A 123,676-nucleotide genomic window follows, 5' to 3' on the forward strand; every position below is an offset into this window, starting at 1 on the left:
GGAAGATTTTCCTATCATATGGAATCCAATGTTGTAGCTTCTACATTAAAGACTGAACTTTTATTAAGAGAAACACAAAAAAAAGTGAAGGGGAGAGCATATCTAAGTGAAGAAAGTACTATGAGTATAGAGATGAAAGCATTCAAAGGAAGGTAATAACACAATTATCATTATCTCACTCTCTGTCTGCTGATTCACATGGTGAAAGTTATTATGTGATCAGATGAATTGGCCCCCTGTGGGTGCTGTGATTGTCCAATGTTTTGCCTTCAAATTTTGAGCAAATCAGTACTTGTTGATACTCCAACCAAACTGCCTCTACCCCACAAATTATCCAAATATCTATCTTTTAAAGTTGTTAGGAAGCAATAGGATTTTCAAACCTTAAGCACTACACAACACTCTTTTGGTTCCAACTCTTTCAAAAATTCTCACTTTTGCCCCTCATTTTAGTCTCCATACTTTCAAAGAATTCTCTTTCATCTTGGTGCATTATTTTAACCCATATTTGTAGAGCTTCAATAGGTTTTTTTCTTCATTATGGAAACCTTTTATATAGATTTAAGGCCACATTATAAGAACTTAGGCGACATTTAGGGCTTAGAGTTAGTAATTATAGTAAATGATTATTATAGTTTGTAAGTTATAATAGTCTATATGTTATAATAATATGTGTTTGGCGTGCAGATTGTTTTAGTTCGAGTAGAAAATAGATTGTAACAACTTTACTATGTTGTAGTTATTTGTAGGCTATAATAGTTGTAAGCATAATCTATTATTGTTGGAGCATTAGATATAGATTGTGTTACAATAGTCCTCTATCCACTTGGAATTTAGGATGCTAAAATGTGTATCAAAATAGATAAAAATGAGAATGTAGGAATGAAAATGTTCACTTTTAAAAGTACATGGAACAAAATGAATGTTTGCAAGATTAGGAAATAGAATTAACAAAAATCGAATGTATAAGAACCAAAATAGAAGTTTTAAAAGTATAGAAATCAAAACGAACTAAAAGAAATAATACGCAAAGCATCCATTAAAATGGGTCACAATGTGTATATGGTCTCATGTCAGTCATCCAATGAATTCATAGTCCTTTTTATCAAATTTGTACAATGAAATTGGCTGGAGGTGTCCTGACCTACCTTTTCCATTTATTTCTAAGCTAGCCTACAAAACAATCAAGATCTTGTAAGACTCTCAATCACAGTTCATTCTAACCGATTCGGATCGGAGGCTAGATCGACTGTCCTGCATTGAATAAGAATAAGCTCTTCATTCCTTCTTCTTGTTCACACACCACATCAGGTCTTTTGGTCTCAAACTAATATGCAATATCTTCATACAAAAAGCTTTAAAAGGCACAACCTTCTTACCTCAAAAATCAATCTTTCTCTCAAAATATATGGTTTGATTCGATATGTTGATACATAACAAACACTAGACTTTGATTAGAACAGAAGGGTATGCAACAAGTCATCATCGTTCGAATACAAAAGATCATAATCAAGCATGTGAAGGGGCTTAAAGTGGAGACAAGACAAGGTTAGCCAGCAATAGACACCACACAGATTTGAAGATCTAGAATTAGAACCAATTGGGGGGAAGAAGTGGGGGACCTGAATTATTGAATAGTAAAGAGTTAGTTGGAAATGGGAATCTCTGATTCTTTTTTTAATTTAATTTTATATATTTTTCAATTGTGTTTCCTCTTCTTCTTGAAGTTCTTCAAGGTTGACATTGACCTTACTTAGAAAGCAGAAGAAGTAAGAGGAAAAAGCATATGAAAAGATGCCACTTTTTTGTTCTTCTTAGTAGTGAAGAGGCAATACAGCAAAATGTGAGGTTGACAATAAAAGCCATTGTCCAATCACAAAATAAATATGATTAGATTTAGAATTTTCATTTCTTGACATACTCAATGAATTGTAATTAGATCATAGACAACTTTTAGATCAAGAATTTGAGGTGTTTTCTTAGCTTCTACTTTGTGTTTCTATAATTTTAGTATATTTATTTTGGTTATAGCAATTTCAGAAGTGACAAGTTTGCAAAATTGTACCCATGACACTTTCAATTAACTATTTTTTTTTTTATTTCAAACAATTTTCAAATTAAGGATCAAAAGTACAATAACTAAAATCAACTCAGGAAAAGTATAGGAAGAAAAATAATATTTAAACATTTTTTTCATTTAAAATCATAAGTGTCTTGTTTGGAATTTGGATGGAAAGTAACATGTTGAGTGGGATGGAGAAGCCATTTTAACTGAAAGTTAGGGTTGAAAAACCAACATAAATTCATGAACAAGAAGTAACACCAATATGGTCTCTTTAATCTTATTAAGAGCATTGATAGATGGGTGTACATGGGCCAAGTTGGAGTAACATTATGGATGAATCCAAAGTATCTGAGCCGGTTTGAATTGGTGGGCTGTTTTATTTTTTTTTTTTATCATCTCTCCATAGTTTAGACAAATTTTCATATTATTTTTCGATATGCAAAATGAACAGATTGTCATTCAAAGTGAAAGTCATACATTCAAATTTATGCAAAGTGAATAAATTATCATTTAATGTGCAAAGTGAAAGTCAAACATTCAAATTTCAAATCTATAATATCTATTTAAAAAGAGATTTACTTTTAGATTTTACCCAACTCAACTCTTACGGCTTGGGTCTGAACTCTTACAATTTGGGTTAGGTAATCCAAGTTGATTGAGTTACCAATTTTTTTGAACATCCTTACTGAATAACTACACTCTATAGACCAATGTGTTTGATTTTATAGTTGAATTTCTTCGTTTATGAGATTTGCTTTAGAAATTATATTGGACACAAAGTTTAAGTTGGCTAGCGTGGACTCGTTGTGCCAGAGAAAAAGACACAGAAGAAGAGAAAAATAAAGGGAGAAAGACGTATGCTGGAGAGGAGTGAAAAGAAAATAGCAATACCGTAACTTCATCCGATCATGACATCAACAAAGTGCATTTTACATTTTTTTAGAAAATGAGGTCATTTGCCATTTTGGGCCTTTAAAATAAGTCATCTATACAATTATGTTCCAAAGGCCATAGTAGTTTTGAGTTTACAATGAGAGGACAATAACAAAGACCTAGAAAAACAAAGTGTTCGGTTAATTCACTTTGCATAAGAATATAACAATCTGGCAATTCAAACAATTGATTTAAAGTTCTCTAAACCTAAACTATCCCTCCCCACATAAAAAAAATATATGCGTTCCATCAATATAAACAAAGTTCATTTTTAGAGTTCAAGAAGTTCACAAACTTCCCATCAACCAGGAAAAAGAGGAGAAGCTTAGTATAAAAAAGATATGTCCAAAACAACATTAGGTTAATAATTTCATTCTCATATGATATTAACAGTCATAGATCATAGAAATAAAGAAAGAAGATGAAGTTGAGCAGAGTAATGCTCCTCTACAGGAATCTTACAGTCATTTTTCTTTTCATAGATCTTCCAGAGTCAATGGTTTACTCATCAGCCATGGCCAACTCTAGAGCATAGTCATCTCTCTCCTGGACAATTTAGTAAATTGTTTAAAATAACTTACTACAAAGAAAATTTTTATTTACTTTTTTTCTTTTCTTTCAATATTTGTTAATCTCTTGGTAAATTTTGATAGATTTAAGTAAAGTACTTACAATTGGTCCTCGAGCAAAATATCTTCCAAACTGAAGCCAATATACCTGCATGTGTAGCGTATTGTTTAAAGGGAAAATCTCAGAAACAGCAAAATTTTATCAAACATGCTTCAGTTCTTAACTTTAAATTTGAAACAATACCTCATCCTCATCTTGGGTTTCTACTTCTACATCTGAGGACGGGAAACCTACGCAAAGAAGTGCATACCCCTGCAGAGTCGATAACAGAACGGAATATTAGTCAGCAGTGGAATTACAATCTACAAAGTTGTCATCATAACAAGTACAGAAGTGCTGCTTCTTTAGTTATAACAGGTAACCATATTGATAAATGAGATAATTAGATACGTGAATTGTGGTGTTCCTTTTCGGTTATCCTTTTATTACAATTATGCCAAAAGAAAAAAGAAAAACTACATATCCTGCTTTTTTTTTTTTATGATAATCACAACTTTCATTGAGAAAAATTGAAAGAATACAAGGGCATAAAAAAAAAAAAAAAAAAAAAAAAAGACCAGCCCACGGAAAACAACCCAACTAAAAGAAGGGGGGCCAACTTAGAAGAATGTCACCTATAGAATAATTACAAAAAGGAAGTTTTCGAAATCAAAGCCCAACGGGACACATGAAATGTAATCAAAGACCAAACCTCACAACGATCCCTTTCCCTACCACGAAGCACCCGATCGTTCTTCTCCCCTCAAATGTCCCACAAGATAGCACACACCCCAGCAATCTATAAAAAAACCCTCTTTGAAAGGCAGATGGAGGAGGAACTACTCGATCGTCGCACGAACACCTCTCTGACCAGCATAGTTAACACCAAAATCCTGCAGCAACATGCTCCACAAGGCAGGCGTATAATGGCAATCCCAAAAGGGGTGATCATGGTCTTCCTCCGCCCTCTGACAAAGCAAGGAGCAAAAAGGCCCAACAAGAGAAGACCTCCTCACAAGCCTATCCACAGTGCTAACCCGACCAAACAGAACTTTCCAAATGAAGAACCTGACTTTCACAGAAACCTTGGTCCTCCAAACCACATGAAAAACGAACTCCCTAGAGGAGGAAGGATCTAACAACACATTAAAGAGAGATTTACACGAGAACCCTTGACTCGGATTAGGACTTCAAACACAAACATCCCTCCTACCCTCCCTAAGACCGAAATCCTCAATCAAAGAAAGAAGAGAGGCCACCTCCGTCTTTCCTTTATTAGTAAAATTGCAACATTACCCGAAAGAGACGGATGAAAGAATTATCGAATTGGACCAAAAGATCTGATATCAAACAATTTTTAGAATTGGATAAATTATAAAGATGCGGAAATAAGGAGTACAGGGAGAACTCCCTCACCCACTTATCCTCTAAAAAATATGTATCCCTACCCTCTGTCCCTCCCCCACAACACAGCGAGTGAAACAAGAAAAAGTCGGGAACTCAAGAGAGAGATACCCCTTCGTCGACCACTCAAAGGGTTGGGTACCTTACTCTCAACTTAAGTTACTGATCTCCACTCCCCCCCCCCCCCCAACTCACAGGGCACATTATGCGTGCCAATTGACTAAATGGGGGATTAACCTTCCTCCACCCTTTCCCAGAAAATTTCTCATGTCTTGGACCAGCTCTTGATTATTCTTCCTTTTCCTAACTTGTAAACAGTAGAATATAAACTCAACTATGTACGTTATTCTCACCCTCAATGAGCGGGAGTTGCTTCAACCATACGAGCTAGACAAACTTGCACTAAATAACTTCACCAGGCGCACTTGGTAAAAACTAAGATTGCAAACTCAAACTCCATATCCAGAACGAGGGGTGTCAGTGATAGTTATACTCAAGCATCTGAATGCATACCTCAGATTTTGCTTCAAGGTTTCTCCCCAGAAAATGAATCGATTTACATATTGAAGAGAATTTGATATAGAAATTATGTGGTTTCTGAGTGGAAAACATTAAAATGAAACAGCAGCCTCTTCATATGAAGGCAATTAAAACAAATAACCTTTGATTTCAACTCAGCAGATATTCCAAGGGCTTCTGGCTGTCTAATTTCGCCTGATTTAATTCGAACAGCACAACTAGTACAACAACCTGCAACGTAACATATTTTCAGAACATGGCATGTGGAGATCAAAAGGAATCAGAAAATGGCTCTATTGCAGGAAGTATCAGTCAAATGAAGAGCAGGGGAAAAAGTTTGGTTTTTACTTTTTCCATGTAAATGATTTATATCTAATCACAAACCATTCTGATATTTGAGTTTTTAACAAAGCGTGACCATGAATATGCAGTTATACTCTTTGACATGGCACCTAATGTAAACAAATCATTGAAATGTATTGAAACTCGAAAGTATAGATAGATTTTCTATAGAGGTGTGTGTACTTTTTTCAAATCATGCTGCTTAAAGAGAAAGACACCAATTAGAATCCAATTTCCATGGTCCATAGGATACAAAATAAAAATAAGTCTATGAGTCAATAAATCTACGATCTTAAGAAGTATCTACAAATTTTTATGACAAATTTCAGCTTTCCAATGACAAATGTCACTAACATGAATGTTGTTAATAAAACTACTGATTCGACGCCTATACATTCAATTATCAAAGTTGTTACCCATAGAAATAATTTCTAATTATGAATTGGAATATGAATGTGGAAAGTTCATCAATAATTGGTGAATTAGGGAACAATACCGTGCCTGCAAGCAAATGGAAGTGTTATACTCTGGGCTTCAGCAGTGTGCAATATGTACTGGTCCTGCAATTTTTTGTATCGGTTACCCGGGCCTCAATCATTAAAAACCATAAAAAAATGAAAAAGAGTTGAAGAACTTCGAGTTCTCAACGAAAACTCTAAACAATTTATAAGCAGGCAGATCATACAATCTATAACCAAGACGAAACACGTTACATCGATTCTACAAAATTGGAAAACTCGGTCAAGAGGCGAAACAAAAGGAAAACTGAAAATGATGCCGTACCTCAGGAACAACGAATTCATGAACAACGCCTCTCTCTCTATCATGAACGGTGACCTTATGAGATGGAATCGAAGGAGAACCGTTGTCAGCCCGGGCGGCGACGTCGACGGCTGCCTGGAGTTCAGTTGATGTCGTTTTTCGGCGACATTTCAGGGTGTCGGAAGAGCGACGGTTCCGATTTGTTGAGAAGAATGTACGGAAGGATTCCGACTTCAGATTAACGGTGCGAAAGGAGGTGGAGGGAAGAAGAACGTCCATTGGTAAGGTTGAATTTTGAAGCTCCGGCGAGTGAGTTCAGTTGTGTGAAAGTGCAGTGATGAGATAACGTAATCGGGAAAGATAGGAAGTAGTTATATGCTGTTCTATGGTCTATTTGAAGAAATTGTGTAGACCATATCTACCGTAGATTTGGTAGACTTTTTTAGTTCAAAGTCTCCAACTAAAACTAAAACTAAATATAAAGTAACTTTTATATGTATATAAAGTAATTTTTTAAAATAAGTTGAAAAATAAGGAAATACAAGATAAAAGTTTATAATTAATACTTCTAAAATGAAATTTAAGAAAATGGTCTAAATTGATTCATAGAAGTCTTGGTAGCAACAATGAAAAAGTATACTTTAATTAAGTTAGATCATAAATGTCGAAGTATACTTTAATTAAGTAAATCATCATATTTCAAATTTTGTTTTAGAAATACCATTAAATAATTTTTCATTGAAATAAAATGAAAATTGAAAATCAATGAAAAAGTTACACAGTAAGATTACTGAAAATTTGATAGATTGAGTCGAGAGTTGTGAAACATAACTAGTTTTATACTACCAACTGGATTCAAAACGCTCAATCCAAACATAAATTTTTAATTACATAACATTACAAACTCTTTCTAATACCTTGATCTGTAAATTTGATCAACATTACTTCCGTTTACCTCCTCAAGTGTGGTAGGTTTGATTACACATTTAACTCCCTATCCCTTTTAATTTTCATTCAAATTTAGAATTTTTAAAAGATAGATTATTAGAATATTTAGTACATAAGAATCAAAAAATTCATTTTCAAATTACACTTCTTACACAAGGGAAAATAAAAGTTTAACTAAAAGATTGAAATTTATTAGAAAGTGTAAATAACTACTTACAATTTAACTACAAGTATCAAAAGACTTGGTACAAAGTATGAGCATACGTATAACTTAACTTGCATAAACTTCAAAATAATAAGATAAAATCAAAAGTGGAATCAAATAATTAACTTCGAATTGTTCGAACACACAACGTAAATATTCTGGTGCATCTTAAGTTTATTTTCACATCCATAGATACACACTTCACCACCTTAAGCTCTGGCTATACTAAAAAAATATCAATCACTCAAACTTATACAACTAACTAATACATAAAGGACTCTCCATAAAATGCAACCTTATGACAATTAAAGAACTAAAAACAGAGAAAGAGAGAGATTAAACAACACCTTGAAGTTGCAGATTCAAATAAGTTAGTGTGTTAGTGCCCATTTCTGTATTCTTCTTTATCTCCACCTGTAGGGCTTTTCACAACATATGTTCAGAATGATCAGAGTAGTACAAATTAAACCCCTTAATAAAGTTTATGCAAACTGTACTTTAAGCCATGTTTTTCTTCTTTTTTGTCATCAAAATGAGACAGATTATCCTCATAAATTGACCATCATGGGCAAATAAACTAAAAAGAATGAACCTGGACACCAATGGCTGAAGGAATCATTTCTCGGGGTTTTTTTTTCATTTGTCTTCTTCATACCAATAACAATCTACCTTGATGTTCAATACATTGTTGAAGTTTGCCTTCCTTCAATATAACCTGGTTCTCTACTTTAGCTGGTCTATTTCTATTATTTATCTGAAATCGTGGAAATGGTTTCGGATGGTCTGTAGTACTGGTTTGCACCTCGGGTATTACCTCCTCCAGGAACTGTTCGGCTACATCTCCATCTTCATCAATTCGAAGACCCTTTGCATACCATGTCAAACCCTGAATGAAGGAAATATTCCCAAAAGTTAACAAACATGCCATCATTTCAATCTTGTAAATGACAAAAACCATCACAACATTTTCACTAGTAACAAATGCTAGTGTCATTAAATGTGTACAATGGAAGGAAAATTTGCAAATATTAGAAACCATGTAGTGACTTGAGATCACCCACACATCAGGAAGATAGTGCAATTCATACTAGCCAAACGAAGAAGAGTCAAGGTTTCGTTAAAATGAGAGCCCTCAGTAACTTACATTACGTCCTATACTGGCAAATTCTCAGGGGAGAAACTCATCCATATGAATCAGATTATGATTTCAATTGAGAGATCACTCTGATGGGTATAGAAGAAATAGCCTACACCTTAAATCTATGTGAGGATACTGATAGGGGATACCAAGGGGATGCTAGTAAGTAGTTACAAAGGGTATAGAGGTAGTGAAGAGTTGTGGAGAGTAAATTAAGGCTTGGAAGACATTTCAAGATAAGAGGGTGCGGTGCAAGTAGCTTGAATTACTTGATTCTTATTTCGTATGATAGTGTCGGTTCGAAGGAATTTATTGCAAAAAACACCAAATCCTATTCCGACTTTCTACAAGGGCCTTTGTGACTAAGAAACTAATTCTATGCTGCCATGAATTACTTGTGAGTTAGGGCTTGGGAATAGTAACAAGTAATTCATGGCAGCATAGAATTAGTTTCTTAGTCAGAAAGGCCCTTGTAGAAAGTCGGAATAGGATTTGGTGTTTTTTGCAATAAATTCCTTCGAACCGACACTATCATACGAAATAAGAATCAACAAAATGGAAACTGAATTAGTCTCTTGCTGCTTTTGCATCTTATTTGCATTATTATATACATAGAAACAAAGCATCAATTAACGATACCTAATCACTCAAATATAATTGATATCCATAACCTTCATTAACCATTAGCAAGACAATAATACAAAAAAGAAAAAACAAAAAGAAGCTCTTAACAGATAAAATCAGAAACTTAAATAGCCTTAATTGTTTAACATCCTGCCTTCAGACTAATATTTTTACTAGACGACCATTACTTTCTTCGAATCCATTTTGGATAGGGATAAGTTGAATCTCTAAAAGAGAAGAAAAGTGACAGATTAATTAAATACAGTTGATAAACATTTACTGTATACCAAGATTGTCTCAGCAACAATTCATAAATGCTAAAAGAAACCACTTTCGAACAAATGTATGGTCTACAGATAAGATATCCCGAGCTCACTTAAAAAAAGCACAAATCCATTTCCAGTGAAAATATAATTTGAATTCCCAACCAAAAAACGGGAAATCCACTCCGAACAATGAAGACTATGGAATTCCAACGAAACTGAGACAAGTTTGAACTATGTTAATAAATTTCACTAACTTCCACCATTACACTAGCCTTAGAGAAGAAATTGCCAAATTTTCAGAGATGAAACAGAAGAAAGAAAAGTCCAGCAGTCAAACGAAGATTAAAAGTGAACAGACCTGAACTCCACCATCGCCGGAACTAGAGGGAAGAAGAATAGGGCCGGGGTTGGAGCGATTGACGGCGACTTGAACTGGGACGCTGAAGCCCCTACGAGGAAGACCAGTGGCCTGCATATGGACGGGATCAGGAGCATGAGTATCGGAATCAACATCGTCATCTTCGTTCTTGACATCGTGAGAATCGTCTTTGGAAAACCCTAGAATTCCTGCAATCTTCCTGAAGAACCGCATCTCCACACTGCAACGATCGAATTGATCGAATCACAGAGAGAGATGGAGATCTTGAGAAAGAATTGAGCGCGGAATTGACCGATCGTCTGGTTTCTGAATTATGGAATCGTTGGAGTTTTTTCTTCTTTTTCTTCTTCTTCTTCTATCCGATGAATACTTCTAAACCCGCTTTTAACTAAATTTTATGCTTAGGCCAAAATCAATGTTCTTTTGTTTTGTTTTCTTTTTTAGTTTTTTTTTGTTATACGAAAAAATTACTAGTCCATATTTTAGTTATGCTTTTTAACGATTTTATTTATTTTGTTTACAATAATAATTGTCGTATAAACTATGATCTCAAATCAATTATTGTCAAACATAACGAAAAAAGCTTCAAAATATGATTAGTTATCTCACTTAATTGGATGTTGCTCACATTATTAAGTACGAGTGTCATTACCTACGAGAAGTGGTTACTCCTAAAACTTTAGGTAAGAAGGAAGTATCGATAAGACTTTCTATGTTTTAGATATATACTTGATGATCTTGAATACACTTTGTATTAATGTTTTGTTGGGATGCCGTTGTATAATGTTTTGTTGGGATGGCTATAAGCAAAAATTCAAGAAGAAAAACTATGAATCATGAACTAAGGAATGATGCAAAAAAGTACATTTGAGAAAATTATTAGGTTTGTGGTAAAAGTGATCATACCGTTGCATTGTGCAAACATTAAAAATGGACAAAGTTCCCACAATCATGTTCTAGTACAGGTTAAAACAACCTTAGCTGATTATGGTCCTATGTGATTGTAGACCGAAAGGTCGAACAACTATATAACTCTAATGTTGATATTGAAATTTAGTACCAATATACCTCCGAATAACTGTGGTTCAACATTTATTCATCTTTAACCATAAAGATTCAGTACATAATTGAATACATCTATTGATACAACGCAACGTAAACTAGATTGTTTCAGCCCCTAAAATAACTTATTGCCCTTCTTAATTGTTCAAGAACTTCAATAACATAAAATATATCAAATCAAGATCGACCCTTTTCTAAAAAGGAAGATTTCACAACGTTGATCACAAGCACACATCAAAGGAATTCATCAAAGAACGGAAAATTTCACTACAAAGCCTTGATTACAACAGAAAGCAACAGGCAGCCAGAAGAAACAACTTCGTTTTTGTTATGCCCAAAAAATAAGCAAAAAAGAGGGAGGAAAGAATATAGAAGTTTGGTTTACATATGCTAACAGTATAAACATTAGAAGCTATGCTCAAAGGTGAAGAACAATAAAACAAAAGCAAACTATAATGCTCAAATGATCCATCCAAAAACACCAGTCTCTTCATGAAGCTTCTCTTATATACCCTCAACGGTGTTGACAAGAAAGCTGTGCACGATCTCTTTCTGTCCAATCAATTTTTTTTTTACCCCTTTCTCTACATGTTTGTGCTAGATGTTTGTAGTTCTAACACCGAATCTCGTATGATCCAGCTTTAGTTATGTAACGAACCCATTCAACTGTGTTGTAACCACTCTTCTCCCACACCTGAAGAACAAATTGACAAAGAGGCTTCATTTTTCTTGAGAATTTTCAAATAACAAAAATACAACTTTGAGTCACGAGAACTACAACGCAACAACTGCATATGCTCAGAACTCCATGTATATTAATATTTCTTGAGAATTTTCAAATAACAAAACTTTGAGCCAGACATCACATATCTTATACATACTTAGAGGCGAGTCTTCTTTGGAATGATTTTAGCGCTCAAAAAACTTAAGCACTTAGAAAGTTCGTTACAAACAAATCCTTAAACTCACTCAAATAACTAATTTTCTGATACTGCTGAAAAAAGACGCTAGTTATTTCAAATTTAAAAGAGACGTATGGTAAGAAATTACATCTAGCATGCCATCTAGAGATATTCATATCAGACAATGAAAGCTAGTCTAATGTTTGAATCCTCCAACCTTAACTCTTAGTTTAATGAAATAATAAAATGAAGTCCTTGCAACAGTAAATTCTATCAGATCAGAAATTTATCATCTAGCATCGCTCAAAAGAGACATTGTTTCCCCTTTTCTGCCAACTTTGATCATGCCATAAACTGAATGGTTTCATCACAGAATATTTATATATATGGCATAAATAACATGCATGGATGGACTTCTCTCCTACAGTGCTACCAAGGAATAGTAGTAAAAAAAAAGAACAAATACCTTGAGGAAACGAACCCGTAAACCAGATGCTGTGAACATGGGAACCTGTAAACCCAAAAATATACATAGTTTACTAACAGTTATAAGTCAGACGAAATTAATGGCCTAATTCATCTGAACATCTACAGAGCAGGTAGAAAGCCCGCACTTAAGCTACTGTTAAAAGAAAATTCATCTACGCATCATCTCCAAAATAATATGCTATGAATAAATCTTTGAACCTGAAACTCCATCTGAATTGGTGGGCGTGTCCAAGGCTTCCTTTCGGTCATTGTAGAAATCAGCTCAACTTCTGCACTCATGGTTGGTTCAGTTTGTCCAGGAAATTTTCTGATCCTAAAATTGAAATGAATAAAAGTCTAAGCCACAACTGCACATTCATAAACATGAGAACAAATATAATACATTCATTCAACAGAAAATTAAGTTCCTGTGAAAACATGAAAATATCCCTGTTAAGAAAGTCAAACTGTAGACTGCCAAGTCTTTCAATTTATTTTGAGGTGGAATTCAAAAAGGCATCAAGTAAGATCTAATATTGTAGAGAATATGAAATGAAATCACATAAATCCAACCTCATTGCACAAATATAAGAGAATCCAAGCATGTAGAAAGAACATGTATAATGAAAAAAGGAGGAAGAAAGCAACCACAAGAGCATGTGATTGATAAGTAAAACCAAAAGAACGATTCTAGAAATCTATGTGAGAATGGAGATTCCACCATAAGACAAAAACATGAAGACATTTGTAATAAATGGAAAAAATTATAGATGATATGATATCACAAAGATGTAAATGCACAAATATCTGTGATATGAAAAGTTCATTACCATGTATTTGTCCAACGAGAAAAACCAGAAACTCTATGATCATATCTAAAACTACAGAAAACTCACTTCCACACAATGCAATCGATTGATGCGTTGTACTTGGCTCGACCCGATGTCACTTGAAAACTAGTTTTAGCTGTCTGTTTGGGAACAGGAATTTTAATGACCACACCAAGAGCAAACATTTTTGCACCAAAGACACTCTTCACCTGAAGGCCAGTAGATAATAGCTTAAAAAGAATTGTAGAGCTTGGTACATCAAGATCATCAAAATTTAGAAAACCACAAACCTTGACATTAACTTCCATATGTGTCCTACCAAGCTCCTTAATTGTCGGGAGTACTCGAAATGGAAGATTAACACCCTCAGTAATACGATATCTGCATCAAAAGAAGAACAAGAGATTATATCAGATATAGGAGAAGAAATACCTTGCACATATGAGTAAGCACAAAAATGGCATAAACTCTCAGTGTACCTCCAGCAGAAAATTATCCACTCTCCCTCTCTACCTTCTAGACAAAGGATGGGGTTCTTTGTCCCAAGGGATATAGGATCGCAAGGATAATTTTTGCACGAGTTGCACACTAAAAGTTCCGCTTGGATACAACTAATGACTCTCATACTCAATTACGGAAAACAAATTGAATCAACCATAATTAAGTGCAAAAGCACTCAAGTTTTCTTCATAACGTATAAAAATTGTGTCCATTACATGCTGATAGGGACTACAATAAACATTACTGGGGTCCACTGCAAGACCCCCAATCCTCCATGTTTATGGAAGAAGAGGAAAATTGGGGAATGCACAAACGGCAGACGGGTAAAGGGACAAAAATTGTGCAGGGACCAGCCTTGGGGTTGAGTAGGGATTTTGTGTGGAAGTTTTTGAAGAAAGCCAAGGCCTTGGAGCGGATTACCAGCTCCCTTGTATGTGCCAGATTATTCATCGTTTTCTTATTTCTATTTCTTATTGTTCTTGTTCTTTGGAACTCTCATCATTGTTCTGGAACTTTCTGTTTATTATTTTGCAATAGAAATATCATAGCGAGGTTTCTATTCCCCTGTTTTCTGGAACTTGTTGGTTTTCTGTTTGCAGGAGAAGAAGATACCTAACAGAAACCTCCACATTTCATCAAAAAATGTGGTATTTTCTACAATGGTAATGACTAACATAAATGGAATTGCAACTTTAAAAAACACACGTGTGTGATTAAAGACTCAAGCTTACTTCATCAATTCAAATTCCCCATCGGGTGGCACAAAGCTGACTGTCTTCTCTGAGTTGAACCTCGTCAAATTTACACATTGGTGAAAAGTAACATCATCAAGCTCAATTGTTTTACCACTGCAAAATAAATCATAAAACAAAAAATGCATAACTTATTAAATGAAACTAAAATGGCAGAATCATTAACTCGGTACTAAAGTAACTGTACCAGACCAATGAAATATAAGAAAATGAAGAAAATATGAAACATAAATCTCTTCTTGAATCCTAATGATATTCCACACTGCTTCTGAGCTAAAGTAAACGTGTAAGAAATGCCTAAACCAAGGTACTCTTCACCGCAAAATTCAGAAGAGAAAAATGGGACTACTCAACTGCTTATTATTATTATTATTATTATTATTATTATTATTATTATTATTATTATTATTATTATTATTATTATTATTATTATTATTTTCTTTTTTTGCTCCTCATATAGTTCGGGAAAATAGCACAAGACAACTTGTTTAACATTGAAAGTTTTCTACCATGGACTTTAATTGCAGAATAAGCAAGAGTAGAGAAAAACTTCATGCTAAACATAAAAAGCACAAAAACTCACAAACAAACGTGACAAGGCTTACCATTAAATCTAGAAAAAAAAAAGAGAAAATAAGAAATACAACATAAAGAAAGAGAAAAACCGTTTATTTATCATTAAAGTATAGTATGGCAGTAGAGTATCATTGAAGTCACCCATGAGAAACTACCTCTTTGCTGGACGGGACTTCAACTGGGACTCTTTCTCAAGGCCAATCTTATCATTTAAACCCAACTTCAAATCAGGCATTCCAGAAAGAAAGCACTTCATAAGAATCTTCCCAGTTACATCGCAACGCAGAACACTACCTATGATCACCAATAGTTATAAGCTTCCATAACAGGTATGTGATACAGATGGAACTTTGAGGTCATTCACTACCTTTTGAAGACATGAGAAGGTTTACACTTTCAACAATATCCAAAAAGACCTGCATAACAAAAATGCTTAGAATTTTGTTAGGTGAAAAAAAAACAGAGAGAGAGAGAACCGTCATTCACCTCATTCTTTTTATATACAAGGCCTTCCCTTCGCCAACCAACAGCACCTGTAACTTGTAAAGTTGCATTTGGGACAGGTTTATCTGAAGGCTTTTTAAGCATAGGGTGCAAAAAAAAAAAAAAAAAAGACGTCAGTTCATATCACCTAAATAAACAGTTAGTCATCTTTAAAACTATAATTTTACTTTTACCACAAGATAAAATTTTATTCAATTAGAGAAACTTTACGAAGCAAAAGAGGATGAGAAATCCTTTTAAGAAATACAAATGTCCAGAAATAAAGGGTGAGCAATGTAGAAATAAATTGCACGGTACAGCAATGTAGTTAAGCCTCCTTAACATGCTCAAAATCTGACATATCCCACCAAGTCGTTGGAAAGTATACATATTATCTAACCTTGGATGAGAATGGCGAGCGAACTCCTTCCTGAGTGATATATAGTTTTAGAATCTCAGGAGACAGGTTTTGTGGGTAACCAAAATCCATAATTTCTGCATTACAAGGCAGATATCAGCCTTCCACACATTTCCCGACATAAATGCCTCTAGTTTTCAAAAACAATAATAATAAAGCAATGGATATGCCATCATGCATGTCCAATATAAACTTCTAGTAACAAATATACACACATATGTAAGATAAAACAGATCATAGATCTAATTAATTTATCACAACATAAGCTCTAACTGAAAACTAAGAATCTTTCTTTTTCCTTTTTAAAGAAAACCAAGCTTTCATTAAGAAACATGACTTAAGGTTTACAAGATAATTTCCTTACAAACGAAAACCCAAAAAGAGCCATGATATCTCATAAACGACCACACCTCACCCGAAGATCTCCAGCCCCCTAAACCCCCTCTAAAAATTATATTGTTTTACTCCCTAAAGACCCCAAACAATAGCACAAAGAGAATTCCACAGGAGGTGGCCCATTTCTACTTGTGCTAATAAAATTTCCCCCCACCCACCTTTTCTTTTCCATGTAATTTTTAACAATAAAACTGAAGTCCTACATACAGTTTTTACAAAGTAAACTTTAATCAGCAATATAAGCGCTATAAATTTTTTCTGCTTGAAGTTCAAACTATTAAGTATAAACTTTCTTCAAAAAAGAAAAAAATAAGTATTAACTATGTTCATCCCTCCAATAGATACTCACTCTCATAACAAAAAGACCATACATAGAAAGTAAGAAAACAATAATGGGAACTGCCAACAAGACATTACATACCATCCAAGAGCTCGTAAATAAGAACAAAATTGTTTCGAATTGCATCTTCATCAAAAGCCCCACCAAAATAAGATTTGAACAGTGCAACAGCCTGTAAGCAAAACTCAACCATAAGTCCCGTAAAAATAAAATATGTTTCTTTTATTATTTGGCTAAACTTAATTTCACAGAAATTTGGCCATAAAAAACGGTGTTTAATATCCTAAATAAGCCAGCTATATATAAACTAAAAAATAGTCGATTAATCAAGCATCAAAACTTAACTCATGAAGGAAAAGAATATTCCACGAAAGTATACAACCATTAAGAAGATGCTAACTACCTCAACCACGAACTTGAATGCACAAGCTACATTTGCATTGCTGCTTACAACAATCACAATGTATACATTGCTAATTCGCATGTAAAAGAAAGAACAACCACCAATCTGCCGCACAGGACATGTACCAAGTTCTTTTGTCTGCATTATATGCGTTCGGAAGGCATCCACCATGTTTCCCCTGAAAGAATTAATTATATGTAGAAAGTTAAACAGCATAATTCAACGAGAAATGTAGAGATGCACAAAAGATCCATCCATAAGCTGAAATAAGCAATATTCCATTTATGCAATAATATTCCGCCTGTAGATAGCAGAGACAATAGAATAAACAAACACCTTCAAAACTATTACTACATAAGACACCACACATTTAGAAGCTTAAAAAAATCCTTTCAGCATACCACCATTTTTATCACATAATAGTTCGTCTAAAAGGGGCTACTCAACAGTAACCTTACCCAAAAAAAAAAAAAAGACATAATCCACAAAGGGTAGAAAGGTTTCCTACATTACCTCAAAACTCACAAGGCAATTTACCATCTTCTTTTTATTGTTCTTCTCTCTCTTTCCTTCTTTCTCAACTAACAACTTCTTACTTTTTTTACTTGTCTACTTCTTCTCTTCCACTCTTATCATATTCTTACACTTCATCTTCTTAATGAGTGAGGCGAGTGGTGGTGTCGCCATTGCAACTAAGACAGCAAAAGACGAGCACCTCACGCAGCCCCTCATCTTAGGTGCATAATTGCAACTTAAAATCACTGATCGATCATCAAACATATTAAAGCAAGAAATTACCATAAAAATCCCATCATATAAAACTAAATTCCGATAATCATCTCAGACTCAATTAAAAAGAACCTCAACAATTCCCATTCCTTGAAACAACTCTTCCAAACGGCTCGTATCCGTTTAAAAAAAAAAAAGTAAACTCAACCCAATAAATAAAATCATATCCAGACTTTCCCCAGCCTAATAATACATCCTCTAAAGTGATCTTTGAACAACCCCATTAACATGAATACTAATTGAAACTTCAAAAGAGAGAGAGAGAGAGAGAGAGAGAGAGAGAGAGAGAGAGAGGGAGGTAAAATTACCCGACATCGTCACGGTAGAGACGATTGATGAGAACATCCCCACGGAGATTGAGGAAGTAAATGGCCGATGCAGCCACCGGCATGTCTGATCAAAGCGGATCGTGTACCAAAGTGAGAAAAAAGTATGAGATTAACAAGAAGGAGAAAAGGAAGTGGGTTAGGGTTGAGATCTGGAGAAGTGGAATCTGGAAAATGCTTTGGTAAAGAAAAATGGAGAATTGAAATAGTTAGAAAGAGAATTTTGTTATATGATTCTTGTTTGCAACTATGAACTCAGAATTGTTGACCCAACCAAAGGTCGAACGAAGATGTAAAATGTAATAACAAAAAGCATAAATTTGTCCAAAACAAAAGAGAATCGAAAAGAATAAACAAAACTTTTATCAGAGCCAGGTTTCGATCCTGGGACCTGTGGGTTATGGGCCCACCACGCTTCCGCTGCGCCACTCTGATAGGATGTTAGGTAAACGCTAATACTCATTAGTGTCTGATGTGGCCATTCATCTTCGTATATCTCACCAGATTGTTCAACCATAGTTTGTCAAGTGTTTACAGTTCACAAGCTAAAACCACACCGAACCGCTTATATATGACTATATAATCGAAATCCTTTATGAACATTGTATATATACAAATGTCTTACAAAGTTATAAACATAAATTAGATTAATTCGTACAGTAATTAAGTATAAAGACATTAAAGTTTGAAAGTCTATCGAAATAATTCTTACAAAGTTACAAACATAAAAGTTTTAAAGTTCATCTAACATAAATAAAAATTTTACATCCTAACAAACATAAATAACAATTTTTTTAAATAAAAGTTTTAATATATATATATATATATATATATATATATATATAATTGGTTCAGTTCAGTTTTAGAATCAATTTAATATCTTAAACTGAATCCAGCCACATAAGAAGCAGTTTCAATTTAACACAAACTGAATCGAACCACATGCATTTAGTTTTAGTTCGGTTTAGTTTTCAACTATTTCCCTTTGTCATATGATAAACTTTTCTTACATTTTTTTAAGTGAGTAGAATGAAATACTCAAAAATATATACATCTTGAAATATACTCAAGTATATATATGGTTGGAGAAAAAAGATATCTACAAAGCTTTCAACTAGCTAATTTAATTCAACAACTTTAGATATTGCTCATACTCATCGATTTCTTTAACATCAATTAAGCAATTAATTTACCTCGAGTTAGATTGTTTATGTTTGCATATTGTCTTAACTTTTCCTTTTACCTTCATCCAATATTCCAAACTATTTGGTAAAATATTCAACTTCAAAAAGTTTAAAAGAAACATAGAATGCCTTTACTGAATACACAAATCACAAGTACATACATCAAGAAAAAGCACTAAAAAGTACAAACCATATAATATAATATAATATAATATAATATATATATATATATATATATATATATATATATATATATATATATATATATTCTGCAGATTGTTTTATTTATTAGTATCACTCTGCAGTTTGAGTGAAAACATAATCATAAACTGAGTTCGTCACTCTCTCGAATCATAACCATTTAATTTAGAACACAACATTGACCATACAATAACGACTTGTCTCAATATTATTGCATATCAAACTTCTTCTAGTTGAGAGATGATGCTTGCAAAAACCTTGTAGCCATTGGCCATATCACTGTAATTACAATACTCATTATCTGCATGGTATGTTTCTGTTAAACCTGAAAAACAAACATTAATTCGACTGTAAATCAGATCTCTCCATATATAATTGTAAACAGCAGCTAATTAATTAAATTAAGATCAGCATTTAGATCAAGAGAATAAGAATCATATACCATAGCCAATGTTCTGAACATCATAGCCCTCCTTCTACAAAACTCACATTAACAAAAACGATAGAGATTAAAACAATATATATATATATATATATATATATAATTATAACTGTTTAACCATATAATTAATAAGAATTGGATAATAATAAGAATAGTGTTATGTACCTGAAGGTCATAAACCAGTGGCAAACTGCCAGTAAGGGAGTAGGGTTTGACCTCTCCTATAACTTGCTTTGTTGCATTATATAAAACTTTAAATCCCAAGGATTTAAGATCACATGCAATTCCTGGTAACGGATCACCAAAAATTATAGCCAATCTGTACAAACAGAAAATGGGTTACAAAAACACTTAGAAAAGTGAATTATTTGGATGAAATTAGGATGATGGTTAGCCAGAAGTAATGGTAAAAGAAAGAGAACATACTCTCCTCTTGTGCCATCGGGTAAGACATACTTCGAAACAGGACCTCTTGATGCAAGATCTTCAACGTGTGCATTGGTGTAATCAATATACTCTCCAAGTTTATTCTTAAGATAATCCATACTTAACAAAAAATGCAAAGAAAATAAAAAGATTATTAATGACTAAATCCACAATTATATTTGTTTAATATTTCAATTATTAAGAACTATATATTAGGGTTAAAACTTTTTTTTTTTTGTCTAAATTTTAGTCAACAAATCTTATACTTTAAAGTTTTTTTTCTCTAATTTTCAGAACTTTCATATAAATAATGATGTCACTTTTTATATATTTGTCATATACCTGGTCAAAGTATTCTTTTTCTAGATATAATAATAATTTTTATGCAAAAAAAAAAAAAGATAATAATAATGCGAATGTTTTTCCAAATTTTATAATAAAAAGACTCTAGATAATAATAATAATAATAAGTTTTCAAAAAAATTGGACTTAATTTAACATTTAATGAAAGCATAAGAGATTACAATCACACATGTTTAAAAAGTACACAAGACTAAAATTTTATATAAGAGACACCTGTACCGAGGACAATAAGTCTCGAATTCAAATTCCTACTCTAAATTGTGGTTGCGAAAGAAAAGATAATGGTACTTACTCGTAGAAAGGAGTTAACCTGCCAAATGAATAAAAAGAAACATGAGTAAAAACAAATTAAATTTAATTGAAAGTTAGAATTTAGTCAATTTGTCTGATCTGTGGTTTAGTAAAACCTTAGAAATAATCATAGCGACCAAAATATGGGGTTTATCAAATTACATGAACTAAATTATTCAAATTTGAGTTGTGTGCATATATAACTTACATCTCCAGCAATGGTACATTTTTCTGGAATTTGATTAATAGCACCTTCTGGGTCTAAAACAATTAAGAAAGTAATTAGGATGAGAGATGTAATGTACGTATATTGTCTCCTAGAGTGATGAATTTCAAACTTACAACTCCATTGGGTTGGTTTCATGGTGGATGGTATTGAAAATCCATAATCTGCTTCCTGAGGAACGACAGCAGGAAAATCTTCATAGAACTTTAACTGGATTGATTTCAGAGCATCCATGGTCCATAAATTTCAAACTTACACTAGAAAATAAAACGTGCCACAATGTCGTGTCATATAAATCATTGTCCATAAATTGACTACTTTGCCTTTACTCAAAACTTTATGTTATCATATATATATAAAAAAATAAATACTTAGATATGTCTCGAAGTGCATTGATCTTTGTATATCTCACTAAATTGTCTGACAAACTATTATGTTTTTTTTGTAGTGTGAGTAATGAGTGAGGAAAGTATAGAGATAGATGCATCTCGAGATACATCCAAGTATTGTCATTGTATATATATTGAAATATAATAACATAAGAAAAAGTAATGTTTTATTTTTCCTTTTCAAGAGGTCATAATAAAACGTGAGACAAATAATGGTCCCCTTTTAAATTCATTTATTTGTTTGATTCGATAACTTGTGAGAGTTACAATACTTTTTAAATTATATATGTCTCTTTCAAGAACAAGGGGAGAATAAGTTTTCGAAATAATCTTTGATTCCTACTTAAAACATTCTTCTTCTTTTTTCTATTTACTTTAATAGGAGCAGCAGGAGAGTTCAAATTATAGACCTCTAAATTTATTTGCTAATATATTGGTAAGTGAGTTGAATTTTGTTCGCTTTGGCTCGAGTTATAATAAACTTTTATTGAACAAAAAAAATAATAATAACGATCCATCAAATGGGGATTATATATATATATATGTGGAAGGTTATATGGGTAAAGAAAAGTTCAAAAATATTAGAGAGAGTTTGACATTCATTTTGTTTTTAGAAAAGATTAATTTTTAAATATAGCAAAATGACTATGATAAAATAGATAAGTAGATATATATAGGCTTGTTTGCTTAATGATTTTTAGCAAAGATACAACTTTTACGTTGAAAAACATAACAATAATCCGTTTCTTTTGTCCTAAGTCTAAAATGTCAAAACATGATAGTTTCTTTAAGCAGAAGAGGAACCAATAATACAACTCAAACATCGTAGAACATCTCCAAAACTATCTCCTCTGAATCCTCAACTTGAAACAAATAATGGGTGTCAAAGAAACCAATATGATACTTAAACATTTTTAGAGAGTTTAATTACTATATCAGTTAGCAAATTACAAACTAATTCTCTTTCTGTCAACGACGAATAGTTCATTTTCCTACAATAGAATAAAAAATATCATTGAAGATTCGATTTCTTTCGACGCAATAAACATGGAATTAAGAGTTAAATAAAAGCGAGATAATGCACGAGTGTTATAGGGTTAAAAGCTTTAGAATCGATAATCTACAGAGATGCAGGAAACAAGAAAGAGATCGAGAATATAAATTACTTTTGGCCCAACAAAAAACACTAGGATTACCGAACTAGTTTAAAATCTAAAAATAAAAAAACGCATTTCTAGATTTTTTAAATTTTCAAAATTTAGCTTGATTTTTAAAAACGCTTTTGATAAGTAATAATCTAATTATCAAACGGGTTGTATTGTTGGATTGTTACAATTTTCATCTCAAAGTTTGTGGATTATATGTCTAGGAGGAACATATCTTGACATACCCACGAGATAAAGTCTACTTGAGAACTTACTAAATACCATCAAATAGAATGATATAAAATATACTTCTCGACATGTTGGGTCTTCTTGCGAATCTCATTTCCATAGAATCATAGATAACTACAAAAAACAAAAAATTGATTAAATTTAAAATGTTTTTCCTTAAGCTTAGAATTTGGTTAGTTTTGTTCTTAATTTGTGTTCGTTTATGCTTTATTTTTTCTTTTCTTTTTTATAGGAACTAAGACTTGGGATCGAAACGGGCAAACTAGAGCAATTTCACCAGCATCGTAATACTCCAATAGGAGACTTCACTTCACTTGTATTTATTTGGCGTTCGTTATTTTGTCGAGGGGGTTCAATTGATGTATGGTTAGGCTTTTCCATAGAGGTTGAGAGGTTGTTCAAAAAATTTTCCCAAAGATAAATTGAGAGGAAGACAATGATGAATGACAATGGCGAATCAAGATGGATGGATTATTCATACCTTTCTCTATTTCCTTCATTTAGTATTTTGTACAATAAGCTTAAAATGGATGTTGAGAGTAATGCTTCATCTAAATTAATTGATTGCATGACAATAAGAGCGTTTAGGTGTTAGAAAGGGCGAGCTTGAACAAGGTAACCTAGACTTTAGACTTCTAGACCTTAATTATTAAATTGACCTCGTGAAAATACTTGAATATGCATATTCCCAGGAAGTTCTTAATTGAATGTTTACTCCAATTCAGTTCTTTCTTTTAAGTCGAAATCAATATCACCATCATAGTGCACATCCTAATAAACTTGAGACAACTTTCTAATAGCTAGAGGGACTAAATTCCTAATCTCAGGACCGTTTTACTATAATATATCTCAAACACTTGCACGTGTCAATAACTATTTAAGAGGCGGTTAGGACAAAGACTAAAATTGTTCGGTATGGAGAGTTGTTTAGTGATAGGAGTATATAAGTAATAAAGTTGAATTTCTTGCTAACCAAAGAAATTTATCGATCAATGAGACATGACATGGGCATTCAATTTCAATCGAAGTGTATAAAATAAATGAGAATTTTCAACTACTTCAATTCAACTATCTATTATGTTTAAACTGCTTGTTCATGTTCGATTCAAGTTTGAATTGATTCTTCAACCGAACCCAATGTTCTTTTTAACTTAGGTTTCTGTATTTTGTTATGTAAATTAACAAACATTCGCTCTACTATTGCCTCTACTGAAAAAAAAAATTAGTATTACAGATCCAACAAAGAAAGTATAGAGTAGAACAAAGAAGGCAATCTTAATTTTTCCTATACAGTGAGTGTGGCAGGTTACCTCTTGAAGTAGTACCATTTAGAACAATAATGGTCTAGCCTAGTATCATCAATCTTCTTCTAATTGAGAGATGATGCTGGCAAAAATCTTGTACCCATTGCCCATATCACTAAGAAGGCAATACTCATTCTGGGCATGGTATGTATCTAATAAACCTGCACAAAACCATTATGACGTTAATCAGGTCTTCATAATCAACAATCCGTGAGGAAAAGTTAATCCTTTTATGCTTTCCCCACATATTTCCTCAAAAGGGTTGAAATAAAATCTCACTAAATTTATGGTTCCAACGAATCTGTCAATTCTCATATGGTAAACTGTAAGAACCCTAATTATGGTTATATTAGAATTATTAGTATGTTTAAGAGCAAGGACATATTAGTAATTAGTTAAGAGGCTTGATAAATTTTTTTAGTTATAAATAGAGGGAATGGGTTGGGATAAGTGTAAAGATTTTAGCAGGAATTTCAATTGTGGGAATATGGGAGTGTGACTCTCTCAAAAGGCTATATTAAATTGTAAGTTCTTTGGATATTGTAGTTTAATTCAATCTTTTAGTGTTCTTTGTCGTTCTTGTTAGGAAGTCCTTTAGATATTGCATTATAATTCTATTTTTCAGTGTTCTTTGTGTAATTTGGTGTTCTTAAATCTTGAGTGTTCTTGTTGAGAGATAACCAAAAAAGTACTATCAAGCGCATCCGTACTAGGAACAGCGAAAAAGAATGGTTAAAAGAAGGTAGAAGAGAGGTTGGATGGATCGAAAAAGTCAGTTGAGATCAAAGAATGAAAATTACATATTAGGATTATTTAGATTCATAACTTTCCAACTAAGATGTACTAGTGAAAATTTTCCAACACCAACATCAGCAGGATGCATTTTAGGAGCATTCAGAAGTAAAATCTAAGAGAAATTTAACTGTGGTTTATTATACCACGTCTTGGTGTAAGAAATGAATACATGGGGAAAAAAAAATCATAAATCATACCGTAGCCAGCAGTTTGAACATCAAATCCATCCTCCTGCAAGTAAAAATAACAAAAAAATGAAAAACCGAAACGAGTACAATAGACACCAGAAAAGAAAATAATAACAAAACAGTGTTTTACCTGGAGCTCCCGAATAACCGGCAAACTCCCTGTAAGTGAGTAAGGTTTGACGTGCCCTATAACTTCCTTCGTTGCATTGTGTAAAACTTTATAGCCACGAGAATTAAGATCACATGCAACTCCCGACATCGGCTCACCGAAAGTTATATCAATTCTACAGGAAAAAAAACAGTAAAAATTAAAATCCAAAGCCAGTAATTGTTGATATAAGCATCTTCTACGTGATTTTCTACATCCTGCTCCATAACTATTATATCTTTTGGCAAATTGTTTTCAGAATTTGATCAAACAAAACATCATTCCTCCAGAGGAAGATTAGTGAAGCGAATTGTCATGTTCATATGCCATGGAAGTTATCATAACCAGAGAAAGAGTACACACCTTCCCCTGATGCCTTCATTTGGTAAGACATACTTTGAAACAGGACCCCTCGTATCAAGTTTCTCAATGTTTGCATTAATGTAATCAACATAGCCTTGGAGTTTTTTCATAACATCCTTCACACTGGAAGAAAATTTGACTAAGATTAAATCCATGAAGTGACTAAGCAGCAAATGAAGAAAAAGGGAATAAATAACTTATTTAAAACTATGGTAACAAGCATGCACTTTGATAGCAAAGTAATGTTGCTCAACTAGGAAAGGAAGTAACTACTTACGCGTAGAAGGGGGTTAACCTGGCAAATGAATCCAACACAAAACATATAAGTAAAAATTAGAAAGAAAGTAACAGAAAATCTTATTATATATCAATCCAAAGCTAAAATCATAAAAGAGCTCAGACTTGAAGTAACCTGACATCTCCTGAAATAGTGCATTCTCCTGGAATTTGATTGAGACCACCTCCTGGATCTAAGATGAAGAAATGGTCATGATGAAATAATATTTTTCTATACCTAAAATCCATCCCTGAAGATTTAGAACTTACAAATCCATTGGGTTGGTTTCATGGTTGATGGTGATGCAAATCCATATGCCTGTTCCATAGTATGGGGAGGAAAATCTTCATAAAAGCGTAATTGAATCACTTTAAGAGCTTCCATAGCAAGCTCCATAGCATTAATAGCCTGCATACAAGAAAGATAAGCACTAGTGGATCTTGAGCTACAATTAATCAATTGGCGTAAAGTTTTAATTATGCACATGGATATTCAAGTTCTATTAATAAGAGATTAGTATTCACATCAACAAAAATTTTTAGCTCAAGTCTGCAGTATTTTTAGTGGACATGGAATCCAGATAGTCTCAAATGCAAGACAAATTTTGGCAAAGCTTTTCTTTTCATTAATCCTCTTACAGTTTCTATTCAAATAAAAATTTACTGGTCTAGTTTTTCATTAGGGACTAGAATGAAAAAAGGAAAAAGTGCAGGGACTTGAAAATAAAAGAAAGGGAAGTACGAGTTTGATGGGAAGAGAGAGGAAAAGTAGGGATAGAGAGATACTTGAGAAGTCTCCCATTCAGTCAATGAATTGAGTATAAACCAGTACACAGTAGACAGTAAATAGATTTACCTGGTGTGCCAAACCACTGTGGAAAAGTTTTCCAGTTGCCACAAGTTTCCAAGGTATTGAACCGCCAGTACCAATACAAGGCTGTGAATCTGCTGTATCAATCCAAAATCTACAAAGAAAAACCAATATATACAGCTTGCTTAACAATGCCTAGGGGAGGTTGCTAAAACTTAGGATTAGGAAAATAGCTCATGTTAAGATCTAACATCTAATGGTCATTGAGGGATATCAAAAAGATGAAAGAAACTATGGAGGAATGGGCTCAAACCTATGGTAGCCAACAAACTAGAACTAGAACATTAAAATCACAGGTAGATGACTGATAAGGTAGTCGAAGTGTGGTGTTGTGGTCCCGACTTGCGGCAGTCGCACATGTTGAGATCTTATTTGGAAGGAAAAGCAATCACTTACAGTGGCCCTCCTTTTAAATTAGCAAAGTATCCCTCTTTAGCAAGTTGTTCAGCTCCAATTCCTGGGATAGAATTGTCCTCTTCAGATGCAATAAATACAATGACAACGGAGGACTTCAACTTTAGTTTAGTTTGTGCAAGCTTCTTGAGAAGTTCAGTTAGAAGGGCAACATGTCCTAAGCAATCAGTTGTCCCACGACCCCGAAGTTGATCCCCATCAACACTCAATGAGAATGGAGAAAATTTCTGCATATATAACAATAACTTTTCTCAGACTAATAGTATAGCAACTAGTAGATAAAAGGGACAGTTGCAAAATAACAATCAACTCCTAAGCATTTGCAAATATATTACAATATGAAAGAATTTACAGATAAAGCAAATTTTAGATTTTTCCTCGAAGTCTATATTAGATCAACCATATTGCTACTAGGGGTCTCTGAGGGAAAGACCATAGCAATAGAGCCATCAAAGACAGACTTTGTCATATTGCAATACTTTAAAAATGCTGCTATCTACTTAATTATTATTTCCAAAAAATGCTACCCAATGCAATCATATTAGATAAAAATGTAACCCTTATTTCAGTTTTGATCTAACATGAATCCGAGCTACAACAATACCAGAAAAACAATATGGCAAAACAAAGAATCTAACAGGACAACTTCTCACAAAACGGATCCCTAAATCAGCTTAAACACAAACTTCATTCCACTATAGAGGAGTATTACAAAATGGGATTCAAGATGGAAAAAAAATAATACCCAAGTATCGGGATTGGCAGGGACAACATCCATATGGCTACCAACAAAGGAGACTACTTTTCCAGATACAGTCCCAGGATACTCCACAATCAAATTTCCACGGCCAGGAGCGTAGCTAACATGGTTGATTAGCAAGGGTCCGCCATTGGCAGTACTGTAAGGGTTAAGAACATCAAGGACGTGATTAACGATCTTATCTTCTTGAGGAATCAGGTTTTCTTTTGGGTTGTTTTGGACGAACTGGGCCTCGCCGATGAGCTTGGAGAGTAAAGAGACGAAGGATTCTTTGTTCAGTTCACCAATAATTTCTTTCACGGAACCCATTGATGTGGTACAACAAGGAAACTGTTTTACGTATAAGAAACTCAATCAAGAAGGAGATTGTGAACTCTAAATCTGAAGAGGGAAGAACAATGGCGAAACAGGAAAGGTTCGAACTTTTTCTTTCTTTTCAATACCATTTATGTCCCTCTACTTATTTAAGTAATTACAAAATTTCACAAAACTTTTTTTGTTTTCATTTTTATTTCCTTATTTAATTTAGTTATTGATAATTATTTACTAATAGTTATTATTCAATTTCTTAAATTTGTTTTTTTTTTTTCCTTTCAATTTTCCCTTTTCTATTTAATCAATAACATGAATTGATGCATGGTATGAATTTAATTCGTTAATTATTTTGTTTTTCTTTATAAGGAAGTTTCTCGATTTTATAAAATTAATTTTATCATACGAGATTTGAATTAACATAAGATAAGATTTACTTAGATTTGCATAAATTTGAAAAGTCGATTAGATTTTTTTACCATTAACAAAACTAGCACTCTCAACTTTTAAATAAATTAATATAATTACAAAACAATAATAATTTTCAAATTGAATGAGTCGAGTTTTGTTCATTTACACATCCACAGTAAGGATATGACAAAAGTAATAGTTTTGCAACTATACAAGAAGTTATCTTCATTGTTCTGTCAGTGTTCTTACTTATCTCAATTTCTCCAAAACTTCATCTTTTTTTATTTGACGTGTTAGAAAACAATAGATAAGTACCCTTTTTTCTATTAAAAAAACCGTCTTGGTTTACTTTTCTTCCTCTCTCAACTCCTTTTCTTAACAAATTCCTTTTGTCTAATTGACAGACAAATGTGACAATAGATTATTAATCATTCATCATCCGACCAAAAGTCTCTAATAGTGTAGTGCATGCTCTTACCATTCATTCTCGTAAATCTTTGTAGAGTAAAAATTAGCTTACACGTTATCCTTGTGTCTCTAAGGTCATCAATATAAATGTTTTCTTTGTTGGGTAATTTATTTTCTGTCACTTATGCTAACAAAATATAAATTTGAGTTACAAAAAAAAAATGGTTTTATTTAAAAGTAAATTTGTTGAATTTGGTTTCTTTGAGAAATTTTATTTTCAATTACTTGAGTTTTACTAAATTCATTTAAAATTTTGAAAAAACCAAAAAATATTGAACGGAAGCCACTCATTATCAGAGCCAGGTTTCGATCCTGGGACCTGTGGGTTATGGGCCCACCACGCTTCCGCTGCGCCACTCTGATTCGTTGATACAAAAACTATTTTTTATTTTATTTGTTTTGTTTATATATATTTATTTCTGTTTTTTTTTTCTTTTTTAAATTAACTATTTGAAAATGAGATATACCATAAAATGTCATCTAATTAATAATTAATATATGTATTTAAATAGGGTAATTATAATAGGTAGCAATTTTTAGAATAATTATTAAGTATATAACAATATTTTAAAAAGATTGCAAATATAGCAAAATCTATCAGTGATAGGCTTATATCGTTGATAGACTCTTATGGTTTATATAGACCAATATTTACTACATAGTCTATCAGTGATAGACTCATATCATTGATAGATTTTGACAGATTTTGCTATATTTTGCTATATTTGCAATTTTTTTAAAATGTTGCTATATACTTAATTATTTTGAATATAATTGCTACATTTGCAACTATCCCTTTCAAATATTAGAGTTGTTTTTTAACACTTAAAATTACCTAACTCGTTTTCTTAGCTTGTTCAACGATACTATTTATTTACTCATGAATTAATTGGACGAATAGATACATATAAATGTAGGATTAGACATGTTTCATTTAGTTCAACATATGTCAATACTATCAAGCTAAAATTATAATATGTATTATGAATAAAATAAATAAATGCTAGTTGGGAAAATTGTGGAGTCTATATATTTTGAAGTTTGTTCAATATTTGTGTCTAATTTTAGTTTTTTTCTTATTTTGAAATCAAAATCTTTAATTTGGTCTCTTCATTCAATTTTGTTGATTTGAAAGAAAAAAAAAAGCTTATGTATTTTACTTAGCATTTTCATTATATATATTTTGAAAACATATTTGCATGTTATCATTTCTAGCATGAAAATTATTCATTTCATAATTATTATTACAATATATAATTTTAAAGTTCGTTAAGATTTATTAAAAATACAATTAAAATTGAATATTTAAAAGGTGTATATAGACTAAAATTTAACAAAAAAAAAAACACAAGTAAATGGACCACGCTAGATCATTAATTAATATATCATTCAAGAACGTATCACATTTTAAATTAGAGTAGTAGACATCATATTAAATTTTCCTTCATGTCCTTATTATTTCAACATATTCACTATCCAATTTTGTTGCTAAAAAAATATATAAAAAACATATAAAATAACAAATAACCAACAAAATAATATTAATAATTAAAAAGAACCTTTTAACTTACTAAAGAAGCATAAATTGTATATTTATTAATTGAAATACAATTTAAATTAAGTAACATGGCAAGGGTGGTAGGTACTATATATATATATATATATATATATATATATATATATAAGTGAGTAAGTAGTAGTGAGTTAATTTTTGGATGGAGCCCATGAAAACTCCTCAAAAAGCAAAGAAGAGTCACCTAATGCATTGCCCAAATACTTATTATGACCCTTTTTCAATTTTCTATACTATTTCATAACTCTTTTTTTTTTTTTTTTTATTTCTTTTCCATTTTGGTCCCCCTTTTCCACTTCTCCTAACTTTTAACCACATATATATGTCTTCTCTCTCTTCTCTTACCCTAGTTGTAATTGAATCACATCTATCATCATCATCATCCCCACAATCTTTCACTTTCAACCTCTCCTTCTTACCTGTTTTTTCTATTTTTTTTTTCAAAAAAAAAAAAAATGAAGTTTTGAGTTTATGAAATTCATATACAAATTTCGAAACAAGAGATTGACCCATCTAGGGTTAGGTCATCTTCACTACATTAGGTTTGTGTTGTGGCGGAAAAAATGCAATTTTACTATTACGTTGACAACAATGATATATTTGTAATTTGACATAGAGATGACATGCAAAACAAGGAAAAATAGTCATTTCGTCAAAGTTAGAGATGGAGAACTATAGGATGGAAAAGAAATAAGAAGTTTAAGTTACTTCATTTGAAGCTAATTTAGCTAATGATGTATTTATAGAAGAATTGATTTTATTGTTCATCTTAATTCTTCTAAGATTATAGTATAGTTTTTTTTAATCTCAAACAAGTTAAGACTATATCTAATTAGATAAACGATTAGTTGGAACCTAAACTTATTTGAAATCAAGATCCTCGTAACATTAAGCTCCACCCAAAAAAAAAAAAAAATCTTCTACAGTCATATATTACCTATGAGCTCCAAATATGATAGCCCATAACACACTAATCTCTTCATTTCAAGAATTAAGTTACAAATGAATGAGCTAATTAACTCTTTGAAAGACACAGTTGAATTTCTTTTGAACTCTCCAAATCATTCTTTTGCTAACTTGACGGAGCTATAGATAGTCAAAACATGCAAAGGACATCTCCAATAATGGGGCATTTTCCTAAGCTCCCCAAGGTCGAGAGCATGCAGCTTGATTTGAATATCAAATACTATACCATTTGACATCAAATTAAATAATACTCCAACTAAATCAATTTTCAAGTATGAAGTCATTTTTGAGTACAGTGTATTAGCATTAATTAAAAATCAATTTTCAAATGGTAACAAAGGTTATCAACATTTCTTCGTAGTAGTTATCAATTAGACTAACTAAAGCATGAAACTATACTATAAAAGATTCAAATTAAATTCACGAATAATACAAACGCATGCACGATGATAATACAGTAAAACACATGGGAAGCAGGATGTTGTGTGTTTTGATCATTTAAATGACTACTGAATAATGGATTCAAATTAAAGACATATTTTTAAACATTACAGAAGCAGGATGGTTGAATGATTGGAACATAAAAATAGTATCGACAAAGATTTGGATAGTTAAATTGGAGAAAGAGAGAGACGGGTGGAGGTGGGTGAGAAGAAATAATGTTAAAAGTGAAAGCGTGTGGGAGATCAAGTGGGTTTAGAGGTATAGTCGTCGTCAGTGCATGGGAAGCTCGAAACCCAAAGTTACCCAAAATCAGATACATAATAATCATTCTTTTGTCCCTCCAATCTCTCTCCTTTATCTTTTCTCCCTTTCCAAATATCTTTACTTTATATTTCTCTATGGTTTTATACGTTCTATCAAATTGTTTAATCGTAAATTATTGTAAAATATAACTTAGTGTAAACGATGAAATCAAAAGTATGTATAAAGATGATGATGATAAACTCTCGTCTCTCTACTTTTTCTACGTAATAGTGACATCTCTCAAAACACCCTCTGCGTAAAGCTTTCTCTATTTTTTTTCTTTATCTTTCTTTCTTCGTTTTACCCACAAATATGTCTTTCTTACAAACTCTTCCACTCGTGTGTCCCATTTCCATCTTTTTATTGTTAGTCTTTCTTTGCTTTCTTCCATACACTTTTGCCCTTTTTCCTTTTCTTTTTCTTACTTTTAAATAGGTTCATGTACTATTTGGTTTATTTTTCATCTTTGCTTTTAAATTTTCATTTTGGTTGAATTTAATTCATCTTGATCATCGCATTCTTTTGAAAAAAAATTATAATTCTTAACCTATTAATTGATTCAAAAGCTTAATTAAATGAATGAAAATAAATTTAATTTATATCATGGACCACACTACTTTGATATCATCATAAATTAGTAATTAACGATCTAAAAGAATTACCCAAAAATTTAAGTTGATAATTTCGATCGTATTGAATTTTATATACAATCAAAATCCATTAAGTAATCTTTGTGGTTATATTAATTCTTTTATTCAAAAAGAAAAAAATTAGCTTTTGAAAATTACGGTTTTATTTTTCTTTACCACTTTTTTTCTTTTTTTTTTCTTTTTACTAATTTCACATGTTTTTTCTTTGATCAAAACCATTTTGAAGTTTAGCCCCAAATTGAGAGACCATAATATTTATACTTTTTTTTCTTTCCTTCAATAATTCTTGGTAATTAAGTACTTTGTAGATTTTGATTCCCTTTTTTTGGTTTTTGGGTGAAGAGATGCATTTATTGTCTGTCTGCTTAGTTAAGTACTTTGTCTTTCTCTCGTTTTTGCTCAGAAGGGTATGAAAGATGTATTATAAACGATAAGTTCATCATTTCATCAAATTGTCAAATAATAAAAGTATAAATATATGAAAAACTATTTTAAATAAAGAAAAAATACTTACAAACATTATAGAATATCATAACCCATTTTTATAGATCACATCACTTAATATTTGTATTTGTCCGTGTTTTGATCGACATAGATAATACACTGTTACGGTGATGTTTTGTTATATTTATATATTTCTTTTCATCTTGTAATATTTTGAAGAACAGCCCTATGTATATAAAACATGAATTTCTAGACAGAGAGAATTTATGCAACACTTGTAGGTAAAATGTAACACTTGGCAAAAAAGAAATTATTATTGAATGAGCTAGCTAGGGTTGCAACCATACCATGTGTGGCCACAATTAATTCCTAATAACCATTAGATAATTAAGTCCTTCCCTCTCTTAATTTTGAGTCGAAACAATTTTGTTCTATATTAAGTTATAATGAATTGAATGTTATGTCTAATATAATTATAGACTTTCGATTTTGTTATCAAATAATAGGTCTATGAATTTTAGTGACACATCGAGTAGGTCAAAGAAGACATAAAATTGAAACTTTCGATGATTTATTAGACACAAAATTAAAAATTAGTTTTCAAAATTCAAAGATAGATAGACTAAACTTGCAATTTAACAAAAAAAAAAAAAAACAAGCGACCATATATTATAATGATAATACTTAGGAGGTAAAATGTTTATAACAACGAATAATAAAGTCTTGGGGAAGAAGCACTTTGAATGTACCATATCTATATGCTTAAGACTTTGAAAAAGAAAGAGAGAAGAGGGCAATGGGAATGATATGGGGCAAATATATATCTTTAGTTAAATTAATTACAAGTTTAGCTTTCAAAATTTGAAGTTAATTAATAAATAATCTCTTAAAAGTTTCTGATTAATGTATAGAATGTTTTTATAGGAACCTAAGCTAGCCTCAATTTTTGTGTACCAAATCAAATTTTAAAACTGAATATGCCATGGATCTATGATACACTTTTGAAGTTCTTTAAAACTGAATAAATTTAGTTCTCTATACACTTTTGAAGTTGAATGACTAAATAACAAACTTAAGTACTCTTTTTTTTTTTTTTTTCTTTGACCAATCACTAAAAACCCAATTGGTCTAACTATTCATCCTGACTAGAGTGTTAGGGCAAACAGAGATTATATTTAAATGTGTGTAATGATAATTTTGTAGTTATTCAAAAAAGCACTTTCAGACTGTACTGATCCTAAATATACACCATTTTTATGCTTGAATGAGCTTCTTAATTGGTTGTGATGTAATTTTTTTTTAATAATTAATCTTTCCCCAAAAGAAAAAAATGATTAATTTATGAAAGTAATAATAATCCCCACGGAAATGTAGGCTCAGATACTTACTTTCACCTTGAAATTTGTAACCTAAGAAAAAGACATTCCACTGCACACTTTCTTGTTCAGTCCCTTAAGCTCAAAACCCTAATTTTATATTTTTTTTCTTCCCAATAAGATTCTTCCAGAAATAAAAATCTCTTCTTTTTATTTAATTTATGAAAACCCAACTATGAATTAATTAGACAATTAATTCTCTCCAAGAAAAGAAAAGAAGAAAAAAATGAAATTGAAGAAGAAAAAGAAAGAGCTTGATGAAATGTATATATCTTACAAGTTGTTGATGATCAATCTGATGATCTCTTCTTCAAACATGCAGCTTCTGAATTAGAGACCTTCTTCTCTCCCTTTTCCATGAGATTTTGAGTTGAAGAAGGTGGACCATGTCCAAGTCTAAGCTCTAGATCAAGTACTTCGTCTTGGCTGCTACCGTTATTATTTTCCATGGAGGCCGAGTAAGTACTTGTTTCGAGACGACGGTGGTTGTTGTCGTTCATCGGAAAAGCCGCGGACAACGAGGTTGAGGACGGGTAGGTGTTGAAGGAATGATGTGGCATGGAGAAAAGAGAAGAGGGTGAGTGAATGTAAGCATTTAATGTGGAAGGAGAGGTATTGATTCCACCATTAATACTATTAGGGTTTGGGAATTGGTAAAGAAGGCACAGGCTACCTCCACCATTAAAATCAGGAGTTGGGATGATGAAAGAATTGGAATTAGAGGAAGAAGTGGAAGAGGGTTTCATGGGATTCGATGACGAAGACGGAGCTTGGTGGTGGAGGCGAGCACGGTCACGACGGTGAACGTTCATGTGACCGCCTAGGGCTTGAGCTGACCTAAACTCTCTTCTACAATAAGTGCAAGTGTAAGACCTAGGAGGCCAAGTAGTTCCCATAACATTAGCCGTGTCCTCGGCGAAAGCTCGGACTTCCCATGAGTCATCGTCATCAACAACAACATCAGGCGTTTGCATAGGGTTTACACCGTTTGGATTCTGCCCGTCTCGAGTTGTTTCGGAAAGATGAGGCAAAGAAGAAGAGTATTGGAATCCAAGCACAAGCTCAGCAGCCATGGAATAGGAAGAAAAGGGCAATTATAGTGGAAATGACATTTGAATAGATAAATAGGTATGATTGAGATGAAATAAAAAGGAGAGGGGTTTATCAATAGTCGGAAGAAGGAGACAAAATGAAGCACTCAAATTGGTGATAACACCAAATTTTTCTTAATCAAAACCATTTTGGAGTTTTAGGCTCAAATTGACATTATTCCTAATTAATAAAAAGTTGTGAAAGTTTAAACCTTAACTAAGTCTCTTTCCTAATAAAATCCTATTAACCCATAACATTCACATTCACACAAAAAGAAATCAGATTTGCTCGATAAGCATTAGCTTACACTATCAACTTTAAAACAAATGTTCGATTCCTTCACCTATGATAAAGAAAATAATTTCTTTATTCTCTCTTTGGCTTCTTCGCCTCCTTAATTAATCAAAATGTCATTAAACTATATAGATATAATGGGATCAGTTTTACATGCTTTTCAAAGAGACATTGTAAGTTTCAATCATGAAACGAAAAAACCAAGAAAAAACCAAACAACCAGTAACAATCTTAGAATGTGTTGTCTTAATGACAACCATTGTTTGTTTGTGCCGTCTTATATGTTGAATTAACACAATAAGAGACTAAGATCTTGTTAATCTAATTAATTTAGTTAGCTAGTTGGATTTGCAAGTGAAAAGTTTTTAATTACTTAAGTTGTAATTGCATATCAAATAAGATTTAAGATTAATGAATCTTGTACAAATATAGCTATCTGTTTGTTGAAACTTATCGATTTCATCAATCAGATAAAACATTAGTAAGTGCACTATTAATTGTTAATTACCATGTTGATCGAGATTATCTAGTGTTTAAGTATAGAGACAAATACATGAGACATCCATAAAAAGATAAAAAGGAAATAGGATGACACCAAGTTAATTAATCTAAATTAATATTTCATTGCAATGGAAAATTTAATTTATCTTGTTTAAGCAATCAATTAACTTTAGGTGTTCTCCCTCTTTCCTCTATTGCTTTGAACTTACATGCTTTTGTATAGCGTTTAGCGTTTTTACTTTTGGATTGGGGGTTTATCTCACTACAAGAAAATGGAGAATTCCCGACGCCGAAAAGCACGTCGGCATAAAGAACGTCGGGAATAAGGGCTTTCCCGACGCCCTCAACAACGCGTCGGGAGATGCGTCGGGAAAACAACCTTTCCCGACGCACCATGAAGGCGTCGGCAAAAATACATCGGGAAAAGGGGTTTTTCCCGACGCCGTGAACAGTGCGTCGGGAGCGGCATCGGGAATAGGGGTTTTTCCCGACGCCGCGTTAAACGTCGGGAAAAGGGGTTTAATGAGCGTCGGGAATTCCCCTTTTCCCGACGCATTTTGAGGGATTTCCCGACGCCACGTCACTGCGTCGGGAAATCCCCTTTAAATTCGTTTCAGTTCTGTATTCACAGAACCGAAGCCGAGAGGAGAGGAGAAAAAGAAAGGAGAAGAAGAAGAACGTCGCCCGGCCGTGCTTTCCTTTTGTTCCGCCGCCGTCCGTCGCCGACCGCCTCGCCGTTGTTCCTCGTCGCCGTCTGCCACTTTAGGTAAGTGAAATATGTAAATTTATTTAGTTTTTTTAGGGTTTTTTTTGATAAAAATTAGTTTCGGGTTTGTTTGTTTTTTTTTTTTTTTTGTTTCAAAGTTAAAAAAATGTATGTATTATTGAAATTGTTTAAAGTTCTTTTTTGTTTTTGTTTTAGTTTTGCTTTAGTTAATTAGTTTTAGGATTAGTTTTAGAATTTAGATTTTGAAATAGTTTTAGGATATAGATTTTGAATTAGTTTTAGGTTTTAGTGTTGAATTTGAATTTGAAGTGGTTTTAGGATTTAAGATTGACGTTGAGATTGAAGTTGAAATTGAATTTGAGATTGATAAAAAATTTGAATGTGTAGAGATTTTTGAGGTTATATTGAACTGGGGGGGGGGGTGTTTATTGAATTTGAGATTGTGATTTAGGATCTCCAATTACTTAGTCGTTTGAACTTTGAGAAATACCTAATAAACTTTTAATTTTGTGTTTATACAAAATGTTTAACATTCTTCAATCTTATATACGGATGGTTTTAATGGGTCTACTCAACATATTTTTTAAAACATGAGATTTATGAGAATGTGTTAGAATGCTAAGTTTCTGAAAATATTAGAGCAAAGAGATAATTTAAAGCAAAGCTAGATTTGAGACTTGCTTAATGCAAGAGTTTCTTTTTTCATAAGCATGCTAACTTAAGAAAGTTAAAGTTTTAGCATGAGATTTTTGAATATGCTTAAGTCTATACCGAGATGTCTTGATCTGATAGAAATTCTATGGGGAAGATTATCTTGTGTACAGTGGTCGTGTAATTATTATGAAATGGAATTACTACTTATCTGGGGAGAGGGAGGTTTAAGTTAAATTGAAAATGTTTGTTTTCTATGTCCATAGCCATTATGTCATATCGACCATCAAATTTTATGGAGACGGACGATATGTTCCTCCAGTTTGAGGACGATTTAGATAATAACATCGCGGGAGGGTCATCATCTATGGGCGACAATACGGGTGAGTCTAAGAATTTTCTTCATTTTAACTTACAAATATTTCATGTTCTTTTTTCTAACTTTATATGTTATTGTCTATTTATTGAGCAGAGTCTTCTTCTCAACAAACGACTCCGACTCCTAGGAGACGTGCGCAGTCTCGACTCTTGGAGTTAGAGCGCCACGTTGCAATAAATGGGCGCATTCCGATGACGATCGCCCCTGGAGCGGAGAAGCCTATTTCTCCACACGCCGTTCGCTTCAGCCAGGCGATAGGCGTGTGCGTGCGAAAGACATTTCCCGTCCGCTGTCTTAAGTGGACGGACGTTGGGAGAGAATACATTGAGGTCGTCAAGGGCGACCTCCAGGTAATTAAATGCACTACACATTTATATATGATTCCATTTGAAACATATCTAACTTTAGCCAATCTAATGTGTTATGTTTGTAATGTGCAGCGATTCTTTGTGCTTGATTTCAATGATCAAGCAATGAACAGGTTTGTTGAGCATCAGATGCTCACGACCTTTAAAGAGTTCCGGGCCGACTGTCATAAACATTTCAAAAAGTATTTGTCATGATTAATTATGATAACAAGTTTTTATATGTATAAGAAATAAACAATATAATTGTTTTAATGCAGGAGCAATCACGGACAAACAAGGCTGCTAGACAGAAGCAGCCTTACAATCATAGTAGCGGGTCCAAGTCGTTTCTACAACGACAGCATGAGCTCGCTGAAAGAAGAGGGCAGCCGGTCGATCGTGTGGAATTGTTACGGGAAACACACGTTCGAGCTGGGACATTCGTGTCGCAAGCCGCCGAGGATGCGCATGTAAGTTATACCCTTATTAATTATCCACTTTTATTATATATTTTTGCGCGTTACCTAACATAATTTTTAAATTTGTTGCAGAATCAAATGCTGGAACTCCAATCCCAGCCTATCCCAGAGGGTAGTCAGCCACTCTCTGAGGATGAGATATGCGATCAGGTGTTGGGTAGACGACCAGGCTACTCAAAAGGCCTTGGTTGGGGACCCAAGCCGAAGGCCCGCAGAACGGCAAGTGCAAGCAGTTCGTCGACATCTTGTTCACAGTCCACACAAAAAGAGATTGAATTACAAGCTAAACTTCATGAAGCTTTGGAACGGATTGAAGTACAAGATAGAAATCACCAAGCATTAGCTTCACAAGTGGAAGCTATGAAAAAGATGATTGAAGACCTAACTCGTGCACAACAGGGACCACCACATGATCCCTAGCTTCATTATGTTTATGTTTTTTCTATATTGAGAACTATATTTTGTTGTAGTCAACTTATTCGTATTATTAATTTTAATTCTATTTTTTTAATTTGTGTTTGTATATTTATTAATTTATTTTAATTTAATCCAAAACGTCGCGAAATTTTTTTGAGCAATCCGAACATCATTGTGAATGTTTGAGCAAAATATTATAAGGAAAAAAGTAAAAATAAAATATTTTAAAAAATATATAAAAAAAATATTTCCCGACGTTCATTACGTCGGGAAAAAAACGTCGGAAAATAGGCTTTCCCGACGCCGTGAGATGCGTCGGCATAGACGGCGTCGGGAAAGGTTTTCCCGACGCGGGAGATGCCGACGCATCTCCCGGCGTCGGGAAAGCCTTTCCCGACGCTGCTTTGGTACGGCGTCGGGAAAGCCTCTCGCGACGCATTTCTCCCGACGTGCTTCCCGACGCCGTTTTGTACGTCGGGATATCCTTTTCTGACGTACTTTGCATTTTCGCCGACGTATTGGTGCGTCGGGAGTACCCCCGTTTCTTGTAGTGTCTCTAGCCCTCCTGTTCTCCCTGCTTCTCTGTACTGCTGATTAAATAATGAAGCAAGAATGATGAGGGTGCTAAGCGGGTGTTCACCTAATGGAGATGCCAATATGCAACTACTGACCCAACGGATCTTTTTTAGAAAAAAAAAAAAATTAATTAACCCTAGGTGTTAAATGGGAAAAAAAAATAAAAATAGTGTTAAAATTAAGCGAACTATGTAGTGTACTTAGCTTTTGGGTCTCTAGTTTCTATTTGGTTACTCGACTTTAAAATATTAAATTATTGATTTTTATGTTTTGATTTTAGTTTCAATTTAATGCATAAATTTTAAATGTTACAACTTTTTTATACCCTTGAGATCTATTTTATAAATTTTTTGTAATTTTCATTTTTGCTTCTATTACTCTTAATTGGAAGACTTTTCTCTGATTATTTAAACTCTCATGTATCTCTATGTATGCATGAAAGCTTCCTCTTTTGGGTTTGGAGTGCAATGAGGATGCTAATAATGTGTTATCTTAGTTGAGATGGTCTGATGCGCCTATTGACCTCTTATCTTCCTTTGATATCTTGTTTTTTTTTAAAAAGATTTGGTTTGAGTTTTATTTTAGTTTGGTTTTAAACTTTAAAGGTTTCAAGATTTAGCCTCTATCAAGGTGGATTTTTTCTCTAAGATACCATCTTTGGTATTAATACCTATTAATTAATTAAGATATATAGTTATGAAATTCTTCAATTTTAAATTTAAATTTTAATCATGCTGATAATGGTGAAACTTAATCAATTACAATCCTTTTTAAAATAACTAATAAACATTACCAAAATAGTCATGTAGAGTGAGCATTTAATAATCTTAAATCCTAATTAAGGACCAACGTTTATTTTCCAACTTGTGGGGTATTTGGGATCATAAATTTGTTATTATAAGGATGCTTAACGTAACATGTGGATTACAATAGTTTGTATATGATGTATAAGATATTTTAGTTTGAGTTATAATGATCAATGTGTTTTGGAGTGTTACAGTATCTTAGAGAGGAATAGTAAACACCATAATAAAGAGAAAAAAGTGACGATAAGTACGAAATAATAAACACTACAACGAAGTGAGATTTTGAAGTAGTAATTATAAAACAACACTCAATTGCAAGTTACAATAGTCGGAAAGAACGACTATTATCCACAGGTTTTTATCTCCACCCCACTTGAAATTAGGGTTCCGATGTCCTCTTAAAATTTAATTGAAACCAAACTCAAATTTAACATCTAAATGTGTAACATTTTGAAACCTAAAGTTGATGTATAAATTAAACCGAAAATCTAGAGATAAAAAAAATAATCTTCCCTAAAATATAAAGCTTTGGTCTCTAAATTAGTTCATTTGTAGTTCTAATTAATTAGTATAATAATCTCAAAGGATATGCTTAATTTTTTTTTTATTTTTTTGTTTAGTTTCAAATATGAGATTAGTTCATATAGATAGAAAGTGACAATGACTTGTTTTCTTGATATTTGATATATATATATGTAAAGATTAAGTTAATATTTTAGTATACACATCGGAGGGGACCAAACAAAAGGAAAAATAATAATGATAATTAATGTGGTTGAAATTTAAAATAAGAACAAAAGTTAGATGACATTGACAATGACGACTTAAAAATGCATCTCACTCACAAATGTTAGGTGAAAAACATAATCCCTTCATTCCTTTCTTTTTTCTTACTTATTCAAGTAAAAAAAATCGTTTAGAAAAATCTCGAACATGTTGTAATTTTTATTAATAATGTCCTATTTTTCATTGGTATATACTCAAAAGCTATGTGTGCTCATAATCAACTAACCCTGTTTATCTTTTTCTAAAAGGTGGGATCCTATTTGATTACGTTTGTTGTTGTTTATCTGTGTTATGTAAATTTTAATGAAATATGAGACAACAGTTAAATCTTTAATCAACAAAATAAAATTGAGTCGATGATCATCAATTTAATTGCGTTTGAACATTTGCATGGGACCCACTAGGAGATATTGTTATTGTTACGGATATAAATACTCTTAGTGATTGATCCTAAAATGGTAACGGTAAGGATAGATAGACAATGAAATAAGACAATACAAAGTAAACAATCACAATCCTAATCTAAGTAAACACGATAAAAATAATCCGATTACGTAGGGTTTATTACAATTTATCTATCAATAAAATTTTATTATGATTATATCAATTTTTATTAAAAATGCCTTCGGAATGGGTCCTGGCCCAAATTCAATGGCTCGGACCTTATGGGCCAAATAAGAGCCCAATAACAGGCCCAATCAAGAAACGTATAAACGTAACAAATGACCGCACGTAGTTCACCCACAAATTGGCCCATTATATGGTGGATAAAGCCCAATGTATGGAAATTTAAAAAATATCCAAAAATGTCGATCGCAACAAAATACAGAAAAAAATTTATAAAAACCAATAATTCAATAAATAAAGAATTTTTTAAAAGCTTTTTGAACAAATTCATATTTGTTAATTTATATCATAATTATACAAATAGCATTTTTGTTATTTGACGTTTTATGTTTCATTGTGTTGATGTCAACTAAATTAATTAGAATATGATATGTCGACAAAAATTTAATATCATATTTAATTAGAAAAGAATAGATACAACGTTCAATTCATATATAAGTAAATTGGAGGCTCGATTCTCATTCACAAAAGAATAAAAAAAATGAACATATGTAATTGTAAATATATAAAAAAAATTCAATATTCCACAATCAAATTTCAAACAAGAATAATATGTAATGTAGGATATTTTAATTTAAGTAAAGAAATTGAATATAATATCCTGCCTAAGATTGTGTACAATGTCAATGCACATTTTTAAATTCCATAGACCCAAGCTTATCATTATTTTATTTTTATTGTAAACAAAAATAAGAAAAGTAATTATTTGAATATTCAATTATAAATTAAGTACTTTATGTTATCCCTAAATCATAGACCTAAACCTAAAATTATAACGAGACTATGCAATAATGATTATCAATTGGACATGTCCTTGAATGATTGTGCATAGCCTAAACTTAAACACTTATGAGTTATCATTATTAACTTTACCCCTCTTTTCATCTTTAGAGAAAAGAACTTATTATAGTACGAGAGAGAGAATCTATAGTGTAATGGGTGTGTGACTTAGATTAATTTATATGAAGTTTTTGGCCCAATGTAAACATATATTAAAAGAGGGAATGATGATGTTATTAGTTGAATTGCTTTTATTACATCACTTAGTTGGCTTTAGAAAAAGCATAATTCCAATAAATGGGTTAGGTTTATATTATATATAATGCTTTGTTTTTAATGATATTTTAGATTTGTTTGCTCTGATTAACGAGAGAACAAACTATCAATATTTCAAATGATAATTTGTTGGGTTTGAATTATTGAATTTTTATGTCTTTCGTTAATGAGAAAATCTAGTTAGGTATTCTTCGACATCTAGTCATTTTGAAAATAGAAAAAAAATTATTAAATTAGTATTATGGATCATAGTTAAGTAAAAATTTTCATGTGAAAATTGAGCAATATTTGTCAAAATCTGGATAAATCTCAAACTTTCAATCAACTATTACAGACGTTGGTTCTTCAAACATGGCAAGCTAGACTATGAACAACTTAGCTACAAAGCATGATTCCTTAACTCAAGACCCAAAAAATATACTCTCTCTACAAAGCATCGACAATGACCAACTTTTGTTGACACCAAAAACAAGGTGTTGGTGAAAGATCTCCCTCAGCGATCCTATATATCTTGATGAACCGTCCTCGTCATGAATTGTATTTTTGTTGAGAAAACTCCTTTTCAAAACTTTTTAGGACTTTCTCCCCAACTCTGTATAAGTCTAAGTTTTTGTAGTGAATGTAACTCAATTCCATACTATAATATTCCGACAGCTAAAAGTAACCTGATTCCCTTTTCATTTCCTTTAAAAATTATGATCATCATACACACACTGCCATCTACTCTACCATTATATTGCTATTCCAAGAACTTAATTTAGAACAACACACTAACATGTAAAGGTTATATAAATCATACGGAGGAGTAATTATTGTGTCTCATGTTCAATTATTCTAGAAAATGAGACAAAATAATTACTATATTGTGCATAATAATTACAAGTTAGCACAATACATGATTAGAGTGAGATGTTACAATAATGATGCTTAAATATTGCCTTAATTAATTTCTCTATTATATATGATTACTGCATGATAATTGGTGAAATCTTAATTAAAAAGATCAGAAACAAAACACCATCAATATTTCTGTCTCCAAAATTTATGTTCTATTCAACAGATACAAAGTTAGGTCTTCTTAATTTAACATTGATGAGCTGATTTGGGCAAACCTTTTGGGCACTCCCACCACACAATTAAACCTTTCCTAACCCCAAACATACATAGCCCACATACCAACATGTCTATATAAATATATAAACTCATCAAATGATGATGGTATGTGTCCAAAGAGAACATAATAAGATATTATATGTCTCTGTTACTATAATTTATAACCATGCATCCATGATTTATGGAAACCTATGATGCTAGCAAAGTAGAATAAGAAGATTCGTGACAAAAAAAATTTGCAATCATGGTATTAAGTTCCATCATCATCAACATAAGTCCATATGGTGAATGAATCAACGTTCTAAAAGAAAATTAGACGTAACAAAATGTCATATTGTAAATACGTATATTCATAATAGACATCTTGATTTGTTTAAAATTCTTATTTATTAATCTAAATTTACAATCATTTTTATTTGAATCGTCATCTTAAATATAAAATTACAATAATCTCACTAGCTAATCGATCCGTCGAATATATGTTGATATAATTAATTAACCATGTTTGTGAATCTATAAGTCATTTGGATCGTAATGAAATGAACATTCATATTTGAATCATTGAGAATTTTCAATAATATAATCCTACTTTTCATTGTTTTTACGTTTCACTATCTCATTTTTGTTCTACACCCAACAAATAAGATAACTAATGTAATGTAAGGTGTGTCTAACAAAGTTAAGTGATTGAGATTAGCAAAGTTAATAAGGTTTAATGAATTTGATTAATAATATAATACTAATTAAAGAAAAGCTAATTAAGAAAGTAATTTGGAGAAGCATGTGGTTTGACTGAATGGGGGCAGGTGCATGGGAAAACTCAAAAGATATATTTATGGAGTGGCCTCCATTATATATATATATATATATATATATTTGAGTTAGTCAAGTAAAGACTAAATTATTTAAAGACTATATCCAAAAGTTAAAATATTTTTAAAATGATAAAAACCATAGCAAATTTCTTGTTTTGTCAATCATTTATACTAATTAATACAATTAAAGGGAGTCTTTTTGTTTAATGGAAGCAAAATAAGAATAATTAGTGTTCTTGACAAAAATATATATATGTGAATCCAACTTTTATAAATTAATTAAAGAGGATCTTCTTATTAAATCCTTTTGAGATATTGACCATCTTATAACTAATTTTATTTATTTTTCAAAAAATAAAATAAAATCAAAAGCATTTGTTTATTGGAAAAGGAATAGGAAACAAAATCTATCTATGGTATCATTTTTATTATTTGTCAATGATTTGTTATATATCTTTTATATGTCTAATTGTCAAAGGAAAATCTATTTAACTTTGATAGTGGAATGCTAAATAATGGTATGATGCATATGGCTTTTTGGCAATTTTTTTTTCTTTTTAATAAAAAAACATACATTTTTTTATTATGGATATATGACTTGTATAAATTTGTATATATTTGTATATAGTCTCTTTTTTTAGGAAAGTTGTTTTATATATTATCAAAACATATCTTATTACATGAAAAATACGAATGGTTATCAAGGAGATCTTATATGGAAAAAAAATGAACTTCTAAAAGATTATTAATATCTTTATATTTTAAAAAAACAATCAAAACGTACTTTAATCTTAGCTTAATACCTATTGACTATGGATTATGTTAATTTAATCTTAGCTTAAGGCCTATTAACTATAAAATAAAAACTCACTCTCGTGGATATATTGAGTGTCAACAAATGGATTATGAAGAAACGTCTATTTTGTAATGTTGTAGTTGTTGTGCAATTATTAAATAATGACTCATTCATTAGATGAATGTTAAAATGTTTTTCTCAATGGTATTTTAATTATCTTAGAATATATGGTTATTATAGATAATGATCTTTAAGTTATATCATTTTTGCAATGTTACCATGGGCAACATTTTGAGATTAAAAACGTAGGCCAAACTTTACTTCAAGTTCTAATCTAGGTTTGATGGATACTATTTTTTATCAAGAAAAATATGATTTTAAAGTTCCTAACTTGATCGATTCAATATCCTTAACATTGTCACATCATCAAACACCACTAGATTTGTATGTCCACTTGAATCGTTTTGATAGTGCTTCTTTTAAAGACCTCACTTGATATATCGACAACTTGTTCACATTCTTATTAATTTAATTGGAATTAACCCACCTAAATATTTTCCTATATCATTCATATTGTCGGTTAATAATTAGTTCATGATTTGTCTTCAAACTATATACATTTAACAGTTGTACTTCGTTAAACCACTCTTAACTTTAGATTTCAAATTTCTGCATACTCATATATTTGGTGTTATATGACGACTACTACTGTGATGTTAATTGCTGGTGATCCCTATCAATAGATGATCCACAATAAGTTTTGTTTCTACTTAAGAAATTCCTTAGTTTTTTGTCGTAAATAAGAAACAAATTGTTGACTATTCTAGTTTCAATGCAAAATCTAAATACCATGCGCTTGTTGATGGTACTTTGAAGTTGCTGTGGTTCCAATCAATTACTTATAGATATATAGGAGCCTCAAGTGTCTGCTACTACACTTCATTATGACAATCACAATGCTATTCATATTGTTCATGAATGAACCCTACATAGCACACCGAAAAAGATTGCCATTTTGTTCATCATCACTTTGAAAACAACACTCTTTATTACTATCCATCATCTCTATTATAATACAACCAACAAATATCTCTCAAAAGTATTGTCACATGATAAGTTCACTCTATATATATAACTTACCAAACTCAAATTGATCTTTAAGTTGTGTATATTAATAGCAAAATCAGAATCTTCTTGAGCTAATTTAGGCTTTCTTATTGTCATTCTTCCTATATGTATTTGGATGTACTATTTTTTCAATGGAAATGATATCTACAACTACTCTCAATAGTAAGATAGATATCAATTAACCCCTAGGGTCAAGCCACTTATAATTTGCCCTTTTATCTCTTTTAAGGATGGGAATAAAGAAGCAGGGAACCTTTTTTTTCTTCTTTCAAAATTTGATGAAATGGGTCAGGTTGGAAAACCTCCAAAAGTAAGAATTATAAAGTGGGAGGGCTGAATTTTGAGGTTTTAATTATATTCTTGTGTAGGAAAATTTGAAAGTACAAAGTTGAAATTGATTTTTTTGTTTTTTTTTCTCTTTCTCTTTTCCCAAACCCAAACTAAGACCATAAAAGCAACTAAAATGACTTTTGGATTCTACAAACAAACCCCAACCTCTTGTTTCCTTATTTTACTTCTCCTCCCCACAATATTTCTTCTATTCATTGTTTACTCAATATATCCTCTCATATCTTTTGTTTTTGTTGGTTTTATTTACGACTAGTTCTAAATTTGGGAGACATCGTTATCATCTTTTGTTTGAAATTTATATTCACACAATCGAAAAGATATATCATGTTTGAAAAAACTTAAATGCATCATCGACTCTACTTGTACTTATCTTTATGCATGCATCAGCTTACTAATTGTTCAATCATAATTTAACTCAAATCCTATATGTTGATTTAGCAATTTAAGCTATCAATTTGTAATATCAAACTCGTCATATTCCCGTAGGTTTCAACTTATAATACTCGTTCTTAGTGTTTTCAACGCTTACGTTCCATTTTCGATTATTTTGCTCGTTCTAACATCCATGATCCATGCATCAAACTTTAGTAATCGATCCCGAATTACATTCTAGCCTCTTTATTACATTTCAATTGAAAGCTAAAAAGGTCGATGGCATCGCATCGCATCTTCCTATTTTCCTTTTGTTTATTATTAATTTTAATTGATTAAAAACAGATTCATAAAAAAAAATCTCCATCCATTTTATTTTTGGAACTTTTTTCCAATAACAATTTTATAATTTCATATCCACTTCCAAAGACCAACAAAACCAATACATTTATTTAAGTCAAAATAATAAAATAAATATATTTATTTAGATAACTACGTATATGATTATTAATTAGACATTTTAGTATTTAAGAAAGTTAGAGATAAAGACAGATAAATTAAATAATGATATCACATGTCACGCAGTTTGAATATATAATAAAGTAGACGAGAAGATAACATTATAAGATGCCTTGTTTGTGATTATAAAAATCATACAAATCATATATCAACATCAAATATTATATTTCTAAACCCTTAATGAATGATTTTTTTTTTTAATTTTTCAATACTTTGATAGAGTAAGTATAGAATAAAATTCCATTTTTATTGAAATAAGTAAAAAAAAAAAAAAAGAGAGATTTTTGGGAGTTTGAAGTTCACGCGGTTCGAAGAGCGTGAGAGTAGGAAATGGAGGGATTTTGAGGGACCACCCGGAATTTAAGGAGAAGAATTAGAGAGGAAGAAGGCTAAAGTTACAAAGCGGTTCCCAATGCAAAATGACAGACACCTCGTGGCCGACAACTATAGGTAGCCACCCTGGGTGCTGTGACCTGGACTTCCACGTGAATGTCACTCACCTTCTTCCTTCCTCACGCTTTTGTGTTCATTATTCCTTAGAACTTAGAAAGCCAAATTTTAATTTTAATTTTTTAGTCATTTTTATTTTTTTTTAAAAAAACCTAATTTATTTTTCTTTGATTTTGACAAATGATTTTCATTCATTTAACCCACTACCTTCCAATTGTATTTTTTTTTTAAAAAAAATACGTGTTTTACTCGATTAGAGAGTCGTTCGTATTCTTGTGTCTCTCACTTCAATTATTAGAGACCTACGACACGAAATAGAAATATCGTTTCTATACCTAAAGTGGGTGAGAGGGAAGATGGAAAAGGAAGAGTGCGACAATAATAGAACAGAAGAAAACAAGTGATATCATTAAAATGTTTTAAAAATTGTTAAACGGATAAAACAGAATAAAATTATATATATTGGCTCGATCAAAAATATATTTAAAGCATATAACACATAGTTTATGAAAAAGACATGGCAAAGTGCAAACCGCTCCATTTACACTACTTCTTTGTTAATCTTATTGTACTTCTAAGAATTTAGATATTGTTGTTGTAATTATGATGTATATTATTATCAACAAACGTTTTTAATATATAACGAGTATCGTTGAATCCACAAATAAAATTAAAAACAAAAAGTTTATTATTTTTTTCAAATAAATTCAACGTTTAGTACACTAAATAAAAATTAAAGAACAAAAATATATTGTATATTAAAGTATCATCGACACTTATAATTATTTTATGATTTTTCCATTAAATATTAAGAATAATTGGTTGTGAAAAGGTTATAATTTGACTATATATATAATCTAGTGTAAGAGAAAGATAATTGGCTCTAAACCCAATTGAAAATATGAATATTAATCATGATCAAACAATTTTAAAACTCCAAATTACAAGTCTTAATTATGTATGGTTGTTATTTTAAAAGGGGGCACACAATTGTTATTATTATCGAGAAAGAAAAAAGAAGAGAAAGAAACATTGGGTTATAAATAAATATATGGTACGAGGATACATAGATTTATAGATAGATATCTTCTTTTACCTATCTTAAGGAAAGTATATTATAAAAATGTATATAATATATATATATATATATATATATATATATAATTGAACTAAGTTCTTGCTTGAATCTTCAGCTAGATTTTGACAAGCTGCAAAACCCTAGCCAATGTTTATTTAAATAATGAATTATTAATTACTTTTATAATTATATGTAAATAAATATAATTAAAACTTTTTTTTTTTATAATAATATAAATGTTCGTTTCTGCAAAGGAAAATCTTATCTGAATAAGAATCTGTGCCAAATTGTGTTTAATGGTATAATTTACTCTTTGATTAAACATAAATATTATTTCTTTTTTCTAACACTTCAGGCATCTATCTCTGTTACCCATTATATTATATGTATTGCATATTTTAATAATAAAGTTTCCACTTAATATTGTACTAATATTCTCTCTCTCCCTTGTAGTAACACCTAATTTTTGAAATAAATATATAATACTAGGAAACAATGTTGTAATTTATGGGCAAATACAAGAGAAAAGCCCCTTTTGATGTTCCAAGAGACACTGGGAAAATGAAATAGGATAATGTAAAAAATTACAACCCTGATTTGTAGAGGTATATGTTATGATCATTCAAAAGAATGAGAGAAAAATGAGACATATGGATATAAGTGTTGGTAGCTATGAAATTTGTTGTTTAAGTCTCTTGTTACGTTTAAATGGACTAAAAGAACATGTTTAAAATGAAATTACTAATGCCATTAATTTGAGTTCGAAAGTTATGTTTCAATTCTCCTTTTTTAACTAACCAAAGTAAACATAGTTTAATTGAGATTACTCAGAGACGTGTGGTCTAAATTATCATACTCCTATTGTACTAAAGAATAATGCCACTCCTAATTTCTGCTAGTATTACAACGAATTGTTTCAAAGTTAAACATATTCGTTTCTATGATATGATATGACATCAATAATGCCTCTTTTGATAAGTGTCTACATAGACAACCTATTTCGATGAAAGAGAAAAATCTCTTATGACACCATTTGTCCTACGTCAAGATAGACTATCATGATCCTTATACCAAAGATTTTGAGTAGTTGTTCGCATAGGTTCTCTATTCCTCCTCTAATGGGATTGAGTCGATATTGTCTCTCTTAATAAATAGTCGTATCTTGTCAAATGTTGGTATTAACGTAGGCTATGGCCGACTATTTCTTAAACTTTATTTATCGAATTTGTGTGTTAGAAAAGACCTTCATTCTTATAATGAATCAAATTGAATGAAATTTAGTCTAATGCATGTAAGATGTTTTTTTCAATCTACTAACTTTTAGAAATCAATGAACTCACCACACCAATCAAACTAGATAATATATCTATATGTATGTATATATCAAAGTTATTCAAATCATGGGTCAAATGTTATATAAATATAATAGATCAATTATCTACCTCATTAATTCATGAAAAAAGTTGAAAACTGATGTTCCAATAATCTAAAATGGAAGAACACCAATCAAAATTGAGCCAAAAGCAATCGATATCAATTGGTCAAACCCTTATAGTTCGGTCGGTTGGACATATCGATCTCTCCTATTATTCGTTTATTCCAACTTGCTCCCATAACAAATTATCAACTCATTAAACATAATTTATTGTTTATATATAAACACATATATTTAGAAGCCCATTAATTGGATGAATTAAAAAAGAAAAGAAAGAATTCTTGATTTAATTTTTTTTTTTTTGTCTCATTCAGAAACAAATGGATTAGATAGTGAAACACCCTTGGTTAGCAGGCACTAACCGACAAAAAACTATACAATAAAATACAATTGATTAAACATTATGCCATTCAATTATTAATTTGAGTTACATTAAAGATTAAGTTGTTTTTAATTATAATCAATTTGATTTTTTTGAAAAACAAAGCCTACAACCTACATCACTCCAAATATACTTTTGTTGTCTAACAAATATACCACATTTTTACAAGAGAGTGGTTGTTGTAAATTAAGCAACGAGACTTAAAATTTTAGCAAATAGACACAACATAAAATAATTTATAGGAATCTTTTAAAAAATATAACAAAAGGACAAGATATTTACACTATATAAAGCAATTTCGAAAATGAAAAAAAGTCCATAGGCTCATGCATAATGGAAAGTACAAAAAATGTTCCATCAACAACGTAACATATTAGGTACACGATCGTTTAGATTTGACTATACAATTTTTTTCAAGATTCTTTTGGTAATCTAAACGAGTATCAGTTTGAAAAAAAGAAAGAAAAGCATGAGAAGAAAGACGATAGAAATGAAAAAAAATAGCAGAAGAGGAGAAAAAAAAGACGATGAAAAAGAAGGGCAAAATCTGAAATATTTAAAAAAAATGGTCAGTTTTTTTCGTTTTGTTACCTATACTAGAAATATTTTACCAGTTTGTTATATTTATGAAAATTTCTCTATAATAAGATGTAGATCTTATCAACGATAAAGTTTATACCAAATAAATTTTACAATTTCTATATTTCACTAACAATTATTATAAGATTAAAAGTGATATTCATTGCAATTATTTCGAGGCCGAACTGGGAAAAAAAAAAAAGAAGAAGAAGAAGAAGAAGAGAAAAAGAGTGAATAAAAAATAGCCGTCCAATGGGGTGGTGGGATAAAGGGGACAAAAGTAGGACCCAAGGGCGCCGTAGGTGGAAGTCCACTTGCCCAATTATAGCCCCCATTGTTTTACCACTTTCTTTAATTTTAAAAAGCCAAAAGAAATATTGCCCTAATCTTTTTAGGTTTTGTACTAATTTAACCCTAACTTAGGCTCAACTTTCTTCTAAACCCTGGTTAACTTATTTAATTCTTTTAGGAAATTATATTATATTTAATTCTTCAACCCAACGTGGACAATCTAAACCATCAAACAAAACAATTTAACCCTTAATCAAAGTTTCTTTCTTTTAATTTTGCTAATTATTCTTGTTTTAATATAATTCTTAGGGTTTTAATTTAAATTTTTGCTCTTTTTTGTAATGTTTTTAATTTATAATTCGATTCTAATCCAAAAATTGTCTTATCTAACCACCAAAACTTTTAGGAAAATAAGAGCCTAACCAATGAAATTATTAATCATAGGATAAATTTAATTATATCAATTATACAATTTACTATTATACATTTGTTTAAGTTGATAGATTTATTGATAATTTAACGGTCGAATCTACGTTAAATAATCATATCAAAAGACAACTATATAGTATAATCGTTGCATCAAATTATATATATAATTTTTTTGATGTGTGACTTGTCCAATTATGAATTGTTTTTTAAATATACATGCATGAATGGATGTGATAAAAACCACAATTATTAAATTTTATGTATTAGAGATATTTTATTTATTTAGGAAAGAATATTTTGTTTATTCTAAGAAGAAAAAGTCAATGAGTACTCATTTTACATTAATTGTTGTAACATGGAATTCATAGAAATTATGAAACTTTATAGTTATTCGATATATATTTTATCATTGGTAACAGAGAAAGTTTTTAAATATTTTATACTTTGGAAAACTGATTGATCTGTTTTATGTGATTTTTGATTAGGTTGATTTCGAAACAATGTTTGGCACCACTATTTTTACTTTATGTTTTTCTCTTTATCTAAAATATTTGTTTTATAAAACTAAGTTTTCCAAAGGGAAAGATATATGTTTTTAGTTAACCAAATTTAACTTATTAAAAGTTCGAATTTGATGATAGAAAATATTCGAGATGTTGATATACGTTCTAATGAATAGAAACTTCATATATTTCGCGTTAATGCGACTAATTTTCTTTTAACTTTTTATCATAAGATTCATTTCGATTTAGTCTTTATATTTTTAAATGTTTAAACTAATTTAATCTTTACGTTTTAAAGAATAATTATTGTTATATTATTAATGAAGTGAAGATGACGAGGTTGTTAAGGGATGTCTTCGTTGCACTTGCACATCCATCATATCATTTTTTTAAAAGAATAAATTATTTTAAAATAAAGTTGGTCAAATGATAATAAATCTAATTCGGAAAAAAATACATTCACGAAGGAATATATGTGCTTCTTTTTTTAAGAACATAAGAAGATATACCATATGAACGTTCGTTAAAAAGAAAAAAAAATTCTAGTTAAACCAAAAGAAACAAAAGTGAAACCTTATAATTTCATATGAATAAACTTTAAAATGTAAAACTATAGGGAGGCAAACTATCTTTATAGCTAAATTTTTTTAACAACTTTTTCTAATATTATTTTTTTAACCTAAGACAAGTTCAAAAGGAAGAAATTGCCCTCATCTTTCCTCATTTGCTACACCTATATATATATATATATATATATATATATATATATATATATATATATATATATATATATATATATATATATGTTTATATAATTAGGATGTCCTATTAATTAATTGAAAATCTAGAGATAGTTATTTAGTTGAATTCTTTATTATAGTTCTTGAAATTTGACTCTAATCTTTCACCTCGGACATACCATCTTAGGTATTGTGGTTCAATAGTTACTAGCTACTCTAAAAACTTTATCATGAACATCTCGTTTGACAACCATTTGGTTTCGTTTAATATGACTGTTTCATTTTTTGTTTTATATTTTTGAAAATTAGGTCAACTTCCTCTCAATTATATTTTATGAATTATTATTAGCCAAATTTCAAAGCAAAAAATAAAAAAAATAAAAAAATTGGTTGTGAGGTAAATGATTTTAATTTTAATTTTAATTTTCAAAAGCAAAATATTTACCAAACGAAAAAAATCAAACTTATAAACAATAGTTTTAATTTAACCCGAGTTACTTACTTTTCACGAGTATTTTTTCGAGCAAATCATGTTGAAAGATTGAAAAACTAAAACTTTATCGACTTTTTGTTATTAAAATTTGGGTGAGTATCCAAATTTTTAGTTACAAAAACCCCAAATGTTACATATTCCAACTTAACATGATCCAATTAGAAACTTAAAAAGATCAAAATTCCCAATCCCTAACCCTTCAGCTATTGTTCAACCAAAAAAAAAAAAAGAAAAAGAAAAAGAAAAAGAAAAAATTCTCCTTCAAAGAAAAGGGATAGAAAAGAAGAATAAACAACAAATTGTCAACAAATTAATATTTTATAATACATATACTTAAGCTTTGTTTCTTTAACATCTTCTCTCTCTAATTACCTTCTTCTTCTTCTTCTTCTCCTTCTTCTTCTCCTTCTTCTCCTCCTCCTCCTTCTTCTTCTCTCTAGCCTTTGCCCTTCTCTGCACTCCATCCCTCTTCTTCTTCTGTCATAGTTTTATCTCAAAAAAAAGAAAAAAAAAACCTTTTATTTTTTCTCTTTTTTTTTTTCTTCCTTTTCTACTTTTTTATTTAGTTATATATTTTCCTTCTCCCACTTCCTTCAATTAAACAATCCAAACAGCAACAGTTGTTTATAAAAGAAAAAAAAAAGGAAAAAAAAAAAAAAAAAAACTCTCCTTCCTATTATATCTCAAGTGCTCTTAAATTCTTAAAAAAATTTCCCCCTATTTTAATATTATTCATAGTTTTCTGTTTTCTTCCTTTTCTTTTTTCAAACCCCTTTTAATATCATTTCAGTCCTTCCCTCCATGGCTGGTTTGGATTTAGGCAATCGCTATATTCACCAACTTCAAACCCCTAATTTCAACCTCCCTATACACCATCATCACCACCACCATCCCGACTCTCAATCTCATCACGATGACGACGAATCCCCCCATCATCCCTTGGAATTTGTCCCCACCACCGCCACCACCACCGATATGGTTGCCTCTCGTCGGCCACGCGGTCGTCCACCCGGTTCTAAAAACAAGCCAAAGCCACCGGTCATCATAACTCGGGAAAGCGCCAATACTCTAAGGGCTCATATTCTCGAGGTTGGTAGTGGGTGTGACGTCTTTGATAGCATCGCCACTTATGCTCGTCGTCGCCAACGCGGGATCTGCATCTTAAGTGGGAACGGAATGGTAAACAATGTCAACTTAAGGCAACCGACTGCAACGGGGTCTGTGTTAACTCTACAAGGAAGGTTTGAGATATTATCCCTTTCTGGATCTTTCTTGCCGCCGCCTGCTCCACCCGGCGCCACTAGTTTGACTATATACTTAGCCGGTGGACAAGGGCAAGTGGTCGGTGGAAACGTTGTCGGAGAATTAGTGGCAGCAGGGCCAGTGACAATCATCGCTGCATCGTTTACAAATGTAGCGTATGAGAGATTACCACTAGAAGATCAAGAACAAGAACAACAAGAACAGGAACAAGATCAGATGCAGCCACCAACGTCGCAGGGTGGTGGCAATAGCGTCGGTGGCGGTGGAAGCAATAACCCATTTCCAGATCCATCTTCAGGGCTTCCTTTCTTCAATTTGCCAATAAATATGCAAAACCAAATTCAACTACCGTTCTAAAACCTCAAAATGAAATTGGAGAGAAAAATAAAATCTCTCAAATATTGATGGAGCAAGAAGATGGGGTTGTTTATTATTGTTCTTATTCATGGGAGGAACTCCAAAATTCAAGGTCAGAACTTTCAGAAGATTTTATGGAATTTCAATTAATAATGTCTTTCCCATGATGAATTTCACTATATATATATATAGAAAATGTAGGTATATGTTCTATATTTTGTGGATTGTTGTAGTTTCTTGATTATCTTCTTGTTTATTACTCTCTCAAAACCCTCATCTTTTTTTTTTCTTTCTTTCTTTTTAATCTTTTGTACTTTTGAATCTGTGTATGGTGATGAAAAAACTCTTTGATCTGAATTAGCCCTAAAACAATTTGGATTAAGGGTTCAGATTTTCAATAATATGACAATTTCTTCCTCTTTTTATTTATTGTGTTATTGATCTTGTACATATGCACATTTGAAAGATTGAAAAACTTATGTAATTTGATGAAGTTTGATATATTTCATTAGCATATGATCTTAATTATTTGATAATTAAGCGTTTGTTTAATTTAATTTACATGTTCAATTGTGTCAGTAAGTTGTTTTAGGTGTTCTTGAAAAGCTTAAGTTAATTAAATGAAAAAAAAAACAATACTTTTCATTCTTTTCAATGCTAATTAATTAAGCTGGATTAGTACTCTATAATCAGAAGAATTGGTTTTTCTTTTGGGGTTAATTAAGCATTCAGCATTATTATTTGGTTGGCATGCAATTATTTTGTTTTGTTATTAAAAAAATGGTGATTATACAATTAATTTTATGCAAAGTGTTTTCTCTAGAATTTGGGTTGAGATTTCCAGTAAATTTAGCAATATTCATAGAGCTTTGTCTATTGAAGTTAATTATAATTTGTAGCAATTTATATGTTACTAAAACTTACTATTAATGAGATAATATATAGTTGAAGTTTATGCAATGTTTAATTGGTTAAGAAAACATTATAGCATAACTTTTAGTTTACCATATTCAAAATTATTTTTTGACTGATATTTATGTAATTATTATTGAACTCTCACCAATATAGTATATTCTATGTAAAATAGGAATATTATAATTCATGTAGTGCATGATGATATATCATAAGATTCTGAATTCTCCTAAAAAAATGTGAATGCATGCCAAAATAATAATAATAATAACAACAAAGATATATATGAGTATTTTGAAGCCTAGGGGAGGAATAAAAGGGTAACATATATATATGCTTGGTTTTGTTTATACATATTCTTAGGTAAAATATGAAGATTTTTTTAGGACAATGTAAATATGAAAAGATGAACTTGATAAATGTTGGATATATATAAATGTGTTGGTTTAATAAATTTGTTGATTATATAGGGTTATAGTGTTAGTTTTTTTTACGATAACTATATGAGAAGTGGATTGAAACTCCGACTTTTAGAAACAAAGAGTTTATATGCCAATATCATTAAGCCAAGTTTACTTTTAACATGGATTATTCATATCATTAATTAAATATAATGTAGGTCTAAAATTAGGTTATTTGATGAAATATTAACCATATAGGTTTAAAATATGTTTTTTTTAGGAAAAGAAAGTTAAAATATAGTTACATATTTTAGTTAAATACATTTATTAAAACTTGCTACAAAATATAATATTAAACTTACCTTTATCCATCCACTTAGTCGATAGTTTAAAAGATTCACATTAAACTATTGTAACACTATTCTTTTCAAATTATAATTTTTGCGTGATTTAAGAAGACTTTTAGACAAGATAAAATAATTTAGTGAGAAAAATACAGGTAGAATGAGTGAAGCTCCAATGTCAAATAGAAGTATTCGTTAATTATTTTCGAAGCTATCTTTACATAAACAAATATGTGAGTTCTCCATACGAAAATGGTTACTTCGATGTAAAATTAACGAGTGTATACATTAAAATGTTTTTGCTGTAAAAAATTATCATAAAATATAGTGGTAGTTGCAATTATACCATCAGATTTCAATGATAAATTCTGAAACTTTTAAACTTACATAAATACTAAAAATATCATTTTGAGTTCAATTTTCATGATTATAGTACGTTTAAAGGGTCGAACTTTTAACAAAAACCAAATTCTTACCATGGAGAGTTTTGATTCTATAATTTCAACTATCATCGAATTTCAAGAGTGATTTTATCGACTATAATTATTATTTTGTTATTATAATTATGTAAGAAACGAGGGGTGTATCAAACTTTTGACCTAAAAATCGATGATATAAATTTGATCTAAGTTGACATAGGACGAAGAAACTATTTTCTAATGAAAATGATAACATCCCTATCGATTATATGTACATATACAAGAAATATTTGAGTAAAAGAAAATTGAATCTCTCAAGATATAAATTGGCTTAGAACTCATAAAAATTTAAGAAGCATACTTTTGGAGATCAACCAAACTAATTTGTTTGCACATGCCCAAAAGACCCTTTTTTATTTTAGTGTTGAGGCTTTTGAGAAACTTACCCTTTGATTAAACAATTAATATATATATGCTTTTCAATGTGTGATAGATACGAAAAATGACTCATCAAACCTTAGGATAAAAGTTAGTGGCTATGTTAGGTTGTTTGTTATGTAATAAGAAAGAAATATTATATATATATATATATATATATATATATATATATATATATTGAAAATTTTCAATTATATATTTTAAAATAAAATGTAAATGATATATCTATTATATATCAACTATAGCTATTAATGCTTTTGTATAACTTTATTTGAGTTTATCTCTAGTCCTTTTTTTTCTAGCTTTCTATATTACTTCTGATGAAGATGCTAAAAGAGTGTCTACCTAGTAGAGATAACCCAAGTGATCTATATTACCCTCCTCGAAAGGAAATTAAAAGAACCTATAGCTATCAATGATGGAAAATTAAATATTGGGCCAAATTATGGAACAATGAGTGTTTGAGTTGGGCTTTCTTTTTAAGTACAATATGAAAACCCATTTAGAGGAAGCACAAATGGGCTTAATATTTAGTTCAAATGAAGCAATATTGTCCACAAATGATATTGCTCGGCCCTTTTGAGATAGTCGAATGGTACTAACATTAACTTGGGACATGTGAAATGCTGGAGATGTACTAAGCATATATAGGTGTTGATGTTGAAGTTGTCGACGTTGTAATAAGGTTCTGATCAATTGAGCTCGACTCAATTACTAGCCTTTGGTGAAACGATGCCATCACAGGAACACCTTTTATATAAACTTTAACAATTATTGCAAATACATATGTGTGTGTGTGTGTGTGTATATATATATGTTGACTGAATTATACCTTTAATTATGTTTCTCTGAATTCTATATATCTCTCTCTCTGATCCCCTCTAAAAATCTTGAGCATAAAAGTCAAGAATTTCCTCTACATTTAGCTTAAACAAAGAAGAACAATCGTTATACATTAGCCATAGCAAATGCTCAAACAAAATAGCATCAACATCAACAAATATAACCCTTTTCTTTTTTCCATGATCTCCATCTCCATCTTCATCGTCATCTGAATCTCCTCCCTTTTCGATCAAAGTCCGAAACGGATTTTCTTCCAACACAAAAGGGTCTACTAAGAATTCTCTTCTCTCTTTTCCCGCCACAACCTTCACTAGACTACTCTCCGCATCGCTGCTATCGTTGCGGCCGAAGTTGGATTTGTGGAGACGGTGGTAGCCGAGGTGCGGTCGGGTTGATCTCCGGCGTCGTCTCTTCATGACGTAGCAAGGAAGAACCAAACAACCCATTTGGGGTTTTGTTAGAACAGGTAAAGATATATAGTATTGTTTTAGCGTTAAATAGTGTAGAGGAAAAACCATAGATCTAAGTATATATAGATGGAAGAAAAGACAGATGGATGTGTTGAAAGGGTCTCATTGAAAGAGTCTTTTAAGCAGATAGAAAGATGAAAAAGAAGGTAATATATTTAGAAAGGGGGTTGTATTTGTTGAAGTGTAATTGTTAAATGTGGGTGAAAGGTCATTATTATTGTGACGAAGTGGAAAGATCAGAGAAAGAGAGAGAGAGAGAGAGAGAGAGAGAGAGAGAGAGAGAGAGAAGGATATCCGTTGAGAAGGAGGAAGAATCTTCTTGGTAATATCGAATTAAGTCCTTGGGATTATTTTTGAGCCGTTGCCGACTTTGGTTTATGAGTGTAGGGTCAAACAAAACAAAGACTTTGATTATTCACTCATGGAAAGGCTGACAACAAAGTCGTGTCTTGTCATCATAACATAATACAACCCTTCAACTTTGGACATATTATCACATCTCGGTTCATTATGAATTCATCATTCTCTAAATTTTTAAATGCTATATATATGTAAGAAGGATTTGAATAGGACAAATTACTAGTTTACATAATAAAATACTTTGATTCAAAATATTTACTACGAAATGGGGTCTAACAAATGTTACTTTTGATCTCGATCAAAGATAAGGTTAAGTATAGCCAATTCGACACGAGGGTATGTGCAATTTGAACACTCGCAACCTGAAGAATGAGGAGTAGTTGGATATCTAGATCAACCTCCAACCTATATATCATTGCACGTTATAATGATATTCCCGTAAAAGTATATTAATTCTATCTCTAAAATTCTTGCTAGAATAAAAAGGCTACCTTTAGTAGAATTTTTGGATGTCAAATAAAGAAGTGGCAAGTCTTACAAGTATCGCCATAATAGCATCTATTTGTATGTGAGTTCTTAGAAAAACACTAACAAAATGGCATATTCCAATTAATCGATACTCGATAGATTTAACTTTATCCTATACGAACTTCTTGAGATGATATTATATTCAAATTTTCAATATTATTTTCTAGTAGTTGAAATTTCAAGATAAATAACTTAATTAGAAAGTTTTGAAATAATGAAAGTATTTATTTGGGGTCCTTTAAATAAATACCAAAAGCAAACCAATTTTAAACCCCAAAAGTAGGTGAATAGGGTTGGTGCCTCCCAATTAAAAAAATGGTTAAAGTGCAAATAAAACAATATTATGAGTGAATTAGAAGGGTTTTTCATTTTATTTTTTTTGTTTATTGCAACAAAAATTGGGTATAAGGTTGGAAAAATAATTTAAATAGAACTAATTTATTATTTCCAAACTACTTTTTCTAAGAGTTGAACAAGGTTGGTGAATGTGTAAATAATAGAAAAAACTTAACATACACATAATATTTAATGTAATGGTACTATTTCAAGCTTTAAATTGCATCTTAATTTTAACAAAATGTATTGACAATAATTGGAAATAAAACAAAAAAAAAATTATATATATATTAAATAAACAATTATTCTATGCTTTATACACATTAATATATATGTTTATTTTATGACGATCTTAATATTATTAAATTCTAATTTTTTTTTCCTTAAAAAGTTTGAAAAAAAACAAATATAAATTTTGATTTTTTTTTTATAATTATATTACAAAACATTTTCGCTAAGTTTAATTGAAAATTTTATTTTATAAATTAGTCTTGAAAATTAACAAATAAATGATTTGACTATTTTCATAGAGAAGAAAATAGAGGAGGAAGAGAAATTGGTCCTTTGACCATACTTCTTTGGGAAAGACCTGTGTCTCCCTGGCACAGGTTTCCTGTCATTTCTCATCGAGATAGAATATGAGAAGGATAAGCTTTCTTTCCTTGCCTTTCTCTTCAATTCAAAGGCGCAGTAGAAGCAGTCTTGTTTGATTCTTCCTTGATTTTGATAATAGAAAACCACTCAAACTTTCTAAACCACTCAAACTTTTCTTGTTCACTTTCTTCCGTTTAAATCTGTAATAGAATATGAACTAAAGTGTAGGTCAAAGCAAAGGCTAGCCGTCGCTGGAAGTAGAAGAGAAGGGAGACATAGTTATAGAAGTCGAGAGAGAGAATTCGATATAGTTAACACAATTCTAATTCAAACATTCAATCTTTTAAATTAACTGTGTATACTTTAAGATGAGCTCTATCACCGTGGCCACACCCACATGATCAACACATTTTTTTTTCTTGATTAAACAAGATTTAGTATAGTTAATTTATTCCATATATATATATATATAAAAAGAAAAAAAGAAAAAAGCAAGCTAAAGCAAAGATGAGACAAAGATATACATGTTAACAATTTGTTGACTTTGCATCTTGGGAAACATTCGAATATATAATCTTTTGGTGCAACAGAAAAAGAGGAGGCAAATTGCAGGAAGGAAATGATCTTAATTATAACCTAAAAAAAAGAGAGAAAAAAGAAAAAACATCTGCAAAAGTTAGATTCACAAAAACTGATGGTTGAATGAGTGCAGACTTTCATCAAGATCATCATCAACACCACCACCACCATCTTCATCATCCTAATGCACTTCAATGTTAGTTGCAAATGGCGAAATAACTCCTCACTGCTGTGTTTGGCCTGCCCATAATTGGTACATCTGAATATTGTGGATTGGCTGGCTAGAATTATTGAACATTCCAGGATGCCTATTATTAAGAGGGCTATCTCCATTTTCACCAGACGACTCCCCGCTCGATCCCCCTAACGACGGAGGGCTAGCTGCTGCTGCTGCTAGCCCACCACCACCACCACCACCGAAGTTTATCATTTGTGATGGTGCAGATGAAGTTCCAGAGTTCAGCATACTTGTGTTGGATTTTTTATCATCCTCTAGAAAACTTCCCACAATCACCTGAGTATGAAATGAAAGCACGATTCATGAAGTTTTCTTTGAGTGTTAATAGTTACTCTGAAATGAAGATGCTCAAGTTAAGAAAAGGGTTTAGAGTACCTGTACTTGAGAACTTGCCATTAACATTCCCGCAACTCCACCACCAAGAACCTGTCCATTTGATCCAGCCAGTAGCACACTCAAACCACCTGTTCTACTTCGAGTTCCATTATTCTCCGACAGTAAAAACGAGCCTGACAGAGAGATAATGTCATAGTGCCCCTGCAGAAAAGGATTAGACAAATAGTTTCACTTAGAAATTAGAATTGATCTCAAGCTCAATCCGTATAAGGTTGCGAATGACATTCTGAAACGAGCATATTGCACCTGTTCCACTTGCATTTGTACTAAAATCCATAAATAATATCATGGTCTTGTATTGTCTTTTCTTTTATAAGAACAACTTCTCAACATTGAGAACTTTTTCTCAATGAAAGTATACACAGGCACGTTCTCAATTCTCCGCAAGAATCCATTCAGGATCCTAATATTCATTTTTTGGGCTTAGAAAGCTGCTCACATCACTTGGTCACAACAAATTTATTGCTAAATAAAAGAAAAGTGCACACGAGCAATGCCACTTGAGCCAAGAAAAGTGCACTTCTGAAAATAAAAAATTCGGTTCTACATAAAAAAAAAAAAAGAAGAATATATGATAACACAATATGAATTTAGCCGCATGACATATATATATTTTTTATTCTGATACTTTACGTTTTCAAGAGATATAAAAACAGATTAGGATATTTAATAAATTTATTAAGAAAACAAAAAAAATTCAGTGATTGCCTTTATTTAACTTTAGTGCAAATGGTGATTGAAAAGGTGACCAAGATAATAGCCAAAGCGAATGCACTTTGCAGGCAAATATGGCTTCTGTCTGACCTTAGAAACCATGTCTATAAGCCACTGATTCTCTACAAAATAACTAAATAAGAACTCGGAACGACTATGTATGTGGGTAGGGATATGTACCTTTTATCTATTGAAAACAAATGTTATACTAACCTGAGAACACTTGAAATTGGACGATCCTTTTCCATTTTCCTATCCAAAGTTCATGTACTTGGCTAAATAGCGGTATCAGATTGGAGTTCAATAAAAGGCTTCAAGTTTACAAGAGTTAACGACTAATTCAAGGAAACCGGCAAATACTAGATAAAGAAAGACATTTGTAATGATATTCATCCAGAAACACAATCGGTTGGAGAATACAACAAAAAATAGAAGTACCTCATATGACACAGAACCACCAGACGATGCCGAGTGTCGAAGGGTAGCATTACTGAGAGTACCATTTGCAGAGAGAATGAAGACAGTTCGTGGTCCTTGCTGTGAGAAGGACAAAATTTTGGCTGCTACATCCTGCAAGGAACCCATATTTCGACCAATGAGTCTCTCAACTAGAAAAGAGATTTTATCAATAATTTACATCTGAAAAAAGAAAGAAGAAACCTTCAAAGTTGTCGGCATCCCAACCTAAATACTCATGCAATAACAAACTAATGACCTATTAGAGACAGATCATTGCTAGCCTATACTTACGTACTTTCTTTCTACTAGAAAAAAAAAAATCATTCGTAAACTAACAAAGTCCACAAAAACCAAGAGTTACGAGAAATTCCTCCAACTGGTGCAATCCAAGGAAAGATCACTGTTACAGAAAGGGTTAATCATAGGAACCCAAGAAGAGCAAACAGAAGCAATTTACACGTAAAATTGAGAAAACAAATAGAGGTCCCAACACCATTGATAAAATATTATTTGTCAAGAAGAAACAAAGAACTAAATGAGAGTGAGGTAAATTAATGCAAAGCTTAAAGGGACAATGCAGATCATAAATCATGTTGCAAGTAACTAGAAATTGATAGCTTCCAAACACCTAAAACTACATCAATAACATATCATTTGTTTAATGCTTTTTTTTTTTTTTTCTTTTAAAAAAGTTTCATGCCTATTCATTGCCGGAAATTTGCATTCATGGCAACTTCTACCTCATAAATGTCATGTTCACAAAATAGTTGCTCTGTTTACCCAACTACAAGATTTCTTTTTTAATGTTACCTTTTGAGAACATTGTTACTTATAATCATTTCTTTATGCAAATATATTAAGCCTGCACAATATTATCAAAGTCAAGGATGTTCGGTTTCTTAAAAAGGGTAAAACAATTACAAAATATACTTCTAATTACAAATCAAAGGATATCAACCAGAAGGAGATAAATTCAGGAATACCACATTTTTTCCCAAAAAAAAAGAAAAACCTCTTTTAGCTTTTACAATATTTAATTTGGATATAATAATAATGAACCAGCCAAAAGATAACCAATTTAATAAAGGATATATTACACCCAGAAATCCAGAATCCCATTTAATAAAGGATAACCAATTTACCATATATTCTAAATGTAATTTAACAGGAGCAAGTGACTGCTGCATCACTTTTCGAATTATAATAAGTTAAGCTAAAGATCACTTTAGAAAGAACCCATCATTCAAATTTCAATTAAAAAATTAGATAAGAAAAATACACACCTCTCCAGGCTTTGCCAATAAGACATGAGGAGTAAAACCAGTTCCACCCGAACCTACACGACAAAAAATTCCCTCAAACTATCAATAAACACGAACAACAAAGAAACCAAAAACAGTAAAAAAATTCAATTAACAATACCAATGGAATTGGATTGCTTCTTTCCGGACCCCGGTGGCCTTCCTCTGGTTTTCCTGGCGGGTTGTTCCGAATCAGGAGTAGCGCTCAAATCTCCATGAGGAACAGAAGACCCAACAGTGGGTGTAGGAGCCAAACCCAAGGCAATGTTGTTAGCATCAGGAGCGTACTTCCTGGGTCGGCCTCTCCTTTTCTTACCGGAATCAACGTTGAAATTAGCGGAATGCGATCCGTCGTAAGGAGAAACGTTTAGAGAATCCAAAGGTACGGATGAAGGTGGGATCACAGGGTGGTTAAAGGGAAATCGGGATGAAGGCGGGATCATTTGAGCTGAAGGTTGATTGAGAGCAATGGTGGAGGAGGCATTGTTGTTGGCGGGTGAATACGCGGTTTGTCCTCCGATGGCCATGTTGGAAGGTGCGGAAAGTGGAGGAGGTGGAGTATCAAGTGAATCCATTAAAGGGAAGAAAAAAGAAAGAAGAAAAAGAGGATCAAGAAAAAGAAAGTTTGTAAATTGAGAGTAAAGAGATTCTTGTTGTTCTTGGGTTGTTCTTATTAATTCTTTAAAAATGAGAAATTTTTGAGTGAAGAAGAAAGAAATAGTGAAAGGAAGTTTTAGAGAAGTTGAAATAAAGAAAGAAACCAATGGCGATTTTAAAATTTCTATATATATATTTTCTTTTCTTTTAGGGTTTATTTTATGGACTTTATAAACATTCAGACATAATTATATATTCTTAAAAATTCCTTCTTCTCATTCATTCTCAACTTTATACTTTATTCCTACCAAAATTAATTTAATACACATTTCATATATTTATATATATATATATATATATATATTATAAATATGGGATTTTCATTTTTTTTTATTTTTAATTTTATCATAAGTTCTTATTTAAGTTTAATTGGTACTTTTTTTTTTACCAATTTCAATTTGGTTAAATTGAAATCATTTTCATTCACCACATTTTTTTTCCAATAATATTTTTATATAAAAATTTTGCTTTTTGTTTTTTAAAATTAAACCTATACACACTATTACCACTTTCAACTTTCTTCTTGTGTTATTTATATTCTACTAATGGTGTAAAAACTCAAACCAAAAATTTCGTAACCAAAAAAGAGTAGCTTTCAAAAAGTTTTTTTTTTTTTTAATTCGGTTTAGAATTTAATGATTGTATTTAAGAAATATGTAAATCATTGTAAGACATAAAGACAAAATAGACTTAATTTTGAAAAACAAAAACCAAAAGACAAAACCGTTAACAAACGAGATATTAGATATCAATAAGTTATCACCATGGACATATGACGTCGAGGGGAGGATCTTAATTAAAGATACCTCGCAAAAAGTATCAAGGGCATTGAAACATACAAATAGACAAAAGTTTGATAGGCACAACTATATAATAAAGAATATTGACGACTAGAATGCAAATTTATCTTATATTTATTCTAATCCATCAATCTAAAACCCTAATAATATAGCACAACCACTTAGAGTCATGATTAGCTATACAACCAATCAATCAATCAATGTGCTAATTATTTTTCTTGTATTTATAGTCGTTAACACTACCTAAAGTCATGCCAATTAGCGTAAGATTTTTATTGACTTTTAAATTACATTTTTGTAACAAACAATCCAGCTATACACATGGGAGAAAAAATGATTCTTTCATGTGTCCAAAAATGGCAAAAATCATGCATTAAAAGATAACTCCTAACTCGATCATTACTCTTATAGATATGGTCTAACAAAAATAACGGATAGAAAAGAAAAAAAAACAAACTTTTTAGGTCTAGCTGGGTAACTATTTTGTTTCTTGTTTTTGAGTTTTTAAAATTATGTTTATTTCCTCTTTATTTCTTATGACAATTTTCATATGGTTGAATTTTTAGTCAAAATAAAAAGAAAAAACGACAAAAATAAAGAAAATTAGGGTGGAAATAGTATTATAGCTTACTCTTTTTTTAAAAAAATTGTTACCAAACGATACCTAAATGATTGACACCGATATAGATTATTAATTCAAATTATTGATATTGATTAGCAATGCCGATATTGATATTGATTATTGATACATCTCATACATATACTAATTTTGTTATTGATGCTCATGTTAGATCTTGAAGAAAATAAAGAGTAATCAAACGTAATTAGATTGAAACATTACCAAGCGGGTTTCCGACTTTTCATATTTACAATAAGGTAACACACAAATTAATGGCATTTCCAAAGCTCTTGATTCTACCATTTCTTCGATCGAAACTTACTCTAAGAATTCACTTAAACCTTTATCAACGAGAAATCCATGTTAATGGGTCTATCTAATAATATAATTTTGTTGCTCGTGATTTAGTTTCTCATGCTCGTAGTTTTCGCCAAATAGTCACGTGTGTTGACCACCTTTGACCTCTTGTCTTTTTAAAGTTCATTGTATTTGTACAAAAGAGTTTGTGATGCGAAAAAGGTCCGTTAAAGAAAAACACATAAAAGGCAACTAAGTCGCCTTTGCTTTGCTTCTCCAAGGCGAATGCAGTTTCACGCCTCCTCCTCCCTCATCTAGTTGCTCCGGTCAGTTTTCGACCTTCCTTCAACTCTTTTCTTTCTTCAGAAAATGCTCCTCTCTTTCCTTTCAACTTCCAGATTTCATTGGTTTTCACATATACTTCACTTGTCTCTTCTTTTACATGATGATGTTTTATGGATCTTGATTAAATGAAGTTTGGTTTTTTTCATTGAATGGTTTCTTCTTTCCGGTTAACCGGTTGAGAAAAGACTTTTTCAGTCAAGTTCAAATATGTAACCAATCTTTAGATTTCCGTTCTTGTGCTACTTCTTGAGATGTTTAAGCTGGTTATATGGATTCGGAAGTAGTTTAATTTCCGGGATATTCTGGAGCGATCAAATTGTTTTTATGCATTCTGATTTGTTAGTTATGTTTATTCGATGATTCTACTATGTGCATAGATCTCGTATTATGGAATTGCTGTTTTTCTTTTTTTTGAAGAAACAATCAGATTTTTGTATGGATGACCCATCTTAGCCGCTTTAATGTTGAATGACCTCATTCTAGAAAATCAATGAGAACTACTGTTTTTCTTATGATATTAGAGCACTCCAGCACTCAATTATCGTGTTTGGTATGTCTCACCCGTCAGTGAAATGGTTGGAGTCTTGATGTGATTTTCATTTTTAATCTTAGTTGGCTACTGACTGTTGATTAGAAAAAAAAATGGTTGATTGTTTAAAAAATCTCGACTGAAATAAATATTGCATTAGGGCTTTGATTGCTGTGTGATAGGAGTCTCTAATGCAATAGTGCTATGTGACATCAATAGAAAGTTTGTTTTCTTTTGTTTTTTAGGATTGAGTCATTCTGTATTAACCCTTCTAGCATTGGGTCATCCGCATAAAAACCTCAAAAACAATGTCGTCGTTTAAGTATTTTAAAGCGATCCTGGCTCTTTGACTTAGAAATAAAAGTCAAGATTTTTCCGTCTCGTTCTGCATAGTTGATGAGGCTGAAATTCTGACAAACTTGACAGTGTAGATTAATATTTTGGCAAATCAGTTGTCGTATTACTAATGTGACCATGGTAATTTCTAAAGCTTGTTCAAAGTCGTTTGTGGTTGTTAAGACGGCAATAAGTGATCATTACTGATATTAGGTAGGAATTTATATGATGTACTGCCGTATGGGTTAAGAAGAAGGTAACTTTGAAAAGTTTCATACGTGGGGTGCTGCTCTTTAGCTATTAACTAATAAATTTATCGTTATTCTTCTTATTCCTTCCTCTATTCCTCCTTTTTGCGTTCTTGGTTTAATTATATTTTGTGTGAGTCTGTTTGTAAACAGCCATCTTTTTTCATGGCTGAATGATAATGATGATGATGAAATTTTAAAATTCCTTTTCCTACAAAGGAAATTTTATTCATCATTTTTTTCATTCATTGTTGTGACAACCTCATTAGTCATATGTAAGCCCATGAGGCGAATTCTTTTTCAGAATCTAAACGTTTATGTGAACTATAGTACTTTTGATTGTCCTTCAAGTCCAAAGTTGTTTCCATCTTATTATAAATATGAAGAACATGTTCTGGTTTCTTAAATTTGGATTCAATTTCAGCTTTATGGCTAGATATATCTTCCTTTTAATCACTTTTCTATAAGAATAGCTGTATCTATTTCGTTGTTTGAAAAACCATCAAGTATAATTTGGATAAAGTTTGAGACTGCATTATCTCCACTAATATCAAGAGAACTCATTGTGTGAAATTAACTTAGCCAACTTCGGATGGGGTAATATAGCTCTTCCCGCAAAAAACAACTAGTATTTTCAGCAGGCTAGTTTTTTCTCCCTCTCTTTTTGGGTCTAACTGCAATTCAGGATTTCATGAATTTCTGTGCAAGCATATGACAGAAGGCAATTGTTTAACTATCAAAAGAATAATTAAATGAATAAAAGAAAACGAATACAAGCCTAGTCTTCAGTACTTATGGTGGTAATGATATTCCATTTTCATGTTTTGATCAAGTGTGTTTAATGTATTAAGTGGTCGTGCCATTGATCCTTCAATATTATAAAGAAAATAGTTTAGTGCTGCTTCATAATATCTCTGATTCCTTCTCGTTTGTCAATGCTGTTCTATTCTTTCTTTGGTGAGAGATTTATAATTGTTTTAAAAACATTACAGATTGTTAAAGAACTTAAAAGCGTGCAGCGTTTATCAATCATATGGGAGACGTGGCGAAAGATCTTCTTGCTGGGACTCTTGGGGGAGCAGCTCAATTGATATGTGGGCACCCATTTGATACAATTAAGGTCAAGCTCCAAAGCCAACCTGTTCCGCTTCCTGGCCAACGTCCCAAGTATTCTGGAGCGATGGATGCTCTCAGACAAACCTTAGCTTCAGAAGGCCCAAGAGGTTTGTACAAAGGTATGGGAGCTCCATTGGCTACAGTTGCTGCACAAAATGCTGTTCTCTTCACTGTCAGGGGACAACTAGAGTCCTTCTTTAGGCCTTATCCTGGTGCCTCCCTTGAAGTTAAGCACCAAGTAGTTTGTGGGGCTGGGGCTGGCGTTGCTGTGTCTCTTGTAGCTTGTCCAACTGAGTTGATCAAATGCAGGTTTGTACAACCTTTTCTTGAATGTCCCAATTTTGTGACTTTACCTCCAAATAGTCTATTATCACTGATAGTTATTTCGATAACTCGCCATGAAAGGAACTTTGATTCTGATATAAAAACAAGGGAAAATTTAATCCAACTTATGATCCCCATTGTATTGATGCTGCACTTGGTTTCTCATCTAGTGCATGTTTAAAGAAAGGGAGAATTAAATAGCGGTTATATTAATTTTGTTTTGGAAAAGATATAAATGTAGGCATCTCTGTCAATAAGAAGAATGCATATTATTACAAGTTAAAAGACATTACAACCTTGATTTTTTCTTGTTGATGAATAGACTGCAAGCTCAAAGTGCACTAGCAACATCCAGTTCAGTTGGTGTGGCAGTGAAGTATGGTGGTCCGATGGATGTAGCCAAGCATGTTCTCCAATCGCATGGAGTGAAGGGTCTTTTCAAGGGTTTGGTTCCAACTTTGGCCAGAGAGGTGCCTGGGAATGCAGTGGTTTTTGGTGTATATGAAATGCTAAAACAACACTTTGCAGGAGGTCGAGACACTTCTAATCTAGGAAGAGGGTCTCTGATGGTGGCTGGTGGTATATCTGGAGCTGCCTTCTGGCTAGCTGTGTATCCAACTGATGTGGTGAAGAGTGTGATTCAAGTGGATGATTTCAAGAACCCAAAGTTCTCCGGTTCTATTGATGCTTTTAGAAAAATCATGGCTTTAGAAGGAGTTAAAGGCCTATACAAAGGTTTTGGACCTGCTATGGCACGTAGTGTCCCAGCTAATGCTGCATGCTTCTTGGTATACGAAATCACCAGATCTAGTTTAGGTTAACTAAACAATTCTTTTGAACCTTCTTGTTATAGATGTATGAATCACATTGGTTATACCCCGTTTGATTCGAGTTGGGTATGACAGAAAATAAAATTTTGCTCATTAACTCTTGCACTTCATTGTTGCCATTTTTTTTTATCCTTCCCATTCCTACATTCATCGATAGAGAACTGCTAGAACTACGTTGTGCTAGCCTTCTCAATGGTTCCATAAACATGCCACTAAGAGGCATAAACACAATGACATTATCAATAGTGTTGAATCTGTTGATCATTTTGCGGTTTGGCAGGAAGATCTAGATACAAGAATAAGATCAATAACCCTCATCAGCCTAAACTAAGAAACTAATTAAAGGAAAAATAAATAATTAAATAGTCAAAAGCGGGTTTTTAAGTATAGAAAAATGGACAAACTATTTAGGAGTTATAATAAATTTTTCTATTTGTTTTCAGATATTGATAGAAATTTATCGATGTCTTTTATTGGTAGAAACTAACTATAATAAATTTTTCTATTTGTTTTCAGATATTGATAGAAATTTATCGATGTCTTTTATTGGTAGAAACTAATACAAGTTATTATCGCTGATAAACCTGTAGACAGATCAATAGTGTCAGTTTTATTGATAGAAGTCTATCATTATTTATAGAAGCATCGAAGTCTATCAATGTTTATAAGGGATATACACTGAAACCCATTAATAAAGGTTGATAGAATTCTATTAGTGTCTATCAATATTTTTTTACTATTTTTTATAAATGCATTTTTTCCATCTATGAAAATTTCTCTAGTAAAAACTAAAGTTGCTTTCAAAAAATCGCTTTTACCTAAAGAAAATTTAAACAAAAAAGTAACAATCAATCAATCAAAGAATTAAAAAAATTAAGGAATTGAAGAATTGAAGAATCAAAGAATCAAGAGAAGGAAAGAATAAAGGATGGAAGAAGAAAAACACCAAAAATTAAAACACAAATGGAATAAAATTAGGATAAAGGAAAACAAGAAGTACAAATAATGCAAAAATATATGTGACATGAATTAAGGAAAAAAAATAACATTTTTGGTTCCCTTTTTTAGTATAATAGATGTTATGTAATTTTTCTTTTAAAAAAAAAATCTTGTCTTTAAGAACTTCTAAATCTATTTTCTAAAAACTAAAAAAATATAAATGTAGCTTTTGAAAATTGAAGAACAGATACAACCCATCAATGAGAACATAACCAAAAACATTTTTTTTTCCAAACTGACATAGTTACAGTGGTTGATGCTTCTTTCACTATGTACATGTCTCAATCCTATTAAGTATCTTTGACCTTACCGCCATTAAAGAAAGGCAAAAAAGACAGCGGACGAATAAAGGGTGGTAATTGCTATGCAAATGTAGCTCCTTGCACGGTCCGGTTTCTTATTTCTGTTATTCCTCACTTCAGCTTATTTCCGGTGAGATTCAATGCTTTCTCCAACTCTTTTCCTTCAATGTTTTGAAATGCAGCTCTGTTTCCGTTCTTCTGCTACTTGAAAGTTTTAAACTTGATTATATAGGGATTTGGAAGCAGTTTCCTCTGAGATCTACAACTGGTGTTGATGCTCAAATAGGTTCAAAACTTGTAGTTTCATGCCATTCTGATTGCTAATTCAAATTTTTCTATATTAGGTAGGAGTTTATATGATATATAACCATATGGGTGTAGAAGAAGGAGAGAAGAATGGCCATGTATCTTGTAATTTTACCTGTCTTTGAATGTTGTGTTAACTTTGGAAGTTTTATACAAGGATAGCTAATAATTAATGACTTAGTGTCTTTGGTTGTCCTTCTAAGTCTTCTCCCCTTTTTGATAGTAGTAAAGAACATAGACCTGAGGGTCTTCACTTTGAATTTGATTTCAACATTTATGGTTAGATATATGGTCTTCTTTTAACCAGTTTTCTATAAAAGTAGCTCTAAATAATTTTCTGTTCAGAAAAATCTTCAAGTATAACTTCGATTAAGTATGAGTCTTGAAAGTGCCCAAGCTAATTGCTTCACATTTACAAGCCCAATCTTCAAATCTTATGTGGTTTATAGTGGTTGATATCCTAATTTGAAGTTTTAGTTAGATGCATTCATTGGTGGTATCATTCGTCTTTCAATATTGTAAGGAAGATAAAGCTACTTCACAATATCATTAAGTTCCTTCCCCTTTGTAGCCCAATGCAGTTCTAGTATTTATTTGGTGAAAGATGTATAACTGTTACAACAACATTACAGATTGCTAAACAACTTAAAAGGAGTGCAAAGTGTATGTCATTGATATGGGAGATGTGGCCAAAGATCTTGCTGCTGGAACCACTGGGGGAGCAGCTTTATTGATATGTGGACACCCATTTGATACAATTAAGGTCAAGCTCCAAAGCCAACCTGTTCCCCTTCCTGGCCTTCGTCCCAAGTATTCTGGAGCGATGGATGCTCTCAGACAAACCTTAGCTTCAGAAGGCCCAAGAGGTTTGTACAAAGGTATGGGAGCTCCGTTGGCTACAGTTGCTGCACAAAATGCCGTTCTCTTCACTGTCAGGGGACAACTAGAGTCCTTTTTTAGGACTTATCCTGGCGCCTCCCTTGAAGTTAAGCAACAAGTGGTTTGTGGGGCTGGGGCTGGCATTGCTGTCTCTCTTGTAGCTTGTCCAACTGAGTTGATTAAGTGCAGGTTTGTAGTGTACAACCTTTTCAAAGTATTTTGTATTTGACTTCACAATACATTACAACGAACCTCGATCTTTCGTTGTTAATGAATAGACTACAAGCTCAGAGTACATTAGCAACATCCAATTCAGTTGGTGTGGCAGTGAAGTATGGTGGTCCAATGGATGTAGCCAAGCATGTTCTAAAATCACATGGAATAAATGGTCTTTTCAAGGGTATGGTTCCAACTTTGGCAAGAGAGGTGCCCGGGAATGCAGTGGTTTTTGGCGTATATGAACTGCTAAAACAGCACTTTGCAGGAGGTCGAAACACTTCTAATCTTGGAAGAGGGTCTCTGATGGTGGCTGGGGGTGTATCTGGAGCTGCCTACTGGCTAGCTGTGTATCCAACCGATGTGATCAAAAGTGTGATTCAAGTGGATGATTTCAAGAACCCAAAATTCTCTGGTTCTATGGATGCTTTTAGAAAAATCTTGGCCTTAGAAGGAGTTCAAGGCCTATACAAAGGTTTTGGACCTGCCATGCTTCGAAGTGTCCCAGCTAATGCAGCATGCTTCTTAGTATATGAAATCACCAGATCCAGTTTAGGCTAATTAAACATTTCTTTTGGAACTTCTTCTTCTCTATGTCTGAATAATGCATATTGGTTATACGCTATCTAACCAAAGATAAAACTCAACTCATTAACCCTTTCATTTCATTGTTGGTATCTATAGACAACTGCTAGAGTAATATAATGTTGTACCAGCCTTTTTGAATCACATGGTGTATGTAATTTGTAGTGATGTTTGTGACATGAAAAGTAACTGATTGACTTAGAAAAAAAAAAAAAGTGGGAAAACTTCTGTTTTACCCTTGAAAAGTCATACAAACTAATCACCTAAAAAGAAAGTGGTGATTTCTCCATAGCCAAGAATCATCGACAACATTCCTCTTCCTCCTCTTCAATAACACTTTTTCTAAGATGGGATCATTTAGATCCTACTTGGTAATTCTTTTTTAATATCAAGTCTATTTCCTTCCCATCAAAATAGGTATAATCGTCGATTTCTTAGTCAAATTTTAAAAATAAAAGTAAGTTTTTCAAAGTTACTTTTTTTAAACCATTGTTAAAAATAGATAACAAAGCAAGAAATTTAGAAGAAATTTAATTCCCGTATGTATACAAGATGGAAAGAAAGATATTGAAATTAAATATAATTGGATATTGCACTAAAAAAGATGCTTTAAAGGTACGTAATATTATTGCACAAAAAGTTTGATCAATAATTGCTAGCAAACAGATTTCCAAAGAAGGAAAAAAATAGTTAACAAACCAACACGTTCTTCATATATATCTTTTTAAGTACTCAATCAAGCAATGTTATCATTTTGCTTTTGCTTATTTATTTTATTTTCCTCTCTTGAAACTTTCTTTTTGCCAAGTTGATAGTCTTCTGAGACTATGATTAAGAGGTTAGAAGTTGGAATTTTTGTGTTGAACTAAAAGAACTAAATTATTTGTATATAGAACTAATTGTCTGTGAAGGTTTGTATATATAGACTAAAATTTAACCATAAATGATTGAGATTAAATTGAAAGAAAAAAGGTTTTGTGATAATTCAAAAGGTGCATTATAGTTGTTTTGAAAAGAGTAGTCAAAGTAGAAGAAAGTCTTTTTATCTCCCATGACCATATCTTTGTCTTCTACCTTCCCACCTCTTACTTTTTTTCAACACTGAACGAAAAAAAAAAAAGCAGAAAAGATAGCCGTCGGCCCGCCGGGATAAAAAGAGCGTTCAACCCCAAATGAAGCTCCCACCTGTCTTCTCTCCTCATCTCTCATTTCTCATTTTCCTCTCTCCCCTTTCTTCCCAATCCATTCTGGTGAGAATTTGCAACTCTTTTTCCTTCAATGTTTTCAATGCTATACACACACACACACACACACACACTATGTTTCTCTCTTCTTTTTTCTACTTGAAAACGTTTCCATGGATATCTAGAGCTAATCTTGACGATCAAATAGGGTTTAAGACTTCTGATTTTCATGCTGCATTCTTGTTGCTCATTCATATTTTCTCCCAGGGGTTGTCTACAATTTTTCATCTCATGCATCCCCATGATTTCTAAGGCTGATTTTTGTTACGTGATTGATTGGCAATGTTTTTTCAAAAAATGTTATCTAATTCCATTTTTGTGTAAAATATGATTGGTTGGCAATTCTTTTCTTTTTTATATATAATTTAAATATTACACCAAAAAAAACGGATCGGATATGGATAACACAAAAAATGAAATTATTTACAAAAATATAACAAAAATATTGAATATTTTGCTATTTTTAAAAATGTCGCTTCTACGTAGTTAAATTGATTAAACAACCAATTATGTATTTTTTGAATTTTCTTTCGATATCTATTATATACCTTCGTTTGTGCACAGACGAATTTATTAATAAAATAAATAGAAATAAATATTTACTATAATTGTTTTCCAAATAGAAAATACAATTTTGAGTAATTGAGTAAGTTTAAATTAACTTTTTAAACCAAATATAATAATTGAAAATTCAATTATAAGTATATGAAAAATCACTTTTAAAAGTTTGGTACCAAACATAAATTCGATTGCTTCAAGATTAATTGTACAGTAAATCTCTTTTTCTAAAATCAGTTCCGCAACTATCACTGTTAAACACGCCCTAAGTTTGTTAGAAGTTAATCCTTGTGGTTGGTTAAACAAATTGACCCAAAAACTTGAGTTGTTAAGTCGTGGTAATTAATTTAATTATATCAACACTTTAGTTAATAATCTCTTGATCGATATTAACTGAGGAGAAAAAGACATCGTAGATGTTCATGATATGTATCATTGATCTATAAAAAGTTCAAGTTGCTGGATTGTAGGAAATGGGTTAAGAAGAAGGAGAGAAGAATGGACAAGTATATTGTATTTATCTTAGTTTGTATGTTGTGTTTTGAAAGTTTCATACATGGGTGCTGTGCAGCTGCCTCATAGCTAACAATTTATAAACTTCTTGTTGTTCTTATCAATATTCCTTCCTTTAATCTTCCTTTGTCTTTCTTGGTTTGGTAAAAAAATCGATTCATTTTCCTACAAGGCAATCTTCAGCGGTAATGATATTCCATTTTGATGGTTAAGTCAAGTAGTGTGTTTAATGGATATTCCATTTTGATATATAACATCACAGATTACTAAAAATCAACTTAAAAAGAGTGTGAAGTGTTCACCAATATCTATATGGGGGATGTGGCTAAAGATCTTGCTTCTGGGACTCTTGGGGGAGCAGCTCAATTGATATGTGGGCACCCATTTGATACGATTAAGGTCAAGCTCCAAAGCCAACCTGTTCCCCTTCCTGGCCTTCGTCCCAAGTACTCTGGAGCGATGGATGCTCTCAGACAAACTTTAGCTTCAGACGGTCCAAGAGGTTTGTATAGAGGTATGGGAGCTCCATTGGCTACAGTTGCTGCACAAAATGCTGTCTTGTTCACTGTCAGGGGACAACTAGAGTCCTTATTTAGGCCTTATCCTGGTGCTTCCCTTGAAGTTAGCCAACAAGTGATTTGTGGGGCTGGAGCTGGCTTTGCTGTGTCTTTTGTAGCTTGTCCAACTGAGTTGATCAAGTGCAGGTTTGTAAAACGTTTTCTTGAATGTCCTGAAGTTCGTGACTCCACCCCCATTTATTATATATATAAAGACAGTAACTAACAACCTTAGCTTGATCTTTTGTTGTTAATGAATAGATTGCAAGCTCAGAGTGCATTGGCAACATCAAGTTCAGTTGGTGTAGCAGTGAAGTATGGTGGTCCACTTGATGTAGCTAAGCATGTTGTCCAATCAAATGGAGTGAAGGGTCTTTTCAAGGGCTTAATTCCAACTATGGCAAGAGAAGCACCTGGGAATGCAGTGGTTTTTGGTGTATATGAACTGCTAAAACAATACTTTGCAGGTGGTCGAGACACGTCGAATCTAGGAAAAGTCCCAGTGATGGTGGCTGCAGGTGTAGCGGGAGCTGGCTTTTGGCTAGCTGTGTATCCAACTGATGTGGTGAAGAGTGTGATTCAAGTTGACGATTTCAAGAACCCAAAGTTCTCTGGGTCTATTGATGCTTTCAGAAAAATCATGGCCTTAGAAGGAACCAAAGGCCTATTCAAAGGTTTTGGACCTGCCATGGCTCGTAGTGTCCCATCTAATGCAGCATGCTTCTTGGTATATGAAGTCACTAGATCTACTTTAGGTTAATCCAAGAATTCATTTGGAACTTCACATGTTCACTTATATATGCTTAACTGTTATACCCCTTGTGGCTAATTAAAAGAAAAGCCATTCTGAGGTAATAAAATTCAACATGGCCTCTCCATGTAGTGGTCATTTTCTTTCCTTTTTATTTGCACTTAATTCGACTTTGGTTGTCAACGTTGTGGAAAAAATTATAATAAACGAAGATTGTGTTGTGTTGATATCGTGCATCTTCTCGAATTACTTTTATTTTTTTAGTAAACGTGTTATTGATATTTAATGATAATTGAAGTAGTGATCTCTTTTTCTTTTTAGTACAATAGACTATGGGAATTCAATTTCAAACTATTCCAACTACATTTGTAGGTTTGTTGAACTATGCTTGCTTTGGTAGTTGAAATAACGATTTTAAAAAATGAGATTTTGTAAAATTAATTCAACGCAATCACATCAATGTTTGGTTAGGATTTTTATAAGTGATTCGAAAACAATTACATCGTTATAAAATTACTAAAAGAATGACCTACTGAAAATGTTCTTGAGTTGAGCTTTCATAAGAGATGTAGAGCTAAAAAAAAATTATTCTTGAGCAACTACTATATTTTAATTAAGAAGTAAATGAAATGATTATAAGTTGATGGGATGATTCCATATCAAATCATCCTACCAAACATACTTTAAGATTTAGGATCTTTTTTTCTCACATAATTTAATTTAATAGAACAATTAAGTTTTTTTTTTTTTAATTTTTCTTAGATCTATTCAATCTTATTAAATACAAAATTAAACATTTGAGAGGTATGATTCTTCAAAATTTATTTTTGTAACTATTTTGATTTATTTTGTTATATCTAAAAATAACCATACTTACTTGATTTACAATGTTTCTTGTAAATGAGATTTGAATATTCAGTAATATAATGTATTTATCTATTTTCTTAAAAAAAAAATTCAAATATAGCAAAATTTCAAATCTGTTATTGATATTTGATAGAGACTAACAGAATTCCATATCAAGCCTATTAGTGATATTGATATTGATATCAAGCCTATCTGTTAGCTACCATTGATAAATTTGAAAATTTGTTATATTTTATAAATATTTAGAATAGTTTACTATTTACATTATTTCAAAAAGAAAAAAAAAAGTTAACTTAAATAATAATAATAATAAATAAATAAATAAACCAGAAAGGTCTAAAGTGGTGAAGTTTCAATCAAAAGGCCATCCAATGAAAGTTGGAAAATTTTTCACAAAAATTTGGAAATGGATCTTCACCACTCATCATTTCCCTAAAGAATTATCCATTCTCTTCTTTTCCTTCCCTACAAAATTAAATCAACCACCCCATCTTTTTTACTTTGGACCCTTTACAAATATTTAATGTCCAAAGAAAATAATAATAAATAATACACACACCCATTTCTTTTATTCTTAAAGCTTAAAGAGACAAACAAAGACATCAATATCATTCCCATAATTTCCTTTCACAAACCCCTTATCTGACACACAAAAAACTTAGATGACCCATCAAGACTTTAAACCAAAAGCCCACTTTTTTTTTTTTGACAATAAATTTAATTTTATATGCATATATCTAACTCCATTATTGGACTTATTAAATAATTCCTTTATGGATCATCACTCTCCTTTGGGCTCTTCCCTTTCACTAGTTTATTGACTCAGTAAAAACAAAGAAAAAAAAATGATGGGAAAACTTAACTGTTTTACACTAAAAAAGAAGATAGTGATCATCATTTCTCCATAGCCAAGAAAAAAAAAAAAACAAAAACAAAAGCTTTAATTTGAGATTCTAATGGAAGCTGATGATAATCCCAAGCTGTTCCATCTTCCACAACGTAATTCCTCTTCATCTTCCTCAATGACCCTTTTTTCAAGATTGGATCATTTGGATTTTGTTGTAAGTTTAAACTATACAACAATTAATTTGGTTTATGCCGATTTTTGTTTTTGTTTTTGTTGATTTGTTCTTGTGGGGTTGTTGGTAACTTTCATATATAGATGAAGGACTTGGAGAAAAAACAGAGATTGGAGAGATTATTTGGAGGGAGTAATTTAGAAGAAGGAATGGGAGGAAGAAGCATATCAATGGATGTTGCACTGAAAGATACTTACTTTAAAGGTTCATTGTTGGATCGTGTGGCTGCTCTTGAGCATAGACTTGTTCAGGTTCAATATTAAATATATATATATATTAATCCTTTTAACTTTTTTTTTTTGATATGATATGTTCAAATTTTGCATATATTACTATATTGAGAATATGTACTTGAAAAGATTAAACCTAAAAAGTTAACAATTTGATTATGGGGGGATCATGCAGCTATGTTTGGAGATGGAATCAGCAGGGAGCTCCTCAAATCCTTCATCATTAACAAATTCATCACAAACATCACTTGAGATAATTACTTCTTCTTCTTCTCCAAAAATTTTTTGCAATGGACAATCATCATCTGCTTCTTCATACCCCACATTTCATTATCCCAACAATGGAACAACTTCACAAATTTCTCAATTTCAGGTAAAGAGGTTCGATAAAACTTATATTATATTTTCTATATGAGTACTATTAATATCATTTGCTAGGGATCAATTTCAATTTGTATTATATAATTATATTCTCTTGCCTCAACTTGGAGGGGATAATCAATTAAGCATTATATGCTTTTGCTTTTCTCTCTCTCTCTCTCTAGAGAACTTTTTTGTGTCAAGTTGATGTCCTTTTGAGCCACTGAAATGTGTTTTTTTGGGTATTTTGTTGGAAGCTTATCTTTTTCCAAGACTGTGTAATTCATATTTTGTTACGAGCGTTGAAGATAAAGAATGCATAAAATAAAACGTAAAGTATAGTAGAAAATCGCGAAACAACGTTTACGTAATTCACTAACAAAAGTTATAAAATACAGAATAGTTGGAACTTCTAGGGTTAAAAAGTTTATATATTGTCCTTCCTTGAACCTTAGGATAATAATAGTAAATAAACCATAAGAAAGTTCAATATATTAAATACGAATCCCCCTTTTGACACCGTATAATTAACATATTCAAGGTCTTCCAACACAATATTTGTTAGCACAAAATTGGACTCATATTATCATTAATAAAATTGTTGGAATGTCTTGAATGTGATATATGATGTTTTTTATGATGATCAAGTTGGGGGTCACTCTTGTGTCATTGGAAATATTTCTCCCTCTTCTTGTTAACATAGTTAACACATTGATGATGAACCATATGTAATTTATATGTGTTTGTTTCTATATATTACTTTATATTTTATGTTCATCTTTAACTGTCGATTAATTCATAACAAAAGCTTTTAATATTGTTTCTTAAATAACAATGGGTTCAATGACATCAATGTGAACCGGTTCGATACATGTTCGTTCGGTTTCAACAAGATATGGTGAATATGAGTGATGAAAATATTTGTATTTATCTTTTAGAATGTCTTTTCATATATATATTATGTTAATTAGAATCTAAGCTTTTACCTATGAGTTTAAGTATAGCATTTTTCAAATGATTCAATATATGTTCTTATATATATATATATATATATATTCCTCTCCTTTTTACCTTCTTTTTCATTTGATAGGAGAAGCCTCAAAGACAACAACAGAAAAAGAAGCAACAAAGTACTCCAAAAGGTCAAGTAGTAGTTAGTAAGACAATGACTGAAAAGGATGAAGAAGTAGGATCTTGCAAAAATGTGAAGAAAGGGAATCCTTCTTTCAAATGGCCACACTTGAGATTGTTTGGTTGTTAATGCTTCTTTCCTTCTATCTTTCTTTCTTTTCTTTTCCCAAGTTTCGGAAACAACGTAACGCTTCAAAACCATTAAAAATATGATTGAATATGTTTAGAATACGTTAGTCGTACTTCATGCCAGCTTAAGTTTTTAAGTTTGTACTTGTTGATCGGTTTATCAATAAAGATGATCTTATGTCCAAATAGAAAAGTAATTTGAAGATGGATTAATAGTCATTTCGGAAGAATTGTATAATGTGATTGATCATCATGTTTTTTTTCTTCCCTTTCTTTTTCAATGTCTTCACATATCATGTGCATATTTGAATTTTAAATAAAATTTAGAACAATCTTAAATCTTAAAATGTAATAATCATCATGTTTACCATACACATATATACTTATTAGTTTATTACTATTGAAGAAGAACTAATGATTAGTGATCATCATGCTTTGAATAAGCTTAATTAAGCTAGGTAATTAACCATATGTCTATATATATATATATATATATATTCATATTAAAGTTTGAATTTTCAATGATTTCATACAATATTGTTAGACTAATTAAATGATTTGTGAGGGCCTCTTCTCATTTCATTGGCTAACATATTGTAAGCAAACAAATTATATTTTAAGTTTTGTCTTAATTTACATTAAAAGTTAAAAGTATGAAATTTTCTTTTTTTTTTTAAAGAATTAATGTTTCGATAATTATTATCTCTTTTGTCCTTTCAACTTTATTTTTTGAATTTTGTCCCAAATATTGCATTAAAATTGAAAATATATTTCTGTGGAGATTTAAGCTCATTATTTATTTAATTACTTCGTCACACAAGAAATAGTTTAAAAATCATCAACATAAATGAAATTTTATTCATTATTTGTCACATCAATTTATATGCATTATATTAACAATTACATCAATTTTCATCTTATTTTATTTCAAAAAATATTCACTATAACCTACCCCAAACTTAAGGAGGGTTTTATATAATTTAATCTCTATAGGAAACATTATTATTTTAGTTCAACCAATGCAAAAGAAAGAAATCAAATTCTTGACTTTTGAATTTAATTTCCACTGACCATCAAAAGTATCATTTTACATTTTTATTGATAATTTTAAAATTATTCTCTCTCTCTCTCTCTCTCTCTCTAGTAGATTTAATTTAGTGGTTGCTTGCAATATAATTTTTATTTTCTACGTAAAATAATTAATAAATAGGATTTATTTAGAATTATATATTTTAATAAAAATATATTTAAAATGATCTTTGATTGAAATTAAAATATTATTTTCACGAGATCTCTCAAATTTTGTAAGATACACGAGCTAATCACTACTCTTATAATCGATCATTTGGTTTTTGAGATAAAATAATTTAGCAATGTTTTAAATAATTCTTATGATCCAATTCGAGAATGTCGAACATCAATTCATTTATCATCATTATCTTTGTTTCCTTTTTTAGATAACTCTAATACCAACCGAACAATTATTGTTGAGCACCCTAAATCTTACACAAGGGAAGCTTGCGAATAGAATCAAAGGGTGATAGTGGTTGCGACCTAAAATCCAAGAACGAAATACCGATTCATTTATCATCATTATATATTGTCAATTTAACGTTCTTACTCTAATACCATTGAATTCAAAACTCATTTTATAAGTTGTTTCTACAACTACTAATAATTTGAATAAATTAACATAATTAGATCATTTCAATAAATATATATCATATGTTATAGAAAGAACTCACAATTTTTTGCAACATGATTGAATCCAAAATATTATTATTGTATCTTAGACCAAGTCATCACTATTAATCATATAGCATTATTGGGTCAACTAAACAACTGTTATATTCATAAAATAACATTTAAAATATTGAGAATCAAATGCATCAACTTTTATAGATTATCTAACATTATGTTCCACTCATACCTTTCTTTCTTTCTTTTTTTTTTTATTTATTTATAAATAGGGGCTAATTAATTTAATTAAATGCTAGAGAGAGAAAAGAAAGAGTAGGAAAGAGATATAATTTATTTAATAATTTGAGTTAATAATATTTTAATTTCTTTTTTTATGGATATAAAAAATGAAGTGGGGAACAGACAAGTCATGGGTGAGCTGACTTGAAGATATCAGTTGGATGCTTTCATGTTCAAATTGAATTTTTAGGCCTTTTTTTTAATTAATACTTCTCCCCTTTTTGCCCTTTATAATTAAACTTTCAAATAATATAATTTAATCTTTGTATATATTTCTTTTTTAAAAAAAAAAAAAAAGAAAGAAATTTTAGTGTATAGTTTCTAAATTTGGAAAAAGGTTATTTTAGCTGTTGGTTTTTTTTATTAATAATTTTACTGGAAATAGCTAAATCTATTCCAAGATTTTGTCATCATGGCAATGAGATAAGAAGCATTAATTCTACTTATAAGAACAAGTGCTAAATTTGGTTTTAATGTAAAGTTTATCGATTAAAACGATTCTACATCGTATGAAAATATACTTTTAAGTAATTAGAGTCAAAATCTAGTGTCTTGAGATTTTAAAGTGGACGTTAAAATGTTAAGATTGAGTAATATTTTATTAGGGTTGTTATCACTAAGTCTCTTGTCTATTGTCATTGCAGCAGTGAATAGTTACCACTAGCTGGTCGTTGGACGGTCTATTTGCTTTTAAGTTATGTTACCAACTATTCTATAAGAGAAAATTTCACCTGTTTATGATGACTTTCACTTTCAACCTAATTCACTGCCTACATTTTGCATTGACGACGGGGAACACTCATTATTTATGACATGAACTACTAGATCCATAGAGGTGTCTCGAAGAAATGATAGAGCAAAATTAAAGGCGATTTTGGAAGGTTGATAGGTTAGCATTAGTTATATGAACAAGGGTTGGACAGGATGTGAGTCTATTTTAAGGTCGATTACAATGAGTGATCTTGCGTAATCATCCTATAAAAGATTGTTTTTCTCGTTATTATGTATTTTGCGTAGAAATATAATTCATTTTCATCCATTTTCATGAGCATATAAACTCAAGTAGATCGAATTGTGTTATATATATACATTGTTTGTGTGAAAATGTACTAGATATTTCTTCCACATAAGACCTAACAAGCCCATAATATATATGATGTATTACATTGCTATTTTTGGAACCAAAGGTATATCTCATTTATTTTTCCAAACAAAACAAAAGGGAAAAAATCTAATTATTTTATTTTTCTATCAATTTCGTATACTTTTCAAAAATAGACTACTTTCAACCATTTATTATAACTCATATGTTATTAAATTTTATTTTGAAATATACTATAATTGCTAGATATTCTTAGCATTTTTGTCCATTATTAAATTTTAAATCCTATCCAAAAAAAAAATAATAAGTTTTAATTATTGGTGTGTGATCCATCATTAAGGAGTGTTAAACCGAGCAACTTGAATTAGGTAGAGTTGGCCTACGTGTTTCCTATACAACGTACATTTATTGAAAAATTTCATCTACTTCTATATTTTTTTAATTTATACGTAGTAGAGAAAACTAATAACAAAAAAAATATATACAATGAAATGATTGATTGAAGGTAATGTGGAAACATTATATTGTAGCATGATGATGAAATTAAACAAATTTAATGGGACAATAATTATTAAAAAAGAAAAAGGAAAAAGGAAAAAATATAAAATTAATTTGATTAGCTGGAAAAGACGTGGCATATGATGCTGACGCTTTACTTCCTTTTCCAATGAGCTTCGACCTCATCTCTTTTCCACGTCATTTTTTTGTGTCTTTTAATTAATTAAACTAATTAACTAATTAATTAATTTACATAGAAACAAAAAGCGACATAATTATAATTTAGTTGTTTCCACCCACATTATTATAATTAATTGTGTTTTCAAACCCTAATATTAATAATTATAAATTCTTTCCTTTACCAAAACCAAAAAGAATTATATAAATTTCTTGTTATTTGTATCTCCCTATCCCCCCATTTCAATTCATTGAAATTGACATGATATGATATCTAACTAACAAAATATTATAAATTTTCTTTGTCAAAGGAGAAAAATTAAATCAACTTAATTGAAACTTTTAACCTTTTTTTTTTCTTTTTGTTCAGCAATGTCAAACCAGCTGATGTTTCATTTATGAATTATTAGGTTCTGATAAAATATTAGAAGTGCAGTTGTCCCACATCGAAAAATTCTGAGTTACAAGTTGTTCTAAACACACTATAAAAAATGTAATATAATGTCTTTGGTTTCAACTAGTTCTAATTAGAATACTTTAAGCTTAGGCGTGCTAATTTTATTGTAATCAATTTTTTACTATTGATGAGATCGGTCTCACCTTTCATGGTAATGGTCGACCAGTACTTCTAGCGTTGAATATTAAGAAAAATTTACTCTAAGGAAGTATACACAAATTATTATTAAGAGCTTGTTTTGAAGTTTTAATTTAAACAAACTAAACCCACATTGTACTTAAATCTACATCAATAATGTAACAACTACACCATGAGAGTCTTATTTAACAAATTTTCATACTCATAGTTTTGATATTTTTTTTTTAATTATGAAATAATACTTGATTTTGATTGTAGCCTCTTGAATGTTCCTAGTGATACTTTATACTTTATAGTATATTATTTCTATACCTAACACTAATAAGTATCAATGAGCTCATAAACATTTCTATTAAACTTAAAAGTAAAGTGATTTTGAAATATTTGAAGGATAAATTCATTTATTTCTTATTACATCAATATATTTCACACTACTATATTTAGAGAAAAAAAAAATATTCCATCTCGACTTAAAATTTTCCGTACTATTTTCACATATTACTTGTTACATTATTAAAAATAATGAAGGTTAAGTTAAGATAAGTGATCGAAATCGAAAATTTTTCATATCACTCTAACTACAGTAGAAACCGAAATCGAAAAACTTTTTTTATTGAACCGTTTGAGATTCCAACCATAAATTTTGAAGAACAAAAATTAATTTTCTATTTTTGTTATTTTTTGAAAAATGTATATATTTAAATAAATAAATTTGAACAAAAAAAAGTCCTCTCTCTCTCTCTCTCTCTCTCTCTCTCTCTCTCTCTCACTCTCACCCGTCTAAAGTCCGACATTTGTAAAAGAAAAGCAAAGGAAAAAAAAAAGGAAAAGAAAAGCGCTTAACCGAAATGGAAAAGGGCGAACCGTCAGAAATCGACCACAACGCCACCCCCACCGCCACCGCTACCGTCACCGCTCACCACCTCTCCGTTCCAGCTGGATTAACTCAACACGAGTTCGACAACTTGAGGAATCTCATCTTCGAGTTCCACACCTACGAACTCCGCCCCGGCCAATGCTCCTCCCTCCTTTCTCAACTCATACGAGCGCCGCGCGATGTGGTTTGGTCCGTCGTTCGCCGCTTCGATAAACCTCAAACTTACAAACACTTCATCAAAAGCTGTACAGTCGCGGATGACTTCATAATGACCGTAGGATGTACTAGAGACGTCAATGTAATCTCCGGTCTCCCGGCGGCGACAAGTACAGAGCGGCTCGATATACTCGACGACGATCGGTATGTGACTGGTTTTAGTATCACTGGAGGTGAGCATCGATTGAGGAACTACCGTTCTGTTACGACAGTACATGAAATGGAGCGTGACGGTCAGATCTGGACCTTGGTGTTGGAATCGTACATCGTGGATGTGCCGGAAGGGAATACGGAAGAGGATACACGATTATTTGCTGATACTGTTGTGAAATTGAATCTGCAGAAGCTTACATCCGTTACTGAAGGAATGGTTCGTGCCGTTGATTCTGCTTCTGCTGCTGCTTCAGGTACTACACCTTCATCTAAATCATCATCACACTGATTTCAGAAAGATCCTCGGGAGAAAAAAACAAAAAACAAAAAACAAAAATACTATTGGAAATGAAAAGGAGATAGAAAGAGAGACATTATATTTCTTAATTTCTTCATCATGTTCTTCATCTCTTTGATTTTGAATTTGAATTTCTTCTCCTTTTTGTTGGGGGCAATTTGGTACGTGACTGTGAGTATGGTTCTTTTTGTTAATTGTATGAAGAACAAGGAAATTTCATTTACTTTTCCAACAACAAAAAACAAATTGATTGGGATGTTTATAAACTGTTCTTAATTCATTTTTCTCTTTTTACTCTCATGAAAATGAAATTCCGTGTGTTTTACTTCAATTTTTGAATGACTATGATGGGGGAACTGGGAAGATTCAAGTGTATAACAATGACATTTCAAGTCATATATGTGTATGAATGTTGAGAAGAAGGATTTGGTAGTTGTGATTCTGGGCATACTTGTATATACTCTATACCATTCAATCTCTGTAATTCACTCTGTTTTTTGGGATTTTAATTACAAACTCTTCCATCAATTATGAGAAAAACATAAACAATAGAAAAGAAAAATAAACACAAATAAATATATATCACATCCCACAACACTGTGTTAGCTACATTATGGACAAAAAGATAAAATAGTTTATTATGAGACAAGAGGTGTTAGCTAGTCGGGTTAAACGCTTCATATATTGTACTCCATATAATGTTTTAGGTACATTTTTGGGAAGACAAAATAGTTTATTATTGAGGAAGAGGGGTCACATTAGAGTTTTTATATCACATTTCATTTCATAAATGGTGTGTTAGCTACCTCTAGTGATAGAAGAATAAGATAGTTTATTATTAGCTAAGAGGCCTCAATAAGATTAGAGAGTTTATATATCACACTCTAGAAGAATACCCTATATTATGTAACAAATTCAAGTCGTTTCAACAAGTTACGCTAAATGATGCGTAAGACAAGAGGACAAATCAATTATGGTGAATATATATAGTGATGGGGAAGGGAGATTTTGTGAGGGAGTGTGATAAGCAGGGGGAGAGGGATTAGGGTTAAATGCAAGGTAGAAAGGGAATTATGAATGAAAGAATCCATGGATGGGTATTCTAAGAAAGAGTATAGGCCATAGAAGTTTTTTTTTTTTCTTCTTCTTCTCCTTTTTTACTTAATGTAATAAAGCTTTCAAGAAACACACTCTCACCTTTCTCCTAAAAATGAGAGAAATATATTGTTTGTTGTTGTTGTTGTTGGTGTTGACACAGCCATTTGTGTGTCAGTTGGGGCATGTGCAAAAATTTTCCCCTTTCAGAATCTCTCTCTCTCACATCATACTTTCCTTTGGTCTTGATTGAAAAAAGCAATTCCTAAACAGTTGGGGTCCTCCATCTTAATGCCATTGGATTGGACTTCTTCTACTACTTATTATTCTTAATGGTAATTATACCTCCTCCCTTTGAATTTTTGTACAATGACTTCAATTCTTTCTTAAAAAAAAAAAAAAAAAAAAATTGAAACTTGACCAACTTTTTTAACCAAAAGCTTTCTTATCCGTCAAAATGAGCAAACTCAACTACTATAATATTGGAATAATCAATTTAGAAGTTTGATTCTTATAAGGTTGGCATCCCTAAGCTTGTTTTTCTCTTTTGCATTAGTTTTACCTCATTTTCTCACCAGTTTTCCTTCTACACTTAGTTTGTTCAACATTTGAAAAAACTATACACCTTATTTGTCGGTCGTAGCGAATTGTTAGAGGAAGTAGAAACAATTATGTTTGTCTCTACCAAAAGTAGAATACAGGAAGGGAGCATTGTTGTTTGGTAACGAATTTAGATGAATGGAGGTAAAATAACATTTGTCCAAATTTTTAAAGTCAATCCATCAAACTATTTTGTCCTTTTCTATGGTAAAATATCAAGAGTTCTATATTATTAAATTTGGGATTAAAATATTTAGTATTGGTATTTAATTTCATGAATATATTGATGAATATGTCAATAAATAAATTACTAAATATTTTTTTAATTAACAATTGAATAATTGTTTTTATTTCTAAATTAGGAGATAGATTTTGGTGTTAGTATATATTTATATATGCATGTTATGTATGTATCGAGGAATATTTTAAAAGTTTAGACGGCCTATTATAAAACAAACAAAGTAAAAAAAAAAATATATATATATATATTAATTAAATTGGAGGTCTATAAGAATATTTTGAAGTAAAAAGGACATTGAAATATTTTATTGGATGTATAAAAGTTAAGTAGATCTAGATGTGCCATCTTGGAAGTTTTGATATCAAACTTACTATCTAATCTTAATTATTTTGTATTTTATGTATTGATTTATATAACAGTATCAATTATATAAATAGAAAATATATTTGAATTCCACAGGGGTCTCTAAAAAACATAACTATTTATATGTATAGAATAATTCAAAAAACGAAAAAAGTATATGGACCCACAATAGAAAATACCAAAAATGTCATGTCAACCACGCACGTAATATATTTGTATAGGATCATTCTTTTGGTACAGATTCTTGTTTAGATCTGGCTAAACAATTTTTTTAAATTTTTTTGGTACATGATCGTTTTTTTTTTACACAATCGTTTAGATTTTGCTACTTCAATCTAAACGATTCTTCCTAACCGAAACGACGTAAAATAAGGATGATCAAAGAAATCGCAGCGAAAAAAGTAGAGAAAAAAAAAAGACGATAGAAAGAAATCAGATTTGAGTAAAACCACGTAAGAAAAAGAGGAAAAGAAGAAAAACGATGTAAAGAAAACGCAGTGAAAAAAAAAAGGACAGATAGAAAATAATAGCAGCAAGGAAGAAAGACAGAAGACCAAACCTAAAATATTTAAATAATGACGAACTTTACTCTGTTACACGTAAGTTTGTTATATTTACGAAAATTCACCAATTCCATACTTACTAACCGAACTAATATAAATAATTATTATTTAAAAATGAGTTATTAAAAATAATTTAGTTCATATTACTTCAAGGTTAGAATACGTATTTTTACATTAGATTTATCTAACCATATAGATTAATTATTAGGTTTTTTACCGAACACCACAAATGAAATTCTAACTTCTCAAACCGTAAGAACTAAAATTTGACATTCTCATTGCTATAACAATTAGTCAATCATGAAAAAATAATTTAACTAAAACTCAATTACGGAATACATAATTTAAATCATATACAGATAGTAGTCTATCATAGTTTACACAAAAAAAAAAAAAAAAAATAGACACTTATAAATCATGTCTTATCTACAATAATACAATCAACACTAATTCCTTTGGTTGACTTTATTTTTCTAAGTTAATAATTTAAACGTCTCTCAAATTCATAAATGATATTAGAAGATCAAACATTTAACCTCTTCGTAAATAGTTCGTATTTAAAGTAGTTGAGATGTAGTGTGATTGACGAGATAATTATTACATCAAACACATATACTTCTAATCAATCTTTTCAAACTTTGTTGCAAAAACTTAAATTGTTAAATAATTTAAAAACTTATTGAAATATTTTGACCAATTGGAAAATTTGGATTTGTCGTAAGCAATTATTGATGTAGGTCAAATCATATATATATATATGTGTGTGTGTGTGTGTGTCTATATGATCTACCACTTGCCTCTCCTTTTCAAATTAGTGTGTATTATGAATTCTTGTTCATTGACATAAACTAATTATCTTCAAAATTAAATCTCATCCTTTTAATTGATATTTAATTCTTATATCACAAAATGTATGAATTTTGATATATTATCTTTATTTCATATCACAAATTAATTTAAAACAATAAAATTCGGTAAATTTCCAATCAATAAATAGGTTTTTTTTTAATAGGCTTCAAAAGACATTAAAGGAGAAACGATAAATTTTAAGTATAATAATTATATGCATAAGAATTTCATTTGAGTGAATAACGTTCACCTATGAAAATGACATATAAATAATATTCATGATAATGTAAAAGTATCATTCAAAACTCAAATTAAAACCTTAGTTTTGAAATATCATCTAAGATTTATATTAATCATCCTTACATTAAAATAGAATTAATTTTGTTAAGCTAATAATATATATTCTTTTTTCTGTTATATTTTATAAATAATTTTAATACTTTGCTATTTATAACAATTTCCCTTATTTCAATTCTAACATATTACTTATTATGAAATTTTAATTAACTATAAATATAGAAAGAATGCATTATCTAATATCCATATTTCACTATGTTTTCCCTAATATATATATATTGAATGGTATAAAAAGCCAATAATATTTATCATTAAACTTAATCATCATTCTCATAATGAATTGATAAAAAATAATTTGAATACGAATTGCTATATTATTTTTCATCAATAATTCAGCCATAGGATGGGTCAATAATGGTTTGACTAAATAAGAAACAATTAAATAGATTTCACATTAAGTAACATAATATGATCAAATGATCTGATAATTAAGTTCATTTCACACAAATTCATTTGAATAATGGTTTGACTAAATGTAATAAATTCATTTCACACAAATTCATTTGAATAATGGTTTGACTAAATGTAATAAATTCATTTCACACAGTTTCATTTATTAAAATTTGGAAAATAATGTTTTAAATTAGGGGTAGGTTAGAGACTTAGGGACTCTATAATATACACTTTTTTTTTCTTTTCTTTTCTTTTTATTTTATTAACGACGTTAACTAATATAATATATGTACTTGAAACTAACATTAGAAATATGTCATTAAGAGCTTAATCATGAAATATATGATTCGAATCCTCGTTGTATCAAATGACAAACCAACTTTTATTGTTTGAATTTGATCAAAAACTTAGAGATCAAAATGAAAGTTTTATTGATCAAAACCTATGAAAAAGATTTTTTTTTTCCTTAAATTAAGGAAAAAAAGATTTCTTAAAAAGTTATTTCTTCTCGCTAGAATATTTTATTCTTATTTTAAAAGTCTTATAATTATGTAAAACTACTCCAACGTCCTTCCTTCTAAACTTATTCTTACAAACTCACTAACCTAAAAGTTAAAATTTAAAACTTCAGACACCCAACACTTACAGTGTTTTAAAATCTACATTTAATTTTTGTTGATATATATATGTATATGTATATATAATATGATTAAATTTGGATTTGAAAGGGAAGAATAAATGTAGTATTTTTAAAAAAGAAAAGGTGATGGGGGTAAGAATATTAGAAGTATAAATTGAGGAATCTAATGGTATGTGGGGGGATGATGATGATGAGGATGTAGAAAAGGAATTTGGCCCTTTATATATATATATATATATATATATATATAGATATATATATATATATAGATATATATATATATAGATATATAAAGAAGAAGAGAAAGAGAGGAATTATGAGTGGGGGTTGGAGCAAGTTGGCCAACTTGCCAATAGAAATTGAAATAAATTCCAATGTGTTAGCAAAAGTGAAGCCTTTTCATGATCCCAAAGATCATATCTAATTCACAAATTTTTAATTGGAAAGTAACACTCTAACCAACACACACACACAAATTTTAGGGTTGGTATCATCAAACCTAAAAGTAAAGGCTTTGTCTTTCTTCCCTTAATAATGAAATATATGGGTATACAGAATTAAATAAAATGTCTCTTCATGTTCTTCAATGTTTTTGGAAATTAATTTTACCCAAAAAAAAAAAAAAGGACCAAAGGGAAAATTTTCTATTATTGAGTGTACTCATTTAAGAAAATTAAATATATGTATGACATAATTCAATGTCTCTTTTTTGTTTATGATGAAGAGAAAGGGGGAGATGGAGAAATATGAGAGACCAAATAAAAAAGGATTTAAAAAAAAATAGTTGAAAATATTTACCAATATATAAAGTAAAATTATTATTTTTAAAGTAATTGTCTATCATTAATAATTATGAAAATTTATTTTTAGAATACAATAATTGGAAGGTGGAAAATCAAAATTTTCAACAAATTGCATTTATTAAAGTTTGCAATTTGGGACTTAGTGGTTTTCTTTGGTAAGGAAGAAAAGAAAGCCTTATATATATTTCACAAATCATGGAATGGTTACAACGTTTCTAATTTGGTATTATTGACCATATCTAGTATGTTAGAGCAATTTAAAAATTTTAATATTCTTGATCGTATCTAGAATAATTAGTAGAAATATTTGTGATGTTTGTTGAATCTAAAAACTTAAAGAAATCTTTTGACTTCAAGTAAGAAAAAAAGAAGTGAATGTGTGTAGAGTGTTCGGAGTGTGGAAAACATTCTTTTTGAAGTTTTCGTCTTTTAACATCCATATTTTTTTATTAAATGTTTCTTTCTTCCAAGTGATTATCTCTCTTTTTATTGCGTCAATTTCTTCAACCTAAAAGTGGTTGATGAGGAGAATTAACATATTTTACGTTATATTAAGTTTAGTGTTGAGTATAAGGAAGGGTTTGACCTAATACCTTTCCTGCATCAGTTGTGATGACAAGCAAGAAGACGATAAACCACAAGACTACAATGGTGAGGAAGAAAGAATTTTCTTTTCCAAGAAAAAATAGTCATTTTAATTTTTGCTTTGTAAGTTTTAGTTTAAATTTCCAACTCAACTAACAGAATTATGTGTCAATGGATAATGATCTAATCACAAAGTCTAATTGCTTCTACATATTCTCTTGTGGTATTAAGAATGCCATAATTATCCATAACAGCCGTAGCTTCCCCTAGTGCTCATGGATGACATCAAATCCCACATCTTCATAATTCTTTGAAGCATCAAAGTTCAGTTCATACATATTGAGGAATGATGGCTACCAACATGGAAGTAGTTATATTTATTTAAAATAAACTCATAATCATATAAATGCCTAAACAACATGAAAATACAGTTATTTTTACTCATATCAGTTGCAATTTTAACAATTCACCTCTTGAACAAAAAAATCAATATATATATATATATCCATTTACTCCAGACAATCTCTAAAACTTGTTCTTAAGCAGGCCAAATTTGTTTGTTTCTAAAGCATATCATTTATCTAATAAAGCTCAAAGCCATTACTAAATTGATAAAAACCCAACTCACTTGATAATAATTCCCTCCAAAATTCAAATCTAGCACAATAACTGTGGCCAATGACAAAGTGAAGCAACAAAGAGAAAATGATGAAAGATTAGACAGCGACAAAGTGTTTGTATATCAAACTAAGTACTTTCTTGAATAAAGGAACATACAGTATACATCTGATTTCTCAACTTCACAGTTCCTTTAACAAAAGTTAAATGAATTAAATGAAAGAAAATTAAACTTGCTATAATCCACAACTACAACATCATAACAAATCTTCAACTAAAATGAATGTGGGTATTTAATATCTGTGGTTCTACACCTACCAGGCTACAGCTATCTTCCCATTCAGTACCAGCGCAATGGCCTGACCTCTTTAACAGAGACTTTGTTTTTACTTTTATAGCTCTTTCAGTTCATAAGGGATTCATAACTTGATCCAGCTGCAGAATGGGGTGTAGACAAAAGCAAAACAAAGAATGTAAAATAAGCAACAGACAATACAAACAACCAAAATGGCCTTTTCCACCACCTCTATGCATACAATCTCTTATGCTGAAGTGGTGACACAAATGTGGGGCTTAATGCACACAAAGTAGGACTACCAATCCCTCCATCTGGGACTCAGGAGAGGGAATAATCCTGATGGAGATGATGGAAATATAAGGCCGGGAGAAAGCGGAGGAAGAGGCCCAGGACCTAAAATTCCTGGTTGAGCCATGGGGGAAAAGGCAAAATTGGGACTCAGAGGTGGAGGAAATCGAATTCCAGGTGAAAGCAAAGGATAAGGTGACAGTGGTGACAACAAATTTAAGTAACTAGAAGGAGACGGCACATGAAATTGTGTAGGGGAGGGAAAAATTGTAGGACTGTTTGATTGGATGGGAGGAAAATTAGGAAAAGATGGTACAGGACCACCATTTGTACTAGACGGCGCAGTAGGCACGGTTGGGTCAGGTGGTAAACTAGAGCCGGAGGGAGCCACTTGGTTTTGAACTTGACCAGGAACTTGTGCTTGTGGTAATGGCTGAGACTGGTTTCCCATCACAGGTGAATCTACTGCTGAGGTTTGAAGATAACGCATGTAAGCAGATATTGGAGAATCAGCAGGCTTTGGCCAAGCTGAGTCTGCCGGGATCGGTTGAGGCAATTGTGTAGGTGCTGGTTGCCCTTGAAACATTGCTGTTGATGATTGATCACATTGTGCAGACCTAAACTGACCATTGTAATAAGGAACATGTGGCAGGGCAATCGAAACAGGGACCGGAGGTGAAGCATGGGACCGGTTTATCGGTGTTAATGGGGGAGGTCGTATCCTTTGCAATCTTAAGCTTTGTTGTTTAGCTGCTGGATTCTGAGGTGGTCTACTAGATGGCTCTTGTGAAGAACCAGTCAGCTGCTGAACAATATTCCGAAAATCATTTTTGTTTATATTGTAAACCTGGGGCTGAGGTTGAGGCTGAGGCTGTTGTGTTGAAGGGATGTTACCAAAATTAGGTTGGTGCAGTGGACTCTTCTTTATATTCTTCCCTATTTTGTTCACACCCAATACCTCATTCTGTTTATTCTTTGAGTAATCCATAAACAGAAAAAATACCTTACACTCAACTACAAAGAACAATTAAATACTCATACTCCACAACTCTGAATAGATCAAACTCCAGGAGATTTCCTTGAAGGAGTGAAGAATCTATAATATAAATTCTAATCTCAATCAACAAATCTCTTATTAAAGATCACGCAGCTTCAAAGATTCCCAAACATTCAACCAACCCCGTTAACTCATTCAAGCACAAAGCTACCCAAGGAAGCGAAAATAGTTAACTACAGAGAACAAACTGAAAAGGGTTCAATGCTGAAACAAGAAGAAAGCCCAGTAATGTTTCCTAAAGCAAAAACAGAATTCCTTCTAAAAGAAAACGAACTAGAAGAATTAAGGGTATACGATTTGGGATTCATACAAAAGTAAAACCCAGCAAGGAAATAGTTCCGGATTCGCAAAAGTTAGGAAGAAAGTAGGCAGATAAAAGAGTTAGGCGAGAAGGAAAAAAAAAAAAAGAAAAACCTTGACCAAGAACAATAGAGATGATGAGAAAAATTCAAAATTCCTTTTGAATCCTTATCCAATCCGCCGAAAATTGTCCGGAACAACAATGAACAGATAATGCCAGAAACCTTCGCGATCGATCGAATGACAAACACCGAATTGTTCTTTCTCTTTTTATGGGAAATGAATGAAACCAACAAACAGCTTAGTTGACTATTGGTTTGAAGTTAAAAGCTGTTTGTTTAATTAAGCGTAATCTAAAGGATTAAATTAAAATAATCCTTTTCTTTTTTCTTAATTGTTTTATCAAATTAACACATTATTTATTAATTTAATTCAAATTTTTTGTTCATGTATCATTAAAATTAAATTTATTGATGAATAAAAAACTATAAAATTTAGTATTAAAAATATAATTTACTTACTCAATAAATATTAAAGATAAACTATAAAAAAAAGGTAATAATAAATAGTAATTTGAGGATGATTAAATGAATGATTGATAATGTTTAATGTATTAAAGAAGTAAGAAGAAAATAGGTTGTTAGTGATATGTTGCCAACCTAATATACTTCAAGTCCAAGGTGTTCTCTTTGCAAACTTTGAAGATAATTCAATTGAAATTAGTCTTCCTCAATTAGTGGACTTTAATTTATTCTAAGTTTTGATTATTATTACTGTTGTTATTTTAATTTGGCTTGTTTTTTAAGTTTTGTTGGGAAAAGAAAAACTATATCTTTAATATCTTTAATAACGGTAGAAAATGAATTTAAACATGCTCATAAACGTGATCGTAATTTAGCCTAATATCAAAATTCATAATTTTAGCTATACTTTGAACTAGATTCAACTAGCTAAGAAAAATTAAAAAAACATACAAAGAGTACCTATGAATTTGAAAAGAAATTAAAAAAAAATAACCTTAGGGTTATATGAAAAAAGATCTAAAAAAAAGAAAAGAAAAGGAAAAAAAGGTAAAAACTTGAGAATTATTTTTTTTATAAAATTGAAGTGTGTTCAGTTTTATTACATCGTTACAATCTCAAGGAAGAAGAAAAGAGTTGGTAAGACATTTCGTGCGAATCCTCCGTCGATTACGTGCGTGTGAAAATCATATACAACATTTTTCTTTTCTTCTTCTCTATAAAGTTACCTTTCACCTTCTTCCATCTTCTCCCTAACCAGCTTCAATCAACCGGTACAGATCTTCATTTTTCCAAGGTATTTCAATTCCTTTTTTTTTTAATCAAAATTACCATTTTTCTTTTCGTCTGTTTTACGTTCTCTAGCTTGAAATGGATTTTTTTTCTCCAGTTTTACTTTCTGGGTCATGTTTTTTTCGTCTTCCTCATTCTCTAGCTTCCCCAAGATTCGTTATTTCTTCTCCTGTTATCGACCTCCGTGATTATTCGATATTTATTGGTTTGCTATACTGTATTCCCTTTTCTGGGTTATTGCTGGATCTTTTCCTTGTTCTGTTTTCATATCCCAAACGTGAAACCCCAGATTCTAGCTTATCAATCGGTAGAGTTCTTAAGCAAATGCGATTTATATTTGGCAGCTATGGAGCTTGCTCGAAGTTATTGATCAAATCGATGCCCTAATGTGACTGGTGTTTGGAAACGATATTGAAAATTGTAGTCCTATGTATTTCACTTTAACAAGTTGTAATTGGGTGCCATGTTATTTAGTTGCTCTTCCCATTTGGAAATGGAAGCTTTTGAAGAATAGTCCTCGCTAGATTATGTCTACATCATGTCATTTGTTCTTTAAATGTGATTTTAGATTGTGTTGTGAATGAGACTAAAGTTTTATACTGGTTAGGGAAGAGGAATATCATGGGTGGAGAACAGAGGGACAATATCTCCAATAGTATGGGGAGGCCTTTGGGTGATTTCAAATATATGCACAATGTCATATGCCTTGCCATAACTGGTGGTATTATAGCCATGCCCTTAAGTTAGTTTTGTTAGTGTGCCTCAATGACATAGTTATTGTGATACGTAGTCGAGTTTATCGAATAGGCAGTATGCTCCTTTGAAGAAAACTTGTCATGGTTAAACGTGATATGCTAAAAAATAAACGTGGATGAATAGCTATGAGTAGAAGTCTGTGTTCCTTTTTTCAAGAGGAGGATTATTGGAAATACATCCACTGTCCCATATTGACTAGATAATAGGAAAATAGTGGGTATATAATTGAGGAAGATCTCTGTTGGTAAGGTTCCATTTGGGTGAAACAAAAAATCAAATTCACGAGGCCTTATGTCAAAAGTAGATAATTCCATATCATTGTGTAGATATGTGAATAAAAAGTCGCATTGTCCTTAAAAGTTGTGTTTGGTATCTGTAAGTTGGTTGGTTCATGATTGTTATACTGATGTGGGAATGCTGTGCCATAAGAAAGGAATTTTGTTTCATTTTTAATATTCTGAAACATCTGCACTCTATTATGCAGCTGGTGAAGAGAATTTAGGCGTTTTGTTTAAAAATGTTGGATGACATGACAGTTTCACTTTTTTACCAATTTGGTTATAATGCCTTTGAATTAGTTGGAATGTTTCTATGGTTAGCCCCAAATGTTTAGTAGATGAATTCTACATTGAAGTTTATGAATATCCTTTTCTTTTTATTGCAAAAATCTAAAATTTGCAACCAGAGGCTTCCGTTTTCAGTGTTTTCATCAAATAGTTTTTCATGCATCAATTTGCATTTGCAAACAACAGAAATATGTTTATGTGGTGATAAGATAGACCTTTGATCTTGTAATTAGTCTCACTATGTGAGAGCTTTATGATATCTTAACATCTGATGGATTATAAAGTTTCCCAGAGTTCTTTCAATGTAACTTCTTTGTCATTCCTTTGGTTGTTTTGTGTCCTATCTTATCTTTCTTTCCTTATTTCTTATGACTAAGATGAGTTGGATAACTCATACCTGAGTCATCTGATTATTGTAAGAAGAAAACTGATTTGGTTTAAATGAACATAAAGCCATTTGAAAATGGAAGAAGTGAAACAACCCTGAATTAACGTTGAATGAAGACTTAGTTTCCAATATTAATTGTTCGGATCTCCATATTGAACCTCTGAAACATACGAGTGATGTTATGTGTTGACTGAGCCTTCATTTTTCTGCATCAGGTTTGTAGGCTGTTGGCAAGGATCTTATTAGTTGCTTCTGAAAGTTGAAAGATTGAGAAATGGCGATGAAGCAGTGATTAACCTTTGTATTGCTTCAAATACACACCTTCCTCAATATGGAACATGTGCAAAATCAGCACGTTATGGATCAAGACAAAGGCAATAGGATAGACAATGATATCATGACCCGTCGACTGAAGAATCGAGAAAGGCAACGCAGATATAGAGCTCGGAAACGTCTAGAAGAAGAAATAAAGAAAGCTTCAATTGCGAAACAACCAATTCAGACAGGAACATATTTTCAACCAAATGGCATTGCAAACAATCCCTTGACTCGGGTGCATTGTAGCCGAAATTGGAAGAAGGAAGCAAGAAGTGCTAATATATCTAGAGGGGTAGAAGAAGCCTCTTGTAATAGTTCCAATATGGCTGCAAGAACATCAACCAGTGAGAGTCAACTGCAGTGCGTACCCTCTAACGTTGATCCACAATTAGAAACGCCGTCACACTCGAAGACACCTGCTGATCAACTCGTCTCTGAAACAGCAAAAAAGGTGTTTGGTCGAAGAAATTGGAAAGCAGATGCGAGAAAGAAAAAGAATTGAAGTGTTGAGTTGATGTTATTCTTATCGTTTTACTATTGTAGTTGGGGGCTATCGCTTTTGTTTTCACATCTGGAATGAACGTTCAACTGTTGACGAAGACACCCTTTGAAGGACTTTCACATGAAGCTGAACAAATTTTGTATGGATAGAATGGGTTGAGCAACAAGGTAGAAGTCTCTTGGGTTGAAGGCGGTCGGATGCGTTTTCAAATATTTGTAAGTTTTGATGAGTATTAGTTAAGAGTCATTCAGTAAAAGAATATTTGAGGTGTAGATATACAGGTTTAAGCCTGGAGTATGTCCTTGTTGAATATGGATATCTCCCATATATTATTAATGTTATAGAGATTTTTCATTTTAGTTTTATAGCATTTTGCTTGATTCAATTATTTGCAATTTTTACAATAATGTTATCTTTCTTGAATTCTCAAGTCAAATTCTAGAAACAAAAACATATTTTCAAATTCTACTTTTTTTTTTTCTTTCAAATTTTGGATTGGTTTTTTAAATCATCGAAGAAAAGTAGACAACTAAATAAGAAATTTGGAGGTTAAAATAGTATCTATAAACTTAATTTTCTTAAAAATTCAAAGGGTTAACATATAAGACAAAAAATAATTGACAAAGGAGTTTGGTTTGTCCGACATAGACTCGAGCATTTCAATAGAGTTTGACCTAATGAGTTGAGTTAACTTTACTCATTGTTTGGTCTAAGCAGTTAGTGAACCGTACGACTAAAAACATCAATCTTATATTTAAATTTGACATGCATTTGATGACTCAAACACTTCTCCAACACCCCACGATGTACTAACTCTTAGAATATTGTTCTAAGTCAGGTACTCTAAGTAAATTGTAACTTTCAATTCTTTTAATTCATTTCTTAATCATGTCTTTATATTCTCATAACTTTTCTCATTTGAATGTAGTCATGTGGTTCATTCATGTATCTCTCCTCTACTTAGGATATTACAGATTTGTTCTTTCCGTATACAACATTTTGTTTGGATAATCACATGAAACTCCTAAATAACCATAAATGCTCTTAGCTACGATCATCTTTAGAAATCATCCTTATACCAATTTTAGTTGTCAGTTTTGTTAGTATTGCAACCGAAGACATCTACACATATATAAGAAAGAATTCTAACGACCCATTCAAGTATCATGAATATTTTCGCTAAAATCTTAACCTACTCCCTTTAAAGAAACTTAATTTTTTTTTTTTAAAAAAAAAAGCTTTCAAGAATAATTGTAATAGGTGACAAAATTAGTTACCATTTACATTGGTTAAATGGTGATAGGTTGATGAGAGATTTCTTTTGCTTTTCACCTAAATTTTAGAAGAATCATTTAAAACCATAAAATCGACAAAATTCTACGTTTCAAATGTGTAGTGAGTTTTTGTTCTTTAGTGTAAATATTTTGTTTTTTTTAATTATTATTATTCTTAAAAAAAAAAGCTTAATTTTTATTTTGTTTTATTTAATTGAAATAAAAAGGTGACGATTAAAACATATATATTCAATTATTGAAGTGTGGATGATTATTCTATTAAATCAAGTAGAAAAGAAAGTTGTATAAAGTACTTAAGATCCAAAATTTTGTATATACATAAAGAATAGTGGTTTGCAAATGAGGTGAATTAATCATATCATCAATAAAAATCTCATTTCCCACCTCAAGTTTGAATATTATTATTCAACTTCCAATTTACATTAAAACTTAAAATGAAATATAAACACAAGAAAATTACAAACACATAAATGAGAAGAAAAAAGAAAAATAAAGAGAAGCAAAGAGATCATGAGAAAGGGGGGGGGGGGGGGGGGGGAAATTAATGAACAAAAATGGAACCTCAATGGAATCTCCCTTTCTTTTGATGATCTCTCAATCCCAAATCCTCAAAACTCCAATCCCTTCTCATTCCCGAACTTCTCACCAACCTCGGCTCGTTCCCACCGTAATCGCCACTACGAGCACGACGGCTCCTTGGCTTCTTGTGGAGATCAGAAGAGCTAATATCCTCATCGAGTTTGATCGGGTTGTGGGGAGTCAATTCGGCCGACCACCTCCGTGGGACGTACAGGCAACATGATTTACCTCTACTAGAGGGGGTTTCATAGCCATGATTATTCTCCCTGTCAGATTGGGTTCTTGGAAGGGCTTGGCATGCAAGACAATTCATGGTCATTAAACCAAAAAGAATTTACTCAATAACAATGAATATTATTGTGTTTAGGGTTTGTTGTAATTCTATGGAGCTCCTCTTGGAATATATAATCAAGAGAGAGAGAGAGATTGAGAGAGATTAAGAGAGAAAGGAGACATGACTCATTGAGAATTATGAATTGGAAATATAGTGAATTCCATATGCATAGAGAATTCAAGGTTGGCTTTTGGGTTGGAAAATAACAACCAAACGTATTTTTGTTTGAGTTTTTGTTTATGTAGTTTCAATATCCGACAAGTTTGGTTTGACCTAACCCTAATTATAACTATTAACCACAAATCAATAGGTATCCATTTTAGTAAAACCATATGTTGAATGGCTTTAATTCAATCACATCCACTCAAACACTATTTTAATTCAAGTTCAATTACGCTCTTGGTTTTATCATCTCTTTTAATTTTAACCCTTGGATTTTAAAGTAGTTGTTCGGATAGGTTTCAATTATACGATTTTAGATTTTACAAATTTTAATCTTATGAAACAAGTTTTAAATTTGTTTGTAATAATTAGTATACTTCATTTTAAATTTAAACACTATAATTTTATTTGAATGGATAGAAATTGGCATGGACATTAGTGTGTAAATATTAAAATCTATTGTATATAATAATCATCTTTGTTGCTATTTATTTCATTGAAAAAGAAAATCTTATTACAGGAATAAAAAAAAAATTTATGTTAGTTGTCGTGTCAATTTATACAAATGATGTAATAAATTTGATCAAACATTCAATTTTTACATATCAATTATCACTTCAATGAAATTGAAACTTAAAAAGATAGAAATAAAACTTTTTATAATTTAAAGTATTTAATTGAACGATAATAATAATACATTTAGGAGTATTATGTATAATATATAATATTAGATATACCATAATTAAATTTATAACCTTCGCTCATAAATTAACTTTTCAACTCTCCACCCAGATGTAAGATATAACCATATTTTCGTACATGCATTTTGTATAATTTTTGGGAATAGGAACGAGTGTGTGGTGGCAAAAGATTTGTACAGATGAATTTGATTCTAGAGAATATGTCACTTGTAAAACTCAAAATTAAACATTAGGGTAGAATTAATTGTCAATACAATCTAAAGAAGTTAGATTTTTTGCCCCAAAATCAAAGCATGCTTTTAAGAGAAAAATGAGCTTATATAATTGTGGAAGGTTATCATTGCAATATAGAAAAAAAAATAAACATAATGTTTCCTTCTTCCTTTTACAAATTGAACTTTAAAAAGCTAAATTCGGTCCTATCCAAGATGAACCAGCCTTAACCTTTGCGAGGCCGAGGTTAATCTTTTCGTCAAATGCCACAATGGATTTTGATATTGGCCTAGGCTAGCCTAAAAAATGGAAAGTTGGTTGGCCTCCACCCAAGGTGAGGCTTTTCGGCTACATATTGGCCCAATGGGTCCAGGACATGCAGGCATGTTCCCTATTTGTCTTGGATTCGTTCCGATTTTATAAAATGTAACATGAGATTCTACCTCAAAATAAACTCAAAGAGCTAACTTTTGTATAATATAAATATGCGAAGGAATCTTAAGTTCATTACTGACAGTAACTGATTCTCTAATATTTTTTTTCAATTTTTCTATTTGCATCATTGAAGGTTGATTTTTTTAAATGAATTTTTATTTTTCCATTTTACAAGACATATTTTCAAAAGAAGATAAGATATGATTGAGATTCAAATTTGGTCTCGACACGATTAATATGAGACAAATTTAATTAACCATTTTTAATCGAAGTCGTGAATCACTTGAGTTTCCTTTTTTTCCCTAAACAATTAATCATTAATTGGGAAAATATATGATGTATGAAATATGGACAACAAGTTTGTTTGGTGGCTTTGAGAATTGAGAGCCTAAATTGCCAAAAAGTCAATACAATGTGTTTAGAGAATAATACAAAAGTGAATGATAACTAAGTACCAGTTAAATTAAAATAATCATATGATTTAATTATTAATATTAACAATCCATTGCAATGAATTAGTACCATATAAAGATTGCAATATTTTGATTTGTAAATAAATTTGTTACATCAAATTTCACCTATCACATCTTAAATTTAATATTTAAAATTTTTAATATATAATATTTTATAATCTAAAAAAATTAAAAGATAAGTTTATTCCGTTAATATGAATTAAACTCAACTAATATTAATATATCTGTAAAAGAATTAACGAACATATTCCATAAAATTTTTTAGGTAATTAGTACATCTTTTATTCCTTAAAAGAATAATACATAAATTATTCAATCAAAATAATAAAGAGAAATATATATCAAATCACCCACTTTGCACTTTGCCTCCTTCAAATTCCTTCAACCTAAAGTTCATAAAATGAATTGACATTATATTGTTTTGATTTGACACAATCAATAAATACAACAAATTCATTTTACATACAAATTTTTGGTCTAAAATTTTTGTTTTGATTTGTCCTGAAACTTTTTTACCTATATTTTTTTTATTAATAACTTACTTGTTTATATTTACTAATTAATTTAAAATAATTAAATAAATTATGATTAATTGAGTACTTGTAAATTGAATTTTAAAATTTTATTTCATAATTACATTTAATTAATTAATAAGCATCTACCAAAAAGTGAAAGTAAGAAGGGAAGTAGATATGCAGTGAGATATTAATGTCAAAAGTACCGATTTCGAAATTCAAATTGAAACAAAAAGTTTTAATATTTTAACCATAGTCAATTAATACTTTTATATATAATTGTATTAAACGATAAAACTAAAAAATATCATTGTCTATTAATAAACTATTATATATGTCTATTAGCACATATATAATAGTCTATTGCGATCTACACTAATAGATAAATAAATATTGTTATATCTATCCGTATTTTGGTACATTTTGCTATATTTAAAAAAAATTCATATATTTTTCTAATGAAAATTAAATTTAAAAGTTAACAATTTCTGCGGTGAATTCATAGTTGTAATAGTTACACTTTATTTCAAATTTCTTTTAAAAGTAATTATAATGAATAACAATTTTAATCTATCGATAATATATTTGCATGGTAACTATTTAAATCTTAAATCTTTGTTACCAATCTATTTATTCATGCTAGAATTTTAACTTTTTACATGTGCATGAGATTTAAAAAAAAAAAAATCAATGATTAATGCAAATTAAATAAATAGTAATTACTTTTCATTTATCAGCTCCCTTGACCATGTTCACTTATTTAGAAAGAATTATGTGATCATTGGGAACTTTCTCTTTTTTTTTTTAATTTCTTTAACTATAACTATCATTTTGTCATTATTAATACTTTAACTACAGACACTAATCTAGATAAGACGTTTACAACATTCTTCTTCTTTTTACTTCCAAAAATATTAACTTACAAATGTATGTTTTCTTTATTAAAAGCAACCTAAGAATTTAAAATATTGAATCAACATTTTCGTATTGTTTTTGTTAGATTGGACTTTAAGACAAATCACAATTTATTCTTCTTATTCTATGATGTCATTTTTCCTGTCGAAACGATTAAGCATATAGTTAAAACGAAATCTCCGAACGTTATTCAACCGTAATTCTTCTTTCTCCCGATCTAGTTCTTCCACTGCTACAAGTAATGACTGAAAAACAGAAAACCGAGTACCTTAATTCAGTATTAACATTCATCTACACACATGATGAACTAAGCAGGAGGGTTTCTTCTATTTGAATCACTTATGTTCTTCAATCCAGCCTGAGAAAATTCTGGATAGAGTTTTACATTGGGAACAACATACACTGCTACAAACATATGATAGGAAATATTTTCACTGACCAAATGCAGTAGGATCACATTTATGGCTTTGTATATATACAGTAATAAGAAAGTTTCTTCTTTTAACTATTCACATGAATTGGAGCCAAGCCATCATCACCATCACCATCACTACTTTCTTCTTTCTTCTCCCATGGCCATTGCTAACTTTCAAACTCCTCCATGTGAATCATCTCAGAATCACTTAAATACTAAAACACCACTATCTAAAGAACAAGTAGAGAAGAGAACAGTATATTACACAGCTATATGCCGTTTGCATATGGCACATATTCCTTCTTAGGCTCCCTACGCATCGGCAACTGGAGCTCTTCTAAAACCAATGCTATGCTGCTACTTCAGACAATAAATCATAGTGAAGGAGATAACAATGGCTACCGAGTTGCGCCTATTTTCGACGATAATGCTATCCTTAACTGCTCTTGAGTGTATAACCGACTCCCCATCTTCACGGTTGCTTGTTGGATCATGAGATCATTGACAACCGAGATGCTCGCGTGGTTTATATCCAAGTCGAGTTCCTCCAGAGCTGCCATCAACCGTGCAGCAGGATGGTTTTTCTTACTAGATTGGATTCGGATCATTGCATCCCAACTGATGATCTTTACGTCGATATCAGTTTCGATATCATTATGGTTTATGTTTGATGATTTTATGTCTTGATCTGGTGGGGGTTGATTCGAGCTTGACACGCATGAATCTTTACTAGAAGAGGACATCATCATCTTCTTCACTGAATCCAATTGCTTCTGTAGATCTTCCTTATCTGATTCAGCAGTTTGAAGCTTCCCTCTAAGTTCATTGATGTAAGAGATAGCATCACCAAGGAGTGAAGCTTTGTCCATTTTGGATACATTCGGAACAACAGCTCGAAGAGCATAGAATCTTTGGTTAAGCTTTTCTCTCCTCTGCCTCTCTGCTTCGACATGATTCAATGGTTCTTCTCTACCATTTGCTGGCTTTCGCCCTCTTTTTCGAGGCCGCTTCTCCGGCTCCACCACTCTACTACTCTCCACCTCACGAATTACCGAAGCTTCAAGATCGGAGTGATCGGAATCACCAGCGCAAACACCCGATTTCACACCTCCAGAGGAAGGAAGAATCACACCAGAAGTAAAAGAAAGCATCCCTTCTTCGTTACTCCCACGGGAAGTTGGGGATCTCTTCTTTTTATTCTCATCCCCTCCAAATAAGGAATTCCCTGAAGGTAAGTTGTTATCTGTGTTGGGATAAGAACTACTTCTCTTACTCTCCCCAAAATTCAGAATCTCACCGGATTCCGGCTTCAACGAAGTGGAATTCCTATCCTTCAAACGACCATTCTCAAATCCTAATTCTGAGAAATTCAATTCCCTGTTGGTGAAGAAGCTCTGTGTTTGATTCGGCTGAGACTGTCGATGAGTTTTCTGAGAAGGAGGAGGAACAGAAGAACTTGGAGTTTCAACTACAACACTAGATTTATTGGGATTCTCAATCGTCTCGGTTGTAATTTTGGAAATGGGTTGGCTGTTTGTTGTGCTGGGAGTTGGAGCTGAAGCAGAAGGAACAGGATTCGTAATTTCAATGGCGTTTGAAGATGGTTCACTAATCCAAAGCGAAGAAGGATCATTCTCCCCTTGGTCAACACCACTAATTGGCCAAGTTTCCACTTCCAGATTGTTGAAATTAAACAAAACCCTAACCTTATTCATCAGATCGGAGCTCTGGAAAATCAAATCACTCGAACCCAATTCAACAACTCCGTTCGCCGACGGTATACAAACCATAGTCTGTAACCCGAAAACCTGACCCTGACGAGCTCGTTCACAGAAAGAGCTCGCAAGCCGATCCGAACCAGCAACCCAAATAGGATTGGAATCGAAAAACGCCTGTCCCGGCAATCCAAGACCGGAGACAAACGATTGAGTCATCGACACCAAGTAAAACCACTCGGTGTCGGTAACAACCTCATCAACAGCATCGGCTTCAGAGGTAGGAGAACCAGAAATGAGAGAGTTAAGCTCACGAAGTACCTTCTTCCGATGCTCTTGCTCTGCTTTTGAACTACTGGATTTAGCTTTCTCTTTCCCTTTATCTTCCTCACCTTTATAATATCCATCTCCCCACCCCAACACAGTACCGCCGGAATAATCATACGAAGACTGCCAAAAAATAGCATAAGTCCAGTTCTCTTGAGCACCTTCAATCAATGTTTGAAGACGCTGCATAAGAGTCTCTTGGTTAAAAACCGCCATGGACGACGGGGGCGGCGGCGGCTGCGGTGGTGTTTGACCAACGACTTTACTAGGGTCAGTCGCCGTGGAGTAGGAGGGCTGAGGGAGTTGCTGTGACTGTGGCGGTGTAACCCAGAAAGAACTCAGATCGGTATTCATGAAAACATCCATCATGGAAGCGTTCTCATCCGCCCAGAGATTCATGGTCGGGGGTAATCTGTAGTCCGTCATTCCATACAGTTGATGGGGGTGGGTGGATGAGAATGGAATCTGATCCGGCAGACGGTGGCCGGGGGAGAGGGAAGAGTTAACGAAGGAGATGAAAGATGGCGGCGGAGGGGAGATGGGGAGAGATGAAATGGGAGTTGGGGATTGGATCAAGACAAAAATTGGAATGCATCTGAGATTATTTTCATTTATTTGAAATGCATTTAGGTTGAATTTAGGATGGAAGGTGGGAACTGTGGAAGATGTAGATGTAATAATTAATCGCCGATTTAATCGGAGAACTGCCTTGGAGTGGAAATCGCCAGTTTTAAAAGCTTTAACGGATGTGGCTTTGATACCCACTTGATTAGGGGATAATAAATTCTATATCATAACTAAATTCAATAAACCTATACACTATCCATCCATCTCATATTCTATACATTATTTACATATTCAAAACTAAAATCAAACCATATGAAAATATATATATAACATTTTGGAGGACAAGTGAAGTATTTTCAAAATTATTAAAACCAAGATGGGGTGGTGGAGGCGGAGCATTTGGCGGTACTATGGGAGTAAGTTGAGTGTAGGGTTCAAATGAACAAATCCTACGTGGCAGTCAGTGATTGGAGAACAATTCTTTCGCTGATTGGTCTGTTTTATTTCGGTAGATTCCATTGTAGGCGTTTTTGTAACCATCTACACGTGGCATATTATGATTGACGCCGTGATGCAATTTCCATCACACACACACAAACCCTCACCCAATTCATAAAACCCTTACCAACTCAAAAACATTACAACTCACCTCTTTCAATAATTAAACCAACAAAACAACACACAACAACAAAATTATCATCTTATGTACTTCCAACTTTGTAAATAAAATGACAAAATATTTCTAAAATATGACATATAGATAGATATCGATATATTTCTAGGCTCTGATATGTAGTTATACAATTTAAAATTTTGTTATATTTTGTTTCGTCTTACTATATTTCAAAATATTCTTATTTAATTTATCTTTTAAAAAAGTAAAGTTAGGTTAATTATGGAATTTTCAATTATATCGTGAATTTTAAAAGGTTAAATTTTATGTTTGAAGTTTGTTTCGTTGCAACAATATACTTACAAGAATTTTGTTATTAAACTAAACAAATAAATGGAAAGAAATAAAGGAATACGGTACGGTGCACATGTGAACCATATCTTTATTGTCTTCTTCTTCTTTTTTTAGCGTCCCACTATTCCAATTTTGCTAAATTGCAATCAAAGTCTCACATTAGTTAAAGAAGGGAACAAACGTGAGTCCATAAGTGAAAGCAAACATCTTCAACCGAATGACATCTTTTGAGTGTAACAAAAAAAAAAATGTTATAAGTTTTACACAAGCAAAGTCGATAATATAATACCATTGTGAAAATATTTAAACGGTTGTCGTCCTCAACTATTTTTCTGTTCTTTTGCTTATGATTTTCTCGCTAACAATCCTAACTCTAGAATTTACTTTCACTACGTGTTTATGTTCAGGATTCTACATCAAAAAAAACATAAGACTTTCATAGCTATTTTGTTATCCAATAGTTTAGATTTGTTAACACGAATAATTTAACCATTATTTCATTAAAACAAAAAAAAGGTTAAAAGTTAAACGAATCTGTTTGAAGTATACTTTTTGATAATTTAGGCCCAATATTAATTTCATATCTTAGAGCATAACGTCCTCACAATGTAATTGAATTAAGAAGTTATTTTAATGATAAAATCTTTGTAGAATTTCAAACAACTTTTCATTAAAAATTTAAAAAAGAAAGATGAAGAGAATATCATGAGAGGGGAAATGGTGATATATATATATATATATATACTAACAAGTTGGCATGATAAAGAAAGGTATGAATTATAAATGATGAAAAGTTGGAAGTGAATGGTGAGCTTTAGGGAAAGAGTTAAAGAGATTAATGATTTGCAATAATGTTGTTCTTTGACACATTTCTTTTTTCTTCACTTTCAACCCTTTTTTAATTTCTCTCTACTTCTTTCATCTCACTCACTCTAATTTCATTAACATCCTTTTTAACGATTAATTTCAACTTTCTTACCTACAACATTATTTTTAAATGATTTTCAAACTCGAGAAATACATTCCATACTCAAATAGAGTAAAAGAAAAAGATTTTTAAAAAAATGTCTATCAACACCTAGAAATTTTGAAAACTCGTACTCTATAAAAGAGCATCCAAAATTTTTAAGATGCTTATGTAAAGACATTGTATGATGCTCGAGCATCTTTTGATGTTTAGACATTTTCAAAACAAACATGATAATCCATATGCTCATTCTATTTTGACATAATTATAGTCTTACGTACACGCACCTTTTAAGATATATCTAGAGAGATCTAAGATTATATTTTCAAGAAAACAAAATTGTCTTAGTGATTTAATTTAATTTTTTTAGAAAAAAAAACAACGTAGTGATTTAAATTTTTAACAAACGACAAATGTTCTTGGGCAATATATAAAATTAATCGCATGTTGTACTTTGATGAACAAATCAATTTATACTTTAAGTTAAAATTTCATATATTTGAAAACTATCTATACGTCCATTTTATTAATCCAAATACTCGAAAAAATTTTATATAAGTATAAGATTGAATGGATTAATAATTTTCAAACATAATTTCAAAAAGAGATTTGCTTATAACATTTTAAAGTTTAATTTGAATTTAGTTATCTATTTTTTACTCTATTTTCGACGATAAGATTCCTTTCAAAAATATTAAATATATAATCAATTTTTCTATTTTTAAGAACTTTTATATCGATAAAGTTCAAAATTTAAATCGATAATATAGTTTAAAAGAATTTAATGAAATGATAAAAGAACAATAATATTTGTATATATTTTTGGATTTGACACAAAGGCCTAAAGCAGATGAGAAAAGTCATATATGCTTTCTTTCTTAACTTTTATGCCACACACACACACACACACACACATATATATATATATATATATATATATATATATATATATATATATATCATCCATACAATGTAAATACACAAATTTACACATAATAATAATAATAATAATAATAATAATAATAATAATAATAATAATAATAATAATAATAATAATAATAATAATAATTAAATTAAGGGCATGCAATTTATATATATATATATATATATATATATTATTTTAAAATTACAATAAATGAATATTAAAATACAACCACGTTATATTGTGGTGCCCTAATAGAATAAGTTTTTATGATCAAAGTGGGACATCTGTGACATAGTTTATCCCTTTTCAAATTTGATTCTCTTTTATATATATATATAAGAAAGCATTGAGATTATAACCATGATTGAATGATTGAAATATTTGTAGTATCAGATAAAAAGGTTATATCAATTACTATTGAGTTAACGATAAATGATGAAATTGGATATTTTTGACCGATTTGCATGAAGAAAGTGGAAAGGAAACAAGTTTAACATTAACTTCAATATAGTTTTTTAAGCTTCCGTTATCCACTTCTTCTAAGTCTAATTTGGAGGCCAAGTTAAATATATGGATGATAAATGTTAAGGATTTCTTCAAAAATAATAAAGAAAACAGACAATTCACACTTATTATATATATTATTCTTTTGGATTCACAATAATTTGGTTATGATGACACATGTTGGAGAAGGAAAGAAAAGAAATAAATTGCAACAAAGTTTTTAGGAGGTCCAACTCCAACATTTATGTTAATTATATATGATTACCACGTGTTATGTGGAGGTGTGTGCATTGTCCACTATTAATTAATGCAAACTATATCATTTTACTTATACATGGAAAGGTATTTTTTGATTAATATATAGCATCCAAAACTAACACACATATATATTAGGAAAAATGTGTGATAATCTATATATTGTATGGTTTAAGTTTATAAATTGACATATTTATAAATCACGTTTAAGGAAATAAATTCAAACTCGATATTTTGATATATTTATATAATTGAGATATTTGATATAATGTAATGCTCTTTTTTTTTTAGGGTTTTTGGTTGTTTGAAAGAGTTGAGGTATTTGTTCAGTAACATTCTGTTTTGACGATTTATCTCTTGTTTAGATATTGGACGTAGAGATTGGAGTTTTGACTAAGGTGTCAGCACCTTTTTTCCGCTCCAATTTTTGAGAGGTTTTGTTTAAGCTATATTCCTCGTGGGTTAAATTCGACTCTACACAAGTTGACTTGACTTGGATCGGACAAATTTGTGTGTTATGGTTGTCTTCTAGTTTTCTCCCATGGTTGATATCTTCTTGAAACACTGATTTATTTTCTTGTAGTCGAAAGGTGTGGTCTATCACTAATAAATTAGAGAGTTTATATCAACAATCAAAGTCATTGATGATAAGACTTTACTACTTTTTTTTTCCAAATGTGTTTAAAATGAGGCTACACTTGGTTATTATCCCTAAAATTGCTCCCCATTACAATTATCCTAATTGTTTTCCTCTTAGCTTTCGATCATTTTAATACTGTGGATAGAAAATTCGAATATGAGACCTCTTATCCTCAGGTACATATAAATGTCCGTTGATTAGAACTCTTATTGACATCAAAGAAGATACTTGAAGTGTTGATGAACACATAAATTCAAAAAATGAAAATTAGAAAGATTGTATTTATTATTTAAAATAATTTATAAAAAGTAACTAAACAAAATTCAAAAAGTACACTCGAAGAGCTCCTCAAAATATTCCAAAAATGGGAAATAAATAAAGAATCCAAAGAAGAAAAAAAAAAAAGTAAAAGGTTGTCATCTAGAAAGAAAATAATAATAATAATAATAATAATAATAATAATAAAAGAAGACATTAAGGCTGCAAATCAATTGAATAAAGAATTAACAAAAATTACAAAAGAAGTCATACCCTATACAAATTCAATGGCTTATAGTAAGATATTAATTTTTTTGTGTGTCAACATCTCAATAATATTATTGACATTTTTTTTACCACTTTAGCATTGACATAAAGAGTAAATTAACACTTCCATTATATTGTAAAAAAAATAAACAAAAAACTTTATAAAATAAAGCAACATAATACCAATAATACCAATATCGTTAAAAATATATATATATATATATATATATATCAAGAGAATAATAATTTGTATTTTCCATGACAGACAACTTTTTCATTTTTAGAATTGTTCTCTACCGTGTATATCGTGTAAATATTTTACCGCCTTATTATATTTTTTAAAAGACCTCTTAATTATCTTTATTTGATGACAGTTTCTCACTCAGGGTAACTATATTTATAAATATAATATTTAATTTATATTTATAAATATTTTTAACAGTTTTATAATATTATATGTTTACATTTTTTTAAGGTAAAAAATTAAAACACTAACAAGTTCATATTTCAAAATATTCCCTTTAGTAAAAAAAAACAGTAACACAAATAAAGTTGACCAAATTGGCTATTTTAAGTACGTCATATTTTACCAAATATGGCCTTCCCTCTTTGTTTAACCTAAAATGTAGCCTTTCTTCTCTACACCTAAAAAGGCAATCATTATTTTATGAATTCCAACCTTGTTTTTATTTTCTATTATCATTATTTTAATTCCTCGAGTTTATTAACTTAATTTTCAACTTAGAGAAAAAAAAATTATATCACAACTTGATCTCTTGACTAAGAATGATAAGATCAAAATATATTATCTCGACCTGAAGTATTTTTCAAATATGAGAGACTATCAAAGCTGCAGAAACATGAACTACTTTATCCTTCTTTCGAGAGACACCATAAAAGCAAAAGACATAGACCAACTTACGAATAAAAATAATATGGTTTTCTCAACTAAACCATATTATTGTATCACGGTATAATTATTTAAAAATATTTTACTTAATTTTAAAGATAGGAAATAATGTTTAATATTTGTAAACGTGGTGTTAAAAATTTTAAATAAATTATTTGTAGATGCTAAAACATAGGTTATAATAATAATATTTTTTTTTTTAAAAAAATTAAGTGTTAATCAAGCATTATATAACTTTACATGCTTAAGATTCCATTAATCACGTGTATAAGCAAATGGAAGTACTTTATCTCAAAAAAATTTTAAAAAAAGTTTTATATTTTCACTAACTTCCTATATAAACAATTTTAAGTTAAATCTTACCTACTAATTAACAAAGTTCTAAATTATAAAACACAATTAATATTTTAAAAATTTTCGTGTAAAAAAAAATAATGTTTTGAAATTAAGATCACATCTAAAAATAAGTAGATTTTTTTCCTCAAACAAAATCTTATTAATTGTTTTGAATTTTATTTTAGAGTCATTTAATCATTGCTATATTAAAAGGGTGTAGGGTTTTATAAATTATTTTTGCATTTTTTATTCTAAAGCTAGGGAGTTGCATTAGGTAAATTATGTATGTCAAGTTAAACCATTCGTTACATTCTTTTATCAATTAAGATTTCTTTTAAGATTTGTCTATGCATTAATTCGAATTGTTCATTTAATTGGGTTTAAAGAAATCTACGTATGGGTAAGAATTAAATAATTAACAAATTTCAAATTTAATCCTAATAAATGTTCTAAATCGATTCATTTATAACAATGTAGAAGTTTAATCCCAAAGTTTATATAACGCTCTCATGTTCTAGATTCGTGCTTTGATTCGACATTTGATGGCTCTGACATTCCTTAACTGTAGGGTACTTATTGATGGCAGTTTATTTATCTTCATTTGATGACGGTTTCTCACTCAACTGTAGGGTAACTATTTATTTGACGATGTATCCCTCAAATGAATGTTCGCATAAAATAGGTGATGTGGATTGAACCCATCACCAACATTCTCCACTAAGATACGATGATTCATGTTATTACAACTCATGGTGTAGAAGTAGGTACAAACAAAATCATCCACACAAACAACGACAACTATTTAAGTTAAAAAAAAATAAATCAACCGTAAATTTTGCAGTATTCGAAAGAAAGTAGTTCAAGTGCATGCAAGGAAAAGAGAAATTAAACTTTGACGTAGTGTCATGCCACACACACACTGTAACACTCAAGTTAGTCTCAGGTTTATGAGTAATGCTTGACAGTAGAAGATTGGAGGTGTAACTTTGACCTGTGACTTCTTCAATGGATTATTTTGAGCCACCTAATTTTAAACTTCCCATTGATGCTCTTTCAAGAAATTTTTGAGCTCACTATAGACTTCTTCATAGGTTCTCTAAGCCACATCTGAAACATCCTATAGGTCCTCTGATCTATTGCTAGCCTCATTCGTATCTTCTCTAAACTCTTACTAGGTTCCCTCATGTATGCTCTAAGCACATTTTAGGCCCTCTCACGAGTCTTCTCAGCTCCCACTAGTCTTCCCTATAAGTTTTCTAAACTACTTCTAGCTTCCTTCACGGGTGATTTGAGCTCAATCTAGACTCATTATTGCGTCATCTTAACTCACTCAAAACTCTCTCATGAATTCTCTAGAAATCTACTTCTATAGACACTTCCTCATGATTTCTTTAAACTACTTGGTTTCATAGTCTCCTTCTATCTCTTTAAATTTTCAGTCTTAAATCTATCTCAGTAGTAAATCTACCCATAACAAGAAACCTTTTTTTTTTTTCATTTTAAATTTAAGAATATAGAAAATTATAGACTTATTAGACACTCTTTAAATCCCCGAAACACTTCTTTATACCAATCTAAAACTCGAGAGACTAAACCTAAAATTTAACAAAAATGTAAAAGATCATATATAACACAATGATTTGTTTGTGTTTTTTCTTAAAAGAATTAGAGAGTAATCAATAAACAAATCAATACAATAAAATAAATGAATACAAAGGATGGGATGACGTATGATGAGATGAGTAGCCACCTAATCAAAAGCCAAAAAGGATCATTGTCTTTTTCCTTAAAAACTAAAAACACGTAATTAAAAACGCTTACACGTTTTACATGCTGACTGTGTTTCACAAATCCACGTCATCCATACCCCCCCCCCCCCCCCTCTTTATTTAAATTACAAGTTATTGTCTCTTATTGATTCCACATTTCTATATAGACTATACATTATGATTATAATACACTCTATAACATGACTAATATTAATATATGTATCTAAACAATTTATACTTACTTTTACTTTACTCCGATCCAAGGACTTCTTTTACTAATAACTCATTTGATTTTTCCTTTTTGTCACGACTAGTTTAGGATTACAGTAATTGAACTAGTTGCTAAAGTGATGTTTCTGTCTCCATTTTACATTTGTTGTAACGAAGAAAAGAAAGTAGTTAATTTCTTGGTTGTGTATTTCAAATCTTACCAAACTATTTTTTATTCCGATTGAAAAAATCTAAATTATTGAAATGAACTTCTAGAATTGGAAATTAAAGAAAAAAAAAAAGAAGAAGAGAAATTTAAGATTGATTAGCAAAATATTTTAAAATATCTGATATGAACCTGTAGCCTAGGTAGCAAATTGTATGTGAAGGCATTTCCTATAAACACTGTGGTGAGGGCTTTTATGTTTGGTATTAAAATGTCTAATAATTAATTTAAAATAATTATGAAATGAAGTTTTAAAACCAAATTTAATAGTAATGAAAAAAAATTGTGCAACTTAATTAATTTAAATTTATAGACCAAATTGAAACAAAACTCAAACCCTAACTTAATCATGCCATTAAAAACAATGGATGCTGAACAAAGAAGTAGAGAGCCTAAGAAGATGCAGTCGTTGAATTATCCATTTGTGGTTTGAGCTTTTGGATTAATAAAAATACAAATGTACTTGGTCATACATTTTCTAATTCCATTGGTTGTTAGATGCAGCAGTTGAGCGGAGTTTGACATCAAAGGTGATTGTCGGAGATGATTGCAAGAGGAATGTTTGTGAGTTGGAGATGATTGTTGAAGTTCGACTCTTGGAGGTAGTCATCAAAGCATGTCTCCGACTATACTTGTCGTTGTAATTGGTCGTCGTTAGTGTTTGTGGGTGACTCATTGTAAACATCAGATGCATGGGAGAAAAAAGAGGGAAGATGAAACAATTCCTCCGTAAATGTACTAACTTCAATAATGAACAATATTTAAGTTGGTAGAGTTGAGTTAAAAACCAAATACCCAAACATCCATTTAATAGTTTAAAAAAAAAAACATCTCTCTTGAATTCTTCTCGATTTTAATAAGAGTTGATGAGATGATGATGCAAAATACATTTACAGTATCAGTTTGTCAAATCACACAATCTAAGTTACCAAACAATATCGATAGATCAAAATCAAGAGTGAACAGAATACAATAGACCAAAATGGTAATTTAACCCGAAAGAAATAAAAGAAAGAGGTGATGTGTGTATGTGTGTGTATGTGTGGGGTTGGGAATGAGAAAGGACAAAGAAATTAAAGGCTTTGGATTCAAGGAAGCAAGAAGGCAAGACATTGGTACACAAACCTTTGCAATTGCCACTAGGGGGCTTTGATGTGTCTCTTTCCCCAATTCATTAGGGCCCTTCTTTTGTGGATGGGCCTCTTCTTTGCCTTCAATTCACTATCAACCATCATTACTCACTCAATTATTTCCCTCTTTTTTCTCTTCCTTTCATTTTATTCTATATTATTTTCCTTTTTCTTTTTTCTTTTTTTCATTTCACTAAATTTATAGGTTTTTTTTACGAAAATATTAATGTCCTTCCTTGAAAAAAAAACTTAAAAAATACAACTATGACAACAATTTTTTTTAAGTCTATTATAGAAATTTATTTTTGCTATATTTACGATTTTTCTAGAATGTTGCTATACACTTAACTATTAGCTTTAAAAATACTGTCGTAGATAATTATCCAACAAAAAAATTATTGAATGTCTCTTTGACCCATTTCCATCTTCGTAAATTGATTTATGTCACATGCTTGAAAATGCTTTGATGATGTTGATAATGTTAATGATTATTAAACAAAATTTCTAAATTAGCGGTTCATTTTTTCGAACTATATATCCGTGAAAACTTTTAACAAAATTTATGTTTTTTTTTCTCCTTATGTTAGAACTTTCTTTTAGTTTAACAATTACTAAAATTAAAAATTGAAATACTAATCTATAATAAATATCTTATTTACATTTTTGTGTTGGATAACTATTTAGTTTTCTTAAAATTAAATTTATAAATACATGATTTACCTCTAAATTTTTTATTTTGTTAGTACAAATGTTTCAAAAAATTAACTCATATCTTGGAAAAAATAAAGTAAAAAGAAAAGGGGGAAGAGTTATCTCAAATTGACTTTTTAAAAAAATTTGTATGATAGGAATCGGATGTTATACTTAACGAATCTAAACTTGTAAAGTTTGCGATTTACACATAAAATCATAAACTTTTTATAAAGTGTTAGAGAATACTTTTGAAAATAAATAGTTTTAGAATAAAAATTATGGAAGCACTTTAGCAAAAACCTAAAAAAGCGATAAATATAGCAAAATATTTTGTTGTTTGATTTTATGCTTTTCTAAAGTTCGGGTGCGTAGTTCTTTCCATTCAACTAAAGCATCATTTATAATGTAAAAAGTTAATAAGTTATAAATTTGATGTTTTTTAATCGTGAAACCCACAAACTTTTGAAGCTAAATACTAATAATAGAGATAACAAACCAAACATAGCCCTCTATATTTCTATTAAAAACAAACAAAATTTCATGAAATGTTTATAAGTCAAAATGATAAAAAGTTATTCATTATACTATTGGAACCAAAAATGAAAAAAAAAAATCCAAATTGATATCTATTTATTTGTTTGGTTTAGTTTATGCTTTTAGTATTGAATTAGACATCTCAATTTGTATTTGGAGAAAACAAAATCTTTTAGGTTTAAAGCAATTTCTATTAGAAAAATCAATCGAAATTGTGGTAGATAAAAAGTTTATATATATATAGAAAATGGGATTATAGCTAGGGTTGTTGTTGGTATATAGTTTGCTATAGAAAAATCAAGAATGTTGTAGATTATTTAAGATGTATAGTTAGCTATCATATACTTAGACTTGTGAATAATAATTATTGTTACAAATTTTCTATGGTGAGTGAAGATACGAATGGCATATGAAAACTACAATACAATTGGAATGGACTTTTTTGTTTGGATGCTATGAGACAAAAACCATATCCCCACTTGTTTGCCTTATTAAGGTCATGTGTTTCATGGTTTCTTCTACATTGGATTCATGCATGGTTTAAACCAAAATGCTTGTCTCTTTCCATACTTAACATTTTTAATATGCCCTTTAATTTGTTTCTTTCTTCCTTTTATGGGAGAGATCTATTAATGAACATTCAAACTTAGAGTGAAGTGTGTCATCATGGTTTAAGGGTTTATTAATTGTTTATAACAATCATGTTATTGCAAACTTAAGAAAATTTGGGGTTTCGAATTATGTTATCATGGAGTTCGATGGTTGAAATTTCTAAAACATGTGGTTTGGGGTTTAGGGTTATTTTTGTTTGAATTGTATGGGTTTAATTGCCTAGCCTCTAAAAACAATTACCCCTGGGTGTTTGAATGTGTTTACTGTGTATTAAAAATTGAGCTAAAGTTATATATTGTGTATTAACTTCTAAGGGGTCTCTTGATTCAAATATTTCCAATTTACTACTTTTCGACGGTTCACATTTGCACTAACACATTTACAATCAATTAGTCAATAAAATGAACAAGTTAAAAGCCGTAATTCAAACTTATTATTCTCACTACAAACAAACGAGAGAATTTTTTAGAATTAAAATGATATATGGGAAGAGACTTTTGATGAAACACGAGGAACATAGAAATTAATTATCTTAAAAAACGTTTGAAAAATGTTAAAAGAGAGAGAAATGAAAAATGTTATAAAGTATAATAAAAGAAGATGTTGATCTCATACTTATTAGAATGAGAATAAGATTGATTACCGTTTTAATTAAAAAGGCAAGAATCGAGTGAATTTTCAACTTTATTCTCAATCATTATTCGAGAAACACTACAAATAAAAAGAAATTGTGTACTTAGAAAAAAAAAAAAGCAAAAAGGAAAAAGAAAAATCACTATATGAATGAAAAAGATTAAAATAAATTTACGATGGGAAACAAATCTATGAATTGTGATAATGAAATATAGTTAAGACCATTAACTCTCAAGTGGGACATCACAAAAGTATTTTGTAATAATTCCACTTTGAAATATCGCCACCAACATTAAAAGTTAGATGGAGGGATGTGGCGGTATTTTCTTGAGCTAACTTTATAGGTTCTTTTAGTCAAAAGGAAAAGAAAAAATTCTATACACTTAGACTCGTCAATATGTACAAAGTTTAACAAACATGAACTCGTACTATCAATTTCGAGATTATATGTCATTTAACCCTTGGTTAAAGGATAGTTTTTGTTCCAAATTCTCGAGTAAATTAGTCTTTCTAATACGACAAGCAAGATCGTGCAATAGAATTATCGGTAATTCATGGACTAAGAGAGAAACCCGAAATAAATGATCCCTATCGTTCAATTTAAGTAAATTGAAAAGAAAATTAAATAATTTGTGCTCACTGCCTAAACAATAAGGACAAAAATTTGGAATCCAATCCATAGCAATAATGAAAAGGTTATGTGCTCACTGCCTTTCCACCATGACTACGTAAAAGCTTCAAGTTTTGTGTTTTGTTTTGGGCCTCTTCGGCCCAAATAAGTGGGCTTAATGACACCATGTCTGCCCCGACCCAATCTTATGTTCTTCTAACATGCGATTTTATTTTAAATTTTATAATAATTATTTGGAAAATTTTCATAAATATAATTCGTCATTTTACCATTCATTTTCATCGTTTTTCTTCTCTTCATCTTCTGTGATTTTTTTCTTCTTTCCATCGTCTTTCTTTTCTTTTTTCGAATTTTTGTTTTTTCAAACTTTTATTTGGTTTA

The 123,676-nt window shown here is 31.0% G+C and overlaps 18 protein-coding genes across 24 annotated transcripts; 7 read left to right on the top strand and 11 right to left on the bottom strand.

The window, feature by feature from the left end:
* Window positions 1–3,340: 3,340 nt before the first annotated feature.
* Window positions 3,341–7,109, bottom strand: LOC103503526 (ferredoxin C 2, chloroplastic). 2 transcript variants are annotated; one of them, XM_008467734.3, is made up of 6 exons: window positions 6,656–7,109; window positions 6,369–6,432; window positions 5,673–5,761; window positions 3,812–3,880; window positions 3,671–3,715; window positions 3,341–3,544 (listed from the first exon to the last, which is right to left on the bottom strand). In XM_008467734.3, the coding sequence occupies exons 1-6, from the start codon at window positions 6,911–6,913 to the stop codon at window positions 3,500–3,502; spliced, it is 570 nt and encodes a 189-aa protein (XP_008465956.2). In that variant the 5' UTR covers window positions 6,914–7,109; the 3' UTR covers window positions 3,341–3,499. The 2 variants fall into 2 exon arrangements, with proteins under 2 accessions (XP_008465956.2, XP_050939447.1); XM_051083490.1 differs by having other exon boundaries at window positions 3,341–3,715; window positions 6,656–7,000.
* A 774-nt stretch (window positions 7,110–7,883) lies between these two features.
* Window positions 7,884–11,124, bottom strand: LOC103503527 (uncharacterized). Its single transcript, XM_008467735.3, has 2 exons — window positions 10,174–11,124; window positions 7,884–8,673 (listed from the first exon to the last, which is right to left on the bottom strand). The coding sequence occupies exons 1-2, from the start codon at window positions 10,405–10,407 to the stop codon at window positions 8,437–8,439; spliced, it is 471 nt and encodes a 156-aa protein (XP_008465957.2). The 5' UTR covers window positions 10,408–11,124; the 3' UTR covers window positions 7,884–8,436.
* A 375-nt stretch (window positions 11,125–11,499) lies between these two features.
* Window positions 11,500–18,771, bottom strand: LOC103503532 (AP-2 complex subunit mu). Its single transcript, XM_008467739.3, has 13 exons — window positions 18,423–18,771; window positions 17,326–17,503; window positions 17,004–17,094; window positions 16,169–16,263; window positions 15,772–15,861; window positions 15,653–15,701; window positions 15,441–15,579; window positions 14,689–14,805; window positions 13,747–13,837; window positions 13,523–13,665; window positions 12,846–12,960; window positions 12,625–12,669; window positions 11,500–11,950 (listed from the first exon to the last, which is right to left on the bottom strand). The coding sequence occupies exons 1-13, from the start codon at window positions 18,503–18,505 to the stop codon at window positions 11,870–11,872; spliced, it is 1,317 nt and encodes a 438-aa protein (XP_008465961.1). The 5' UTR covers window positions 18,506–18,771; the 3' UTR covers window positions 11,500–11,869.
* Window positions 18,772–20,043: 1,272 nt separating this feature from the next.
* On the bottom strand, window positions 20,044–21,807 carry LOC103503530 (acetylornithine deacetylase-like). The gene is made up of 7 exons (XM_051083171.1): window positions 21,690–21,807; window positions 21,556–21,608; window positions 21,349–21,366; window positions 20,694–20,797; window positions 20,433–20,586; window positions 20,268–20,301; window positions 20,044–20,150 (listed from the first exon to the last, which is right to left on the bottom strand). The coding sequence occupies exons 1-7, from the start codon at window positions 21,805–21,807 to the stop codon at window positions 20,044–20,046; spliced, it is 588 nt and encodes a 195-aa protein (XP_050939128.1).
* A 2,604-nt stretch (window positions 21,808–24,411) lies between these two features.
* LOC103503528 (acetylornithine deacetylase) lies at window positions 24,412–28,915 on the bottom strand. Its single transcript, XM_008467736.3, has 10 exons — window positions 28,461–28,915; window positions 27,698–27,942; window positions 27,287–27,395; window positions 26,701–26,839; window positions 26,567–26,624; window positions 26,432–26,449; window positions 26,155–26,277; window positions 25,774–25,927; window positions 25,653–25,686; window positions 24,412–24,821 (listed from the first exon to the last, which is right to left on the bottom strand). Exons 1-10 carry the CDS (start codon window positions 28,782–28,784, stop codon window positions 24,715–24,717), a joined length of 1,311 nt encoding a protein of 436 aa, XP_008465958.2. The 5' UTR covers window positions 28,785–28,915; the 3' UTR covers window positions 24,412–24,714.
* Window positions 28,916–35,544: 6,629 nt separating this feature from the next.
* Window positions 35,545–36,599, bottom strand: LOC103503534 (transcriptional regulator SUPERMAN-like). The gene has a single exon (XM_008467740.3). The coding sequence runs from the start codon at window positions 36,493–36,495 to the stop codon at window positions 35,713–35,715; it is 783 nt and encodes a 260-aa protein (XP_008465962.1). The 5' UTR covers window positions 36,496–36,599; the 3' UTR covers window positions 35,545–35,712.
* Window positions 36,600–56,057: 19,458 nt separating this feature from the next.
* LOC103503535 (AT-hook motif nuclear-localized protein 23-like) lies at window positions 56,058–57,677 on the top strand. Its single transcript, XM_008467741.3, has one exon. The coding sequence runs from the start codon at window positions 56,436–56,438 to the stop codon at window positions 57,252–57,254; it is 819 nt and encodes a 272-aa protein (XP_008465963.1). The 5' UTR covers window positions 56,058–56,435; the 3' UTR covers window positions 57,255–57,677.
* Window positions 57,678–60,488: 2,811 nt separating this feature from the next.
* On the bottom strand, window positions 60,489–61,213 carry LOC103503536 (auxin-responsive protein SAUR78). Its single transcript, XM_008467742.3, has 2 exons — window positions 60,601–61,213; window positions 60,489–60,518 (listed from the first exon to the last, which is right to left on the bottom strand). The coding sequence occupies exon 1, from the start codon at window positions 61,127–61,129 to the stop codon at window positions 60,650–60,652; it is 480 nt and encodes a 159-aa protein (XP_008465964.1). The 5' UTR covers window positions 61,130–61,213; the 3' UTR covers window positions 60,489–60,518; window positions 60,601–60,649.
* A 2,194-nt stretch (window positions 61,214–63,407) lies between these two features.
* LOC103503537 (AT-hook motif nuclear-localized protein 13-like) lies at window positions 63,408–67,398 on the bottom strand. 2 transcript variants are annotated; one of them, XM_051083491.1, is made up of 6 exons: window positions 66,708–67,330; window positions 66,569–66,621; window positions 65,265–65,396; window positions 65,040–65,078; window positions 64,092–64,253; window positions 63,408–63,992 (listed from the first exon to the last, which is right to left on the bottom strand). In XM_051083491.1, exons 1-6 carry the CDS (start codon window positions 67,159–67,161, stop codon window positions 63,702–63,704), a joined length of 1,131 nt encoding a protein of 376 aa, XP_050939448.1. In that variant the 5' UTR covers window positions 67,162–67,330; the 3' UTR covers window positions 63,408–63,701. The 2 variants fall into 2 exon arrangements, with proteins under 2 accessions (XP_050939448.1, XP_008465966.1); XM_008467744.3 differs by lacking the exon at window positions 65,040–65,078 and having other exon boundaries at window positions 66,708–67,398.
* A 1,728-nt stretch (window positions 67,399–69,126) lies between these two features.
* LOC103503538 (mitochondrial carnitine/acylcarnitine carrier-like protein) lies at window positions 69,127–72,792 on the top strand. Of its 2 annotated transcripts, none has more exons than XM_008467745.3 (3): window positions 69,127–69,285; window positions 71,410–71,842; window positions 72,180–72,792. In XM_008467745.3, the coding sequence occupies exons 2-3, from the start codon at window positions 71,451–71,453 to the stop codon at window positions 72,676–72,678; spliced, it is 891 nt and encodes a 296-aa protein (XP_008465967.1). In that variant the 5' UTR covers window positions 69,127–69,285; window positions 71,410–71,450; the 3' UTR covers window positions 72,679–72,792. The 2 variants fall into 2 exon arrangements, with proteins under 2 accessions (XP_008465967.1, XP_050939449.1); XM_051083492.1 differs by lacking the exon at window positions 69,127–69,285 and adding an exon at window positions 70,508–71,058.
* Window positions 72,793–73,955: 1,163 nt separating this feature from the next.
* On the top strand, window positions 73,956–76,057 carry LOC103503539 (mitochondrial carnitine/acylcarnitine carrier-like protein). 4 transcript variants are annotated; one of them, XM_008467747.3, is made up of 4 exons: window positions 73,986–74,118; window positions 74,221–74,274; window positions 74,927–75,362; window positions 75,452–76,057. In XM_008467747.3, the coding sequence occupies exons 3-4, from the start codon at window positions 74,971–74,973 to the stop codon at window positions 75,948–75,950; spliced, it is 891 nt and encodes a 296-aa protein (XP_008465969.1). In that variant the 5' UTR covers window positions 73,986–74,118; window positions 74,221–74,274; window positions 74,927–74,970; the 3' UTR covers window positions 75,951–76,057. The 4 variants fall into 4 exon arrangements, with proteins under 4 accessions (XP_008465968.1, XP_008465969.1, XP_008465970.1 ...); XM_008467748.3 differs by having other exon boundaries at window positions 73,990–74,118; window positions 74,221–74,332; XM_008467746.3 differs by lacking the exon at window positions 74,221–74,274 and having other exon boundaries at window positions 73,956–74,118.
* A 1,032-nt stretch (window positions 76,058–77,089) lies between these two features.
* Window positions 77,090–79,833, top strand: LOC103503540 (mitochondrial carnitine/acylcarnitine carrier-like protein). Its single transcript, XM_008467749.3, has 3 exons — window positions 77,090–77,224; window positions 78,552–78,993; window positions 79,108–79,833. Exons 2-3 carry the CDS (start codon window positions 78,602–78,604, stop codon window positions 79,604–79,606), a joined length of 891 nt encoding a protein of 296 aa, XP_008465971.1. The 5' UTR covers window positions 77,090–77,224; window positions 78,552–78,601; the 3' UTR covers window positions 79,607–79,833.
* Window positions 79,834–81,293: 1,460 nt separating this feature from the next.
* On the top strand, window positions 81,294–83,623 carry LOC103503541 (uncharacterized). Its single transcript, XM_051083493.1, has 4 exons — window positions 81,294–81,525; window positions 81,627–81,794; window positions 81,949–82,146; window positions 83,224–83,623. The coding sequence occupies exons 1-4, from the start codon at window positions 81,421–81,423 to the stop codon at window positions 83,392–83,394; spliced, it is 642 nt and encodes a 213-aa protein (XP_050939450.1). The 5' UTR covers window positions 81,294–81,420; the 3' UTR covers window positions 83,395–83,623.
* A 4,874-nt stretch (window positions 83,624–88,497) lies between these two features.
* On the top strand, window positions 88,498–89,569 carry LOC103503542 (abscisic acid receptor PYR1). The gene has a single exon (XM_008467751.3). It carries the CDS (start codon window positions 88,594–88,596, stop codon window positions 89,278–89,280), a length of 687 nt encoding a protein of 228 aa, XP_008465973.2. The 5' UTR covers window positions 88,498–88,593; the 3' UTR covers window positions 89,281–89,569.
* Window positions 89,570–96,494: 6,925 nt separating this feature from the next.
* On the bottom strand, window positions 96,495–98,637 carry LOC103503544 (protein HAIKU1-like). Its single transcript, XM_008467752.3, has one exon. It carries the CDS (start codon window positions 97,968–97,970, stop codon window positions 96,990–96,992), a length of 981 nt encoding a protein of 326 aa, XP_008465974.2. The 5' UTR covers window positions 97,971–98,637; the 3' UTR covers window positions 96,495–96,989.
* An 827-nt stretch (window positions 98,638–99,464) lies between these two features.
* Window positions 99,465–102,547, top strand: LOC103503545 (uncharacterized). The gene is made up of 2 exons (XM_008467753.3): window positions 99,465–99,656; window positions 101,578–102,547. Exon 2 carries the CDS (start codon window positions 101,694–101,696, stop codon window positions 102,180–102,182), a length of 489 nt encoding a protein of 162 aa, XP_008465975.1. The 5' UTR covers window positions 99,465–99,656; window positions 101,578–101,693; the 3' UTR covers window positions 102,183–102,547.
* A 1,492-nt stretch (window positions 102,548–104,039) lies between these two features.
* Window positions 104,040–104,369, bottom strand: LOC103503546 (uncharacterized). The gene has a single exon (XM_008467756.3). The coding sequence runs from the start codon at window positions 104,367–104,369 to the stop codon at window positions 104,040–104,042; it is 330 nt and encodes a 109-aa protein (XP_008465978.3).
* Window positions 104,370–108,107: 3,738 nt separating this feature from the next.
* On the bottom strand, window positions 108,108–111,110 carry LOC103503547 (transcription factor MYC2-like). The gene has a single exon (XM_008467757.3). It carries the CDS (start codon window positions 110,685–110,687, stop codon window positions 108,618–108,620), a length of 2,070 nt encoding a protein of 689 aa, XP_008465979.1. The 5' UTR covers window positions 110,688–111,110; the 3' UTR covers window positions 108,108–108,617.
* Window positions 111,111–123,676: the final 12,566 nt, after the last annotated feature.

Source organism: Cucumis melo, chromosome 4 (genome assembly GCF_025177605.1).
Source record: "Cucumis melo cultivar AY chromosome 4, USDA_Cmelo_AY_1.0, whole genome shotgun sequence".
NCBI classification, from domain to species: Eukaryota; Viridiplantae; Streptophyta; class Magnoliopsida; order Cucurbitales; family Cucurbitaceae; genus Cucumis; species Cucumis melo.

Bases quoted from the DNA above. Each gene is read 5' to 3' on its own strand.
- LOC103503538 (XM_008467745.3), top strand. From the start codon at position 71,451: ATGGGAGACGTGGCGAAAGATCTTCTTGCTGGGACTCTTGGGGGAGCA. The intron at 71,843-72,179 runs GTTTGTACAACC...GTTGATGAATAG, and splicing joins ACTGAGTTGATCAAATGCAG to ACTGCAAGCTCAAAGTGCAC.
- LOC103503539 (XM_008467746.3), top strand. From the start codon at position 74,971: ATGGGAGATGTGGCCAAAGATCTTGCTGCTGGAACCACTGGGGGAGCA. The intron at 75,363-75,451 runs GTTTGTAGTGTA...GTTAATGAATAG, and splicing joins ACTGAGTTGATTAAGTGCAG to ACTACAAGCTCAGAGTACAT.
- LOC103503536 (XM_008467742.3), bottom strand. From the start codon at position 61,129: ATGGTTTTTCCTCTACACTATTTAACGCTAAAACAATACTATATATCT.
- LOC103503526 (XM_051083490.1), bottom strand. From the start codon at position 6,913: ATGGACGTTCTTCTTCCCTCCACCTCCTTTCGCACCGTTAATCTGAAG. The intron at 3,881-5,672 runs GTTATTTGTTTT...TCGACTCTGCAG, and splicing joins CTGCTGAGTTGAAATCAAAG to GGGTATGCACTTCTTTGCGT. The intron at 3,716-3,811 runs GTATTGTTTCAA...CTACACATGCAG, and splicing joins AAACCCAAGATGAGGATGAG to GTATATTGGCTTCAGTTTGG.
- LOC103503545 (XM_008467753.3), top strand. From the start codon at position 101,694: ATGGAACATGTGCAAAATCAGCACGTTATGGATCAAGACAAAGGCAAT.
- LOC103503528 (XM_008467736.3), bottom strand. From the start codon at position 28,784: ATGGGTTCCGTGAAAGAAATTATTGGTGAACTGAACAAAGAATCCTTC. The intron at 27,943-28,460 runs GTATTATTTTTT...TTATATATGCAG, and splicing joins CTGCCAATCCCGATACTTGG to AAATTTTCTCCATTCTCATT. The intron at 25,928-26,154 runs GTGTGTACTCTT...TTTTTCCTGTAG, and splicing joins AATGAAGGCATCAGGGGAAG to AATTGATATAACTTTCGGTG.
- LOC103503547 (XM_008467757.3), bottom strand. From the start codon at position 110,687: ATGACGGACTACAGATTACCCCCGACCATGAATCTCTGGGCGGATGAG.
- LOC103503541 (XM_051083493.1), top strand. From the start codon at position 81,421: ATGGAAGCTGATGATAATCCCAAGCTGTTCCATCTTCCACAACGTAAT. The intron at 81,526-81,626 runs GTAAGTTTAAAC...TTTCATATATAG, and splicing joins TGGATCATTTGGATTTTGTT to ATGAAGGACTTGGAGAAAAA. The intron at 81,795-81,948 runs GTTCAATATTAA...GGGATCATGCAG, and splicing joins TTGAGCATAGACTTGTTCAG to CTATGTTTGGAGATGGAATC.
- LOC103503535 (XM_008467741.3), top strand. From the start codon at position 56,436: ATGGCTGGTTTGGATTTAGGCAATCGCTATATTCACCAACTTCAAACC.
- LOC103503542 (XM_008467751.3), top strand. From the start codon at position 88,594: ATGGAAAAGGGCGAACCGTCAGAAATCGACCACAACGCCACCCCCACC.
- LOC103503544 (XM_008467752.3), bottom strand. From the start codon at position 97,970: ATGGATTACTCAAAGAATAAACAGAATGAGGTATTGGGTGTGAACAAA.
- LOC103503537 (XM_051083491.1), bottom strand. From the start codon at position 67,161: ATGGATTCACTTGATACTCCACCTCCTCCACTTTCCGCACCTTCCAAC. The intron at 65,397-66,568 runs GTGTGTATTTTT...GGTTCCTTGCAG, and splicing joins TATTGGCAAAGCCTGGAGAG to GATGTAGCAGCCAAAATTTT. The intron at 65,079-65,264 runs GTACTTCTATTT...AACTTTGGATAG, and splicing joins GTGGTTCTGTGTCATATGAG to GAAAATGGAAAAGGATCGTC.
- LOC103503546 (XM_008467756.3), bottom strand. From the start codon at position 104,369: ATGAATTGTCTTGCATGCCAAGCCCTTCCAAGAACCCAATCTGACAGG.
- LOC103503532 (XM_008467739.3), bottom strand. From the start codon at position 18,505: ATGCCGGTGGCTGCATCGGCCATTTACTTCCTCAATCTCCGTGGGGAT. The intron at 17,095-17,325 runs GTAGTTAGCATC...TTTTGCTTACAG, and splicing joins CATTCAAGTTCGTGGTTGAG to GCTGTTGCACTGTTCAAATC. The intron at 16,264-17,003 runs GTATGTAATGTC...CTTGTAATGCAG, and splicing joins TATTTACGAGCTCTTGGATG to AAATTATGGATTTTGGTTAC.
- LOC103503540 (XM_008467749.3), top strand. From the start codon at position 78,602: ATGGGGGATGTGGCTAAAGATCTTGCTTCTGGGACTCTTGGGGGAGCA. The intron at 78,994-79,107 runs GTTTGTAAAACG...GTTAATGAATAG, and splicing joins ACTGAGTTGATCAAGTGCAG to ATTGCAAGCTCAGAGTGCAT.
- LOC103503534 (XM_008467740.3), bottom strand. From the start codon at position 36,495: ATGGCTGCTGAGCTTGTGCTTGGATTCCAATACTCTTCTTCTTTGCCT.
- LOC103503530 (XM_051083171.1), bottom strand. From the start codon at position 21,807: ATGGATGCTCTGAAATCAATCCAGTTAAAGTTCTATGAAGATTTTCCT. The intron at 21,609-21,689 runs GTAAGTTTGAAA...TAATTGTTTTAG, and splicing joins GAAACCAACCCAATGGAGTT to ACCCAGAAGGTGCTATTAAT. The intron at 20,151-20,267 runs GTATATGATTCT...TTTGTTTTTCAG, and splicing joins TGTTCAGAACATTGGCTATG to GTTTAACAGAAACATACCAT.
- LOC103503527 (XM_008467735.3), bottom strand. From the start codon at position 10,407: ATGCGGTTCTTCAGGAAGATTGCAGGAATTCTAGGGTTTTCCAAAGAC. The intron at 8,674-10,173 runs GTCTGTTCACTT...TCCTTCATTCAG, and splicing joins CCGGCGATGGTGGAGTTCAG to GGTTTGACATGGTATGCAAA.